Source organism: Halichoerus grypus, chromosome 7 (assembly GCF_964656455.1).
Source record: "Halichoerus grypus chromosome 7, mHalGry1.hap1.1, whole genome shotgun sequence".
In the NCBI taxonomy this organism is placed as follows: domain Eukaryota; kingdom Metazoa; phylum Chordata; class Mammalia; order Carnivora; family Phocidae; genus Halichoerus; species Halichoerus grypus.
Window position 1 is genome coordinate 122831099 of NC_135718.1, and position 144179 is coordinate 122975277.

Consider the following 144179-nt stretch of genomic DNA (forward strand, 5'->3'; position numbering starts at 1 on the left):
GAAGCATAGGAGCAGGAGAAATAAGAACTTTTTAAAGAGAAGAACCGGAATTGGTCATCTTCGAAGCTGGCCTCCAGCCCCCACCCACATGCACTCTCCGTACACATGGAGCCTCAGAAAGACAGTCAACAAATACACACGCTTAGCCTATTTCTTTCTTTCTTGTTTGTTGGACTGCATAGCATCTTCTCCTTGTCATTCTTCGAATTTATACCAGAAATCTTAACATAGCAATAATTGACCCAATGGTATTTTAGGAAGATGGTGTAGAAAAATTGTGGAAAGGTAGAAAATAACGTATTTGTATAAACTGTATGTACATAAAGCCTCTCAAATTTCTGGACATTTTTTATTTTGATGGTCAGCTCAATTCAGCCTGATGTATATACTTTTATGAAGTATTTTTCTATCTTATCTTCCGTTAACCTTCTCACATTCAAAAACCTCATTGTTCTCTTTATTATGTAATTTTACAGTGACTTATATTCCTATTGGATTTAAGCATTTGTACAAATATTAGCTCATTTAATTATCATAATTGCAAGTGAGGGGAGGTCTTATAAAAGGCACTAAATTTGGAATCAGGAAATCTATGGTACATTTCCATCTCTGACATTTACTTGTTTTTTGAGATTGGATTAGTTTTAAGATCTCTTTACACCACATTTCCTTCACCAGAAGACAGAGACATAAATACTTTTCCTACCTCCTGGCAAAGTTGTGGGAAGTTGGGTGAGACCATGTGCATAAATGCACGAAGTATTGGAGGTTTCTCAAATGTTGATATTGTTACAGATAAAGAAATGAAGGCTCAGAAAGATTCACTTAGTGAATGAAGGAGAGTCATTACAAAGGTATCTACCTTTTTAAAAACATTTTTAAATTTTTAAATCTGCTTCTCCCTCTCCCACTCCCCCTGCTTGTGTTCCTGCTCTCGCTGTCTCTCTCTCTGTCAAATAAAATCTTTAAAAAAAAAAAAAGAAAGAAAATATTTCCTCCTACATAACAAGATAAACTGTGGAGACCCTGATGACAATTACCCAATAGCAGCCACAGTAATTCCTATTTATTCAGTGCTTCAGATGTTTCCCAGTGTGACCGTGGCCTTACTTATTATACAAGTACTTGAAATATATTTCTACCACTAGATGGAGACATACCCATAAGTGATCAAAGTTCACTTGCCAGTTTAAAAGAAGGGAAAAAAAGCACCTCACCTTCCAATAATTGTATATGGAAAGGGACATATATGTTAGTAATACAATGTGATAATTTTTTTTGACATTTTTATATACTTGTTTAAATTTTTACTATTTTATTAATATGAAAGCTTGACATGTGAAATGTTCCAGGTAGTTTCCAAATGGCATATTGATACCTCAAATCTCTGGGACTGAACAACAGAAGATGGTCAGTTGTAAAAACAGAATAAAGTCAAACTGCATATGTAAAATTATTAGAACAGTGTCTAGAACCTAGTTTTCTCTCTATTTAAGAAGGGTAAAAGATCTAATAAAAACTATTATATAGCGCTACTTTCTGTCAGGAATTTAAAGATTTTTTTTTTTTTTTCAGAATAAGCCTAGATGGATGCATCAGTTCTGCCTAAAATTCTGTAACTCTTTTCACTCTACTGATTCAAGACTATCTTCAAACTAGAAACATCTTCCTTTATTATTTCTGTAGTTATTGACTACAATGAAAGTGTTTTATGTACATTATTATGTGCTTATATGTGTATATGTTTTTACAAATTGATATATATATACTTCTTTTTATAGGATATAGATCATAAAAGTGAGATTTCTAGGTTAAACATTATTGGTATTTAAATGTGATCATTTACTGCCAGATTACTGTCCAATTGTTGAAACTGACACTTCTATCGCTGATGTGTAAGTTTGCTTTACCAAAATGTTTTTAACACTGAATGCTTAAAATTTTGCTGATCTGATGAAAGAAACTTAATTTATAATTTTTTTATTTGCACATCTTTGAATACCTGTGAGATTGAACGTCTTTTCATATTTTTATTGGGTATATGTAATTTTTTCTCTGTAATTGTCTATTTGTTGGCTTATCCAATTTCTTATTTGAATGTTTATCTTTTTTTAAAAAAGATTTTATTTATTTATTCATAAGAGACAGAGAAAGAGAGAGGCAGAGGGAGAAACAGGTTCCCCGCTGAGCAGGGAGCCCGATGGGGGGGGACTCGATCCCAGGACCCTGGGATCATGACCTGAGCCGAAGGCAGATGCTTAACCAGCTGAGCCACCCAGGCACCCAGAATGTTTATCTTTTTAATTGTAAAATTCTTCTTATATTAGATATTAATTTGTTATCTATTATATGGTTGCAAATTGTTATCTATTATATTGGTTCTCTCTAGCTTACATTTATAGTGATTTATGCCATATATAATTTTGAAAGTAATCAAATATTTTTCTTTAGAATTGTTGTTTTTTGGTATTGTTCAAGTTTATTCAATTGTTATATCAATATATATGTTATCACATATATATACTTTCACATAAAGATAATAAAATGATATATACATATTAAATTTTGGATGCTTACTCTACCTGGATTTTACTCATGTAAATGAGGTGATGCAGCGATCTTTTTGTCTTCCAGAACAATATGCATTTATCCTGGCTTCATTTTTATAAAATACTCTATTATTTTTCTGCTGAATTAAGATATCAAGTTCATCCTAAGTTAAGTTTCGGTATAATGTTAGATCTGTTTCCCTACTCAAACATTTCACTATATTGGTTTATCTACTCTGAAATATGTATTAGTACCTTTCATGATTACAATTCGACAAGTCTTGTTTCAGATAATTAAAGATATAAAACAATGGCTACTATGAAATCACAATAAGTCTCAAAATCAGCTTAACTCCTGCACTCCTGACATTGAAGATAAGCAATTTCACTTGTTCCTCTTTCTGAGGCCTCAGAAATGATAAAGCTAGGTGATTCCTAGTTTTCCTGAAACTTAAACACAACACAGGGCTTTTTTAAAAAATAAATTTTCCATGACGAATAGTTCCATTGTCTTGATTTGAATTTTTTTTTTTTTCTTACGGTAAATAACTGTTTTCTCGGAGCAGTGTAGCATTCTGTCTTATTATAAATTACTTAAACTTAGAAAGACCTTTGTCTCTGAGTGGGACTTTCAGGAGGGGAAAGCCTGGGTTGACTGCTTAACCATGTGCTCGCCTGGTTGGAATGTAGTTCTCTCAGTCTTTCCAAAAAAGAGTCTCAAAACTGTGTTATGTACAAGTCATCCTATGGTTTGTAACATATTCCCTAAAAGTATGGGCTTCTGATTGGTTGCTTTAATAATATTAGCCTTAGTTATAATATTGAAATTCATATATCTATTTTGTCAAAGATATAAATATTTGTGAGCCAGGGCACCTGGGCGGCTAAGTCAGTTAAGTGTCCAACTTTTGATTTCAGCTCAGGTCAGGATCTCAGGGTCATGGGATGGAGCCCTGTGTTGGGCTCTGCGCTGGGCATGGAGTCTGCTTAAAATTCTCTCTCTCCTTCTCCCTCTGCCACTCCCCCCTTTAAATAAATAAATACTTGTGAGCCTTATTTTTAAAGGAGAGCTTTGACATTTTTTCCCCATTATTCAAAAGATAAAGTAAAACCCACAGTCTTGTTGGATTCCTTATTCAAAGAGAGAATTAAGAGACCTTGTCTCTTTTAAATTAACAACTCTCTGGGGATTGAATGATTAAACTGAGGTGGAGTGTGTGCTAACAAAGGTAAGAGTAACCTCCACTGGGGCTCAGAGGGAAGACCGTCTGTCTGCTGCCATCTGTCCCAGCAGCTGGTTGTCACTGAGGTTGGATCCATAGGATTCAGATTCTTTTTTTAATGACACGAGGACATCTGCAAGCCTTTGAACTTAAAGAAAGATGATTAAACTGCTTAATTCCCCATTTCTGGTTTGATACTTCATCTATCAAACTGGTTAGAGCCCTGGTCTGGTTAAAGGCAGAAAACAGGTGTTTTTTCTTAGGGCGAGCTGAAGGTCCAGCAGGGGGAGGTTGTGTTTCTTTAATGTGCTCCCCGCCCCGCCCCAGCAGAAGCTCTGTAGACACAAGGGGTACTGCCACCCCCTGGTGGCTGAATACACTCTGTGATGCTCTGCTTCCCGGAAACTAACTCTGGGCAGTGATAGGCACCTCTGAGTTGAACAACCTCTCCTCACCCTGGCTCATCATTTGCTATTTCTTTTCTTTTTCTTTGGACAAAAAAGGATGGTCAAAACTTCCACCTTGTCGCCCAAGCATTTGATGAAATTCTACTACTGAAGATGATCTGTTTTTTCTTCCCTGAATGAAAGTCCATGAATTAAAAGACAGGGAGGGCGCCTGGGTGGCTCAGTTGGTTAAGAGACTGCCTTCGGCTCAGGTCGTGATCCTGGAGTCCCGGGATCGAGTCCCACATCAGGCTCCCTGCTCGGCAGGGAGTCTGCTTCTCCCTCTGACCCTCCCCCGTCTCATGCTCTCTCTATCTCATTCTCTCAAATAAATAAATAAAATCTTAAAAAAAAAAAAAAGACAGGGAGTGGGGAATCAAGGTGAAATTCATGAGTCCTAAACAGGGTCTCCAGCCTTCTAGAAGCACTTTGTTTTCAGGATCTGCATATTTCCTGAGAAGTGAAATGGGCGTATTGAAGACAACCCTGATATATTCTGAATATAACCCAGTTCCCAAGGAGGGAACGTTGATCAAGAACTGTTTAGGTATCTAGTTCTTTAACAGAAAGACAATAATGTTTTCCAAATGCAATGGTATATTAGTAACAAAAGACCACTAAATGCATATATAAATCAGAGATGAGTCTCTAAGACTTCAGAAAAATGTAAGAACATCATTACAACAAATGTAATAACATTCCTAATGTTTTAAATGTGCTTTCTGAAATAAAAGCAAGAACAATAAAACAATAGAAACCTCTCTAATTTGAAGAAAATGGAAGCACCTATCTTGCAATCACTGTGTTTGCAAAGACAACGATTACTTATATATGATAAAGAAATGAATATTCAGGGGATAAAGTCTTAACATTTTTTTTCTATTCAAAAATGTTGCCTTCCAAATTGACTTATTCAAATGATCTAACACCAATGGCTAAAGATAATAGTATACTTGGATGAGAGAGAGAAGAAATAGAATACATACATATTAGCTGTGTAGAAAAATCTAAATTAAAAATTAAAATGTTTTTCTGTCCTGGTATAAATACTTTCTATCCTTTCAGGAGTTTTGGGTGAGGAAAAAGAAAATCTATGGTTTAAAGGCCTCAGTGTTTCTACTGAAAATAATAAATTAATCAGCAACATTCCAATAATTAATAGTTATGAAAAGGCCAAAGGAGAAAAACAAACATGGAAGGCATTAGGCCTAAATTGGTTTTTATGCTAAAAAGACAATATTCAGAAATATAATATACTTATAAATAATATTAGAAATGCACTTTGTTTTTACTTACATTTAATTTAATAAACACATAGCATATTGGGCCAGACACTACTCTAAACACCCTACAAATATTAACAGATTTCATTCTTATAGAAATTCTATAAGGTTCTACTGTAAGATTTATAGAAGAGGAAACAGAAAGGTTATAAAACTTTCACAAAATCACACTGTTCAAGATCTCGATATATTTTTAGTTTAAAAATTAATATATAAAATGTCCCTTTAAAATACATGAAAGTAAAATTATTTAGTGTTCTATAAACAAACACAAAATAAATCATGAATACTATATTTAGCTATTGTATTAGCTGGAGCTACCATAACCAAATACCATGGACTGGGTGGTTTACACAACAGAAATTAATTTTCTCACCATTCCGGAAGCTGGAAGCCTAAAATCAGAGTGCCAGTATGGTGGGTTTTGGTGAGGGCTCTCTTCCTGGCTCACATTTGGCCACTCTCTCACTGTTTTCATACAGTGGTTGTTGGTGGGGGAGACGGAGAGAGAGGGCTAGCTTTCTTGTCTCTCTTCTTATAAGGGCCAATCCCATCATGAGGACCCCTCTCCTGTGACCTCTTAACCCTAATTACCTCCCAAAGGCCCAATCTCCAGACACCGTCCCACTGGAGAGTTAGGGCTTCAACATATGAAATTTGGAGTGGACACAATTCAGGCCATAGCAGCCGTCTTGTAAGTGATAACTCAACACCCCCACAGGGAAATGACCACTGAGACTCTAGTACATTCGGCAACCCCTCCTGAATCAGTAAAGACCCAATTGTTTTTGGTGTAGTTTGTATGTAACTATATATTTCATGTATTTCTTTTTATAATATTGCATTGAAGAAACTGACCTTGTGTTATTTTTGGATTAGATCTACTAGAGATTATTTACATCCTTCTAGTTTAAGGCTCTGGATGACCAACCACCACCAGCCCTGGGGCTTGCAAATACGTGTGTGGGCCCTTGTGACAGCTCTCACCTATTTGTTCCAACTGGGGTGACACCTCTAGCACCTTGGAATATGGCACCTGGGCATGGCAGGAGCAGTAGCAGATGTCCTTTATCTTCTCTGTCCCCTCGGTGGCACCCAGAAGAGTCATCCACTCCCTCTGCTGGCCCACGTGAAGGCAGATTTCCAGGGGTGACCACTTCTATCTCCCCCTCAGAATATTCCAGACTGTTGCTCCACAAAACCAATGACCCTTCCTTTCAATGCCCTCTCTTGCCTCCAACTCATGTGGAAATGCCTATGGTGTCCTTGCTCAGTGTTAGGCCATGCTGGGAAGAGATGGGTAATTTTTATATTAATGGGCTACTTTTTACTCCATCCACAGGCACCTTGCTTGTCCTCCCAGCTGATGGCAAGGTGTGGAAGGCAGAGATGCAGTCTACATTGAAAGAGGTCCCATTCCAAGAATGCAGTGATTATGACCTAAAGAGTCATACCATAGGTTAAGAGATACCACATACCACAAACTCCAAAGGGTAAATACAACACAATTAGAAAATGAAGTATTATTTACATTTTCACTGCCTGGAAAATGGATAACACTTGCATCTGTGGTTATCATCAGTGAAGCTCTGTAACAACCTTTCAAGTCATTGGAAGGCGGTGTTCACAGGGGGCACAATGAATGATCAACATAATGAATAACAGTATGATTAAAAATGAGTAAATGGTATTCGGGAACCACAGGAAGAAGACCTATATCAATATAAATAGGTTCTTTTTTTTTTTTAATTTTTTTTATTGTTATGTTAATCCCCATACATTACATCATTAGTTTTAGATATAGTGTTCCATGATTCATTGTTTGTGCATAACACCCAGTGCTCCATGCAGAACGTGCCCTCCTCAATACCCATCACCAGGCTAACCCATCCTCCCACCTCCCTCCCCTCTAGAACCCTCAGTTTGTTTTTCAGAGTCCATCATCTCTCATGGTTCTTCTCCCCCTCCGATTTCCCCCCCTTCATTCTTCCCCTCCTGCTACATTCTTCTTCTTCTTTTTTTCTTTCTTAACATATATTGCATTATTTGTTTCAGAGGTACAGATCTGAGATTCAACAGTCTTGCACAATTCACAGGGCTTATCAGAGCACATACCCTCCCCAGTGTCCATCACCCAGTCACCCCATCCCTCCCACCCCACCCCCCACTCCAGCAACCCTCAGTTTGTTTCCTGAGATTAAGAATTCCTCATATCAGTGAGGTCATATGATACATGTCTTTCTCTTTTTGACTTATTTCGCTCAGCATAATACCCTCCAGTTCCATCCACGTCATTGCAAATGGCAAGATCTCATTCCTTTTGATGGCTGCATAATATTCCATTGTATATATATATATACCACCTCTTCTTTATCCATTCATCTGTTGATGGACATCTTGGCTCTTTCCACAGTTTGGCTATTGTGGACATTGCTGCTATAAACATCGGGGTGCACGTACTCTTTCGGGTCCCTACTTTTGTATCTTTGGGGTAAATACCCAGTAGTGCAATTGCTGGATCGTATGGTAGCTCTATTTTCAACTTTTTGAGGAACCTCCGTACTGTTTTCCAGAGTGGCTGCACCAGCTTGCATTCCCACCAACAGTGTAGGAGGGTTCCCCTTTCTCCGCATCCCTGCCAACATCTGTCATTTCCTGACTTGTTAATTTTAGCCATGCTGACTGGTGTGAGGTGCTATCTCATTGAGGTTTTGATTTGGATTTCCCTGATGCCGAGCGATGTTGAACACTTTTTCATGTGTCTGTTGGCCATTTGGATGTCTTCTTTGGAAAAATGTCTGTTCATGTCTTCTGCCCATTTCTTGACTGGATTCTTTGTTCTTTTGGTGTTGAGTTTGATGAGTTCTTTATAGATTTTGGATACTAGCCCTTTATCTGATATGTCATTTGCAAATATCTTCTCCCATTCTGTCAGTTGTCTTTTGGTTTTGTTGACTGTTTCCTTTGCTTTGCAAAAGCTTTTTATCTTGATGAAGTCCCAATAGTTCATTTTTGTCCTTGCTTCCCTTGCCTTTGGCGATGTTTCTAGGAAGAAGTTGCTGCGGCTGAGGTCGAAGAGGTTGCTGCCTGTGTTCTCCTTTAGGATTTTGATGGATTCCTGTCTCACATTGAGGTCTTTCAACCATTTGGAGTCTATTTTTGTGTGTGGTGTAAGGAAATGGTCCAGTTTCATTCTTCTGCATGTGGCTGTCCAATTTTCCCAACACCATTTGTTGAAGAGACTGTCTTTTTTCCATTGGACATTCTTTCCTGCTTTGTCAAAGATTAGTTGACCATATAGTTGAGGGTCCATTTCTGGGCTCTTTATTCTGTTCCATTGATCTATGTGTCTGTTTTTGTGCCAGTACCATACTGTCTTGATGATGACAGCTTTGTAGTAGAGCTGGAAGTCCGGAATTGTGATGCCGCCAGCTTTGCTTTTCTTTTTCAACATTCCTCTGGCTATGTGGGGTCTTTTCTGGTTCCATACAAATTTTAGGATTATTTGTTCCAGTTCTTTGAAAAAAGTGGATGGTATTTTGATGGGGATTGCATTGAATGTGTAGATTGCTCTAGGTAGCATTGACATCTTCACAATATTTGTTCTTCCAATCCATGAGCATGGAACGTTTTTCCATTTCTTTGTGTCTTCCTCAATTTCTTTCATGAGTATTTTATAGTTTTCTGAGTACAGATCCTTTGCCTCTTTGGTTAGATTTATGCCTAGGTATCTTATGGTTTTGGGTGCAATTGTAAATGGGATCGACTCCTTAATTTCTCTTTCTTCTGACTTGTTGTTGGTGTATAGGAATGCCACTGACTTCTGTGCATTGATTTTATATCCTGCCACTTGACTGAATTCCTGTATGAGTTCTAGCAGTTTTGGGGTGGAGTCTTTGGGATTTTCCACATAAAGTATCATATCATCTGCAAAGAGTGAGAGTTTGACTTCTTCTTTGCCAATTTGGATGCCTTTTATTTCTTTTTGTTGTCTGATTGCTGTGGCTAGGACTTCCAATACTATGTTGAATAGCAATGGTGACAGTGGACATCTCTGCCGCGTTCCTGACCTTAGGGGGAAAGCTCTCAGTTTTTCCCCATTGAGAATGATATTCGCTGTAGGTTTTTCATAGATGGCTTTTATGATATTGAGGTATGGACCCTCTATCCCTATACTCTGAAGAGTTTTGATCAAGAAAGGATGCTGTACTTTGTCAAATGCTTTTTCTGCATCTATTGAGAGGATCATATGATTCTTGTTCTTTCTTTTGTTAATGTATTGTATCACGTTGATTAATTTGCGGATGTTGAACCAACCTTGCAGCCCAGGGATAAATCCCACTTGGTCGTGGTGAAGAATCCTTTTAATGTACTGTTGGATCCTATTGGCTAGTACTTTGGTGAGAATTTTTGCATCCATGTTCATCAGGGATATTGGTCTGTAATTCTCCTTTTTGATGGGGTCTTTGTCTGGTTTTGGGATCAAGGTAATGCTGGCCTCATAAAATGAGTTTGGAAGTTTTCCTTCCATTTCTATTTTTTGGAACAGTTTCAGAAGAATAGGTATTAATTCTTGAAATGTTTGGTAGAATTCCCCTGGGAAGCCATCTGGCCCTGGGCTTTTGTGTTTTGGGAGATTTTTGATGACTGCTTCAATTTCCTTAGTGGTTATAGGTCTGTTCAGGTTTTCTATTTCTCCTGGTTCAGTTTTGGTAGTTGATACATCTCTAGGAATGCATCCATTTCTTCCAGGTTATCTAATTTGCTGGCATAGAGTTACTCATAATATGTTCTTATAATTGTTTGTATTTCTTTGGTGTTGGTTGTGATCTCTCCTCTTTCATTCATGATTTTGTTGATTTGGGTCATTTCTCTTTTCTTTTTGATAAGTCTGGCCAGGGGTTTATCAATCTTGTTAATTCTTTCAAAGAACCAGCTCCTAATTTCGTTGATCTGTTCTACTGTTCTTTTGGTTTCTATTTCATTGATTTCTGCTCTGATCTTTATTATTTCTCTTCTCCTGCTGGGTTTAGGCTTTATTTGCTGTCTTTCTCCAGCTCCTTTAGGTGTAGGGTTAGGTTGTGTACTTGAGACCTTTCCTGTTTCTTGAGAAAGGCTTGTATTGCTATATACTTTCCTCTTAGGACTGCCTTTGCTGTATCCCAAAGATTTTGAATAGTTGTGTTTTCATTTTCATTGGTTTCCATGAATTTTTTTAATTCTTCTTTAATTTCCTGGTTGACCCATTCATTCTTCAGTAGGATGCTCTTTAGCCTCCATGTATTTGAGTTCATTCCGACTTTCCTCTTGTGATTGAGTTCTAGTTTCAAAGCATTGTGGTCTGAAAATAGGCAGGGAATGATCCCAATCTTTTGGTACTGGTTGAGACCTGATTTGTGACCTACGATGTGATCGATTCTGGAGAATGTTCCATGGGCACTAGAGAAGAATGTGTATTCCGTTGCTTTGGGATGGAATGTTCTGAATATGTCTGTGAAGTCCATTTGGTCCAGTGTGTCATTTAAAGTCTTTATTTCCTTGTTGATCTTTTGTTTAGACGATCTGTCCATTTCAGTGAGGGGGGTGTTAAAGTCCCCCACTATTATTGTATTGTTGTCGATGTGTTTCTTTGCTTTTGTTATTAATTGCCTTATATAATTGGCTGCTCCCATGTTAGGGGCATAGATATTTACAATTGTTAGATCTTCTTGTTGGATAGACCCTTTAAGTAGGATATAGTGTCCTTCCTCATCTCTTATTACAGTCTTTGGTTTAAAATCTAATTTGTCTGATATAAGGATTGCCACCCCAGCTTTCTTTTGGTGTCCATTAGCATGGTAAATGGTTTTCCACCCCCTCACTTTCAATCTGGGGATGTCTTTGGTTCTAAAATGAGTCTCTTGCAGACAGCATATTGATGGGTCTTGTTTTTTAATCCAATCTGATAGCCTGTGTCTTTTGATTGGGGCATTTAGCCCATTTACATTCAGGGTAACTATTGAAAGATATGAATTTAGTGCCATTGTATTGCCTGTAAGGTGACTGTTACTGTATATTGTCTGTGTTCCTTTCTGGTCTATGTCACTTTTAGGCTCTCTCTTTGCTTAGAGGACCCCTTTCAAGATTTCTTGTAGGGCTGGTTTCGTGTTTGCAAATTCCTTTAGTTTTTGTTTGTCCTGGAAGCTTTTTATCTCTCCTTCAATTTTCAATGACAGCCTAGCTGGATATAGTATTCTTGGCTGCATATTTTTCTCATTTAGTGCTCTGAATATGTCCTGCCAGTCCTTTCTGGCCTGCCAGGTCTCTGTGGATAAGTCTGTTGCCAATCTAATGTTTCTACCATTGTAGGTTACATATCTCTTCTCCCGAGCTGCTTTCAGGATTTTCTCTTTGTCTCTGAGACTCGTAAGTTTTACTATTAGATGTCAGGGTGTTGACCTATTTTTATTGATTTTGAGAGGGGTTCTCTGTGCTTCCTGGATTTTGATGCCTGTTTCCTTCCCCAAATTAGGGAAGTTCTCTGCTATAATTTGCTCCATTATACCTTCTGCCCCTCTCTCTCTTTCTTCTTCTTCTGGGATCCCAATTATTCTAATGTTGTTTCGTCTTATGGTATCGTTTATCTCTCGAATTTTGCCCTCGTGATCCAGTAGTTGTTTATCTCTCTTTTTCTTAGCTTCTTTATTTTCCATCATTTGGTCTTCTATCTCACTGATTCTTTCTTCTGCCTCATTTATCCTAGCAGTTAGCGCCCCCATTTTTGATTGCACCTCATTAATAGCCTTTTTGATTTCTACTTGGTTAGATTTTAGTTCTTTTACTTCTCCAGAAAGGGTTTCTCTAATAACTTCCATGCTTTTTTCAAGCCCAGCTAGTATCTTTAAAGTGATGATTCTGAACTCTAGATCTGACATCCTACTAATGTCCGTATTGAGTAGGTCCCTGGCAGTCGGTACTACCTCTTGTTCTTTTTGTTGAGGTGATTTTTTCCATCTTGTCATTTTGTGCAGAGGAGAATAGATTAATGAGAGAACAAAATGCTAGCAGGGTAACAACGTCCCCAGAAAATATACTCTAAACAAATCAGAAAAGACCTGAAACAGTGGGAAAAGAAAGGGAAAGAGAGAAAAAAGAAAAAGAAAGAAAAAAAGAAAAAAGAAAAAGATAAAGATAAAGATAAAAACAAACAAAAACAGAACAAAACAAAACAAGACAAAAACAGAATGTGATCAAATATGATCAGGCTGGTTTATAGATCAGTGCCACACACTAGATTTTGGGTGTATTTTGGTCTGTTAAAAGAAAGTGCCTCCCAAAATTTTAAAGAAAGAAAAACTTATATATGTACAAAAATAAGGGTTGATATGATGAAGGGATGGAATATGACTGTAAAGATGGAAATGATAAAAAATTTTATAAAAGGAATTGATAAGTTGTTTGAAAAAAGAAAGAAGAGGATTAAAAAAAAAAAAAGAAAAAAGGGAGAGAATGTGATCAGGCAGGGGAGTAGAAAAAAACCATACACTAGAGATTTAGAGTATATTTTGATCTGTTAGAAGAAACTATCTCAAAATTTTAAAGAGAGAACAACTTATATATATATGCCAAAAATACGGGTAACTACTATGAAGGGATAGAATATGACTCTAAAAATGAAAAATAAAAATGTTTTTTTTAAAAAAGGGATTGATAAGATGTTGGTTGAAAAAGGGAAAAAGAAAAATTCAAAAAAAAGAAAAAAAAAGAAAAAAGAAAAAAAGACAGTTAAAAAAAATAATTAACTTTGAAAGACTACAGAATCATGGTAAAAAAGCCATGAATTCTATGTGCAGTATTCCCCTAGCGCTGGAGTTCTGCCGTTCTCATTGATCGGTAAACTTGGTCTTGGCTGGCTGTTCTCGCTGATCTTCTGGGGGAGGGGCCTGTTGCCGTGGTTCCCAAATGTCTTTGCCGGAGGCGGAATTGCCCCGCCCTTGCCCGGTCGGGGCTAAGTAATCTGCTCGGGTTTGCTCTCGGGAGCTTTTGTTCCCTGGAAGCTTTCCGTACAGCTTTGGAGGACGAGAGTGAAAATGGCGGCCTCTCAGTCTCTGCCCCAGAGGAGCCGAGAACTCGGGGCCCCTTTCCTCAGTGCGCCCCCAGAGAAAAGCAGTCAGTCACTCCCGTGTCCCCGGTCTCCGGCTGCACTCCGTGCTCACCCGGCCTGTGACCGCGCCTTTCTATCTGGCACCCGACCCCGGGTGGAGTCCCCAAACCCAGCAGATCCCCGCGGTGCGCTCCCGCACCGCTCCTCCCGGGGGAGGAAGAGGAGTCTCCCCAGATCTGCTGCTTGTTGGGTCCCTGCTGGGGGAGCAGTGGCCCGACTGTGCCGCGGATCACGGTTTATGGCAACCCCGAGCTGAGAGCCCGCGCCTGGGCTCCGTCTCTGCAGCCGGCTTCCCCGCTCCGATACCTGGGAGCTCTGCCGCACTCAGGCACCCCCAGTCTTTCTGTGACCCCGAGGGTCCTGAGACCACACTGTCCCACGAGGGTTCCACCCCCCACTTAGCCACCAGAGTGACGTCCCTCAGCGGAGCAGACTTCTAAAAGTTCCAATTTTGTGCTCCGGGGCTCTATCACTTGCCAGAAGCGGCCGACGGAGGCCCCTCCCCCGCCGTCTATCCTCCCGAATATCGCCTCGGATTCACTTCTCCGCATGTCCTACCTTCCAGAAAGTGGTCGCTTTTCTGTTCAGAGAGTTGTTGCTATTCTTTTCTTCGATCTCCTGTTGAGTTTGTAGGTGTTCAGAATGGTTTGATCCCTATCCAGCTGAATTCCTGAGAGGAGACGAAATCCAGGTCTCCTACTCCTCCGCCATCTTTATACCTCATCCAATATAAATAGGTTCTAAAGAACTATGAGTAGTAACATTGTGAGTAGTAACAACGTTGCCATCCTTTCCTGTCTCTAGGAGATACGAACTACCCAGGAGTAGCACACTGGGCACATTTAGCAATAAAACAATGTGGGGGACCTAGGATCCAAACCAATAGAGATGGTACCTGGACACTCTGAATAATTTCATGTGCATTGATTAGATAATAAACACATAAATAAGTACTTTTCCTCTACCTATTATTCTAAATTTTCATCAATAAATGATTATACCTCATATGGGACCATGGATTTTGTAATGCATTTTTAAGCCAATTGCATTTATAGACAAGGGATTCTCAAAAAAAAAAAAAAAAAAATTGCTTGGGGCCCTGCACACAGTGCTTCTGTGTGGAAACTGAGCTTAATCTAACCTCACTAAAGAATTTTGAAGAGAATGACTAATCTGATGAACTAGTTGTACTGTTAGGGGCAAACATAGAAGATTTTGACAAAGAATTATGAAGTTCAGAATATCAGAACAAGCCTGATAAAGAATTAGGAAAGACTCAGGGCACCTGGGTGGCTCAATCGGTTGAACGTCCAGACTCTGGGTTTCGGCTCAGGTGGTGATCTCGGAGTTATGAGATTGAGCCCTGTGTTGGGCTCCGCGCTCAGCGGGGATTCTGTTTCAGGATTCTTCTCTTCCTCTCCTCCTGCCCCTCCCCCCCTCAAATAAATAAATACAAATCTTAAAAAAAAAAAAAAAAAAAGAATTAGGAAAGACTGGAATGTCAGAGTTTGCTCCATGTAACCACTGATGCAAAATAAATACCTGCAGACTGTTTACTAAAACTAGGATGGTGTATAGCAACTGTAGTTTTAATTTTGTGTAAATAGAGCAGAAATCTTCTACAGCTCTGTGGTCATTTGTTGGCCACCTGCATGTACTCCTACTTGTATTATATTTGCTTTACTCAATAATAAAATCAGCTACTTCTATATTTATTAATTAGCTTGTTCCTTTGAGTCTTGATTTCTCCCTCTCCCAATACTTCCAACTGTTTTCATATCTAGGCACAAATAGAAAACTGTGATATTTCTGTGTCATCAAATGATAAACTGAAGGTATCTGGGAACCCCTATTTAGGGCATGATGAAAAAATTCATTACATTAAAAATATCACATAGCTATGATAAGAATAATAAAATACAAGAATTAGGAAAGGCCTTGTATATTGAATGTATATGAAATTCCCAAATAAAATATCTTCAAATTTTTAAATGAGAAACTTCAGCATTCTCACTTATGTAGCTTTTATATAACTTTTTATATAGAATTTTGTTCTTGAAATGCTCTATATAATTCCTGATCGTGAGTCTTTAATGATCCTTTCAAAAGCTTGATGGTCACTATCAATGACAAATTTTTCTTGTACAGTCTGAAATGTTTTTGACTACTGACAATTTATAACACTTGAAATTACAGTTGACCTTGAGCAATGAAGGGGTAAGAGGCTGACTCCCTACACAGTAGAAAATCCACATATAACTTTTGACTCCCCCCAAAAAAATAACTACTAATAGCCTAGTAGTGACCAGAAGCCTTACCAATAACATAGTCAATTAATACATATTTTGAATGTTATATGCATTATTTACTGTATTTTTATAATAAAGTAAGCTAGGGAAAAGGAAATGTTAAGAAAAGCATAAGGAAGAGATAATACATTTGCAGTATTGTGCTATAAAAAAAATCCCATATAAGTGTACTTATGCACTTCAAACCCCTGTTACTCAAGGAAGGGTCAACTGTATATATTTTTCTTTGACTTAATATTTTAAATTTACATGTATTTCATCATTCTGATGTGTCCTTTTTTTTTCCTTTCAACATTTCATTTTTCATAAGAATATATGAAGAGAGCTAACATTGTGCTTAAGAATTCTATTTTTCAATAGTGGTGGCCTAAGATTTGGACTAATTATCTCTAAGAAGTAATCAAGGTAACTGGATTTAAAACATTAGAAATTATCTTAAACCCATTGATAAGCCAACAAAATAGCATGGGGATTGCCAGAGGTAACTCTGATTGCAAAACTAAACCCAGAAAAGAAAGGGAGAATATCAGCAACAAAATTAAATCTGCCCTAGGGTCATTTAATGATATCAGAAAACTTATGTTTATCCTTTTAATTTCATGGGGCAAGAGGAACAGAAGTCATGGTCCAGGGCCCATCCAAGGTAGAAAGTTTTATCAGATGTGGTCCTACCATTGCACTGGACTTGTAAAGGACTCTACCCTCAGGCTCAGAGTGAATCAAAAGTAAACCTGCCTTTTCTGAACCCAACCCTGGAAGATTGTAGGGAAGGTTGCCATAGTGTTGAATGAAGCAGAAGAAATTAAAAATGCTAGATACATAAAAACTTAACCCTGAGAACTTGTGGCAATTGCCCAGTCATGGTAAGGATTCCCAGTCCAAGTTCTCAAGACCTGGGTGGGTCAGGAAAGCCCAAGTTCTAAACGTGGTTTAAGGTAGTACCCAAATGATACTGCCAAATAAATTTGGTAGATGGAAAACTAAAGTATCTCTGGAGAGAGTACCTTCACCCTATACCTTAGGGAATCCCAACAAGTAATTTTGCAAAGAGGAACAGGTAGCACAGTTAAAGGCAACCGGGCACACAAGGAAGTAAGCCCCCATGAGTGAGAACCTGCAGAAATAGGGGAAAGAATGAGATGGTGAGTAGGAGGCAAAGAAACAGATCAGGATTGAGAATTCAATTCAGTAAATTATTTGGCAGTGGTAACTACCCCATAGTGTGCCCTGGAAGCAGATAGATCAGAAGCCCACTGAGTTTTGAGGGAATTGTATAGTCAAAGAAATTAAGATCCTGGACTTAGAAAACCTTTGGCTGGTCAAGCTTTTGGGTGCCCCAAATTTCATGGGCAGTAAGTGGGCTGCAACAGCTGTACATTCCAAGGAGAACAGAGCCCCTAACCTCCACTCATGGTCATTCTGAAGTGACCACGGAGGAAAACGAACAAAAAGGAACCTCCCTGGAGCAGATCCACAATACTAGTGACAAAGGATGTTGGCTATAATGAGACTTACTGAGAATGTAGGAATCAGAGGGAAAGCAGAGGATTCCTAAACCCTTCCTGATATTCCATACATAGGCATGTTTCGGCCAGCAGAGTTGCAAGTGCTGTGAAAGGTAATTTCATACAATGAATCTCATTCCAGCACCACTTTATGTATTTATAGATTCCTCTCCATTTGTGCACTAAAAAGAGCTCAAACTTACTGAGCCCTTCCTATGTGGTTGGCACTATTCTGAGCACTTTATGTTTATTAACTTAATTCTCATAATTCTCATAGCAATTCTATGTATTCCCACTTTATAGACGGAAAGACACTTTATAGATAACTTTATAGATAGATAAGGTACAGAGATAAGGAATTTTCCTAAAGTCACACAGTTGTTAAATGGCAGGAGTCTGATTTGAGCTCAGGCAGTCTGTCTCCAAAATCCATGCTCTTAACGACTTAGCTATACCATTTCTCAGGATGGAGTCAATTACCTCTCCCCTCCTCGAAGGCTTTAGAAATTCTTCCTTCTTTCTCCTGCATCATATCCATCAGCATATGACATGATATAATTTTCCCCGTATTTTAAAAGAAAATCTCTCTTGAGCATACAGTATGTTCCAGCAAACATTCTTCTGCCCAAACTTTTCTGTAAAACTCTTGAAAAAAGTTGTCCATATTCATCTGTATTGGCTATCTTCAATCTCTCTCATCCCAGTCTCTGTTTTAGCCCCTCCATCTAGGCTTTTCATTACAAATACTCTACTGAAAGAGCTTTGCACAAGGCGACCAATGACCTCCATATTGTAAACCCTAATGTTGAATATAAGTCTTCATCTTGCTTTTTTCATTTGGGTTCATTGACACATGTTCTCTTACTGATGACTCCCAAATATATATCTCAAGCCTAGACCCATCTTCATAACTCCAGATTTGTATTTTTGACTACTTATACAACATCTTCACTTTGATGTCTAAAAGGCGTCTCGAACTTACCATGTATAAAAACAAACTCCTGATATTTCTGTTACAAAAGTCTTCCCCAAGGGAAGTAAGGTTAGGAAAGAGCACAATCTCCTTTCTGTTGCTCAAGCTAAAACCCTGGGTGTCATCTTTAATTCCTCTTTCCTTTTTAACTGCACACCTAATCCTTTAACAAATCCTGCTAGTCCCAACTTCAAAATATAACATTATACTTCCCATCACTCACCTCTGAGTCCTTACCCTAGAAACTGTCAGGATGCTTGGATCAGAGACTTTGAGCAACACAGGTCTTCTTTATTGTTCACAGGAATCTTCTCTCTTCCTGATTCTGCTTCTACCTCCCTCCCCACAGCTTAGTCCATCATGAGAGTACAGGATTTCAGAGAGGAATAGTAAGAAAGAGAGTTGTCTTTAAGTGGTTCTGCTTCCACAGGTCACGATGTTTCCCTGTAGCAAGGAAGACCAAAATTTGGCTACCTACTTGGAATTGAGAGAGAGAAAACTATAGGGAAAAAACATTTTAGTAAAATGCCCCCACTAGAGTGAAAGAATAGTTACTCTTTTTAAAGAATAGATGGACAACTTGAGATGGATGGAAGTAGACACAATGGGAAGTAAGGAAAAGAATACCACCACTTCTCAACACTGAGGCACACGGAGTAGGAAAATGAACCAGCCACCACTGAGGTAGTTTGCAAGGAAAGCATTGACTTTAGGGAAGAGGTTGTTTTTAATTTAGGCAAGGGAGTGGAGGGAACACTCAAGTTGTTTGAATAGAAAATAAGGTATCCACTTTGGCATTAACCAAAAAAAAAAAAAAAAAAAAAAAATGCTGGGGTGTGGTAAGACAAAAACTATTAATGTTTAAGTGTTCCAAGAAATCTGATAGTGATAGTAGGTTAAATATAATAAAAGGCAAATTTCTGTGGTAAGCAAGTATAATTTCCTGCAACAAACCAGCATCAGTCTCAAGAGTAAAGGCAACACAATCTTTGAAATCAAAGTATAATCTCAAAGCAGAGCTTGCCTTGGGAAAAAATAAAATTATTCAAGTTCATGACAACAGGACACAAAGTAGCTATAAATCCTACAAGAAAATGCCATCGCCCACAATATGCCTACTGTTTATATTATTTTCTTCAAGAAAACTGTTAAATTTTTTTTTCAGCTTTACCTTTATCTAAACAATAAGATATATAGGCTAACTCAATGTATTGTATTGCTAAAGTTCAGTATTTCCCAATGTCTAAAATTCCTGCTATTATAAACCTGTGTTCATTGATTCCAACTTTAATCAAGGCAGAATAAATATTTGGAGATTATAATTTTTACTTCTACACTAAACACAAGTCTTCTCCCTGAGCCTTTCCTACTTTGAACCCGCTGCATTGTTTGCAGGCTCCATTCCTGCTCGGCGAATCTCCTCTATTTGTCCTTCCGTAATTCACATCCTTTCTTGAATGCCTCCCTGCCCACCATTCACCCGTGTAGCAAAGATAGCTTAGGTACTCCCTGTATTCTGTACAGGTGATTACTCTAACACTTGTAATTCTATACTCTTTCTCTCAGTTAAGTGTTAGTTTTGGTTTCCCTGTGATAGAATATAAGCAAAATGAAGGCAGCCACTGTATTGCAGTGATCTTGACAAGCTCACACCTAGCACGTGGTAACCTGCACGTAGCAGGCTCTCAGGTATTTTTCTGACTAATTGAATCAGTGCTACTTGCTTGGTACTTGCTACTACCTTAAGAAGCATCAGACTGTCCCAGTGTAGGCAGAGGAGGCCCTTCCATTCAACAAACAAATGAATTAGTAGTTGGATATGTGGCTATACACAGAACTTTTAGGAGAGTTGAAAGAATTTCCTAATATTAGAAACTATTAGGAAATTATTGTTAATCTTGTTAGTTGTGATGGTTGCGGTTAGGTTGAAAATATTTCCTTATTATTAGAAATACACACTGAAGTATTTATAGTGAAATACCACGATGTATATGGAATTTACTTTAAAATACTTCAACAGCAAAATAGATGAAGCAATATGACAAAATAATTATTGTTAAATTTAGTTATGTGTGTATTCTAGCCTATTCCAACACTTCAATAGAATTAGTAAGATGATAGGAATGTATAATAATCTAGAAATTAATGTGATTGCCCTTAAGTAAACCAGTAACAAGTGACAGAACTCTAATATGAGAATATGACATGCTTGAGAAAGTACAATATGGTACAACTTCAAAGTAAATGAAAATGTTTCACACCAGGAGAAGCGAAGGACAGCATTCTAAACTACTTATGGGAGGAAGGAAAAGAATCTCTTGTTTAGAAATAAATTATTTATATCTAAGAAAATAAATTTCAAATACTACATGAGACAAAAAATGTGATCAATTATTTATTTCTATTTAGGGAAAATAAATTTTTCTTTACATATCTTCTTGAACTTGTCTTGTTATACATGTAAAACCAATGCATTCACTGACATAAATAAATATAAATAAATTAATCTCAGTATTACAAAAGAATAAGATATACAATTTGGCTATGAACATCTCACTTCAGAAATATAGACTCTTTTCTTATGTTAATATCAAAGTATCTCTGGATAGTTTTAGAGACATTAAATTAATGAAGACACCTTTCACTCTTTCATAAGGGTCCTATTCTAAGAAGGAGAAAAAAAAAAGATTGGCCTTAAACAAAACTATGGCCGATCCATCTTACTTACAAGTGAGAGGCTAAGTCCTGACTGGGTACCTGTACTTGTGTGACAAAAAGGAAGAGTTATTCCTTTATTCTGTATTTCTCCTTTGCCACCAGCTAAACCAAGTAAATCAACGCTCTTGAGTCACAAGCATGTTTTTCCTTTAAAATATTTTGCTAACCCATTCAGGCTCATTTTAATGGAATGAGAAAAGAAGAAAATGCCTTACAGTCAAGGGTTATTTTATAATATGGTCCATCTCTCTTTGGCAAGTTTGCTCAGAAGAGACTGATTTTAGGTTTTTTGTTTCTTTCCAGTATCCAATTACTGTGTTTAATTTTTAATTTTTTTTGTAAACAAAGGTAACTTTACACACCTAGTGAAAAAAAATCACACATTTCCTTTTCTTCATGCTCACGTTCTAAGTATGAACAAACCTCTACACTTTCCTACACTTCGAGGAAAGTAATCACTCTAAATCTTGCAAGTTGTTCTATTTTCAAGAGGTTTGGGAGTGTCCCAGGACAGACTCGCTTCTCCTTGCTTCGTTGATTTTCCTACGCAGATTAAAGACAATGATAGTATGCAACACGAAGAGCACTATTATATTTATTTTGTCCACTCCTCCAGAAAGTCTAAGAAACTAGAAATATTCTGCATACTCGTGTGCACTTTCTTCTTAACTCTTCTTCGGCTAAATCAGCTAGCCAATGGTTACTAGCATCATAAACAAGACTGTCAGTGTTATACATGTGTGTCCTGAAAGTTAAAAAAGAAAGTTAACATCAAAATAATTTTATTGACTGATGCTACACATTAATCTTTTGGTTACTATGAGATAAACAATGAAAATTAATCGGTTAATGTGGCATGCAAAACCAATGCAAAATTAGTAAGTTATCTAACCTCAATGTGGACTTTAGAGTTTAATAGCTATAGCAACACCAACTAAAATATGACACCTGAGTTTTTTAGTTTCTTGAAATTAAGTAGCCAAGTTAGAATTGATTAAGATACTTCCAGATTAAAAGTCAAAGAAAACCCCTGACATGCGCATTAGAGAAAAATTTCATCAAAAGACACCTCAAAGAAGACACCAAGAACGTTTCACAGATATGTTTATATATTAAGTTATTTTTGTCATAATTTTGTATAACATAAAAGAGATATAAGATCTATAAGCATGACTTAAAAAGACACCATAAAACAAATCTTAGTATTTCCAAACACTGGAAACTCTAAAAGCCACCAAGCAAAAAGGAGAAACAAATACAATACAAGCCAATCATCTCATGATGCAAACAGTCACATTGAAGGCATTCCTATTTGTAAGCCCTAACGTATCCACCTTTCGGCTTTTCCCTCCAAATATTTGTGGCATTGCTAGCATCCAGTCATTTCAATAAACTGATTGCAAAACACAAGATGAGATGATGAGTGGAGAATGGATGACATGTCATGCTAATGAGAGATCCAATATGTTAGTCACTCAAGAAAGAAAAGCCAGTCTGACAAGATAATAGAGGTCTGAGCCCCTATTATCCTTGAACGGTCATGGATAAATCCTGCCCGAGTGGTACGGATGGACATTTTACAAGACACAGAAATGTGACTTCATAAAACCATATACCTTTTATGATTTACCAGAAGGTCTTACTTCTGAGGCATCACCAGTCACAGTTAAATTATGAAACATAACATTGAGTGCTTTGCTGTTTTCATGAGTGTAATAAGAGCTGAATAGTAGAGAAGGAAAACATAAATTGAATCATATAATTTTAATTTCAACCGAAAAGCAGTATCAGCATTTCCTTACAATCACATCCCTTTTAACTAAAAACTTACGGGAACCCTACATTTCTAAAAGAGGTAAGTAAATCCTCTGATAGGCAAACACAAAGGATCACCAGGTGAAGGGACACGATCACCTTCACACTCATTAACTCTTTTCCCTGTCCCTATTAAGATCCAATTTTTAATTAAATCGGTATGAAATCAGGAGCATAACCAGGAATGTACAAAGTTAGCTCTTACCTTCAACGGCTTTTACTTCCAAAACAAGGCAAGTGGAGTGTTTTTTAAGTGCACATGAAAAAGGCAAATTCTTTTAGGGGTTTGCACAAGTTTCCTCTGATTCAGAAATAGAGGAATTTGGTTTACTGCAAAACCCCAATAAAATTCAAAACAAATATTTCCTCCTTCTACGTTTCGGCACTTTGCATCCACTGAAACCAACATGGCCAATTATTTTCCTGAAAAGTATGTAAAGAAACTGAAGCTGCCCAGAGAGTGCCCAGTGAACTCCACATTCCTTCCCCACCCCTCTTACCTGCCAGGCCCCAAAGCATTGGCTTTGCAAGGTAAACCCACAGTGCTCTAATTCAAAAGGAGAGCCAGAACAAGGGCAAGGAAGTACACAGGGTGGGTGGTTTACTTTTTTTCCACAGTAGTTTTGCTCAAGGATCTGTACCAACTTAACTCACTTTATATGACTTCGAATTCTGTTCATTTTTGTTGGACTCTAAACCACATTCTTAAAAAGTTTCTGAAACACCTGAACTTCTATTTTACTACATTTGGTATTAAGCATCTAGAATACTTTATTGGCAGTAAATAAATATCTACTTAAAAGCTCACAGGACCCAGTGGTCAGATAGTTTTACTAAAAGACTGAACCATTTGGTGACTTAAAGAACATTTACATACTTGAGCTTACAATAGGCTTCAATAATATTGTTAATTTAAGGAGAAAGGTAAGAGTTACAGAGGGTAAAAAGTAGATAGCTCACATCACCCCCCCAATTAAAACAGGCCATTTAGTGACAGCATTAAAGTAGAGTTGTTTTTAATTAAGGGGAAAAAAAACAGACAGGCAGTAGGGCAGTTTAGAAATAATTCAAGTTTATATAAACTCTACGGTAAGAAACAGTCAAATCTATAAAACAAAGGAGGGTCAATTTAAATAATCCTCTGTCTACAGAATAGGTCAGAGCCAGCTATGACAGTATACTTAACACATGCACATTCAATGCAGATCAGATGTTTCAAATAATACTGATTTTTTTCCTATGTGCGGCTGTTCTACCATCCCAGGGCTTACCATGTGCCAAGCAATGTTCTACTTTCTTTACAGGGGGCAATTCATTTGATCCTTACTACAGTCCCCTGAGGCAGGTGATATACGCCCCCCACTTTACAAATAAGAAGCATCAGAGAAGTGAAGTTGCCCATTGTCCCATGGCCCGTACTTCAGCCCAGGGATGATTCAAATCAAGCGGTCAGGTTCCTGGGCCCATCCTCTGAACCACGGGGCTGTTTTTAGCTGTTTCGGCATGTTTTCATATATCCAACTCAGAAAAAGGCCTGATCACAGGCAATCTGTCAAATCTATTAGAGGCTGATTTTTCCCTAGGTTTTTGCTTCTGTGTAACACACAGATCTTACCACAAATTGTACTGAGTAGGGAAACAAGGTGAGTTGGTTAATAGATTGCAAAGTGAGAATGTGGCTTTCAAATCACTTTCCTATGAAATGTTAATGTCCTTGAATCTACTGAAAAATTAAAAAAAGAAGAAAAAAGACGCAAAGTCTGTTTACCCAGGGCAGTAATGACAGAGAAAAGGAATAAAGAGAGAGCATGTCCAAAAATACAATTAAGCTAAGAAAGTTACCTTCTGATATAGTGTCAAGTTTTACTGGAAAGAAGCTAAGAACAAATTTTTTTAAATCATCAGAATTTCTGCTCACCCTGATTTTCCATAGTGCCAGAAAATTTTGACTAGAATTAGGGTACCAATTATAGTACCAGCAACAAGTCCTTGAGGGGGAAAAAATTTGGTAACACAGTTAATAGAAACATGAGCAAGTACACATACAATGCAGTTTCACAATGACAAACACACTGGTTACGAGCCAAGTTAAAGAAAAACAGGAGACGTGAATTCTATTTTGTGTGTGGCTTTCTTATGTCACAAGTTTGACAGTAAAAATTGCATGCTATTTATCCTTTCGGTCAAAGAAAAATAAAATAAAATATTTAAAGTATCACATACTCAAATAAGATGTGTTTAACCCGTTGGAGAGGCTTCTGAAGGGTTTCAACCCCACCAGGCTCAATTTTAAATGCTTTGATCATTGGTCATTCAAACATGATGACTGCAGGGGCGCCTGGGTGGCTCAGTCGGTTAAGCGGCTGCCTTCGGCTCAGGTCATGATCCCAGCGTCCTGGGATCGAGCCCCACGTCGGGCTCCCTGCTCAGCGGGGAGTCTGCTTCTCCCTCTCCCTCTGCCTGCCTCTCTGCCTACTTGTACTATCTCTATGTCAAATAAATAAATAAAATATTTAAAAAAAACATGATGACTGCATTATGTAATGTTAGCACCAGAAGGTATCTTGGAGTTCACTCTCATTGTGTAGATGAGTAAACTGAGTCTCAGAGAGATGAGGGCTACATATGTGGTTAATAGGAAGGCCATTTACTTTGTTCCTAGTAAAGATAAGAGCTATAGGCATTTCTCCGTCACAGGAAAAGTAATATCACCTGTGCATGGAGGCTGAAACATATTCATGTTGCTTACAGAATATGCTGTTCGGTGTTTAGTCTGTTGTCGATACAATTTCATTTAGGAAAGCATTATTTTGAGATTAAATGCACTATTTTGAGTTGAATGACAGAAAAGTAATTGGTCAAATAAGTTGGTCAACAGTAATTTTTATAGTTTGATTTTCACACACAGTCTTTCTTCTTCCAAACCACCCATGTGCCCTTTCTCCATACCATTCTTGGTCTCCCTTTTCCTGCCTACTCCAACCTGCAATGTCCTTGAACTCTATTCTTTTGATCTGTATTGCAAAGGAAATTACAGATGACACTAGGAAAGCAACTGAAAGTAATGTGACCAAATCACAAATTGGTTCCAAATCAGCAAACGCTCATGTCGCACAATTGCACTGTCGTATGGATATGTGATTGAACAAAACAGCTATTTCTACCACAGGTGGGTTTTTACAGTATTTTACCCAATCAATTTCTTTAACTGATCCCCTAGCACCATATCATTAGCTTGGAAAGACTGTATTCATAAAATAAATCATGGCTCCTCAAAAATTTGGGGTTTCTTTTCCCTTCACCACTCCCATTAGCTCCACCGTTTTCAATGGTTGTAAAACCATCCCATTTTCAATTTGAATGATAAATGAAGACAGAAAATTTTAAAGTGATCCAGAGTATCTAGATGGCTGAACCAAAATCTTATTCTTAGAACACTGATCAGCACATATATGTAATTCTAGAAGAATGTGTGCGGAGACTGAAAACTAAAAAAACTAAAAACTGAAAAAGTTTTTAATAGGTTGTTCTTCCTTATAATCCTATTTAACATAACAGAATAAAGGAACTGAGGTCTGTGGACAGGTGAAGTCACACTGGAAAGAGGCTTTTACAGGAGGAAAAAGAATGTGCTTCAGTAAACCTTAAATTTTCAGATTTACAAATCAGAATTCAACCCCACTTCCTTGGCAACATCCATAGGACCCTTGAAGGGTTTTGTTATTATCATTGGATTTTCTTTGCCTCTGTATTTTTTAGGTGAGGGAAATTCAAATGCTTCTCTTGCCAGCCTAAGCAGATCAATGAAAAATTAGATGATTATGTTGTCTGATTTCTTAACTTCGAATAACTTGTAGATAACTGAAGTTACTTATAATGGGATTTAAGTTCATCCTTCAGAGAGAAGGTAATAAGACACAGTGAAGACCTGATATAGCATCTGATACATTTCAAAGTACTACTGATGATTCAAGACTCTTGAAAGTATGCCTCCATTTGGGCTAGTCTATACCATATGCCATATGCAGGTGGATGCACAAAGCCAAAGTTAATCAGCATGTGATATTTGAAGGATACAGAAAAAGCATTTTAGATATGTCACTGAGTAGTCTCTAATTTTTTCTTAAATATTCCTTCAACTGACCTATTAATCCCCATAAGAGACTTATGAACATCGCGATACAGGATTTCAGCAATGGTGGGGGGGGAAAAAGTAAAGAATCAGGACTACATTAATTGTCAAATTTGAGTTGTGCAGATTTTCACATAGGGCAAGAATCTATCCTTTCAAGTGCTGGAGAAATGAGTCATCTGCCTCTGTTGAAGAGCCTAATAGATGTGTGACCTTGGGCAAGTTACAAATCTTGCAGAAATCATTCTTTCAGATTAAAAAATGGGATATAGAGGGGCTCCTAGGTGGCTCAGTCAGTTAAGGAGCTGCCTTCTGCTCAGGTCACGATCCCAGGGGCCTAGGATGGAGCCCAGAATTGAGTCAGGCTCTCTGCTCAGCGGGGAGCCTGCTTCTCCCTCTGGGGCTCCCCCTGCTTGTGCGTTCTCTGTCAAATAAATAAAATCTTAAAAGAAAAATTAAAAAATTAAAAATGGGACATAGATACATTATAAGATGTTTTGAAAAGTAAAATAAAAATATAAAAATTTCAGTAGAGTACTTGCCACGCAGCAAAAATGCAAATATTACCTTAATAAAGGACTGTTCTTACTCTTTGGTGTGGCCAGAGGGAATGATAAAACTGTCAGAAACCCATTTTAGGGGGCTTCTGAGTGGCTCAGTCGTTAAGTGTCTGCCCTCGGCTCAGGTCATGATCCCAGGGTCCTGGGATTGAGCCCCGCATCGGGCTCCCTGCTCGGCGGGAAGCCTGCTTCTCCCTCTCCCACTCCCCCTGCTTGTGTTCCCTCTCTCGCTGTCCCTCTCTGTCAAATAAATAAATAAATAATCTTAAAAAAAAAAAAGAAAGAAACCCATTTTAGGAAAATAACAGCGACTGCACTACATGACTGCTTTAAGTTAATATTTATTCAATGGTTAGCACTGTGCTGGAGTTTTCATATCTATTATCTCATTAAGCTTCAAAGACTTTAAACAGGGATCATAAATGAGAAAACTGGGACTCAGAAAGATTAAGTTCAATCACTTGGGTTGAATAATTACTAAATTAAAAAAAAAAAACCAACAGGATTCAAACCAAGGTCTGGCTGACTCCAAAACACAAGCCTGTCTTCTTTACAATGTTGGCATAAAAAAACAGAAACAGAAACAAAAGCAAATACAAAACTACATATAAAAAAACAAAAACAAAACAAAACAACTATATAGAGCATGTATTCTCAATGGGGGGTATTATCCCAAAAGGGTGAAAAAAAATCTTACTTTTCTGTGTATAAAGTATAGATATACATACAGAATATAAATAGATTTATAGTATATCTGTGGTAGTGAAATTTCACGGGGGGAGGGTGATTAGGAAAATAAAATGTCTAAAAAGTTCCCTGAGGGGGAGAGGGCAATAATGAAAAAAAGGTTTTTGAGAAACACCGGTACAGAGCCAGCAGAATAGCTTTAGACCTCACAATAAAGTCTTCACTTACATGGCAAATAAGGAAGTTCTGAGATTAGTCAGTCTCTCTTTCTCAGCAGAATTAAATAGGAAAAAATTCAAATACTTCCAAAGTTCTAGTATCATCTATATCACTCACTAACATTGCAGTGTAATCAAGAAAAGCAATTTCCTTGTAAGTAGAGTTTGCTTATCTTTAAAATAAGAAAAGCGGCAGGAATAAAAGGCACAGCATAAGGAATTTAGTCGATGACATTATAATAGCTCTGTATAGTGACAGCAGCTACACTTGGGGTGAGCACAGCATAATGTATAGACTTGTCCAATCACTATGTTGTATACCTGAAACTAATATAACATTGTGTATCAACTACAGTCAAATTTTTAAAAAACTGATAAAACAAAAATGAGAAAAGTGACCCGATGCACAGAATAAATTGAAGAAATAAAGATAATTTTTAGGTTTATATTTTACAAGTATAAGATCCCAAAGAAAAATATTGCCATATGTCTGATTTAAGAGGGAAAGAGCTCCTCTTTATTTTTGAGCACAAGTTGGAATTACATCTAACCCTAAGGGAAAGTTTTTGGGAAATCACATAGTACATACTTCAAGAATTTCAGAGAAAATAAACCCCTCAAACTTTCATTGGATGCCACTGAGCAGGTGAGAAAAAGCCCATCCACTAAACTCATCATTGTTAACATTAAATGATGAAATCATGAAGTTTTCCTTTAGAATACATTTATTTCTATTTAAAATATCAAACAAACAAAGTGAATTCCAACTGTTCAAATCTTTCAAGATAAGTATTTTAGCTAAGGAGAGGTTCATTCAAAATATAAAAGAACTATAAATAATAATAATAATAATAATAAAATACCTACTTTCAGCTTCAGTCCCTTGTCTCATTCATGCATGCACAGATAGGAGACCTTAGCTTATAAGGACATAATTTTAAAATATTCACTTTTTTTTATAAGTGTATATTTTCTGTTGGGCATTCCTTATTAATATGCCAACTTAGCTGTATTGCTTCTTTTTTTTAACTTTATTTTATTATGTTAATCACCATACATTACATAGCTGTATTGCTTCTTAAACATTTCTTTTATCATCTTCTTTAGGAGTTATTAATCTTCTTGTTAAAATGTATAACATCAAATAATATATTTATGAACAACAAAAAAAAATACTGGAATAAAGGCCAGAAGACATTGCAACACAGATATGTCCTTATGTCTATAGCAACAGAATAATTTTAAAGCTATCTTTGCTTTAAATCACTGACAGGGAAGGGAAAAGGAAGAGAATGTAATCAAAGGTAGCATTCTGGTTTATTTGGAATAGAAGTCTAGAAACAGTCAAGGAGTAGTTTGTGAGTACTTATGCAATACTTGAGGCTTAAAAACTGTATTGACAACAGCCTCCTTCTTGTTGTTTTTGGCCCCTAAAATGATGATGCATTGAGACAACAGGCATTCAAGGATACTTGATTGACTGGCCAAATGATTTGAAGTTGCCCTAAAATTACCCTGGAACAAGAACATGGTCGGGAATACTTAGGAACATACCGAGTACCTATTGGTGTCCACCAAACACGTCGATAAACTGCATTTACCTGTCTTCTCCTTGACACTCTTAAACATTTCATTTTAATAGTATTCCTAAGACAGTAAAAAGACAATATTCTCTTCCAGGAATATGGATTGTACATCCCACAGTGATGACAATTTTTTTTAACTGCTGAAGAACCAAACTTACCAATTGCAATGATGGCAGCATCTGAAGAAAAAAAAGAAAAAAAGAATTACAAAAATAAAAAAAATGTAAAGCCATTGATTTGCCAGCAGTTTAACATATATATCCACAGAATGTACTTGAAAGTTCAAAAGTAACTCAGATTTTCATAACTAAAAGAAATAATTATAAATAAATTAATGAAAACAGTTGTATATTAACTTAATCAAGAAACACATACACCAGTGCCTATATCTATTCAACAGAGTCAACACTATAAACATGAAACCTGATAAAGAGTGAGTGAATATTGCAACAAACACCATATAATTCAATTATATGACTTGATGGCAAGAAACAAATTTGAAAGCTTATATAGTAAATAACTGTGATCCAATCCTATGACCAAGAAACTATCACAAACTGAAGTCTCTCTCAGCAGACTCTATCAAAAGCTCAAATTACTTCATTTTTTACCTTTCAAGGACTACGAATGTGGCACTGCAAAAATTACTTTCAAATAAATATATTTATAATAATATGCTGCTCTCCTAAGTAGTGAATGGATTTATTCAAAATACCACTAAGAATAAGCGACATTACACAGCAGAAGAAAGCACAGGATTTAGAGTCAGCAAGTAGGTGTTTAACTCCCAACTTTCTCTCTATCAACTGGGTATTATATGATTCATACAAATTAATCTCTAAGCCTCTAGTTCATCACCTACAAAATGAAGCTGAAAAGGCTTATGTCGCAAGGTTGTCACAAGGACTCATGTCCAAAGCGGTGAAGTGCATGGTGCATACAACTATAGTGCATACCCAGCAAGTGGCAGCGACTCCTTTCTTTTTCAATATGAGCAAAAAATGGTAAATGATATTTGAGGAATACATTAATTGCATAAAAGAGAGAAATTTGACCCCAAATACTGGTTGTACTTTCATCATAATTATTGACTCGGGTTTAATTCATGTTTTTTTTCAGGTTTCATTTAAATTTGTTAAATTACCTTGTATTTTCTTCTTTTTTTTACAGAAAGAAATATTTCAACAAAGTTAGCGCTCTAACAAATTTATATTGGTGAAAGTGAGACTTCTTTCTCGTTGCCTTGCTCTATCAAAAATCAGATGTATTCAACCTAAAACTTTTAGGCCCAGAGAGGTCATGAAAATTGAAGAAGTCAGTAAACTCCTACCAGTGTTAAAAGTAATGAACTAGACCTAAAGGTGTGAACAAAAGCTATAAAACTGATGTGGAGTGCCAAAAGCCAAGGTAGATAATAAAATATACAAGATACGGCTTATGTAAATTACAAAAAAAAAAAAAAAAAAAAACCAAACAAAACAATATCATGTACTACTAATGGATACACGTGTGCAAGTGTAAGAACTAAAACATAGATAGGATGCTTAAACACCAAGCTCAGGGCAGTCAGTGCCTCAGAGGGAGAGAAATGGAAATGGCACAACACATAATATCTATAATGTTCAAATTCTTAAAAATAGCCAGGTAAGGGCAAAAAAGGCTTCAAGATAACAACTGTGAAATATATGAAATCATTATGAAAATATGGTCACAATGTGTCAAACTATTTAAAAAAAAAACAAAACCCATGATTATTTGATGCAATCAAAGAATGACCAAAAGCGGGCAGAAATGGGTTAAGATTTTGTGCATGTGCATGTATTTGGCTTTTTACAGAAAGGAATCATGGAATATGCAAAGGAAATTTCAACAAGGATACCTGTAATGTTTCAAGCTCTTAAAAATTATCTGGGTGATGATGGCAAAACAGACTTCATCACAGCAATTATGAAATCTGGACAAAATATGGAAAAGCAACCATAACAATGATTTGAAGGCACTGGCTGGCAAACTAAGACAGGCAGAAATGGGTCAAAGCCAGAGAAGGGAGAACAGTATGGAATGAGGTTTGCATATTTGCAGTGAGGGAAGACCCTGGGCCATGCGGTATAGGGAGAAAATGCCAGGGTTGTACTGACTAAGTAAGAGGAAAGTCAGAGTATGAAGTTCAGGATCATTGACAGAGCATCTGGAACTTGAGGGGGCAAATTTGAGGGGCTGCTAATATTTTATTTCTTGACGTTGGTAGTGGTTACACAAATATTTGCTTTAGAAAAGTTATTGAGCCATACATGGGTGTTTTATGCAGGGTGAGTGCGGGTGTGTGTGGGTGTGTGTTGACTTCAATTAAAAAGTTAAAACAATTTTAAAAAAATTATCTCTTGGCTTACAGTCCTGTTGAGATTTTCCGAGGAACAGAAAAAAAAAAAATAGGTATCTCTAATAGAGAATAAGAGTATCCATAAAAATTTTGGCTATCCATTAGGTAAGTTAATAGACAAGGGGACATCCTGGTAGCCTGAAGCAGCAGTAACTAGTAAGAAGGGTTTCATTCATCCACTCTACATGTATTTTTGAAGTCTACAAGGTATTTTACTCCACTTTTACAAAAATTGTCATTTAAAGACCCTGTGTAAATATAGACCATTTCAAAGAATTCTGTCTTTTCAGTTACTTAGAAGACTCTGTTGAGATGCTTTACCAAATTAGCAACTCTACGGAATCTGGAGAGATCCTTCAGCATGCTTAAGGGATGGGTCTCTATCAATAAACCAGACCCAAAAAATGGCCGTAAGGATGGTACATATATTTGGTTCCCTGAAGGGTCTTGAAGAATTCAAGGACTACCTAAATCTCATATAAAAAACAGAATTTCTTTGCCAAGCTTAACTTAGCATTGTTTTCATGGAGCCCCCATCTTTTTCTACATTATTGCAAAATGTTGCACCCTAGCATACTCCCAATCTGCCTCTGAAGAAAGTCAAGAGCGTTAGTATGAAAAACTCTTCCCACCATAGCACCTTAGGTCCCTACTCAGGAAAACCTGAGCAGTGTCAACTCACCTGAAGAGAGGGTCCCTTTTCCATTAGGTGTGCTGGTTGTCCTGGGAGTAGCTGAACTCTGTTTTGCTGTAATATGAGCAGAGGTCAATCTTTTTGTTGTATGGAGGCCCTTAGTCACTGGGGCATGGATAACAGTGGACTTTCGTGTTGCTGGAAGACTCCGTGTAAATGAAGCTTTCGCTGTGGTGGATCTATGGGTTGCTGGCATGGCCTGTGTAGCAGACGCATTTGCCATGATGGGATTCTGGGCTGCTGGTGGGGTCTCTGTAGATAGAGCATTTGATATGGGGGATTTTTTGGCTGTGGCTGAATCTTTTGCTGTGGTGGGTTTCTGAGGAGTTGATGGGGCCTTTGTAGCTGAAACATGTACTGTGTTGGGTTTCTGAGGAGCTGATGGGGCCTTTGTAGCTGAAACATTTACTGTGTTGGGTTTCTGAGGAGTTGGTAGGGCTTTTGTAGCTGAAGAACTTATTGTGTCTGGTTTCTGAGGAGTTGATGGGGCCTTTGTAGCTGGAACATGTACTGTGTTGGGTCTCTGAGGAGTTGGTAGGGCTTCTGTAGCTGAAGAACTTATTGTGTCGGGTTTCTGAGGAGTTGATGGGACTTCTGTAGCTGGAACGTTTACTGTGTTGGATTTCTGAAGAGTTGATGGGACCTTTGTAGCTGGAGCATTTATGGTGGTGGGTTTCTGAAGAGTTGATGGGACTTTGGTACCTGAGACATTTGCTGTACTGGGTTTCTGAGTTGATGTAGCTTCAGAACCTGGAACATTCGCTGTGGTAGGTTTCTGAGGAGTTGATGTGGGCTTTGTAGCTGATACAATTACTGTGGTGGATTTCTGAACTGGTGGTGTGACCTCAGAAATCTGAGAACCTTATATAGAAGAAAAATGTTAAAAAATATTAGCTAAATAATGCTGTCAAGTTAAGACTTAGGAACAAATTGCTTGCGCTATGAATTCTCTTTCTCTCTCCCACAAACACCTAAATATGAATATGACTTTTAGGAGACCAAGTCTAATTATGATTTTCCCAAGGAATTGAAACGCTGCAGGTTTTTGCTTTGATATAAATTATGCCTGTAGCCAACTAAAGTGGGTTTACACCAAAGTAGTACTGAGGTTCTTAAACTGTTTTCTATGTAAAGAAAAGAAACCAAAGTCAGAGTTGGTAGTGATCTCATTCTGTGACACACCCCAAATTAAGATATTTTCTCTCACAAAATGTTTTCCTTTGCTCATGCCAAGACCAAAGAACCAAATAGAACCACTGGACAGACAGAGATAATCACAACATAGTTCCTTTTCTCGATGCTTTCAGGACATGTTAATCACCTTGGGAACTTGTTCTGTTTTACTCCTTTTTAAAAGTAATACAGTCAATCTGAAAAAAAAAACAAACTCTTTTTCCTCTTGTGCTGGTTACCAACGTTACACATATTAGTTTAGTCCCTCTTTGGATTGCAGATCAGGTAACAAATATCTGAAGCGCAACCTTGATTAAGATCCTATTCTGAGAATTGCAACTCTAACCATTTTGTACAGTTTTAGGTCTTCAGTGCCTGTCGGCCTTTGGGCCACTTACAAACTCCCTCCTCAGGCAGCACTGAGAAGGGCTGCCTGCTTCACCACACACTGGAGACTGTGGGCAACTTCTCTAATCCTGCTAAGCTGCGATTTTCTCATCTGTACAGTGAGGATAAAAACAAAGCAGATTTGAAAACATTATTGTAACGAATGAGAGAAATAATTTAGGGAAGTTATTTCACACAATGCCTGTCTCTGAAGGAACACATTTTACCATTCCGGTGAGCAGCTGCCCGCACCCACCATCACACACATCCTGCTCCACTCACTCAGACACCCAGCATCATTTATTTCTGCTTCCTGTTATCTTCCTCAGAGGACGGTGGGGACGGGACAGCTCACGGAGAAGACCTAGCCAGTAGAGTAGGACTGACACCCTCAAAAAATGGTAGATGGTATTGTTAGGGTAAGATTTTATATAGACTTTTCCTCTAAGGTGCTCATATATAAATCTTATTCTTTGTCCCACCACGTTAGTTCTCATTTTTGAGCCAGAAGACGTACATGCTAGTATAGTGTAAGTGTCCTGGAAATTGCTTTTCTCGTTGCCTTCTTGTTATTTGATGTCTAGTTTATTTCCATCGCCATCAGCGCGCTCCAGATTATTTCAATCTTCTGAACTACATTGTGATTTAGAGCCCAGCCTATGGGCGATGTTCCAAGCATACTTGAAAAAACTTCTTCCATCTGTCCTTATAGGGTTCAATGCTCTTAATATGTCAATTTTTTAAAAAAAGTTTAACTGTTGCTTCTATATTCTTATTGATTTTTGGTTGCTTATTCTAACAGCTATTGAAATAGGTGTGTAGAATACTCAAACTCTAATCATGGATTTCTCTCTTTTTCTTTCTGTCCGTTTTTTGCTACATGTGGATTGACGCTTTTTTTCTCCAGTGCCCATAGATCACAGATTGTGATAGATTCCTGTTGAACGGACCCCATTTATCATTATGAACTGTTGTATCTTAAAGTAGTCTTTGATATTAATAGAACTTCACCAGCTTTTTTTTTTTTTTTTTGGTAATTGTTTGCAAAATATATTTTTCCATCCTTTACTTTTGACCATTCAGTGTTCTTATCATTAAATTTTGTCTCTTGTAAACAGCAAATAGGATTTTTTTAAATCAGTCTGACAATCTTACTTAAATTACACTCTATGTAATTATTGATAGAGTTGGGTTTATAGCAAACACCTTACTATCAGTTTGCTTTTCCACCCATTTATTTTATGTTTCCCTTCTTCTCTTGTTTCCTTTTGGATGAAGTGTTCATTATCATTCCTTTGTTAGCTTATGATTTATACTTTCTTTCACTACTATTTTCATGGCGGTCCTAGAGATTACAGTATGTATTAGACTATAAGTCAATTATGCAAATTAACATTTTTACAACTTTTTAGTATTGCCAGAACCTCATAACTTTTAAATGCAATTTACCTCTTATTGCCTTTTGCTCTGTTGCTATTATACACTTGTATCCGACATACACATCAAACCCTAGAAGACAATGCATTTATCATTTCGTACAGTACCTATTCATGTACCTTTGCTAGTGTTCTTCATTTCCTCTTGCATTTTCATGTTTTACTTGGGATTATTTTCATTCTACTTGAAGGAATGCTTTTACTTTGTTGTTCTGTGCAGGTCTGGTCTTCTGGTGACAAGTTCCCATAGTTTTTGCATGAGAACATCTTCATTTTGCATTCAGTTTTAAAGCATATATTCATTGGGTAAAGACTCCTAGGTGAGCAGTCATTTTCTTATCCTTAACTTGAAGGATTTCTTCTCATTGTCTTTGGCTTCCATAATTTTTGTTGAGAAGCCTGTGGTCAGGTTTAGTGTTGCTCCTTTGAAGATAATGTTGTCTTTTTGTCTCTTGATGCTTTTGTTATTGTTTTGAATTGCCAAAATTTTTGCCATGACATGCCGGGAAGTGGTTTTATTTTTATTCTGCTAAGAGTCCTGAGAACCTTTGGAATGTGTTGATGTATTTCATCAGTTTTGGAGCATTCTGTCATCTCCTTGAATACTTCTGCTCCTCTTTCTCTCTTTCTCTGTCTCTCCTCTTAGCTAACCTATGTTAGAACAGTTTAACATGTCTCAAATATCTCCTAAAGTTTTATCTATGTTTTACATCCCCCCGCACCCCCCGCTTTGTGCTTCTGGGCATTATTAATGAATCTTCCTTCCTGTTCCTAATATTGTGTCCAAATCACTGTTAAACCTATTGTGCTCTTCATTTCAGATTGTATATTTTTCAAAAGTTGTAGAATGTCTACTTTATTTTTATAGATTCCAGTTCTTTGTTGAAATTCTCTATTTCTCTTTTCCTTTAATACCTTAAACATATTAACCACTGATTTTAAAGTCCTCATCTGCTAAACTCAATTATCTGGATCTCCTTTATCTGGATTTATTTTCCCCTGATTTGGTTATAATTTCTTACTTCTCTCCATGTCTAATAACTCTTTTATTGTATTACTGACATTGTATATAAAACATTCAGATGGTATGATCTTCCAAGAGAGTCCCCTTTTCTGACAGGCAGACTGGTTGGAGGTGATCACATCCTCAGCCCAGGAGGGACTGAGCTGGGTCTCAGCTTTAGTAAAACTCAGTCTACTTCTACTCTTGCCTCTGTTCCTTGGGAGTTGTCCCTCTGGGCTTTTCCTCGACAGCCTGGGAATCTTTGTTTCCTCAGCCCTGAGAAACTGTGGGAGATGCAGGTCTGTCCTTCAGGAGTCCCCAGCCCAGCAATCTAGCCTCCTTCCCCACATAGCTTCAAAATGGGCACAAATGTGTTAAGGGGGACAGGAGTGTATGCTTGATCCAAGCTTCTTCCTCTGATATTTGTTGCCCAAATACCAGAAGGATCTGAGAGACTGCATTTTGTACTTTGGAAGCTTTGGGTCTAACCCCCAGTCTCCCCCGCAGCCCAAGAAATCAGCAAATGGCCCTTGGGAAAAACTGGCTCTGCATTGAGGACCTCAATTTTCAGTATATTTTTCTAGCCCACCACAACCACTAAAAGCTTGGCCAGTTTCTCTCTTTCCTGGCAGCGGTCTTTTAAGTGGGTCACGATGGACCCCCAGCCCAGGTGTACCTCAGGGTGGCTTGCCTTCACTCTCGATCCCCAGGAATTCTAGTTCATTCAGTCCTGGTCGTTCCCACCCTTGTATCTCATGCCTTTCAAAATATGACTTAAAAAAAAAAAATCTATCCAGATTTTGTAGTTATTATAAAGGAAATATTGGCCTACCATGGCCTACTCGGGCACATGTAGCCAGATTAAGAAGCATAGCCAGATTACACATAGCCAGATTAAGAAGCAAACACATATCAAATTTCTCCCATAATTAAATTAATTCAGACAATATAATGAAATTCTCCCCATGCAGTTGTCACATCTCCACTTCATAATAACCATTATCGTTAGGGGTGCGGAGAGCCAGCACAGTGAAGTGCTATTCCTGGGAGAGTGAACTGCTACAGTTTCTTTGGAAACAATGTTGGTGACGTCTGTCAAAAGTTTAATGCATGTTCCTTTGTTCCAGTAAGTACCCTGCAAAGAATTTACTGTACAAAATGCACTTGCACACTGTGCAATTCCAGATACCCAATATTTGTTGCAGCATCTTTTGTAATAATAATTAAAAAACAAACAAACTAGCTAGAATCAAAAACTAAATTTCCCTCAATAGGTTAAATAAATGATATAATCATACAACTGCTATGATTAAAAATATAAATATGTGTATGTATGTTTATTTTCTAGAATCAAATGCAAACATTTGTGAATGATGGTTACTTCTGAGAGAAGGACTAGGGACAGAGAGATTTTTACTTTACATTTTATACCCGTCTGCATGGTTTTAATATTACTTCCCTGTTGATGTACGCCATTTATAACAAACAACTGTTTTCAACAGGCACTGATATTTAAAAATTCATGCTAACATAATTCCAAGTATAATTATAAAGGGAGCTCAAGTCACCCTGGCATCACATATCACATTGCTTAAATACCTCCTACTGGGATAACTATCTAGATCCCTCAGTTTAGTCTAAGGTTCCGTCCCAACTGAAGAAAATAAACCATTTTATTTACTTTTCATATTAATGTTAACTTATTGAAGGGGATATGGGAAGAAATAGCAAATGCAAGCTAACTCACTAAAAACATGAGATATGTTATTTCTTAATCTGGCTATGTGATACATTTCATATTTATTTTCCCGTTTTATTAAATTATCAGTTTTTTAGAGCTTACAAGTCTAGGGTAGTGCCCAAGTAGGCCATGGTAGGCCAATATTTCCTTTATAATAACTACAAAATCTGGATAGATTTTTTTTTTAAGTCATATTTTGAAAGGCATGAGATACAAGGGTGGGAACGACCAGGACTGAATGAACTAGAATTCCTGGGGGTCAAGAGTGAAGGCAAGCCACCCTGAGGTGCACCTGGGCTGGGGGTCCATACATACACTGTGTGTGTGTATGCATTTATTTATTTATTCATACATTACCACATATTCTCCATATCAGTGTTTCCTCCTTCCTTGGAAGTCATAGACCCCTCTAAGAATCTGATGAAAAATTGTGCCCCCCAGAAAAATAAAAATATGCATATGTACCACATTTTCCATTCATTTCTCAGGGAGTTCATAGAATCTCTGTAGCCCATATATAGACCTAAAGGTATAAATAAAACAAAAATACAACAATGCAAACTCATTACCTTTGCATTCAGGTGGCAGGCCACTCCATTCTCCTTGGTCACCTCTAACAGTACAATAAATAGAGTTCTCTCCGATCAGGGTGAAGCTTTCATAACATCTATATTTTATAGTCTGTTGATACACATAAGTGTCCCGTGGATCCAGAATGAATCCATTGCTAATTTCTGGTGGTTCTGGACAAAAAATTTCTTTAAAAAAAAGTCCAACATATTTTACATTAATAAAACTGCCAATTACTTACTTTAATAAGTAAGATTAAAACATGTTAAATAAGTTATTTAAAAAAAGTAAATACCAGGGCGCCTGGGTGGCTCAGTTGGTTAAGCGACTGCCTTCGGCTCAGGTCATGATCCTGGAGTCCCGGGATCGAGTCCCGCATCGGGCTCCCTGCTCAGCAGGGAGTCTGCTTCTCCCTCTGACCCTCCCCCCTCTCATGTGCTCTCTCTCTCCTCTCATCCTCTCTCTCAAATAAATAAATAAAATCTTTAAAAAAAAAAAAAGTAAATACCATTTTTCTAAATTCAGCATTATCAACCAGGGAGCTTAGAAATACCTATTAAGTAATGAGTAGTGTATTTGGAGCTCTGGATACAAATGGTGTAAAACATGAATGCTAACTTTGAGACCAATGTATAGAAATAAGATCTAGAACATATATGTGAAGCAAAAATTACAATAAAGTCCTCACACATTACATATCAAATTGTGCTAGAAAAAGCCCCTACTGCCGGAGTTCAGAGGTGAAAGCAGGGCAGAGATGTTAAGGAGGAAATGGAACTTGAGTGTAATACTGAGACATACCCTTCTGCTAAGAGAGCAGAGCAGAGGGCATTGCTCTGCGTTCCAGGGGGAAATGATGCCAAATGGAAGGAGCCTAGAAGTCAAGTGGCATACTTGGGAAATAGGAATAGATGATTCTGACAGAGTGAAATATCTGAAGTGTCAGGATTACATTTTGACTTTTAGGATCAAATTTTGTTAAGCATACATTGACGCACAGCCTTTTACTTAAAGTAAACGTATTGAGCAGCAGCACTCGGAAAACTGTACTAGAGGCCCCTCCTTGGCAGTAGCCCTGATAAAAAATGCAATGGATCCACATTGTCTAGAGCCAGGAAAGCAATGTGATCATGTGTGTATATCAATTATGTTACATCGAGTGGCCTTAAGTAACCAGAGACTATTAGCAAACCGATACATTACTTTTAAGCCGCTGACCAAAGCAAGGAACAAGAGGCTAATTGGCTTTACATGACGCTAAGGTGCAGGCTGCCTGCACATCACCATCAGTGCCGTTCAGAGATTTTCTGAGCACCTAACACATGCCGGGCACTCTTCCACAAACGGAATTGCAAAACTAAATAAAATACTAAGTCGTAGGTGTTAAAATATAGTGACAGTGGCGCGTGGGTGGCTCAGTCGGTTAATCGGCTGCCTTCGGCTCAGGTCATGATCCCGGGGTTCTGGGATCGAGCCCTGCCCTCTCCTGCTCCCCCTGCTTGTGCTCTCTGTCAAATAAATAAATAAAATCTTAAAATAAAATAAAATATAGTGACAAAAAAGATTCAAAGATTTTCATTTTAATACAAAATAGCGAGGCTTATCACAGAAGTGTGCACCATGGCGTGGAAAGAGAGAACAGTTAGCCAGCGGGGAGGTCAGGAAAAGCTTTTAGAAGGTCTATCAGAGCAAACCCTTAATAAGAAAAGAAAAGAAAAGAAACAAAAGAAAAAGAAAAGCTAAGCAAAGAAGGGGCTGAAGGACATTCTAGGCAGGGGCAGTAGCAGAAGGAAAGATGTGGAGAGGTTTGCATGGATAGAGCATAGAGTATGAGGGCAAGACATGAGTGTGAGGTGGGTAGACCATGCCAACCCTCGTATGCTTTACTAAGGAGTTTGGACTTTGTAAGTGATGAGGGGACGTGTAAGTTTAAGACAGAAGAGATAAGTCACATCTGTGTTTCAGATGGATCACTCTGGGTAGAATGTGGATGAAACATTAACGGAGTCCAAGAATGGGGGCCAATGCAATCAGCGTCACCTTTGAACTCAGGCAAGTGGGACTCCTGCCCCAGCTCCTACACTTTAAGAGGCTACGGCCCTCTTCTGACTGTGCTTCTCCCTACCAGTGGGGTATCTGCAGGGCTGTGGGTATGCTCACTGAGAGCTCTTCCCCCACCCCACTGTAAATTCTGCTCTAGGAACTGGCCCTCGGAATTCCCCCCTGCAGGGCCTGAAAGTGTCCCTTCTCCCAGTCCATATTCTTTTTTTTTTTTTTTTAATATGGAACACTACAAATTTGTGTGTCATCCTTGAGCAAGGGCCATGCTAATCTTCTCTGTATTGTTCCAATTTTAGTATATGTATCACATGGTCCTGATCGTTGTGTACACCTGTAGTCCAAAGTTCAGTGCCATGGGGGTGGGGGGAGGTCCCCCGGCACATGACTTGGGCGTGTGGGCCATGTTGTGCATTTACATGCATCAGAGGCTTCTCACAGTGCCAGAAGGGGATGCCTATTTGAGTAAGTTTGCTGTCCAAACTCACTTTAGTATCATTTACAACATCCCTTACTAGATGACGGAAATGGGAAAGGTGGGTGGTGGGTAGTAATGCTGAAAATTTCGAAGTACTAATAATGAGAAAAAGGAGAAGTAGCGGACATAGGAGGGTAGAGCTCAAGGTGGTGTGTGGTGTAAGAGGGTATCTGGGTGTGACCAGCTTACACCTGCAGCAAGCTCTTGGTTGGCAAGACTTCATTTTATTTGTCTTCATATCAACTGACCCCATACACTTCCTACCGCAGTGTGTCAATCAAGACACTCTTGTCAAATCCACTAAGTCTAGTCTCGTTTTCTGCTCCTAATAACACCCGAAACTTGACCTTAGCGATAATTTTAGCAAAGATGGGAGAAACAATAAAGCCTACGTTTTTATTTTTTCATTTTTTAAAGATTTTTATTTATCTATTTATTTGAGAGAGAATGAGAAAGAGAGAGCACATGAGAGGGAGGAGGGTCAGAGGGACTAGCAGACTCCCCGCCGAGCAGGGAGCCCGATGCGGGACTCGATCCAGGGACTCCAGGATCATGACCTGAGCCGAAGGCAGTTGCTTAACCAACTGAGCCACCCAGGCGCCCCAAGCCTACATTTTTAAACGTTGCATTTTTTTTCTTAAGAAAAAAAAGAAATATGCTGCACATATTTTACTCCTCTCAATTTTCAGGAGACACATGCCTCTAGTGGATATAAATTTGACTGGATACATGCATTTATGATACTATTTCTATGTCCTAATCTCCCTCTAAGAAGATAAGATTTTCAAGTGCAGAAATCATATTTCTTCTTTATTGTATAACCTTATTTCTCTAATCATGAAAACTCAATCCCATTTCAAAACATTTATAGATAATTAGCTCACTTCATAATCCTAAAAGAGGCAACATTGAGTCCTAGAAAAATGATGGGTTTGATGTCCAGAGATCTGGGTTAAATGCCTGCTCTTGCCATTTATTTTGGGATGTAGGTTCAGGTCATATAGACTCTCTGATCAAGAGTATTTTAATTCATAAAATTAAAAATTATGGGGAAGAAAAACCCTGTATCTATTTTGCTTGATTGTTAGAAGGAAAGGCAGGATAATAAATGACCAACCACAATACACACCTGTTTGCTGGGGTTTTGTTTATTTGTTTGTTTTGGAGTTTGTTGGGTTTTTCTAATCCTTTATCTCTGCAGCTAATAAATTAAGAAACATTACTAATAAAGATCTTTATTTTTATTTTTTTTAAAGATTTTATTTATTTATTTGACAGAGAGAGACACAGCAAGAGAGGGAACACAAGTAGGGGGAGTGGGAGAGGGAGAGGCAGGCTTCCCGCCAAGCAGGGAGCCCGATGCGGCTGGAGCCCGATGCGGGGCTCGATCCCAGGACTCTGGGATCATGACCTGAGCTGAAAGCAGACGCTTAACAACTGAGCCACCCAAGCGCCCCACTAATAAAGATCTTTAAATTAGCTAAGACACTCCTACACTGGAAGTGGGGGGTACTACAAATACACAATGTGGATAATTCTTCATGAGAGAAAGTAATTTACCATTGACTATTCAGCCTCACACTAGAGTGCTTAGGTTTTTTTCAGTCTTACCTTGGCATTCGGGAAATGGATCACTCCACCCAACACCCTCGTCTACAAGGGAACAGTAACTAGAAGTTTCACCAACTAGCCTGTACCTAAAGCAATGAGGGGAGAAAAAAAAGTTAGGTTTCATCCACACGTTTGGCTTCCCTTAAATTCTCCAAAATATCATCTTAAAATATTTACTACACCAGTAGATGGAGACAAAACAAGTTGATCAAAGTTCACATGGCAGTTTAAAGGAAAAGAAAAAATTAAATTAAAAAAGGTGATATACAAAGGATACAAAAGTATAAGACATACAAAACGTTTTTTATTTGGGTGGGGTCCACATGAGAAAACAGGAAAGTATTTTGAAACATTTTAAAGTGATATAGAGGCTTGAATATTTTATATTTCTGAATTCTAAAAGATCAACAGAGGCTTCATAGAATAAAAGAACATATTTATATTTTAAGGCTCAAAGTACTCCCCAGATTTGATATTAATCATATTAATGATCCAAGCATCTCTGTTGCGTACAGGAGACACATGATGTTGATATTTTTATTTTATAAAGAGCAGGTACACACACACACACACACACAGAGTAAAATATCATAATTCAATATGCAGATATTTAATGAGAAAATGAACATAAAGTTTCCAGCAGTCTCTGAGACACTGATGATACCCAAAGAGTGAGTTCCTTTTCCCTACATAGAGAACTTAGAAAAGACCTCAGGTCAGCATGATATTTTTATACTAGGAGTAAATGTTTTTAACACATAATATTTTGCAACAGGCAGTTTGCATACAGAAAAAAATGCAAATTCATTATTTAGGTAAAGTAAGGACTGGTTTCACTTGAACACTTGAAGGATATCATTTTTGCAAGTGCCAACATATTACAGGTTTTTCCCTTTACTAGTCACATTTAAAATTTTATAATGAATCATATACGTACTGAAATCTAACAAGTGAGAGAATTTGGTGTTACAAGAAATTGTCCTTTCTTGCCCTCATTTTATTAAATTTAACCATGATGAGCTCATGATGAAAGATCTTTGAGCAGAGGAGTTGTTTTATTGAGACTAGCTTGTAAACACTGACCACAAGTCTAAAAACTTCCATCTTAAGTCCTAATTTGTTTTTACATTTGTTAAATATAGAGTATAAATACGTAGTATGCCAAAACTTACCCCTCGTTACACGAGAAGGAGATAGATGAACCATATAATAGGTCAGTTGGTATGCTGACATGACCATGTCTTAAATCTCCAGGATTAGGACATGATTTTTCTAGAAGAGAACACAAATTGATTTTTTTTTCATTAAATTATCAGGCACTTCTATGCAAATTCATCATCTGAACTACTGACATTTCTTATTCTTAGACTTTTTAAAATCCTTCCTTCATTTTGTAAGTTTCAAATAAAACACCATATTTAGAATATATGCTTATTACATCTTAGGTAACCTTAAACAAATTAAATGTGAATAAATACTCCCATCTCACAAGTATTTAGTTGGCCTAATTTAAAACAAAATTATAAAATTACTCTAATGGTTCTTTTCAGAATCATTCGAAGTAATAATATGTACACATAGACTTCCAGCATGAATGAAGGAAGAAATACTATTTCCCCAAATACCATATGATTACAAATACTCTGTAAAATTATACTCACTTTTACAAAATTCATCTGGTTTGGACCACGTAAAATTCTGAAGGCAAGTTAGTTTTCCTGAGAGAAAACGGTCCCTTTGGAAGCCAGGTCGGCATTCATATTCCACAATGGAACCCGCTGGGAAATAATTCTGTTTGGTAAAAGACTTTTTGAGAGATGCAAAAAGTAGCCTGGGTGGAACGTCACAGCTACCTAAAAGTATTGGGAAAAGCAACAACATAACTAATATCACCTTATTTGATAATCTGTGTTTAATTATCCAGAATTATTTGGTCCTTACATCACCCCTTTTTCTGTACTTCTTTGTACATATTTGATATTTAACTATAATAATATCATTACAACATTCACAGTATGTCAAGCACATTCACGTATATACTTCTATTTCCTAATTAGTAAATTTGGTACCTAGATATCACTATGCCTACAGTTCAGGAAATATAACACATTTTAGTTGCCTGGCACGGTTCTGCCACTGACCCTTACCTGCCCAAAGGAGGACAGGGGTGAGAGGAGAACCAGTATTTCCTCAGACCCCTGGGGCTAATGTCCTGAACAACAACAATAACAGTAACAATAATAGCTAATATTTATTGAACACTTCTAAATGTTTTATATGTATAAACTCATTTCATCCTCACAACAACCCAGAAGGCCACAGATCAGGTGAGCCAGGAGTGTACATAAAAGTATTTATAAACGGTAAACACCTGGGCAAATGTGAATGTGGAGAGGCATGTACAGTGGAAGGGACATGGACTTTATAGTCCAAAGACTCAAGTTTGGACCCTGGCTCTCCTGCATAAGAACTGCTGATTTCAAGAAGTTACTTAACTTCTGGGGGACTATTTCCCCAGACTACCTCCTTACTGAAAAATGGGGGTAAGAGTCCCTACTCCACTCATGGGGTTGTCCACTCATGAAGGACTCAATGGAGTTAGCTATGTAGAAGCATTATAAACTCTAAAACATGATACACGTGCAAAGGCTTAAGCACTTCAACCACTGCCTCCTATCCTGCACACACAAAACCCAGAGGTTCAAGCTGATTTCACCCTGGTTTCACAAAATACTTGTGGCAGTTTCTATATTTCCTGTACCTTCTATTACTCCAGGTTGTCCAAAGCTAGGAGCCAAGTCTCATCTTTATCTTTACTTGTCTCTGTCAAAGTTAATATAGGACTATGCATCTAGTGATAGATTTTGAGGGAAATACAGAGAACTTTTTAAAATGCTATCACAGAGTTATATTTGGTGAGTCCTACTTTACAAAATGAAATTTAAGAACACAGAAGACCTATGTTATGTGTCGCGAGGTGATTGCCAAACATCTTCGTATATAATTTACATCCTAAATCGTACCTATTGTTTATTCTGTCATTAGTTCAGGAGGTACAGCATTAGGTGGGGGCGGGGGGGGGGGGAGAACAACAACAGAAAGTCCAAACCTGTTAATGAAGAAGCAGGACCTATTCTGGGAAGTAATGTGGTCAGTTAGCTGCAGTGTGAAGTGCCAGGTATATATGCCCTGGGGTTTCCTAATGCTTGAAAACTATCAATTACCACTCACGCTGAAGAGGGATAAAATTAAGCTAACAAGATACATTCCATTCCCGTAACTTATATATACAAAAATGAAGAACTTACGGTTACAAAATTCTGCCACCTCTGACCATTTATTGTTGAGACAGACCACTGAGTCGGCCCTGCCAGGAACCTTTACAAAGCCTTCATTACATTTGTATGTTACTGTGGTTCCTTCTTGAAAACTCAAGAGATCTCCCAAAGTTGGTTGGGCATTAGGTACCTCTGGGGGAATGTTGCAGTCACCTAGGGAGGAAAAAAGAAAAAAAGAAAAGAAAAAACAGAACTGAAGGAAATAACACTTTTCAGTTCATAGCAACATTCCTTTTGCAAGAGGAGTAAGGGAAGCAGCCAAGGCTTTTGATGCACAGGTAAGGTTTCCATACGGTGCTGAACCGACATACCAAGAATTTGCTAGGCTGCCTGTCTTGTCAATTAATTCAGTCTTAAAATAAGGACAGAATCAATCCCTCCCTTTCATTATTTAAAAAAAAAAAAAGTGGTTTAGAATTGATCTCCACATTGATACTGTTACTAAGCACACAATAAACACAGACGCCCCCGTGGAACGTTCCACCTGGAAGACATGATATGCTAACGGATAGCGTCCCGTGCAGCACGTTTAAGAGGTGACAGTGGTCAACTCTGGCCTCCCACCCTTAAAGAGATGTTGGGGGATTCAGAATTCACTCTTTGAGCCCTGCCCTTCGGCTTCCCCAGGTTTGGCTGCTCCGCAAACTCAGCCCGCGCTTCCTCAACGGTCCCCGCCTCACTCCTGAAGCCCTGCTAGCTGGCGTCCAGCACAGCAAGACCCCACACTGCAGGACAGCCCGGAGATCCTCTCCCTGTCCCCAAGGGATCGTGCCAGTAGGAGCTCCGAGCCTTAAGGGTAGAGGATTACGGGAACGATTTACCCATGCCCACATTCTTCACCTCCCCCGGTCCCCAGACTTCCCGGTAGTCGCGGAGACGGATCCAGCCCCTCCCACCCAGCCTAAGGGTTCCCCCGGCGGGGCCGGGCCCCCAGCCCCCGCTCACCCTGAGCCGCAGGTGGACCCAGCGATAGCAGCAGCAGGAGCAGTGGCCCGCCGAGGAGGCACATGGCGCCCAGGGCCCGGGATCCGGAGTAAGTGGAAGCGGGCTCCAGCAAGGAGCTGTAAGAAGCAGCAGCGCCTGGCTGTGGCCCCAGGCGAGTTAAATGAGCGCCTGGGCGGGGTTGGGGCTCTGAATCACAAAGGGTGGGGCGAAGAGACGGGCGGAGGAGAGTTTAGCTCGCACCAGGTGCCGGGCAGGGCGAGGGCGGGGGACTCTCGCGGCTCGCTCCCCTAGAGACCCTAGCCTGGGGAAGGGGGATAATGGGCCGGGAGAGGGGCTCTCTGGCCGGTCGCCTGGATTCTCTTTTGCTCTTTGCTGGGGTGGGGCCTGCGCTGAGCTCCCATCTGGAAATGTAAATATCTGCTTTCCAAGTAAACAAAACACTTGGGGGGTCCGGGGGGCGGGGGCGGAGGAGAGGGGCGTGGCTCAAGCGGCCAGGGCTTCGCTCCCTGGAAATCTGAATTAGGTTAAGAGAAAATTTAGCGCTCTTGAGTGCTGCCAAGCTGAGCAGAAGGTGCGGTGGATTCCCAGGTAGCCCCTGGAAACTGAGAAAGAGTGCCCACCCAGGGACCTGGTGCCTTCAACTGGAGGTCTGTCAAATGCCAACAAGGAATGGGAAAAAACAGTGTGTGGTCTGCTAGCACACTCCGTAATCTGAAAACAGCAAGTGGGAAATGGCCCAAGAAAACAGGTCAAGCAACACAGCAAGGAGTGACCATTGTTCATACTATGTTTGGGTGGGAATCACTTTCCTCGCCAGGGTTCTCCTTATTTACCAAGGACAGCTCATGAATTCCACTTTGGGACTATTCTAGTCCGACTGCTGGGAGAAATGCACCATCCCGTGGAGTGTGCGTGTGTGATGCGAGCGGAGAAAAATGCCCAAACAAAAACCAAGCGCCAGAAAACGAAATGATAGGGTGGTGGTTTTAAGACGAAGGTTTGTTAGAAGACCTTAAGTATATTCCAGTGGTTTGCAAGACTAGCCACACATTAGAGTGACGTGGGGAGCTTAAAAAAAAAAAAAAAAAATCCAGATGCTCAAGCTACACCTCAGACTACTTAGATTAGAATCTCTGGGGATGGGAAGGAAGGGGGCAGCAGGATTACTTAAAGCATTCCAGGTGATTACACTGGGCAGCACAAATCTATATGGGGCTGGTCAGAGTAAAGGTCTCTCCTTCCCCCCAGTCCAGCACTGTCCCTGTCAAAAACACAAAAGGACATCATCTTTATGGAGAATAACCCCAAGAACATTTCCCTTTAGTAATTCACATCAGTCTGGTTAGCAGAGTTCATCCTAGGTTTCCTATCCCCTCGAATACCTTCCCTGGTTAAATGAAATCCTCGACTTGGAAATACGCCGTGGTCCATGGATCAGATGTGGAGGTATTTGTGGCTCCAGTAATGATATTCTTTCCTAAATGTTTTTGATCACTCTTTTCCGGTTAGTAAGAGCTTTATAAGAAGGAAGACAACAATTTTCTCTGTTTCTCTGGCTCATGCTTACTGTAGTGAACTGAATAAACCCTGTGTTACCCCATGCTGGAGCCCATTGTATAGGGATTCCAAGAAAGGAGCTCCTATAGGTTTTCATGGAAACCTATCAGTATTAAAACATTCTCGAGTTTAGAAGTTGAGTAGAGGGACTTTTAAAATTATCTAGCATTGGGGCGCCTGGGTGACTCAGTCAGTTAAGCATCTGCCTTCGGCTCAGGTCATGATCTCAGGGTCCTAGGATCGAGCCTCACATCGGGCTCCCTGCTCAGCGGGGAGTCTGCTTCTCCCTCTCCCTCTTCCTCTTGTGCTCTCTCTCTCTAATAAATAAATAAAATCTTTTAAAAAAATAAAGTTATCTAGCATGATCCTCCTATTTGATATTAAAACATCTTGCTTTTACTTCTGTATGTGATATAAAAACACAAAATATATCAGGGCCCAGCAGTGTTTTAGAATTGATACTAGATCTTTGTTTATTCTCCCATGACTTTATCCACCATTCCTTTCTGTCCCACCATTATACAGGAAGGCAGTCTTTATTCCTGCTTGAGCTCATAGAACTGGTGTGAAAGGCAAGGTGGCATTATGGAAAAGAGCTGAAGGTCAAGGCCAGTTATGGAGCTGTTGAAGACTTAACTTCAAGCAAGGCCCGTTAGAGCTCTCTAAGTGTTTATTAAGTGAATGTAATACCTTCTTATCTAGGAAAACAATGAGCTCTGGATAGTGTTTTTTTAAAAAAAAGATCTCTAACACCCAGTTTAGCTACACTAAGTGCTGTACACATTCACCTTCTAAAATATTTTGTTCTTGATAATACTTTTTTTTTAAAAAAGGAACTTCTCCGTGAATAACTGGGTGGGACTCTTTAGTAATACTATGACTACTCCCCAAAATTTCAACATTCTGAGAGTAAAGGGAAAGAAAGAAATCCACTATCCATTTCTCAATTTAGAAAAAAAGATCTGTGACAAAATTCTATGCATTAAGAAAAATGAAATATGCAAGTTTGGAACTTACTGAGAATTATTTTAAATAATGGCTTCAATGTGTTGTGTTCCAGTCACTTCATACACATGACACCATTTCACCAACACCACTTCACCAAGTGGAGATAATTGCCCACATTTTACAGATGAGGAAAAAAGCTGAAAAGCTAGGTAATTTTCCAAAACCCATGCAGCTAATAAGTGACCAGGCCTGAATCTACACCAAGTTTGTCTGATTTCAAAATCTGTACTTCTCCAACTCTACATCACTACATTCTTTTTATTGGACCCAGTTGGCGAAGGTTTCTTCTGTGTAGAGGACAGTGAATTCGGTATTTTGGGAGGTGCTTTGGGAACCCAGCTGCTTCCGGTATCAGCAGTTGACCCAAGTCTTCATACTTGACCTTCTCAAAAACTAGCTGTGTGTTCTCATCGAGTCACTCTACCCCTTAAGGCCTCATCCCTACACTGACTAAGCAAGAGTATGGGGCTGAAATAGTCTCTATAGAGCTTTCCAATTCCAAAACAATAAGTTAATGTAATTATGTCAAAAATATTTTTAAAAAACAGCAAATAAGTGTATGACTTTGGCAGAGGTTAAGGATCATGGCTCTCACTCTGTCCCAGGAACCATATAATGACTGAATCAAAGACTTTTAATAAACCGGGGAGCACATTGTATTCAGAGGCACATTAAGAATGTGCCAATACTTGTGTCCAAGAATCTATAATCTACTAGGGAGGTTTTATGTGATTAATGTTAAGAGAATGCCACAGCCAATGTAGCGCGGGGGGTCAAAAAGAGAGAAAAGACTATGGCCATTGGGGTGGAGGAGGATAATGCCCTGGTGATTCAGCTAAATGTGACGAATGAACATCAGTGCAATAGGGAAAAAATATGAAAGGTGATAAGAATGGTATGAGCACGTGTTTGCAGTCAGGAAAATGTTAGTTGATTCCAAGAATATTTAGAGGCTTAAGGGAGAATGTGGCGGAGCGAACTAGAGCAATGGAAGAAGGGGTTGAAGAGGCTGAGAGATAGGTTGCGAAGAGGTGTGAGAGCTTTAAACACGAGTCTTCTTTCTTTTCTGTGACTTGGAAGCACTGAGGGACTGTTGAAGATCTTAAGCAGGGACGTCCAAGGTTGGCTTGGAAGTTGTGTGCAAGATGCTGCCGTGGGAGCAACTCTGTCAGGAAAGACCCAATTTCCCTAACTGTGCAATAGTTCAGGCTGTTAAGTTTGGAGAATGGAAATGTCTTTAATTTTAGTTTTCAGATGAATAAATCTATAATAAAGAAACAGTCTTGTTACCCTACAAAACCCCTGACACAATTACTATAACCACATAAGTGTTCCTGTCTGTTCTGATGGAAGAAGTTTTGAAGGAAGAACCCACAGAATTTGCTGAGTGATTAGATAAGGAATAAGGGGGGAAAAAAGTGTTAAGGATGACTCAGAGGTTTGGTGTCTGTGAGACCAGGGGCCCTATTTAGAAGAACTATCCATTCCAGAGACAAGAGGGAGTTTAGGGAAGAAATCACAAATTTAGTTGCACATTGGCTGAATGTAAACTGCCAGGGATCTGTGTGCACATGTAGAGTGTGAGATGAGCATACCGGAGACTGAGTCGGAGCCTGCATGAGACAGGGCTGCAGGCAAGGTGACCAAGGGAGAGAGTGTAAACTGAAACTCAAACAGGCAACCCCCCACATTCGAGTATAGACACTAAAGCGGAAGGAGAGGGGAATGGAAAAAGAGGAGGATGGTGCAATTTCCTGAAAGCCCAGGGATACCAAACTGTGAGCCAAATACTATCATTCTAGTTGTAGGTGAGGCAACCTGGTGTTTAGGAAAGTTAAGTAACTAGCCCCAAACCACAGGGCTTGTGGGGATGGAGCTGGGCTTAGGATCCTTAGACCCTCTGTTATACTGCTCAGGCATTGCCTCTTCCAGGAAGGTTCCCCTGCTTACACTGTCAGACCCAGTCCCCTCCTCTACACTACCCAAAGTCCTCCATGTGTCTGTCAGTCTTCCAGTCTAAGAGATCCGTCTATTTCATATTCACATTCAGAACTCAGCCTAGAATGATTTCCAATTAATCTTAACATGGCCGAGGAAAAACAAAAAACTTTTTATTGAGGTATTTTGCCATGCAGCTGCAAATGAGAGCAGTTGTAATGTGCACAATAACCCCATTCTGTGGGTTTCCTCTTTGTTTCGTTGACTATTTCCTTTGCTGTGCAGAAGCTTTTTATATTGATAAAGTCCCAATAGTTCATTTTCACTTGGGAGAAGATATTTGCAAATGACACTACAGACAAAGGGCTAACATCCAAGATCTATAAAGAACTTCTCAAACTCAACACCCAAAAAACAAATATTCAAGTCAAAAAACGGGCAGAAGACATGAACAGACACTTCTCCAAAGAAGACAGACAAATGGCCAACAGACACATGAAAAAGTGTTCATCATCATTAGCCATCATGGAAATTCGAATCAAAACCACGTTGAGATACCACCTTACACCAGTTAGAATGGCAAAAATTGACAAGGCAAGAAACAACAAATGTTGGAGAGGTTGTGAAGAAAGGGGAACCCTCTTACACTGTTGGTGGGAATGCAAGTTGGTACAGCCACTTTGGAAAACAGTGTGGAGGTTCCTTAAAAAATTAAAAATAGAGCTACCCTATGACCCAGCAATTGCACTACTGGGTATTTACCCCAAAGACACAGATGTAGTGAAAAGAAGGGCCATATGCACCCAATGGTTCATAGCAGCAATGTCCACAATAGCCAAACTGGAAAGAGCTGAGATGACATTCAATAGACGAATGGATAAGGAAGATGTGGTCCATATATACAATGGAATATTACTCAGCATCAGAAAGGATGAATACCCAACTTTTGCATCAACATGGAAGGGACTGGAGGAGATTATGCTAAGTGAAATAAGCAGAGAAAGCCAATTATCCTATGGTTTCACTTATTTGTGGAACATAAGGAATAGCATGGAGGACATTAGGAGAAGGAAGGGAAAAATGAAGGGGACGGAAATCGGTGGGGGAGACGAACCATGAGAGACTATGGACTCCGAGAAACAAACTGAGGGTTTCAGAGGGGAGGGGGTAGGGGATGGGTTAGCCTGGTGATGGGTATTAAGGAGGGCATGTATTGCATGGAGCACTGGATGTTATATGCAAACAATGAATCGTGGAACACTACATCAAAAACTAATGATGTACTGTATGGTGACTAACATGACATAACATAAGAAAAAGAAGTGGCATATTTTTTAAAAACTAAGTAGCAGACCCCTATTTCTCGCGAGGGAAGTTCATCCTCCAGGACTTCACTAATTGGATTATCGCCCACTATGGCAGATACTGTGTGTGTTTTTTCTCACTAGGTAAACGTTTAGCAGTCCCCAGTAAAGTGGCCTAATACGTGGCATTTTCACCTGCCCTGCCTCTGGCTTCCCCATGTGTGAGGAAAGTCTCAATGACCAACGGAAGTGTAATGGCTGACTCACATAAGGAAATGTTTCTTTGCCAAGCCCTAATTTTCTGAGATCACAGCGAATTTTTGCCAAGTGGAGGAAATGGTGGCAGGAGCCAGAAAAATTATGTGGGGGGTGTGTGTGTGTGTGTATTAGTGTGTGTGTGTGTATATGTGTATTAGTGTGTGTGTACTGTATGTATATTAGTGTGTGTACTATCTGTATGTGTATTAGTGTGTGCGTGGGGTACGTATGTCTGTAAATGAGTGTGTGGAGTGTGTGTGTATGTGTATTAGTGTGTGTGTGTACTGTATGTAAGTGTATTTGTGTGTGCGTGGGGTACGTATGTGTGTAAATGAGTGTGTGGAGTGTGTGTGTATGTGTATTAGTGTGTGTGTGTACTGTATGTATGTGTATTTGTGTGTGCGTGGGGTACGTATGTGTGTAAATGAGTGTGTGTACTGTATGTATGTGTATTAGTGTGTGTGTGTGCTGTATGTATGTGTATTTGTGTGTGCGTGGGGCACGTATGTGTGTAAATGAGTGTGTGTACTGTATGTATGTGTATTAGTGTGTGTGTACTGTCTGTGTATTAGTGTGTGCGTGGGGTACGTATGTCTGTAAATGAGTGTGTGGAGTGTGTGTGTATGTGTATTAGTGTGTGTGTGTGTACTGTATGTAAGTGTATTTGTGTGTGCATGGGGTATGTATGTCTGTAAATGAGTATGTGGAGTGTATGTGTATGTGTATTAGTTGTGTGTACTGTATGTATGTGTATTTGTGTATGCGTGGGGTACATATGTGTGTAAATGAGTGTGTGGAGTGTGTGTGTATGTGTATTAGTGTGTGTGTGTGCTGTATGTAAGTGTATTTGTGTGTGCGTGGGGTACGTATGTGTGTAAATGAGTGTGTGGAGTGTGTATGTGTATTAGTGTGTGTGTGTACTGTATGTATGTGTATTTGTGTGTGCGTGGGGTACATATGTGTGTAAATGAGTGTGTAGAGTATATGTGTATTAGTGTGTGTGTACTGTATGTATGTGTATTAGTGTGTGTGTACTGTATGTATGTGTATTTGTGTGTGCGTGGGGTACGTATGTCTGTAAATGAGTGTGTGGAGTGTGTGTGTATGTGTATTAGTGTGTGTGTGTACTGTATGTGTATTTGTGTGTGCGTGGGGTACATATGTGTGTAAATGAGTGTGTAGAGTGTGTGTATGTGTATTAGTGTGTGTGTACTGTATGTAAGTGTATTTGTGTGTGCGTGGGGTACGTATGTCTGTAAATGAGTGTGTGGAGTGTGTGTGTATGTGTATTAGTGTGTGTGTACTGTATGTATGTGTATTTGTGTGTGCGTGGGGTACGTATGTGTGTAAGTGAGTGTGTGGAGTGTGTGTGTATGTGTATTAGTGTGTGTGTGTACTGTATGTATGTGTATTTGTGTGTGCATGGGGTATGTATGTGTGTAAATGAGTGTGTGTACTGTATGTATGTGTATTAGTGTGTGTGTACTGTATGTATGTGTATTTGTGCGTGGGGTACGTATGTGTGTAAATGAGTGTGTGGAGTGTGTGTGTGTATTAGTGTGTGTGAGTACTGTATGTATGTGTATTTGTGTGTGTGTCATGTATGTATGTGAGTGTGTGGAGTGTGTGTGTATGTGATGGGTGACAACATAGCACAGGGACAGAGTGGGTGGGTTTGGGAGTCAAACTGACTTAATTTGACATTAGTCAGTTATTGCTCCCTTACTTTCTGTGTGGCCTGGTTTTCAAACCACTCTGTACCACACATTCCTCATTCATAAAACAGGTGTGATAGTATTACGTACCTCCTAGAGTTTCTGTGAAGGATAAATTAGATAACATATGTAAGCATTTGGTACATGGCTTGGCCATGTACCAAATATTTGCACCATAAATATTAGCAATAACTGATAGCAATGACTGACATGAATGAACACTTCATATACCAGAACCTGCCCACTTGTCATGTAATCTATACAAAGGGACATGTCATGACACAGAATCTGAAAAATCTGTAAGAGAAGTAGAAAATTTCCAGAGGAGATGCTGATAGTGTTGAGATCATTCAGTTATTCTCCTTATTCTTTCCCCACCCAATGGAATATGTTCTTTGGCAAAGATTAGGTCATTTGCAAAGTCCAGATTTGTTTAAACATTGTCCTCTTTCCTTTCCTCCATTGCAGTCAGTCTGCATTTTGTTTACCTTGATTTATGATCTTTCAAATTAAGAAGCAGAATCACACTCGTGAGAATCGCACAAGGATGAGGAGAGAAGAAAGAAATTTGCATTTAAGGATCATGTACTATGTGCTCTTAGTTTGAGACCTAACCTTCCTGCTTACCCATTACATCAATGCTGTGAGTAAACTATTACAACATCCACTTTGACTTGAAGAAACAGAGGATCAGAGGGGAAATGACTGGACCAAAGGCTGTAGATAGCAAAGCCAAGATTTGAACCCAGGTCTAAGTAGCTCAAAATTATGCTCCTTCCACTACGTGTGTCCCCTTATAGTTGTTGGTGCATAATTAAGGCTAAATGTTTCCTTGATATGTCTCAGGAGTATTTATTAGTGGGTAAATATTTTCCTACCGCTTTTCTTTCAGTTGTCAAATAAAAGTCATTTACCCAAATGATGAGCACTTCCCAGGATAAATTGCACTTTCTTATACAAAGCCAAATAGGACTAAAGAAGACAGTTCACTTCAAGCAAACAATAATTGCAATTAGTCTTGAAAATGTTACTCTTTTCCTCAAGAGGAGGAAAAGACCACCTCCACCTCTGAGACTTCTGTGATACCCTTTCTTTCTCCCTCCTGTACATCAATCCTCAAGTTTCAGAGCACTTGGACTCTCCTTGCTGGTACTTTCTTTGTTTATTCTGCCACGTATAGGCTAATTGAGGTTCAAGTCTAAATCTCAGGGAGATTTGAACTTATTGAGGGCAGTATAATGTCTAATTTATCTTTATATCTTTTACTCTCTAGTGTAATACCATGCACAATGTAGGCTCTGAATAAATGTTTGTTAAATTATAGTTACTAGTCTGTCTTCTTTATGACCCTGGGACTTACGTGTTCATTCAATAAATCCTGCAGATATATTAGCATTAGCCCTGAAGACATTATTTCAACCTCTGGCCATTTTTCTTTCTTACTTCATAGTTAGGTAAACCTCCCCTGACCTCTATACCAGATCAGAATTTTAATAGGTAGAAAAGAGAAGAAAGGATTTCCCAGGAGAAAAGAGCCTAAATAAGATGATTTTGAGTTTATATAGGAAATCTAAGGAAGTGAGCTCATTTTCGTATTCATCACCTGTCTCTCTAATTCAAGCCTGCTTTACCTCCAAGAGTGGTACCATTATCCACCCACACCTCGGTGCCTCCACATCTGTTGCTTGAAGACATTTTACAAAAGAACATATTAGAGTGACCCAAATAAACACAGGGGAAGAAAAAAAGCTCAACCTGGTTACTCATCAGGAAAATGCAAATGAAAAGCACCGTGAGTTACTACTAAACACCCACTAGAATCACTAACATTTTATTTTATTTTTTTTTTTTTTTTTAAGATTTTATTTATTTATTTGAGAGAGAGAGAGAATGAGAGACAGAGAGCATGAGAGGGAGGAGGGTCAGAGGGAGAAGCAGACTCCCTGCCGAGCAGGGAGCCTGATGCGGGGCTCGATCCTGGGACTCCAGGATCATGACCTGAGCCGAAGGCAGTCGCTTAACCAACTGAGCCACCCAGGCGCCCGAATCACTAACATTTTAAAGAGACTGCAAAAATCTAGGTGTTGGTAAGGATACAGGACAAGTGAAATGACTCTCATTCCTTGCTGATGAGAATATAAGATGATACAACCATTTTTGGAAAACACTTTGGTGACTTCTTATAAAATTAAACAGATACCTTATCACCCAGCAATTCCATTTCTGAGTGTTGAGCCAGGGGAGTAAGAACATGTCTACAAAAGACTTGCACATCAATGTTTATAGCAGCTTTGTTCAGAATAGCCACAAGTGAAAACAATTCACATGTCCATCAACAGCTGAAACGATAAACCAGTTGTTGTACTTCCATACATTGGAACTTCCGTACAACCATTCAGCATTAAAAAGAAACAAATTAGTGATATACAAAATATGGACAGATCTCAAAAACATCCTGAGCAAGAGATGCTAGATCCATGAGAATATATACTATATGATTCCATTTATGTGATTTTCTAGAACATACAAAACTAATTTACAGTGGCAGAAATCAAATTAGTGAATGTTTAGAGTAGGGAGTGCAAAAGGGTAGGAAGACTGACTACAAAAGGGCAAGAGGGAACTTTGGGGGGCAACAAAAATATTCTTTCTATATATTGATTGAGGTTAGGTTACATTACATATCTATACATTTATCAAACTGAATAAACGTCCATCCATAGATGAATGGATAAAGAAGATGTGGTACCTATATACAATGGAATATTATGCAGCCATCAAAAGGAATGAGAGCTTGCCATTTGCAACGACGTGGGTAGAACTGGAGGGTATTATGTTAAGTGAAATAAGTCAGACTGAGAAATACAAATACCACATGATTTCACTTATATGTGGAATCTAAAAAAATGAGTAAACAGTCTGCTCTTACCACACCATATGAGTGGTAATGTTTTCAGAGCTAGTGAGGAGAGTTTCTGGCTCTTTTGCAAATGACCTCTCCCTTGCTCAGTGAATCCCCACTAAATCTTGTGCCAGGGTAATGCAGAGGGCAGAAGTGATGACAGCAACAATTAAGATAATGTGAGAAACTTTATGGCTTCTGGGGAGTTTTTCATTGACATCCCAGTTAATCTGCAGATCCAGTCTATGAGGTAGATCTTCGGACCATCTCCCAAGTGAATTTCAAGCATTACCTAACTAGTCCAAAGTCATACATCTGGTAATGATCAGGGCAAAACTTGAACCCAAATCATCCGACCTCAGATTTGGTGTTTTGTGCATCAGGCCACTCATACTTCATAACACACTGCAAAGTGAAAAGCTGACCCCTGTAGGCACCAGTGCTCACTTGGCAACAGAATTTTCACTACCGGTGCCAGGGGTACTAACTGGCTCAGATATCTCTTCTTAATAATGTCTACTGTTTCTATTAATTCAGAATTTTAAAACAACAATATGATGAACTAAGAATAATTGCACCTATACTTCAGAATGTTCTATGTCCACACTCCTAGTTAACTTAAATGTAGATACACATAAATAAATTTAAATGCAACATAAAAACACACAAATATAGGTATTGCTATAGTGTGCTTTTGATGTTAATTATCAACCCTAATTTACTTCCTTAGATGTTTTCTATGCTCTGTTTAATTTCCCGAGCGTTATTATCAGTCGTTCTTCAGGGGTAGCAGTGTGGTTAAAAAAACGGTCATTTTGTTGCCTCACTAAGGTTTTGCTGTTTAACTGTTTCATCCCCGCATAAGTAGAAGTTATGTTTAAACTGGTCATTTATTTCATTGTCCATTGTTTTTCTCAAAGATTTTTATCTAGGAAACTAGCCTAAGGAGGTAATTCACGATACAGAAAAAAGATCTTAAGCAGAAATTACACTATGTAAAAAGAAAATTTAGAACATACTTAAATACCATTATATTTGGGGGGCACCTGGGTAGCTCAGATGGTTAAGCCTCCGACTCTTGATTTTTGGCTCAGGTCATGATTTCTGGGTCCTGGGATCAAGCCCCAAGTCGGGTCCCCACTCAGCACGGAATCTGCTTGACTTTTTCTCCCTCTGCCCCTCCCAGCCCCCGTCATAAATAAATAAATCTTTTAAAAAAAATACCATTATATTTGGTTAAATACTTTTAGGACATATGCTCACATTATTGAATGTTAATTATTTAGAGTTATGTATACAAATAAATTTGTAACAGATTATGAAATGTTTTCTTTTTCTTCTGTTTTTTTTTTCTATTTCTGTATTGAGCATCTATTACTATTCGTTCTAGAAATCTTTATTTCATTTTAAAAAGAAATCCTGTCAGCTGATTCAAGATCATAATTGCGAAGTATTTGATTATTCTAGGGTGTAAGTTGTTTGAATCTAGTAATGTGAACTGATTTTTTAAAAAGCAGATACTCTACTTGAACTTCTTACAACTTAGCTGCATTTTAATAATATCTGTTCCATACTTTCTAGTTTGAAAATCTTACTCCTTGGTATCCTAGAGTTTGAGAATTACTCTGATTTGATTTTTCCATTTAATACCCTTGCCTCCTACGGGGTAGTCACCTGGATGCTCTGTGTTTGAGAAGGGTCCTTGGGGTCCAACTGCTTTACATAGCTTTTCAACCTGTTCTCCCATTTTCAGTCCAAACCCTCATTCTCCATCTTCAGAGGTTCTTGGTGCCTCCACCTTCTCAGCGTTTTGAGGTTCTTCAGCATAAAAGATGGGCTTTTCCTTATGCAGGCGGTTAGGTTTCTCCTCTCTGCTAAATCAGTAACCATTCAAACACCTTCCTGCATCTCCTTACCCATTGTCATTCTCTTGTGTTCTTATGCCTTTGAAAAAATTACTGTCATTTTAGTGGAATTTGTGGAAAGAGTAGAAGTAAACATGAATATTCATTTTTTATCATTTTAAACCAGAAGTCCCTGTCAATAGATAGATGATAGATAGATAGATAGATAGATAGATAGATAGATAGATGATAGATGGATTTACAGCTTATCCATCTCATGTGATGCTATTATCACCTAAAAAGCAGAGACCAATTTATCAGCCAATATTTATTTAGCATCTGGCTAGGAACTTTGAAAAAACTGGATGTCAATTTAAAATGCAGAACAGAGGCATAAGTTGGAAAATCTTTGTTCCTAGGAAAAAAAACCACATCTGGCAAGTAAGGCAAACTGTAAATCAGCTCTTCCCTTTTAAATGGTTGGAGAATGGGCTGTTCTTATCCCCAATATTACCTAAAATGCAAATCAGAGAGGGAGACAAACCATAAGAGACTCTTAACTCTAGGAAACAAACTGAGTGTTGTTGGAGGAGAGGTGGGGGGGGATGGGGTAACTGGGTGACGGGCATTAAGGAGAACACGTGATGTAATGAGCACTGGGTGTTATATGCAACTGATGAATCACTGAACTCTACCTCTGAAACTAATAATACACTATATGCTAATTAATTGATTTTAAATTTAAAAAATAAAAATAATAAAAATAAATAAAATGCAACAAATTGCATCAATATTTGTCCTCTACAAGCCCACTAACTTGTGAGTTATAAAAGAAAACGATGATGGGCACAGGGTGATGTATGGAAATGTCAAATGACTATATTGTGCACCTGAAACTAATATAATTCTGTATGTTAATTAACTGGAGTTAAGATAAAAACTTAAATTAAGTAAAAAAAAGGAAAAAAATCTCTGAGGTCTGGCTGTGTTTCTCAATAAAATCACATGAAAAAATGTTAATTCAAAGTTCAGGGTCTAATGGATATAGCAGTGCTTCAGGGAGTAGACAGGACTAATTTTTATGCATTAATTTAGCAACTATTCATCATGCCCCCACTTTGTGCCAGGAACTGGGTTGGCTGGACTTTGATGGGAGTATTTCCTGTGGATAAAGTAATAGGGCTCCATGGGGATCCTTCCTTCTCTAAAGCAGCCAATCCAGAAGGGTTGCCAGGGATCACAGGTGCTTAATCTGGGCACAGAGCACTAAAGTTTTTACTTCTATTTGAAGTTTACACCATTCTAAATATGTGATGAGTCTAAGCTTCCAAAAGGGGGGTTCCAAATTAAGAGTTTTTCTGGAATGATAACAGCATGTACTTAACAAACAAATCAAGTTCTTCGAGAAATGCCAGTAGTTTTAATCTAGTAACTCAAATGAGGTAGCTGTCTATTCCTAATGGGCCAAGACCAAAATGTTTAAAAGAAATGTGAGTTCTAGTGGGGATGATGCAATTTGAAGTCAATTTTGTCTTTATTTCTTTGAGCCAAATTCCAACTGACCATTTCCCAAGCAGGAGTCCCTCAAAGTCCCACCAGTTGTGGGTAGCAGCTTTAGTTTGGCAATGTTTAGATTGAAGAAAATCTGAATATGGATATCTCCAAAGGAAGTCTTTTCTGCTGTGAAGGATCCATAATGTCCAGTGTATTTTCAGGATAAGCAGGTAAAATATGCAGATGTGGCAAACTGGAGGCCTGCAGGCTGGACCCAATGCTCTGTGTGCACTCTTGCCTCCACTCGGGCCCCGGACCCATCCTACCTCTCCTGCTCTAGAACATTCTTCCAGTAGTTGTCTCCCCTCTCGCGGGCATCCTTAGCTTTTTCTCTCCGTTGGATCTTTCTAGCAGCAGATTCTGTTGTCTCTACCTCCAAATACATCGCAAATCTGACTCTATGTCCCCCTACCAGTCTTGTCATTTCTAGCTAGAGTTACTGCAGTAGTGTGGTCTTGGGTCTCCTCTCTCCTTCCCTGACTGTAGAAGTATGATTTCAACATAGCGAGCACAGAGTCCCTCCTCAGCTCCAACAGACCAGTGGCTCCCCATCTCACCTAGGATAACTGCCCAGACCCTCACTGTGGCCGTCAAAGACCCAGGAGGATCCTATCATCCTTACATTTCCCCTCATCTTTCCAGACTCTTCCTCGAGGTCTCATTGCATCTGCTGCACTGGCCTCTTTGAACTCACTGGGCAAAGTACTACCTCGGAGACATTTGTTGTTCTCTTTCACATGAATATGAAAGTAATTATCCAAGTGGGTGGCTCCTTCGCTTCCCTAAGGCTTTTACTCAGACCTTCCTTTCTCAGGAAGGCTTTTTTCTGCTACCCTTTTTAATATTGCAGCCCACTTCAACATTATCCATCCCGCATTCTTGCTTCCTGTGTCTTTCGCGCTTGCGTCTCCAACTAACATACTATATATTTTCCTCATTTCCTTTGTTTATTTTATGTATCTCCATTCTTGAATGTAAACTTCATCCAAACATTCACCCAGACAAAAAGGGATTTTTGCTCCTCTACTCACTGCAAAGTCTGCAGATCCTAGAATAGTGCCTGGCGCATAGGGGGTGCACAACACATATTGGTGAATAAATGAATTCACGCACAGGGCTTTTTAAATCTGGAAATTTCCCATAAAACACCATGTTTATAGTTCTTCTGGACCTGCCAGAGATTAGGCAGCACGGAGACTGCCTGGAGTGGCACGGGGCTGTTTCCTTCGGATGATACATACTCTTGATCACTCCCATTGTCTTTCATCTGGTGATGAGTGTGTCTTATCTGACTCTGCAGCAGCACCCACTTCTATTCTACTCATGTGATAAGGGAACAATACTTTCTCTTTTTCTTTCTTTCTTTTCAACAAAGACAATTTTCGAAGTAGCAAGAGGAAAATTAAAGGGAAAAAATAATTTCATTTGTGTCTGTTTCATGGATGCTCTAAAGTTCATCTCAGGTCTCTCAGGCTGAGCATCTATGTGCTCTGTGCATTCTGTTGAGGATCTTCTTTCATGGCCTTGAGAAACCACAAACTGCCCTTTATCCCATGTTTTCAGTCTGAACTCTCTCCTGAGTTCCAGACTCACAGAACCACTACTTATAGAGACCACTGCTGGGAATTTTCAGAATCATCTCAAATCTATCCTGTGAAAGTGTTGTTTGCACCTCCCTCCCTAACCAGCAACTCTCACTTCTTCTTCATCCTACAACCAAAATTGTGTCTCTTCCAGTGTTTCTAATCATAATTAATGGCCCCCACAGAACACCAAGTAAACATGGGCCAGACTCCTGCAGTCATCATGGAATTCCTGTACTTTTCTCTTAATTTCAATGTACATTTCAGCCACCAAGTCCTAGGAGTTCTACCTTCTAAATGTCTTCTATTTTCCTCTCTCTCTTTTCCTTTCCCACACAAGTGTTTTTTTGTTTTGTTTTGTTTTTTAATAATCTCTTAACTGATCTTCTGGCCTTGAGTTCTCCCAACCCTCATCCCTACTCTTCTCAGTCCATGTGGCCAGTGTTGCCATCTAAAAAAATTATGTAAAATCCTACATAGCCTTGACTTTCTTTGGATTAGAATCCAAACTCCTTAGCATGGCATTCAAGGCCCTTCCTGATGAGATCCCTCCATACCTTCCCATTGATACAACCTGCTTCTTCCCTCCACATACCCTATGCTTAAAGCCCAGCAGAACTCCTGGTTCTTTTCTGTATGCTGTGCTCTTTCTCCACCTCAACTACTAGACCCTTACCTAAGATTTTCTTACTTCAAGATGCAAGCTAACTGTTGTCAGCTTCAGGAACTTCTCCAAGGCCTTCCCATGAAGACATTCATAATGCTTTGTACAATATTCTATCACACCCTTAACAAAGATCTGTAATTATTTCTGCCTCTAGACCATGGCCTCTCAAGGAGAAAGATCAGGAGTTAATCACCTTTATGTCCCTAGCAACTAACTTAACTAGCAGTGCATGATATATAATATATAATCAATAAACATATAAATGGGTGAATCTGTCAAGGACAGAGATTTGCTTCCATTCTCTCTCCTTTCATTAGAACTTTGTTTCAGGGCTTGTGTACATAGTAGCCATCAACTCTCAGGCTTATAATCATAATATATCAGATTACTGAGCCATAAATGAATGATTTAATGGCTCTCAATCTTTCCTAAGAATTGTGAGTCACAAAGACCTAGGTTTAGTACATTATATATGTCGTCATAATACATTACAGGGCTGTACAAACAAGTAAACCAGTCTACCAGGCACAGAGCAGAACAAGAGAGAGCCTCAAACTAGGGTGAACTCAACAGGCAAAAAACACGACTTAAAGAAAATATACAAGCAAGGGAACCATATCATTTACAAGATGCTAATCCATTTTCTATTTAAATTTTTCTTCTTAAAGAAAAAGTTAAAAATAACAGCCCAACCTCACCAATTCTGTGGTTTCTATTAGTAAATAACATGTTTGTTCCACACTGTAGTTTCAGATAATTTCTCTTCCACCCACACGTAAGAACGTTCCCCTGCCCTGATGTAGATTGTCCCATTTAGCAATGCTGTTCTATGCCTTCTGCTCAATGTCAGCTGCAGACCTCTCTTCACCACAGCTCTTGATTTATTGAAGACTTTGGCATCCTCACAGGCTTCTTCTCCATCCAACATCCACCCATTTTTCTAGATGACATCATATCCATGTTTGAAATTCTGGATATTTATTTCCTTGACATATTCATTTCCAGTGACTTCTTCTATTGCAGGCACCCCTTCCCACAGACACACCCTGGGACTTGTCATCACCTGGAATTGCTCCAGCTGCAAAAACATTTTTTCAGACATCAGCCTCTGAACATAAACTTGAATCAATCACTCTCAATCTATAGTTGTTTGTCCTCACTGAGACCTCCAACTCACTGATCCCTCTACTTTCTACCCCCTCTCAGCTTCTGTCTGTCTTTATTCCTTCCTTTCCTGATAGATAGTCTCTGGCCCATTACTTCTCCATTTTCTTTCCAACACCCTTAACTTTCGTACCCTGTTGTTCTTCCACTGTACCTGCCTGGCCAAGTACCAAAGCTCCACCGACCCCCTTGTTGCCTGTATCTATCTCTTTGGATGATCTGCTGGAGAAAATAAGACACCCAAAGGACATCAAACCATCCGAACTAAAGAACCAGTACTGTGTTTCTTCATCAACTCCCTGCCATCCTCGACCTCACCTATTTCCTACTTCTTCCACTTTTCTCAAATAGTTATCCTTCTCCCTAACAGGTTGCCCCCTCACTTTCAGTAGAGGATTTTTCCCTTCTAATTAGCAGCTATAAGGCAGGCATCAGCCTCCCCCAACAAACACACCCTCCACAGTTCACTTTGCCAGTGTTTTAGAAAAGGCAAGGCTCTGTCTCTTGAGACCCTGGAGGCTACTTCACTGCATTGCTGCTTCTTCTCTTCTCTCCCAACACCACCCAGAGAAAGCGTCTCTTAGCTGATGGTAAGTGCCTGGATCACATAGACACAGCCTCCTCAAAGTCATGCTAGGTTTCAGCAGAGGGGTGAATGTGGGGCAGGCCACACTTTCCTTATTTCTTTCTAAAAAATTTCTCCATCCATTTATTCCCTGCAACATTATCATGTAAAGTTATCCCCATACAGGGGCGCCTGGCTGGCTCAGTGGGTAGAGCATGTGACTCTTGATCTCAGGGTTTTGATTTTGAGCCCCACATTGAGCATGGAGCCTACTTACAAAAAACAAAATATAAAAATGTAGACAAAGCTATCCTGATACATCAAATTTTTCTGAAGCGTTGGGGGTACATATAGAAATCCTATGATATAAGAGGAAATTAAAAAGACAAGCAAACACAAAATTAGCAACAACAACAAAAACTCTTGGCTAAACATAATTGTAACTATTGTCGAAGAAAAAGGTCAAATTATTCATAAGAAGTGCCCTCGTGGATGGACCCCATTGAATAGCATTGGCCCCTTGTCCTCGAAAGCTGCAGATCAGTCTTATCCATGAGAGGTCCTGCTTCTTTAAACCTCTGCAGTGTGAATATCCATCCCAATTTAAGGAAACTCCATGTCCTCCCTTTGGGGCTTGATCTGGCCCTGGGACCCAGCCCTCCAACTTCCAGGCAATGCATGTGAGGAAATGACTAGAAAGAGCAATTGTCAGGTCCAGGAGGGAAGAGCCATGTCTGCCTTGCTCCTGAAATATAAGACCTACCACAGAGCTTGAACAAGAGTTAAGATTTCAATAAATATTGCAGGTAACAGAGGAGAGAATAGAGGAGGAAGGCAGAAACTATCTTGATGTTGACTTTGCGTAGGTTGTGCATTGTGTATTCTTGTATTTTCTTCTGACAAACACAGGTAATCTTTGACTTCATCTCCTTTTCCTTAGCCTCTCATCTTCATCTTTGGAGTTTAGGTGGGCCTTCTACAATGTCCATTTATTCTTGGGCCTGAAGCTTTTGGTTCACCTATGACTAGCAGAATAAGTGTAGATTATATCATGTATCCATCATCCCTGTAGGATGCTATGTTCCTGACGCTTACCCATGAGCCTATATTTAATGGCAAGTTAATACTTATTTTAGCAACAGGAACCAACTTAGTGAACCAACTTAATGTTAACATCCCTCATAATTTATGTGGACCACTCCTTCCCTATTATCATATAAAAGCACATCCTCATTAAAGAAGTTTACAATACTGAGAGGCAGCAGTTTTTACCCATGTCTTGCCAACAGGTAAGCTGTCAGGGAAAGGAAAGAAGGAATTGGAAAGAAATGAAAATAGAACCCCAACCTTTTGACTCCTGACCACCTATTCTAACTGCAAGCCCAGAACCACCCCCCTCCCAACTGTGGCTTGCCAGGACCTATGTGAAAACAAGCAAACAACTTTTTAGCTTAAAGCTAGCTGAGTCCAGCTCTGTAAGAGTCAGAGACATGGAGAATCGTTCCCTTTGAAGAGAGATTTCCCTTCAGGACTTTGGACTTTCCAATATCTCTATTTCCTGATGATATTACTCTCTCCATCCAGTTTGTCTGCAGTTTCAGGAACTCTCCTCCAAACTCAAAGACCATTTTGGCCTCAATTCCACGTGGGGCTCTGTGTGTGCGTGGTAAAACGTATAATAATTGATTTGGCACCATTTTCACGTCATCAACAGGGGGCAGTTTTAATATTTCATATGTAAATATGTAAAGCTAACACGTAATTTGTGCATGCTCTCATGAAAGTGTGCTATTGGATCTATTGGAGAATGCACACAGTGGCATAACTTGAACCAGGGAGTTTCTTGGGCCAGCGTGTGAGACCTTATACGAGGTGTTACAGTCCTTCAGTTACTAACAGTCTGAACAAGTGGTTTCCGACCCAGTGCTGTAAATCTTTTTGAATGTCAGAGTCTAGATCCTTATATAATAGTGGTTTTACTTTTTAGAATCTTTTGATTAAAAAAATATATAATGATAAAAAAAAGCTACCATGAATTCAGAAATACTTTAAAATTCATTTTAGCTTATTAATTAATAGCATCTGTGTACTTTTATAAATATCATTTTATTAATTTGTCAGAAAATGGCTTTACCAAGCACAAAGACCCAAAGACATCCTTACCATATCCACAGCATGTCATCTGGACTCACTTTTTCTTCCTGCCATGCTGGACTTTTTCTTTTCTTCTCCTTTCTGGCCTGGCTTATCTCTGAGATCCATCCTTCCACCCCAATTACTAACCTACTCTTTCTCTCATTTCTTTTCATTGTGCCCGTCCTTCAGTATGTTCTTTGAAATTCAGTTAGTTCAGATTTAACAAACTTTATTGAGCATTTATTATGTGCAAGGCACTATGTTAGGCACATGCCTTAATTACATGTAATCTTTACATACATCTTCTCAATAACACTTTGAAGATGCTATTATTACCACCACTTTACATAGAAGAATTGATGACTTGGTCAAGTTGCAAAGTTTTTTTTTTTTTTTTAATTTTTTATTGTTATGTTAATCCCCATACATTACATCATTAGTTTTAGATATAGTGTTCCATGATTCATTGTTTGTGCATAACACCCAGTGCTCCATGCAGAACGTGCCCTCCTCAATACCCATCACCAGGCTAACCCATCCTCCCACCCCCCTCCCCTCTAGAACCCTCAGTTTGTTTTTCAGAGTCCATTGTCTCTCATGGTTCTTCTCCCCCTCCGATTTCCCCCCCTTCATTCTTCCCCTCCTGCTACATTCTTCTTCTTCTTTTTTTCTTTCTTAACATATATTGCATTATTTGTTTCAGAGGTACAGATCTGAGATTCAACAGTCTTGCACAATTCACAGCACTTACCAGAACACATACCCTCCCCAGTGTCCATCACCCAGTCACCCCATCCCTCCCACCCCACCCCCCACTCCAGCAACCCTCAGTTTGTTTCCTGAGATTAAGAATTCCTCATATCAGTGAGGTCATATGATACATGTCTTTCTCTGTTTGACTTATTTCGCTCAGCATAATACCCTCCAGTTCCATCCACGTAGTTGCAAATGGCAAGATCTTATTCCTTTTGATGGCTGCATAATATTCCATTGTATATATATACCACATCTTCTTTATCCATTCATCTGTTGATGGACATCTTGGCTCTTTCCACAGTTTGGCTATTGTGGACATTGCTGCTATAAACATCGGGGAAGTTGCAAAGTTTTTAATTAGAAGATCCCAAACGCATCTCAAGGCCTCTAGTTTTTCTGCTGTATAGTATCTGTTATGATACATATGTCCTGTTGCTCTTAGCATTTATGTGGATCACACGTCATGTAGCATTTGTTCTATGCCAATATCTATTTTAGGTGCTCGGTGAAGGCAATAAGAACAGGTTCCACACGTCATCAAATGAGTAAAATAAAGTAACGGATTTTTTCAACATGACTAAGCATACCCAAAAGTAATTTTTTTACCTTGAATGCAAATGTAATTTCTCCATTTAAAAATGTTAGTCAAGTATATTTCCCCTTCTCCACATAATAAGGATTTACTACATACATCCTTATTAACAGATTCATTGAATAAAAGCAGTCAGAACCAAATTACAGAGATGCGATAGTTATTTCAAATTCAGTGCCTGCTAAACCTTGCCGGGAATATACTGGCCTCTGTGGAAGTCTTTGTAACCAGGCAAACATGACATTGCTATGGCATTGTCTCTTGGAACAAAATAAGGCCCTAAGGGCTTTGGGGAGCTGAGGCCACTTTGGACTTCAGATCAAATTGGAGTCTAAAGAAGCCAACCATGAAGTACACCACAGGCAGAGTGTACATTCATACATGTACTTACGCACCCACGAGTATAAATGCTTGGTCTCCTCTGTTACTCTTCTAAGCGTGTGACAGGCTCTTCTGTTGGTGTGCCTATTTTGTCTTTTGACAGAAGAGTAGAACTTCAGCTTTAAATATTTATTTTGGAAAGCAAGATTGACTTCTTTTAATAGAATAAACAACTAAAAAGAAAGGAAATAAGACTAAGAGGTAAAAAGATTTGTGTCTTCTGGCATGGAGGGAAGCTTGAGTGTGGAGAAGTCTGACAGAACTGAGCAAACACCAGAAGCATGTAAGAACTGGGTGTAATTACAACAGAGTGAAAGGACTTTGTTGTCGGAAGTTGGAAATCATTATTTAGGCATGAGCACATTTGGAGACACATTGGTAGGGCCATGGTACTGAGAATTTTTAAGCCCATGTGAAAACGGTGCCGGGAGAAAAGGAAGGGGGTTATTTCTGAACAGCTGAAATTTTCATTTTCGTTTGAAGCAAGATTCTCCTAGTTCCCAAGCCCTTCTGGCCTCAGCACAAAGTCTTGGGTTGAGAATCAAGACATGTGAGTTCTAGTATCAAATCTCATAGACGAGTAGGCTTACTTTACGAAAGTCAAAGAATAATGAAATTACAGCCTTGAAAGAAACTTCAGAATTTTCTAAATACATCACTTTATTTTCTAGCAGCTGAAATGGAGCTGGGACCTTTCTGGGCTTTGGTTTTTCCACCCTGTCAAATGCATTCATCATTCTCATACCTCCATCACAGAATTGTGGTGAGGGTCCGATGAGCTAGGTATGAGAGTGGCTCATCCCTGTGATCTCTTCCTTCCCTGGATTCGTTTATTTACTGTGATTCCCATCCTCCCAACCTCTCTCCTCCTTCCCTCCCTCCCTTCTCTCCTTCCTTCTTTTTTCTAATGGTCTTGTCTTATTCCTTACACTATATTTGTCTACCTTTGATCTTACCTTGATTCTGAAGGCAAGGAGTTATATATTAAATAGTAGAGAGCCTGAAACAGATTTGTTGAGCATATACTAACAACTGAAATCCACTACGTGATTACAGTGCACCAGGCACTGGGCTGCTGTACACAACAAATCCTTGGAAGTGGATAGCATTGATCTTCCTTTTCCATCCAAGGAGACTGAGAACTAGAGAGGTTAAGTGGCTGCCCAAGAACACACAATTAGCAAGTAGTGGAGAAGGGACCAGATTCAAATTTCCCTGGCTCCAAAACCCTTATTTCTGTCCATGCAAATAGGCTTGATTAAATTAAACATGATTTTGAAATGTTAGGCATAATTATGATAACCCTTGAATTTCCCTCAGGGACAAGGGAGATAAAGTGCAGGAAAAATCAGGAGGAAGCAAAGAAAAAAAAAGATCCTTTTGATATTATTGAAACCAACAGTCTGAGAACTGGAAAACCATTCATACATCTCATACCCCCAAGGATACTGAACAGGAAATTTCGATCAGCCTCATCTCCTATCCCTTCCTTCAGCCTAGCTGCAGGCCTATAATATATGTTCTCTGGCTCTTTTTTTTTTTTTTTCATACCCAAATGAGGGATGAATTAAAAATTTTTAGATCCCTTAAATTTAATCACTGTCCAAATGTCTTCCATTTTACATTCTTCAGATCCTCTTACCTCTTCTCTCTTTCTGGTGGGGCAGTGCAATGGGCTCAGTCTGGGCACTGGTTTTCAAGGCTGGATTCCATAATGAGTGGAAAGCTACAAGCCATGCCCTCAGGGAGCACTTGAACCCTGTTCTCTGCAGCTCCTATGCTTTCATGAGGCATTGGCCACCAAGGATACCTGGCATTAAAAACAGCTGCAGTTTTAAATGGCAAATCCTCCAGGAAAAGACTGTGTTTATACTTTTCTCAGATTTTTCTACAATTTTTAACTCTTTTTTAGCCCCTACTCTTTAAATTACACCTTGTTAGAAAAAGGCAAATTTCACCAGAAGAAAACTCTAAAGAACAAATGGTCCGAGTAGGTGAAATATGAACCCCCTCTGTTTTTAATTCATTTAATACATATTGTCTGCTCCCTGCAAAGATTTGTGCGGTGAACTTTGAATTGATAGGCATTCAGGGTCCCAAAGAGATTGCTAGAGCTACAACATCACCTGCACAATTACATCTGGACTTCCCCAAGCTTTCATTTCTCCCATTTGCCATTGTTTTTTTCTTTTACTCTATGTTCTACACAAATACTGACCATTTTTTAAAAATCTGCTGGTCAGAAAGCAGCCCAAGATTCATCACAGGGAGGTATGAAGAGGCAAGACTTATGCTGGAAGATGAGGCTTTACATTATGATAAAAATATACCCATCATCTAATCCCATTATTTTTATTGGCTTTAGTTTTCCTAAGAGGGCTTTTCTTTTATTTATTATTTTACAAAGCCCTTTTTTTTTTTTTTTTTTTGAGAGAGAGAGAGTACATGTGGGGGGTGGGGGGGAAGAGGAAGAGAGCTAGAGAGAATCTCAGGCAGGTTTCATGTCTAGCCCATAGCCTGATGCAGGGCTCAATCCCACAACCATGAGATCATGACGTGAGCCAAAAACAGGAATCAGACGCTAACCGACTGGCCACCCAAGCACCCTACAAAACCCATTTAAAAAAAATCAGTATGTATTAAAATTGAGATATATTTTTGTGTTAATATTTTTGTCACTATTCAGTTTGGAACTCACTACTGACCATTTCTCACTTATCTGGCCACAAAAGTATTAAGCATTTAAGCCTATTGTTCAAAATCAAGACGCTGGATTAAAACATGGCAAGCCATCTACCTTCCTCTCTCCACAGAAAAGAAACAAACAAGTAAAACATAAAATCTTTGAGTACTTGACTTTCTCGAAGTTTGTTGTCCTAAGTCTCTGTTAGTCAGGATTATCTCTAAAAAAGAGGAAACATTTAATGTCAAATCACATATTACATACTCATAAATATTTAATATCAATGACATTAAGTAAAATATATAGGATTAAAGGGGGTAAACATCTAAGTGAACCCATCAGAAGTGATTATTCAGTATCTTGGTGAATTCCCCCTTGACTTTTTTTCTTATATTATTTTTACTTAATATTATATTGTGAACATTCCAATATCAATAAAAACTTCTAAAATAGTTTCACAATGGTACATTTATAACTGGTCAGTAATTTATTAATCATTTTCCTATTGTTGAATGCTTAGGTGGTTTGCAGTTTTTCACCATTACAAATAAGGCAGAAATGAAGATCCTCTATATACATTTTCCCAGTATTTAAATTATTTCATTGGTGGACCCTTATACCATACACAAAAATCAACTCAAAATGGATTAAAGAATTAAATATAAGACCTAAAACCATAAAACTATTGGAAGAAAACACAGGGAAAAACCTCTTGACATTGGCCTTGGCAATGATTTTTTCTGGATATGTCACCAAAAGCAAAGGCGACACAAGCAAAAATAGACAAGTGGGATTATATCAAACTAAAAACCTTCTGGACAGTAAAGGAAACAACAGAATGAAAAGGCAACCTATGAAATGGGAGGAAATATTTGTAAACTATACATCTGATAAAGGATTCATCCCAAAATATATAAAGAATTCCTACAACTCAATAGCAAAAAACCCCAAATAACTCAAATTTAAAAATGAACAAAGGACCTGAATGGAAATTTCTCTAAAGAAGACATACAAATGGCCAACATGTATATGAAAAGGTGCTCCACATTACTAGTGGTCAGAGAAATGCAAATGAAAACCACAGTGGGATAGCACCTCGTCCCTGTTAGGATGACTGTTCTCAACAAAACGAAAGGTAACATGTTGGTGGGGATGGTGAGAAAAGGGAGCCTTTGTGCACTGCAGGGAATGTGAATTTATATGGCCACCATGTAAAACAGTACAGAAGCTCCTCAAGTATTAAAAATATAGCTACCAGGGTGCCTGGGTGGCTCAGTCAGTTAAGCCTCTGCCTTCGGCTCAGGTCATGATCTCAGGGTCCTGGGATTAAGCCCCGTGTCAGACTCTCTGCTCAGCGGGGAGTCTGCTTCTCCCTCTTTGCTCTCCTTCCCCCCACAATAAATAGATAAAAAATCTAAAAAAAAGTTTAAAAATATAGCTACCATAAGATCCAGCGATTCTGCTTCTGGGTTTATATACAAAGGAAATGAAATCATAATCCTGAAGAGTTCTGATCTCAATGTTCATTGCAACATTATTCACAATAGCCAAGACATGGAAGCAACATAAAGGTCCACTGATAGATGAATGGATAAAGAAGAAGTATATACATACAATAGAATATTATTCAATCTTAAAAAAAGAAGGAAATCGTGTCATTTGCAACAATAAGAATGAAACTTGAGGACATTATAAGTGAAATAAGTGAAATAAGCTGACACAGAAGACAAATAATACCCTTTTTTGAGGAGTCTAAAAATCATCAAACTCATAGAAATAGAGAGTAGAATGGTGATTGCCAAGGCCTAGGAGGAGAGGAAAGCAGGGAGGTAGTAATCAAAGGGAGCAAAGTTTTAATGATGCAAGATGAAAGTCTTAGAGATCTACTGTACAGCATAGTAAATAATAATACTGTATTGTATGCTTGAACATTTGGTAAGGGGGTGGATCTTATGACAGGTGATCTGATTACACACACACAAACTAATAATAAGTAAAAAAGATGGGAGGAGACATTTAGAGATGTTGGAGGTGTTTATGGCATAGATTGTGGTGATGATTTCATGGGTGTATACTTATCTCCAAATTGAACAAGTTGCATATATTAGATATGTACAGCTCTGGTATATCAATCACACCTCAGTAAAGTGGTTTAAAAATTATTCCATTGAGAATGATCTCTTTAAGAAACAAAACAAATAAACAAATAAAAAAAAGATACAAACAAAAAAGCAGACTCTTAAATACAGAGAACAAAACCGGTGATTACCAGAGGGGAAGAGGGGGATGGGTGAAATAGACAAAGGAAACTAAGAGTACACTTATCACGATGAGCATTGAATAATGAATAGAATTGTTGAATCATTATAGTGTACACCTGCAACAAATATAATACTGTATGTTAATTATACTTCAATTTTTAAAGAGATACCAACTTCCTGTTGTAAAATAAATAAAAAAAGAGAATGAATCTCAACTACAAAATTATTATATCAAAGGCTTTTGGTAGAAATTTCCATATTACTTTTCAAAAGACTTGTAGCAGCTTGCTATTTTAAGAGAAAATCAGTCCTGGGGCACTTGGGTGGCTCAGTCAGTTAAGTGACTGACTTGATTTTGGCTCAGGTCATGATTTCGGGGTCGTGAGATCAAGGCCCGAGTTGGGCTCCATACTGAGAATGGAGTCTGCTTGGGATTCTCTTTCCCTCTCCCTCTGCCCACCCCCCCCCCCCCCCCCGGCTAATATGCTCTCTCTCTCTCTCTCTCTCTCAAAAGAAAAAAAAGAGAGAGAAAAACATCAGTCTACCGCACCCTAAAATTTATATTCAATTATGATATCTGCATTACTGATCTCTGAGGCACTACAATTGGGAGGGACTCATGAGTTCCTATGACTCCCTGACAGTAGGCTTGCTGTCAAAGTTAGGAATTTACCTTATCTCATTTCATGTTCTGGAAACTTGATTTTTACAAAATGTGAGTTATCTATAAAGAAAAAAATTCTAAAAGAACTAACAAATATTTCCTAACAAACTTACTATTCATGAAAAAACCATACCTAATGCTAGGGAATATACAGTGCTTGCCCTCAAAGTACTCACTATCCAGTAGGAGAGGTAATATGATGAACCTGCCTTCCATGGCATCCATTTCTCACTGTTTTGTATTAGTTACACAGCCAACACAAAACAGGAAGTAGTAAGAGCCACAGAGGAGATTCAAAGAGCTTAAGACAGAAGAGAGGGATACATTTGATGAGATTGGGAAATCTAGTGTCAATTGCTTTGAGCCTTCTTTTCTTTTATTGAGAAGAATAAAACGCCAGGAGAGGGTTTTGGGGCCTTAAGATACTGTTATAGAAGGCTCTGGCAGAAATAGGACTTTCTTGAGAAATTTTGCATTTCTTTAAAGCATTGTATAGGATGGGATGAGGAAGTTCTTGTTCATGTTCACCATCTTTTCCACTAGTATAAACTCTTTCCACAGTGTTTCAAGTAGAATGGACATGCAAATAAGTGCTCTGTGCCACAAATACTCTTGATATCTGTATATTTTAAGGTCTTTCTTTTTCTTATGTTTAATAGAGATGAAATTGATTCTCAAAAGGAAAGGCTGAGACTTTGCCCTCCTAGGATCCTGGTGGTGTGTGCACACACTGGACAAGAAAATGAAAGACGTTCTGTTTTTATCTTAGTACCATTCACATGTCATCTTTTTTACTCCCAGCAGTCTAGAGATGCATTATGTAATACGGTAGCTGCTAGCCATATTAGCTGTTTGAATTTACTTTTCAATTAATGATAATTAAAATTTAAAACATAGTTTCTCCATCATACTTGCCATATTTCAACTCCTCGATAGTCCATGTCGTTAGTGGCTACTATAGTGGAGCGTGTACATAGAAGACATTCCATCACTGCAGAAAGTTCTATTGGATGATGCTGATCTAGAGTGTTAGGTAGTTCTGGAGGCTCACTGTTTGGTAAAAACTCTGTTTTCCTCTGCTCATACAACACTTCTGACAGTAGATGTGTGTGTTTTCCACACCAAGCCATTCTGACGCTGTGTGGAGTTTAAATAGTCTCCACAGGTGAAGACCTCAATCATACAAGACTGCCCCCCCACTTTAGACGCCCATTGTAAGTAACAGTTCTCCAGGTTACTCATATCTTCTATTTGACTTGGCTACAAATCTGAGGTTCCTATAACATTCTCCTTGAGTTTGATAATTTGCTTGGGGGGTCCACAGAACTCAAGAAAACAATTTAATTACTATTGTTGATTTATTACATAAGATATTTTAAAGGATACAAATGAATAGCCAGATGAAGAGATATATAAGGCAAGGTTTGTAAGGCTCCTAAGCACAGGAACTTCTGGATACACCACTCTCCCTGCATGTGGATGTATTCACCAATCTGGAAACTCCCTGAACCTCATACTTTAGGCATTTTTATGGAAGCTTCATCATGTAGGCACGATCAATTATTAACTTAATTTCTAGCCCCCTCTCTTCTCTGGAGAATGAGGGGTGGGGTGGGGCTAAAGTTTCAAGCTTCTAATCACGGCTTGGTCTTTCTGGTGACCAGCCTCCATTCAAGAGCCAACAAAGAGTTGCCTCATTAGAACAAAAGACACTCTTACCACCTAGGAAATTCCAAGGGATTTAGGAGCCCTGTGTCAGATGTTCCCATCACTCAGGAAATTACAAGGGTTTGGGGGGTTCTGTGTCATAGGAACTGGAGTCAAAGACCAACTCTTAGCAGGAATCGGGGGAAGAGATCAATATATATACTGCTTATTATTTCATACTCATAAATATTGACTATGCAGTTGGGCAATTTTTAGAGATTTTGTAATTAGAGATGAAAGACCCAATTTGCTATGGATGAGGGAAGGAGATGTGATTCTCCTGTTTTTAGGATATAGTTAAGAACATTCTTTGAACATCAACTATTTTCAGAGTGTCTTCTGTAAAATGTGGTCTAGAATGAAAGCAAAGAGAGAGAAACTGTGCTCATGAAGATGTCTAAATCTGCGAATTTTTTAGTTATAGATAGAATGATTATATGTCCCAGTTTATGTGGGTGGTCCCAGTTTGTCCCTGTTTCTTGACGCAAAGCTGTTTTGTGTTCTCCATTTGACTCTGAAGGTGTCCCAGTTGGGATGATAACTTATATGGTCAGTCTATTTATAGTTCCATTTCCTCTTTCCCTGTTGAAACTGTAGATCCGCAGAACAAAAACCCTCTCGATGTTGGTTTCCTGAAACCAACTTTGCCAGGTCACATTCAGGTCGATGTGCTCACAGACCGTAAAAATGTTCCCCACATGTTCACTTTTTTAATTCTAAGTACTTACTTGCCAACTTACTTGTGACAAGTTATTCTCTTACTTAAGGATGAACTATCAGAGCGAACACTGTTTAACCAGAAAGTAAAATGACTTAAGGTGCCATAAGCTTCAACAAATGCTTGTATATATTTATTTTCTGCATCAACAGATTTCCATGAGGGTGATGATGGAAAAGAGGCTTGGCCTTGAAACAAACAAATGCAGAAATAGAAATATTTAAAGGAGAGAGAACTGATCTGGAAGGCAGAATTTCTTGCTAGCACAGTCATCTATATGAACTTAGGTTTCTCTTTTTTATGCCTTGCTCCTATAAATTTCAGTTTTCTAGAGAGAAACGTATGATGTAAATTTAAAGCGTTCTCCATTTGAGCCAGTTTAAACTTCTAAACTTCTTCCTCCATCTTATGTATACCAGTCTCTCTCTCTCACTTCCTGGTCTCTGCATATACAGTTCCTTCTTTCCTTAAGCCTCAGCATGAGTGTCACTTACTCCAGGAAGTCTCCATTGATCCCCTGAATTGGGGTCAAGTGATCTCATGGACTCTGTATCCCATCAAAGCACTGAGCTTTAATTTTCTCTTTACTTGTCAAAATTCCCCTTGAGACTTTAAGCTCTGTGAGGCATGTCTGTTATGTGCGCTTTATCCCTCCAGCCCTAGAACAGAATCCATATAGTTACTGCTCAGTTATATTCGTGGAAGGAAGGAATGAATAAGTGAGTGAGCAAGTCTCTGCAAGTGTTTGTATCCAAGGATATAGAGCCAAGGAAGACATGGTTTCTATCCTGAAGGAGCACACAGTTAAGGCCAAACTGGAATGACTGTACTACAAGGCAAAATAAGCTTCACGGAAGAGGTAAAGGAATTCTGTAGGAATTCAGAGGGAAATGACAACACATTGGAGATAAGAAGAAGCTTCTTGGAAGAGGAAGCAGTTGAGATAGGCCTTAAAGGAATGTTGGAACATTAATAGGCAAAAATAATTAATATACACTTAACATTCAATATATTGTAAACCTATTACGTATAGGAAGATACTGTTTGGGGCACTAAGTCGGTAAGACCAAAAAAAGACAGGCATCCTGTCTTAAAGGGGCCAGTGATCTAATTGGAAAACATGCAGACCACTTAAAAGCCATGGTATCATGGCAAAATGTATTCTGTGCTAAAATTAACAGTGTAAACAGAGTGCTGTGGGAGATGGGGGTGTGGTGAGGGCAGAGACAAAGAGAAGAAGGATCAATTCTGCCTGGAAATGTCTCTTGCACTAGGGTGGAGAACAGTGAAGCAAAGCCCTTCAGCTGTGAGGATTAAAGAACTTCTTGGAACTTGCCTTTGTTTCTCTTGTTGCTTGGTAACCCTGATTCTGGCTCAGGAGATGGCCACCGCTGGGAACAATTTTTTTAAAAGCTAAACTGTAAATCCCCCATTTACACATAGACCACACTTGTAAAACTCTCCTCCGGATAATTGCATATTTGGGCAATGACCTTGGCCAGGTTAAGAGCGTTTCACCCAAATTTTGCCTTCCCTTGGTGTCTGCCTATCCTTATGGGGTAATCGCTGGACTATTCTAACTTCGGTAACTCCTAGGGACATTTTGAGCTGATTTCTTCCAAAGGGAGTTGTGACTGCTTAGAACGTACTTCAGGTGAGATCTATTTATTTCCCCTTTCCCTCTTGGACTCTCACTTTGGGAATTATAGGCTGTGCTGCTCTACAGAGTCCCCGTGGTTTATGTGCTAAATGGCGTGCCTAGCCCAGTTGGCTGCTTCTGCCCCTGGGATGCTCCAAGGTTGCTCAGCAGCAGCCCGAGGGGGAGAGAAGTGGGTTTTTGTTGTTGTTGTTGTTGTTTGTCTTCAGTTAACATGAAGCTTATACATGGATTCTAACTCCTACCATAGACTCAAACGTACAGTGTCTGTGTGAGTGTCCAGGGGGATTGGAGCACCAATGTCAAGTGCAAATGCTGACACAAATTTGAGCATCCCCTGAGTCATCAGCATTATGGCATTTAGCTAATGACCTCTATTATAGACCACTGGAAGACATAACACCAATATTAACTAACATCTTCTAAAAAGTCTTTGGATAAATCAATGCCTATAAACTTCTGTAGTTTATCAAATTCCCTCCACCCCCAAATATTCCTGGAAAGATGGGAAAGTTGGCAGTGAACTTATTTTTTCTTGGGAGGGGGTGTCATCTGGACAGAAGGAACACTGTTAAATGACTCGTTGATCTAGGACTACAGAATAGTATAATGTGATGATGAAATCATCTCTAAATATGCAAATACATCTAGTCCTAATTAAGGAGAGAAATGCAATTTATACAAACAGCAGGTGATGGCCATCTACCCAAGCTATCAGCACCAAATGACTTTGCAACCTCTCCCCATTCCACAACAAAGTCTCTGCTTTGCAACTGAATTTTGTTGCAAAATCTGGAATCATTATTGGTTTAAAGCAGGAAAGAAACTACAGGCCCTAAAGACAGTAAAACATTCATTTTCTTATTAATTTAAGCATAGCTGATGCAGGGTCTAAGTACAAAATACAAGACATAAACCCATGATTATATGGTCAATTAAACTTTGACAAAGGAGGTAAGAATATGCAGCGGAAAAAGACAATCTCTTCAACAAATGGTGTTGGGAAAACTGGACAGCTACACACAGAAGAATGAAACTAGACCACTTTCTTACACCATACACAAAAATTAACTCAAAATGGATGAAAGACCTAAATGCGAGACCTGAAACCAGAAAAATCCTTGAAGAGAGCACAGGTGGTAATTTCTCCAACAATGGCCATAGCAACATTTTTGTAGATATGTCTCCTGAGACAAGGGAAACAGAAGCAAAAATAAACTATTGGGACCACATCAAAATAAAAAGTTTGTGCACAACAAAGGAAACAATCAACGAAACTAAAAGACAACCTACGGAATGGAAGAAGATACATGCAAATGACATACTCGGTAAAGGGTTAGTATCCAAATTATATAAAGAACTTACACAACTTGACACCAAAAAACAAAAAAAAAAACAAATAATCCAATTAAAAAGTGGACAGAAGACATGAACAGACATTTCTCCAAAGACTACAGACGGCCAACAGACACAGGAAAAGATGTTCAGGGGCGCCTGGGTGGCTCAGTTGGTTAAGCAACTGCCTTTGGCTCGGGTCATGATCCTGGAGTCCCGGGATCGAGTCCCACATCGGGCTCCCTGCTCAGCAGGGAGTCTGCTTCTCCCTCTGACCCTCCTCCCTCTCATGCTCTCTGTCTCTCATTCTCTCTCTCTCAAATAAATAAAATCTTAAAAAAAAAAAAAAAAGAAAAGATGTTCAACATCACTCATCATCAGAGAAATGCAAATCAGAACGACAATGAGATATCACTTCACACCTGTCAGAATGGCTAAAATCAGCAACACAAGAAACAAGTGTTGGCGAGGATGTGGAGAAAAAGGAACCCTCACGCACTGTTGGTGGGAATGCAAACTGGTGAAGCCACTGTGGAAAACAATATAAAGGTTCCTCAAAAAATTAAAAATAGAGCTACATTATGATCCAGTAATTCCACAACCAGGTATGTATGAAAGAACACAAAAACACTAATCAAAAAGATCTATGCATCCCTATGTTCAAGCAGCATTATTTACAATAGCCGAACTGGGTGAGTGAAATAGGTGAAGGAGATTAAGAGTACACTTGCCATGCTGAGCACTGAATAATGTATAAAGTTGTTGCATCATTATGTTGTACCCCTAAAACTAATATAACACTCTATGTTAATTATACTGGAATTAAATTTGTTAAAAAATGAAAAAAAGTACAAAATATTTCAGAGCAGAAATAATATCTTCCTCCTGTCTCTGGCATCCCTGAGTATGACCACCCTACCCAAAGACAATTATGCTAAGCAAGTCCTTTGTCATTTGTAAACCAGACAAAAGTCTCTGGGAAAAAAACATCTTTCCCATAAAAAGAAAAAAGAAAAAAAAATCTCTGACTTTTATGGCTAATTCTTGGGGAGGATTTGGTTTTTTATTTATAGTTCTTTAAACAGATACAGTAGTATCCAAAAGAGGGTGAGTAAGGAAAAATAAACTCTCTGTAGGAGGGAATTTAAAGAAAGAGACACACACCCATATGGTGTCTGTTAAAAATGCTTTATGAAACTATTCTTTGGAATCAGCAGTCTTACTGCCAAAGAAAGTCGAAAATCTTGTTGCTATTGACTCTGAGCCACAAAGAAACTACTGACCAACTGCCACATCCTTCCATTTTGTCGATTCAATTACCATTTTCTCGCAAGTGGAAACATCTCACTGTGTGTCCGAGAAATCTCTTACCGCAATATTTGAAGTGCAGAGCTCTGGGGAGGGCAGATTCCAGCCAGAAACAGACATGTCCCTTTAAAGCAGGTGTCTCGCACTGGCTCAGTGGATGCTAACCCTAGCGCGTTCTGGGCACACCCGTGCCTCTGGGGCTCGCAATAATATCACAGGGAAAATACGAGTTGCTGGTGAAGGTGAGGAGGGAGCACGAAGCTACCTATTGTTCCAGCAAAGTGTTTACAGAGTGTACCATGCAGGATGCATATCACCCCCTTTTGAATACCTCAAACCTCTATGTGGTTTCTTTATTAGAGCCGAGAGGGAAATAAAAGGGGAAGATAGGAGACTCATGCATAGACAAGAACTAAGACACCACTGAAACCGTTACCAAGATCATTGCTCTAGGAGGAAGAGAGAATTTGCAAGCGCCCCAATTGTCCAAGTCATCCTTGCGTGTTTTCAAGTTCCTTCCGTGCTCAGCATCCTCAGAATTCCCATTCCCTGTGCTTATGACATGTTGAAATCTCACACAGTTGAAATGTTCCTTTTTTGTTTATTTCTTTCCAGCCCCCGAAGAGCATGGCTTTTGGTGGGCTCGTGCCTGCGACAGCTTCACACGGGGACAGGCTTCTGTAAAAAATGGAGAGAAACATCTGGATCAGAATCCCCAACCATGGAGTGACACATTGCTGGGTGTTGTAAAAAGGCTTTGGCTGATCTCCAGGAAGAGCTGGGTGAAGCAGACATGGGAAAGCTCCAGCTGTCCATAAATACATTCCCAGAGTCACAAAGACGGGTGTTTGCTTTGTTCTGAAAAAAAGCTGTTTTTCTTCTGAGGTTGGAATATCAGCAGAACTCAGTAAATGTAAGCTCATCCTGTCAGCTACGGGTAATCTTCTTCTACCAGTCCTGTTGACCCAGAGGGGATCGTGTCACTTCTGTTCCATCCCTAATAGGACTACCAGGGGTCTTGAAAAATTACATTATTCGAAATTCTCAGGCATGCTCAATGGAAAGAGGCAATTACTAGGTGTAAATTTGGAAACCAAAATCCCACCTCCTCTACAAGACTTTCAGCTAAAATGCCCTCTCTTGGCCCCGAATTCCTGTACATGGCCCTGAGATTTGACCAAAACAGCTCTGACCTTCCACTCAGTTATTTTGCTATGGACATTTTGTGTCCCCACATGGATTTTGGATTGTTAGAGGGAGGAGGCCTTGTTTTAGCTTTCCCTTTATTTCCTAGTAACACCTCCTTCAATAAGCCTATATTAAGCGCTTGTGAAATACTTGCTTAATTAATGAATGATTCTTCCTTCTCTTCCATCAGTCCCCTCAGACTAAATCGACGCCCTCAATATTTGACACTCTAGAGTCCCACTGGTAAACTGCTTTTGTGGTTCTGCTATTAATCTTCACAACTGCAGCAAAATCAGACACAAATCATCTGGAAAGAGCCACCCAGTGATCATCTCAACATGAGACACTCGATATGCTCTTGCAGCTCTCACTCTCCACCCTGGCAACAACCTTCAGAGGAAGGGAGGGGACAGAACACATTTCCCAATGACAGAGTCACTGAAAACAAAGTAAAGCAGATAATATGGTCAAGTTACATAAATTATGATTAATGTTGGGAATGGCCAGCCTTGTTAAATGATGCTCTTCCTATGTCATTTGGATTGCAATCCTAAAGGTCATTACCATTGAGAAACTAAAAAAAAATCTGGTCGAAAAAACAACTATCACCAATTCTAAGCAACCTGGACGTAGGTAAAGTTTGTCCTACACGTGCCTCCTACCCACTGTTCCGTATCCTGCCTCCAAGCCAACTGCTTTCTCAGTCACGAATTGTTCAGTTTTCTACTATTGTTCCTGCCATCAAAAAAATATCTGTTACAGGGCACCTGGGTGGCTCAGTCAGTTAAGCAGCTGCCTTCGGCTCAGGTCATGATCTCAGGGTCCTGGGATCGAACCCTGCATCGGCGAGGGGGGGTCCCTGCTCAGTGGGAAGTCTGCTTCTCCCTCTCCCTCTGCCCCTCTCCCCATTCCTGCTCTGTCTCTCTCTCTCCCCGATAAAGTCTTTAAAAAAATCTGTTACAAACATACAGAACTTGCTAACTTTTCCCCTGTGAGAAAAAATGCTTTAAAGAAGATGCAGTAAAACAGTGATAATGAATACAAATACATTGTTAATGACAGATATTCAAGCATTGGCCACTCCAGATGAAAGAAATATACGTATTTTTTTTTAAATTTAAGGGTAAGTAACTACTAACAGTGAGTATTAACGAGGCCAGCTGTCACTGTAATAAACATCTCTTGCAGAAATAAGTTGTCAAGTATCATTGCACAAATCACTTAATGTTATTTTATTTATTTATTTTTTAATTTTATTTTATTATGTGTTGTTTTATTTTTAAAGGGAGAGATCATCTCACCCAGCTGTTTGGTGATCCAGTATCCTGGAATAAAAACAGATAAGGTCAGCAATGAATCTTTCCTGAGACTGTGATGATATTTTCACTTTAGAGGTCTGGGTTTGCCCGGAAAGGAACAGCCAAATGTATTAGCAAAAGGAAAGAAATCACTTCCAAGCTTTTATTTTGTAAGAGAATCTCCAAACGGGTCCAACTGCCAGCTAGTGGCTCTTCACCCCACCTACTTGCTCTCACGTTTTGGTTGTTTCTGTCACCTGACACTGACGTGTATTTGAATTCTGTGCCATTTAATTTTGGTCCAAGCGTGGACACAAACTCATTTCTTTGTTTCCTCCTTAGCACAGCTAAGACAGATTGGAACTTTCACAAAAGATTTTCTAAAATACCAATTAAAACAAAAAAAAAAAGAAAAGAAAAGGAACATAAAATATATAAGTGCATGAAAACTGTGGCATATAAACTACAGTTTCCTAATTTTATTTGTGCTGGTGTGCACCGAGGGCTTGTAGACCTTGTCCTATTTGACACCCTAACTGAGATGGTTTACTTAACGTCAAATGGCTGACACAAATTTACAGCCTTCTCCCTCTCGAGGAGGAAAAATTTTCCTGACCCTCTTAGGGTCCCTGGCTGGGTCTGAAAATTAAACTGACAAAGATAGAGTCACAGGAGAAAAGCATGCAAATTTATTAAATTGGTTACATGGAAAAAAAAATTGGTTACATAGACATGGGAGCCTTCCCAAGACAATGAAGACGCAAGTAAGCAGAGCAGGAAGCTTTTATACCTTTCAGACAAAGACACGATAAATATGTGATAAGTTGACAACACAAGGGGGTTTGGGCTAGGGGTAGTAAATGGTGAAGAGGTAAGAAGGTGTATTTATACACCCTTCTAGGCTCTGAATTCCCATTTTCTAGGGTTAAGGATGTTTTCCCTTCCCCTCATGTAGGGAGGATACCTTTCACATGGGAGATTTTGCTCCTACTTTCAGGCAACAAACACAAGAGGTTGGGGAGGAGGGAACAATCAGAGTGACCTTCCTCTTTCTGCCATTTTCTCAAATTCTTTCAGTGTAAGATATTCAATAGGCTAAAAGGGCCATATTTGGGAGTGGTATGTCCTGAACCCCATTTATTTTGCCTGTGTTCTGACTTCCAAAATCTGGCTTGGCTTCCTATGGGGGAAATCATTTGAGCATCCTCAGTTTCTTTCTACACATCTTACCCACAAGGTGGTCCAGATCAAGAGAGAGAGATTTCCACTCAACCACCTGGGCTTCCCTCTTCCCTTCCCCACCAGTACAAAGAGAGCCTCTTCCTATGTTCTGACAGGAAAAACACATATTTTAGTCAACTGATTGATGCCATGAACGACCCCACTCTTGAGGTGAGATTCTCCCACCTGCACACACCCGATCCTTTAGAGGTCCAATGATCTAAAATACCATAAATGACTAATTAACATAACATGCCCAGGTCCATACAATGAGAGTGGGTAAGGCAAGATGGCAGTTCAGGAGCTGTACCTGCTCCCATAAAAACCAGGATATGTTCTCCCCCACACCCAACTTAACATTGGAAAGTACCACATTTGTCCTTACCCACCAGCCCATCAGCCCAGTGGGCTTATGTCATAAAATGCTTATTAAAGCAAAGAGGCTTGATGACCCTTCCACCGCTATACTTTTTACCTAAAATGACTCCTACTGATTTATTTGTATATATTATTTCCATCACTAAAATCTTTCCTTTATTCTGTTCTCATGAGATCAGTTTGCTCAAACCTACATAGGACCCTGAATTTATTAGATAAGGTTGGATGAGCCTTTGCAAAGAGAATCCATGTGGAAATTGTGGAGAAACTGGGCACAATTGCCACCCAAAATGTGTCTCTTTGGCATGAGGATTATTTTAGGCTGATTATTTTTAAGAAACAGAAGACTCAAGAAGTTTTTCTTTTTACCTTCCCCTTAACTGCCCCAAATAATTTAGATAAGGAGCCTTCATGAACCAAAAAGAGAGCTATTAGCAAAGCTAACTTTGTTTTAGGTGAGAAAGACTTCACAAATCTTGGCAAACATTTGTTTACCAAATATTTGCTCTTCCCACCTGCTAGTGAATTGTCTTCCTCCCTTTTGAAGTTCCAGACCCCTGCTTCTCCTTAGCTCAGGGCAGCGTGTAAGCCTCAGCTGCCTGTCTGTGGGTCTCATATTCCTCTGTGGCCCCTTTGTATAGATAATTAAATTCATTTCTCTCCTGTTAATCTGTTTCATATCAATTTGTTTTGTTTCAAGTTTTTATTTAAATTCTTGTTAGTTAACATAGAGTGTGATATAGTTTCAGGAGTAGAATTTAGTGATTCATCACTTACATATAACACCCAGTGCTCATCTCAAGTGCCCTCCTTAATACCCATCATCCTTTTAGCCCATCCCCTGCCCTCATCCTCTCCAGCAACCCTCAGTTTTTTCTCCATAGATAAGAGTCTGTATCTTTTGTCTCTCTCTCTCTCTTTTTTCTTTTCCCTATGTTCATCTGTTTTGTTTCTTAAATTCCACATGAGTGAAATCATATAGTATTTGTCTTTCTCTGACTGCCTTATTTTGCTTAGCATAATACCCTCTAGCTCCATCCACATCATTGCAAATGGCAAGCTTTCATTCTTTTTTATGGCTGAGTAATATTCCATTGCATATATTATATATACCACATCTTCTTTAACCATTCATTAGTCAATGGACATTTGGGCTCCATAATTTGGCTAATGCTGATAATGCTGCTATAAACATTGGGGTGCATGTGTCCCTTCTAATCAGTATTTTTGTATCTTTTGGGTAAATACCTAGTAGTGTAATTGCTGGATCATAGGGTAGTTCTATTTTTAACTTTTTGAGGATCCTCCATACTGTTTTCCAGAGTGGCTGCACATGTTTGCATTCCCACTAATAGTGCATGAGGGTTCCCCTTTCTCTGAATCCTCACCAACATCTGTTGTTTCCTGTGTTGTTAATTTTAGCCATTCTGACAGGTGTGAGGTGGTATCTCATTGGGGTTTTGATTTGTATTTCCCTGATGATGAGTGATGTTGAGCATAGCTTTTCATGTGTCTGTTAGCCATCTGGATGCCTTCTTTGGAAAAATGTGTATTTATGTCTTCTGCCCATTTCTTAACTGGATTATTTATTTCTTGGGGTGTTGAGTTTGGTAAGTTCTTTACAGATTTTGGATACTAACCTTTCATCAGATATGTCATTTGTAAATATCTTCTCCCATTCCATTGGTTGTCTTTTAGTTTTGTCAATTGTTTCCTTCATTGTGCAGAGACTTTATATCTTGATTAAGTCCCAATAGTTCATTTTTGCTTTTGTTTCCCTTGCCTCCAGAGACATGTCTAGTAAGAAGTTTCTATGGCCGATGTCAAAGAGGTTGCTGCTTGTCTTCTTCTCTAGGCTTTTGATGGTTTCCTGCCTCACATTTAGATCTTTCATTCATTTTGAATTTATTTTTGTGTATGGTATAAGAAAGTTTCATTCTGCCTGTTGCAGTCCAGTTTTCCCAACACTATATGTTCAAGAGACTGCCTTTTTTCCATTGGATATTCTTTCCTGCTTTGTCAAAGATTAATTGACCATATAGTTTTGGGTCCATTTCTGGATTTTCTATTCTGTTCCATTGATCTATGTGTCTGTTTTTGTGCCAGTACCATAGTCTTGATGACTACAGCTCTGTAATATAGCTGGTGTCTGGATTTGTGATGCCTCCAGCTTTGCTTTTCTTTTTCAAGATTTCTTTGGCTATTTGGGGTCTTTCGTGGTTCCACACAAATTTTAGGATTGATTGTTCTAGTTCTGTGAAAAATGCTATTGGTATTTTGATAGGGATTACATTAAATGTGTAGATTGCTCTGGATGGTATAGACATTTTAACAATATTTGTTCTTCCCGTCCATGAGCGTGGAATGTTTTTCGATTTCTTTGTGTCATCTTCAATTTCTTTCATAAGTGTTCTATAGTTTTCAAAGTACAGATCTTTTACCTCTTTGGTTAGGTTTATTCCTAGATATCTTATGGTTTTTGGTGCAATTGTAAAAGGGATTGATTCCTTGATTTCTCTTTCTGCTGCTTCATTATCAGTGTATAGAAATGCAACAAATTTCTGTACATTGATTTTGTAGCATGAGACTTTACTGAATTCATTTATCAGTTCTAGCAATATTTTCATGGAGTCTTTCTAGTTGTCTACATAGAGTATCATGTCATCTCTGAAACTTTGACTTCCTTCTTGTTGATTTGGATGCCTTTTATTTCTTTTTGTTGTCTGATTGCTGAGGCTAGGACTTCCAGTACTATGTTAAATAACAATGGTGAGAGTGGACATCCCTATCTTGTTCCTCAGTCTTTCCCCATTGAGGATGATATTAGCTGTGGGTCTTTCGTATATGGCCTCTAAATGAAATAGAGGTATGTTCCCTCCTTTCCTCCTTTGTTGAGGGTTGTTATCAAGAATGGATGCTATACTTTGTCAAATGCTTTTTCTGTATCTATTGAGAGGATTATATGGTTCTTATCCTTTCTTTTATTAATGTGGTGTATCACGTCAATTGATTTGTAAATATTGAACCACCCTTGCAGACCAGGAATCAATCCCACTTGATCATGGTGAATGATTCTTTGAATGTACTGTTGGATTCAATTTGTTAGTATTTTGATGAGAATTTTTGCACCCCTGTTCAACAGGGATATTGGCCTGTAATTCTCCTTTTTGGTGGGGTGTTTGTCTGGTTTTGGAACCAAGGTAATTCTGGCCTCATAGAATGAGTTTGGAAGTCTTCCTTCCATTTCTATTTTTTGAAACAGTTTGAGAAGAATCGATATTAACTCTTCCATAAATGTTTGGTAGAATTCCCCTGGGAGCCATTTGGCCCTGGACTTTTGTTTTTTGGGAGATTTTTGATTACTGACTCAATTTCTTTGCTGTTTATGGGTCTGTTTAAATTTTCTATTTCTTCCTGTTTCAGTTTTGCTAGTTTTCGTGTTTTTGGGAATTTATCCATTTCTTCCAAGTTGCCCGATTTGTTGGCATGTCACTTTTCATACTATTCTCTTATAATTGTTTGTGTTTCTGTGGTGTTGGTTGTGAAGAGATCACATTCCTCTCCCATTCATGATTTTATTTATTTGTGTCCTTTCTCTTTTCTTTTTGATAAATCTGGCTAGGGGCTTATCAATTTTATTAATTCTTTTGAAACACCAACTCCTAGTTTCATTGATCTGTTCTACTGGGGTTTTTTGTTTGTTTGTCTCTATATCATTTATTTCTGCTCTAATTTTCATCATTTCCCTTCTTCTTCTAGCTTTAGGCTTCATTTGTTGTTCCTTTTCTTACTCCTTTAGGTGTAAGGTTTGGTTGTGTATTTGAGATTTTTCTTGCTTCTTGAAGTAGGCCTGTATTGCTATATAATTCCCTCTTAGGACCACTTTTGTTGCATCCCAAAGGTTTTGGACTGTTGTGTTTTCATTTTCATTTGCTTCCAAGTATTTTTTTATTTCTTCTTTAATTTCCTTGTTAACCCATTCATTCTTCAGTAGGATGTTCTTTAACCTCCATGTATTTGTGGTCCTTCCAAATTTTTTCTTGTGGTTTACTTCAACTTTCATAATGTTGTGGTCAGAAAATATGCATGGTATGATCTTAATCTTTTTGTATTTGTTAGAGTCTGATTTGTAACCTAGTATGTGATCTATCCTGGAGAATGTCCCATGTGCACTCAAAAAGAATGTGTATTCTGAGCATGGAGGACATTAGGAGAAGGAAGGAAAAAACGAAGGGGGGAAAATCAGAGGGAGAGATGAACCATGAGAGACTGTGGACTCTGAAAAACAAACTGAGGGTTTTAGAGGGGAGGGGGGTGGGGGGATGGTTTAGACCGGTGATGGGTATTAAGGAGGGCATGTACTGCATGGAGCACTGGGTGTTATATGAAAACAATGAATCGTGGATCACTACATCAAAAACTAATGATGTATTGTATGGTGACTAACATAGCATAATAAAATTAAATTAAAAAAAAAGAATGTGTATTCTGCTGCTTTAAGGTGAAATGTTCTGAATAGATCTGTTAAGTCCATCTGGTCCAGTGTGTCATTCAAAGCCATTGTTTCCTTGTTGGTTTTCTGCTTAGATCATTTGTCCATTGCTGTAAGTGGGGTGTTAAAGTTCCCTACTATTATTGTATTATTATCAATGAGTTTCTTTATGTTAGCTATTAATTATTTTATGTATTTGAGTGCTCCCAAGTTGGGGGCATAAATATTTACAATTGTTAGACCTTCTTGTTCGATAGACCCCTTTATTATGATATAGTGCCCTTCTTCATCTCTTGCTACAGTCTTTGGTTTAAAATCTAGTTTGTCTGTTATAAGTATGACTACTCGGGCTTTCCTTTGACATCCCTTAGCATGATAAATGGTTCTCCATCCCCTCACTTTCAATTTGGTGGTGTCTTTAGGTCTAAAGTGAGTCTCTTGTAGGCAGCATATAGATGGGTCTTATTTTTTTGTCCATTTTGACACACTATGTCTTTTGATTAGAGCATATAGTCCATTTACATTCAGAGTGATTATTGATTGTTATGAATTTAGTGCCCTTGTATTACTTGTTAAGTCATTGTTTCTGGATATTTTCTCCGTTCCTTTCTAGTCTTTGTTGCTTTTGGTCTTTCTTTCCCACTCAAAGAGTCCCCTTTAATATTTCTTGCAGAGCTGATTTAGCGGCCACGAACTCCTTTAGTTTTTGTTTGTCTGGGAAACTCTTTATCTCTCCTTCTATTCTGAATGACAGCCTTGCCGGATAGAGTATTCTTGGTTGCTTATTTTTCCCATTCCGCATTTTGAATATATCATGCTACTGTCTTCTAGCCTGCCAAGTTTCTGCAGACAGATCTGCTGCAACCCTTCCCTTGTAAGTTAGGGATTTCTTTTCCCTTGCTGCTTTTAGGATTTTTTCCTTATCTCTATATTTTGCAAATTTTACTATGATATGTCTTGGTGTTGGCCTGCTTTTGTTAATTTTGATGGGCCTTCTCTGTGCCTCCTGGATTTGGATGTCTGTTTCCTTCCACAGATTAAGGAAGCTTTCAGCTATAATTTCCTCAGGTAAACCTTCTTCTTTTTTCCTCTCTTCTTCTGGGACTCCTATGATACAAATGTTATTATACTTAATGGAGTTGCTGAGTTCCCTAAGTCTACATTCGTGATTCAGTATTTTTCTTTCCCTCTTCAACTTTATTATTTTTCATAGTTTTATCTTCTATATCATTTATTCATTCCTTTGTTTTTTCCATCCTGTGGTCATTACATCCAGTTAGTTTTGCATCTCAGTTATAGTATTTTTTACTTCAGGCTGATTAGTTTTTAGGTCTTTTATCTCTGCAGTAAGGGACTCCCTGGTGTCTTCTATGCTTTTCTCAAGCCCAGCTAGTATCCTTATGATTGTTTTAAATTTTGGATTAAGCATATTAACTTATATTTGTTTCAATTAGATCCCTGGCCATGACCTTTTCTCGTTCTTTTTTTAGAATGAATGCCTCCATCTTGGCATTTTGTCTAGGTCTTTGTCTTCTGTGTACTAGGAAAGCCTGTTTTCTGTGTATTAGGAAAGACTGTGTATTAGGAAAGTTTCCTCTCCTGAGAGTAATGGCTTTATTAAGAAGAGTGTCCAGTGCCTCATGCTTCAGAAAGTGTTTCTGGTGTATGGTGTGTGCACTCTCCTGCTATGTTTTGGTTGCTCTATCCTTCAGGTCCATCCTCTGCAGAGTTTCTCCTTGCCTGCAGTGGGGAGTGTTTGAACCTTGTTCAGAGTGTGGTGAGTTTTAACTAGGTGTACTCTGGTTTTGCTTGTTAAAGGAGACCGGCTGATATTTCCAGTAGAACTGAAACTTTGCACACTCTATGTTCGGTAGACATGGTGTGGGGGGGGGGGTGGGGCAGGTGGGGTTGTGCTGGTGTTCTGGGGGAAGGGCCTGCTGCTCTGGTTCTCAGGCACTTGCCTTAGTAAAGAAGCACCTGCAGAGTGCAGAGGGGTGGGGCTTGGTGTAAGCAGCTCTGGCCTCCACTGTTGGCACTGTGCTGCTCACTGAAGTCAGTCTGTGCTGATGGGTGGGGGAGAAAAAATGGCACCAGCCCTCTTCTTCATCCCCAGAGAGGGGAGATGGCACCTCCCTCCCCCTCCCTGCTGTCTGGGAAGCCCTCCCAGAAGAATGAACAATCTCCCTTCGTGTATCTCAGGCATCCCTCACATTCCTGCCTTCACCCTGTCTATGCCTGGGCCATCTGCCTGCCTGGCAGCGCAGTGCACCTGTGTATTACCCCAGGCAGGCCAGGTGAATTTCACAACTCCAAACTTTGGGGACCTGGCATGGTATGGACCCATGCACATCCTTTGGGGGAGGGTCTCACCTCACTGGGGCTGGTGCTGGTTTGTCCCAGGGCAGTTGCACCCAGTGCAGGAGCTTAAAGCTTAGAGTAAAGCACAACAAAAAGCTGATGTCCAGGTTAGCCATCCTCAGCAGGTGTATCTGCCCCTATGCTAAGGAATGGGGCAGTGCAATGGCACCTGCCAGCTCTTTTGTCCCCTGAGAGGCAATGCTACCTCTCCCAGATGCACTCTAAGAAGGGAGAACCATCTCTTCCCGTCCATACCAGGGGATCCTCAGATTGCAACCTCCACTCCCAGGCCTCTGATTTCCTTCTCCACAGGAGCACTGCAGTGCCTGCTGGGCTCAATACTAGCCAAGTCACTGACCTCTAACACTCCACTCTTTGAGCTCTGCTGGTTGTAAAAACTCACGAGAATCAGTCCCTCTTGTTTTCCTAGTCGAAACTGTTTACCTTGTGCAATCCCCTGTGTGTTGCTCTCTCTCTCTCTCCCTCGCCTCTCTCCATGATCAGGGATCATGTCAGTTTGATTATTAGATCAGTTAGAAGAACATAGAAGAGTAGAAGAAACTCCCCATGCCCTCCCCCCCCCCCACACACAAATTCCCAAAAAGGAAGATTAGATATTTGGTCATTATTGAGGGTGTGTGCTGTCATTCTAAGTTCAGCCATTCTAACTGAATGACAAATGTCTGAAAGCTAATGAGTAGGAAAAAGGAGCCTGCTAAATTATGGCAACAGCTTCCTCCTCTTTATTTTTTAATGTATTTTTTTAAGTTTTTATTTTTAAATAATCTCTACACCCAATGTGGGGCTTGAACTCATAACCCTGAGATCAAGAGTCACACCTTCCACCAATTAAGCCAGTCAGGCACCCCATACTTCCTGCTTTTTAAAAACAATGATGAATGAGTTGAAATAAAAAGCTCCATTTCTCACTTCTGGCCTCTGAAGCCTGAGAAAAGCAGGATATGGACTTCTGACCTATTAATCTTACCAACTTCATAAACATGAATTCAGACAAAAACAAAGTGTTTTCTATTCACTGGAGAAGGAAACAGCTCTAGAAGACATTTGTTGCTCAACTCATAAATATCTAATCAAATTCAGGAGTGATTATTTGGAATAAACTCTAAATAAGTGAGCTAAAAAATAAACAAATACATCTATCAGCTTGGAATCTTTCTGCCACCCACCTCAAGCCCCCTTAACCAATAGGATTTGCTCTTGCTTATTCTTCCTGGCCCTATTGCCAAATTTTATTCCCATCCTGCTACTTAAGCCTTCAGTTTCCTTCATCCTTGCTATTTACTCCTAAAACCTAAAAGAAAAAAAAAAAAAACAGACCCAAACCATCACCTCTGCTTTCCCTTCAAAATAATCCAAGCGACTCCAATCCTGCTGTCCACCACCTGACTTTCCTGCTAGGCCCACACCCCCGACACCCACAGCTAGCCTGTTGAACAGGTTTACCTTTATTCCCTCCTATCTGAACAGAAACCAAGCTTTCTTGATAATACTTCATGCTCAGCTGCCTTTTCTTATGAAATCCCTATTGTCTACTCCTACTTATTTTATAATAGAAATTTCTATCCTGCTGTGCCTTTAAACCCATCAATCCATTTTCATTAAAAGTCTTTCCAACCCTTGATTTAATTACTTCCAGAATGTAAACGCACAGTCCATATGGCTCTTATGATGACATTTACTCTCCCGTTTTTTTGTCTCAAGGAATCCATCTTCTCATCAGGAGCTGGAATAATCTTTCTAAATTGCATATCTGTTTATATTCTTTCCCACTATTAAATTGTTTAATGATTCTCTATAACCTATTGGGTAAATTCCAAGCCTCTCACATGCTTGGAAATCTATTATTATGGCATCGTTCTAATTTTACTTTCTGACATGCCCCACCCCCAAAATTTCATTCCAGCCATGCCAAATTGCTATACATCCATATATACATACAGGGTGCTTACTTCTGCCCACCATTTTCCAGGGTAATTGACAAACCCCTACATTTCCACAGACACACCCAGGAAATCTGCTTCTCACTTTTTAGGAGGTATAAGTATTTTCTACTATGTGTGTCACATCACGAAAATTCTAAGAACAGAGCATACCTGGGGATGGACAGCTGGTTCACTGCTTTTCAACTCTATGTGATCTGACCAAGGTGATAGCCAGAACTCTCTCAGAGCCACGAGTTCTCTGAGATTCCTGGACCAGAGTGTGACACGTGGGTGTTTTAATAACTGGCGTCCCCTTAAGTCGGTGTTATTTAAACTCTAGTTCAGTATTTATTTAGTAAGATGGGAAGAAGATGACCTTTAGTAATAAAAAATGTGTGTTATATTATGTTAAAACTTATAATGCAGGATTCATGATCTCATCATCACAGCTAATATTGTTTGCAATATATCACATACTGTGATAAGTATGTTATATCCATTTTTTCATTTGTTCCTCAAACTATTTAGTCCTACTCTTATCATCTTACTTCAGTCACACCCTCACTGACTTCTGCTATTTCTAGTTACCCCAACCTGCTATACTTCTTCTTTTGCATAGCAATGTTCACATTCTAAAGTACTATTTACCTGTTTATTATGTTTACTGCTCCTTTTCTGCCTTTTCTTTACAGAATATACATTCCACAAGACATCAGCCTTTTAAAAAAAATTCTACCTGATTATAGACGTACATAGTAGGTGTTCTATAAATATTTGTTTCATGAGTAGCCAAAGCTCTATGAAATAAATAGTATTTTTAAATCCTCATTTCACAAATAAGGAAATTGAGACACAAAGAGGTTAGCACATACAGCAGGTAGATGGAGGACCCAGAATTTGAATGGCCAGTGGATTCCAGAGTTTCTTAACATTACACAGCAGGCAGCGTAAGAATTTATTTGGAATTTTCTTTCACTTAAAAATTATCATCAGTCTTGATCACAAAGGCTAGCAGTCCCTTTTACAGATACAGCCATTGAATATTGTTTGAAAACTCATGAAAACTTCAAATATTGTTTAGGAAACTTTATTTCTGGTTTTTATGTTCCAAAAAGTGTTTCCTTCTTGGACATTGTTTATATTCTCCCTTTAGGTTTTATTTGTTTCTGTTGTTGTGGTAATTTTCCAAACCAGGAAACTACTTTGGAACTATATTTAGGATGTTTAAATTTAGATAATAAGCTAAATTGCTTCTTCCAGGCAACAGTGTCATGCTTTCTATGGTTTCAGAATTCTAACTGCCCAAAATACAAGGTATTGTCAGCCAGATGGTTCTTTCTAATGGTTGGAGTCATGGCTTTTAGCAGCATGCTTTCCCATCTCATGAATATCTCCACAGAGACATGACGCAACCAGCAAGGGCTGGTGAGTTCATTTTTTCTAAAGTACGTCAGCATACACATGCACAGGGATGAAACTAATATGCATTTTTTTCTACTAAAGAAAAACACACTCCTCCTGTGTCTCCTCTATTCTCAACACTTCACTACAACACCATTCACTTCTGACACCAGATGTGTGGCGTTTCCACACACCACGCAATTCTGAGACACCAGCTGGAGACCTGACAATTCAGTTCAATCCTGACACTATCTACCTGGTGATGGTTCTGCTCCCACACATTAAGGGGTCAGTCCTACCAGACTGTTCCCCACCCCCACTTAGATGTCAATCACAAATCCAGGTTGTCACCTGTCCTTCTGACCTATGGGTATAAACTGGAGGTTCCTAGGACATGCTCCTCGGGTTCTACTATTTTGCTAGATTGGCGTGTAGAACTCAGGAGAACGTTTTACTTACGAGATTTCCAGTTTATTATAAATAGATGCAACTCACAAACAGCCAAATGGAAGGTATGTAGGAAAGGGTGAGGAGGGGCATGACTTCTCTGGCACCAATCTCCCTGCATCTCCACATGTTCACCACCCAGGATGCTCTTGAACCCAGTCCTTTGTTTGTTTGTTTTTTATGGCTGCTTCATTACAGAGGCACAATTGATTAAATCATTGACCATTGGTGATTGAACTCGATCTCTAACCCCACTCTTCTCCCCCGAGGTCAGGGGGTGGGGCTGAAAGTTCCAACCCCATAGTAGAAAAAAACCACTTGCTGGCAAATCAATACCAAATTATTGTCTTCTTTCTTGGTGACCACAAAGAATTATTCCAGCACTAATTTGATATATTGTGTCTGACCCTGTTCAGGGAACACAAATGTGCAGAACCCTGAGGAGAGCTTTTAGAAGGGTTCATCACATAAATGTTGAGTCTTGGGAGGTGAAACCATGGAAGTGGCAAGGTGGCCCCTGGAAGCAGAATGAGCTGTGTCTGAGAAAGCTTGAAGTTTGGCTTTAAGGTTAGAAGTGAACCACTCCAGAGAGGGCATCTTCAAGGGCGTATCAAATACACATTTTGGCCTCCTGCCAAAAGGTCAAGTACAGGAATATAATAGTTGATCAAAGTGGAGGCCAAAGCTTATTATGAGGATCATGGAATGCATTTGGATGCTGGAGGAAGAAAAATTAGATATTTTGGGTAAACCAAGACAGTTGAACAATTATTGCAAATGTATTATGAAAGTTTAATAGTCGAACTTTTTAATGTTTCTATTCTCATGCAGGAACAAGAATTTATCAAGAATTTCTCAGCACTATCTGCTGCTGGGTTGTTCCCATGGTTATTTTACTGCTTCTTTGTGATACTTCCCAGACCTCCATTTTCCAATGAAGTCAGAAGAGCAAGATATTTGGGAACTATGGCATTTTTTCTTCACAATTTCTTCCTTTTTTCCTATATCTTATAATAGTTTATTACATTATAATTGATGATACTTTATCATGAATGTCACATGTGATTTGGAATTTTTTTCGCTTTATCACATTTGAAGTGGCAGCATTGACACTTTTTCCATTCTGCTTTGGTGAGTTCCTAGAGGACTTGCGTAAAAACATAGTGGCCTAAAGGAACTAAAATAACTCAATACAGCTATGAAAGATCATTTTGTTTAACACAACGAGTGCTATCATATCAAGCAATTCCATAAAAATTATCACTTTGATGGAAACTCTTGTTTTGCCTCGTGCAATTATTTAATTTTATTAGATGTTTGTTGGCTAAAAATTTATGTTTTCCCTAAAGTTGTCCTTATAATTCACTGTCAATATTTAATATTAACGGTAAAACTATTTCCCCATTTATTTAAATATTTAAACGTTTCTTGTACATACAGTCAATAGGTTTAACGTGATTTATCACAGTAATACATATTAGGGATATTTGTAATAAGACATGTGTAGTATATATCCTTCAACTGACTGATGGAATCCTAATATAAAGCACATAAGGAGACTTTTCACCAAGTTGCATCTAGAATACCTGCTGCCCATATTTAAAAGAGAAAATTCAGTAGTGACTACACATTTCAATGACATTCTTTTTATACATGACCATCACTGTTACTCGGATTAGATGTGATTAGATATGGCTTTGTGGAATGCCAGAAATGATGCTGTAAGGGGCATCAGCTATTTGGCCTTCCACAGGACAAAGCTGAATTGCAAATTGTAGTCAAGCACTGAGGCTACTAGTACTACTACAAGTACTGAGGTCAAGTACAGGAGCATCTCTGGTCTCTGTACCACTAAAATGGTATTATGGGGTTGGAGGGGAGGTGCTTTATTGTGAAATCGAATGTGATAGTTTTTCTGAGACACATGGGCAGGGGTAGGTGCATGCATTCCTGGTCTGGGTGCATCGTCACAGGTAGTGATGAACTGAAGGACGTCAGTTGTAGGCACATCACCAGAGACCGACTGCGCCCAGCTCAACATTTCGGAAATGCACCCTAATTCCTTGGATTATCCGTTGACAGGTTCTGGGTAAGCAGTCATGTGCCCAAATAGTGTTCAGAACCACCTGTGACCTCTGGGAGCAGAATGTTAGGTTCCATGTGCATAACCACTGATTTCTTCCACCTTCCCCTTCAGTCAGAATGCTAAAGATACCATCTCTTCCAATCATCCCAAGAACCCATATTACTCATAAAAGATAGAAATTGCATAAGAAGCTATACAATGACTTTAGATTTCCCTCCTGTATAAACTCTGAAATTTGGACTAGGGGCAGCCCTGGGAGGGTTGGGAGGCTGTAGAGGCAGGACTCATGAGAGGGAAAACATCTCCAGCAGAACCTCGCCTAATTAGCCCTCAAGGGTTGCTACCTCCTGGAGCCAGTAGGCTTGATCCTCTCTTGGGAACTATATTTTGGGTGGGTGTGGGGTGGGTAGGGAATAGAATGCGGCCACAAACTAGACCTAGTAAATGGCATGGTAAAGGAAACATAGATTTACAGCAAAATATCTGAGCTCCCCTCCACCCCCTTTGGAGGACCTGGTGCACTTATCAATCAGACCAGTGATGGAATTTCAGGTCCCAGGAGACAGGAGGGAAGGCAGAGAGTCTTGATTTCCAGAGGGCCAGGGATGTCATTATTAGAGACCACACGGGGATTTAGATGGCAATAAATAGCCGTATGCCCAAGGGACTCAGGAATACCTGAATTATGCCTTGCCAAATACACTCCACCTTCTCTGTCATCCCTCTATCCCCTCCCCTGCTCCCTTGGCCTGGGTCCCTAACAGGGAGGTGTAGGGTCAGGATATTACCCCAGCTCGGGTCTGGCCTCTCATTTCCTTGAGCTCCATATCTCCAGTGACATTCTCCTCACTCAGCACCCTTTCCAATGGCCATCCTAGACTTGGTTGCTGTTAAGACCTTCTATGATATTTTCAACCCTTCTCTTCCTTTCTTGAAATGCAGACCTCTTTACTTCTTCCCTCTCTTTGAGGAAATGTGCTTACCTCCTACTTAAGTGGGAAAACAGAAGCCAGATCATACACCTCATATACAACCAAACAGTGCCCACACTTGTTCTTTCCTTTTCCCCCTGTAAAGTAGAGATGCCCATCCTCCCATCTGAGGTCATTTTCCGCAGCTGAGTTCCGAATCTTATCCACTATGGCTTTATCAGGAAACTTGTGTGGCTCTCCTGTGCCAATCTCCTCTATGCACCACCCTACCCCGCCCCCCCATCTACTGCAGCCAATCTACCCCTTACCCTGAGGTGCCACTCCAGCTACTGCCCTCTGTCTTTACTCTCTTTAGCAGCCAAATACAATTTTTGTTAGTCTTTAAAATCACACTAGTGCTTTCTATTATATATACATATAAAGTTATAGTTATTATATATAAAAACACACTCATATTACATGAGTATAAAATGCCAAATAAATAGTTTCTCTTCCTAGACATCCCACAAATACAAATCCCAGAGATAATCACTGTGAAATTGTGTATATACGTATGTAATGTACATAGGTGCATAAGAATTTCTTACACAGGGTACGCCCAGGTGGCTCAGTTGGTTGAGTGTCCAACACTTGGTTTTGGTTCAGGTCATGATCTCATGGGTCCTGGGATCGAACCCCATGTCAGGCTCTGCAATCAGTGGGAAGTCTGCTTGAAGATTCTCTCCCTCTGCTCCCGCCCAACTCGCCTGCATGCACATGCGTGTATGCTCTCTCTCTCTCAAACAAGTAAATAATTTCTTTTTTTTTTAAGTTTTTATTTATTTATTTGACAGAGAGAGACACAGCGAGAGCAGGAACACAAGCAGGGGGAGTGGGAGAGGGAGAAGCAGGCTTCCCGCTGAGCAGGGAGCCCGATGCGGGGCTCGATCCCAGGACCCTGGGATCACGACCTGAGCCGAACGCAGACGCTTAACGACTGAGCCACCCAGGCGCCCCCAAATAAATAATTTCTTACACGAATGGAATCATATGATACATGCTGTTCTGCAACATGCTTTTTTTCATTTTACATATTTTAGATATCTTTTCATGTCAGTACATATAAATACACCTCATTCTTGTTAGTATCTGCATGAAATTTTAATGGTTTTTTAATATTCATGACTCTCTCTTCAGTGACTAGAATAGTGCCCAGCACATAGTAGGCACTTTATGAATATTGATGAATGAGTAAATTCCACTGTTTATAAGCACATCATATTTGAAAACAGTCCTCTGTTGATAACCTGCGGGGTGAGGAAAGACAGGTGCCCCTTCTTTGCTCAGCTGATAGCCAACCAGTTGCCAGACATGTGAGTGAGGCCCCTGGGAGTAGTCGGTCCCCAGCTAACTCACCAACTGACCACAGATACATGAGCTAGTTTAACCCAGTCCAGTAGAGTCTGAGCCATACCAGAAAGACTACCCAGAAGATCCTTGTTTATAAATAGTTGTTTTAGGGAACTAAATTTTAGGATTGCTTTGCCACAGAGGCCCTTCAAAATACCTTTGTCATTTGCTAGCAGTTTGTTAAGCTAAAGCACAGACAGGATTGTAGTTATCAACTTGGCAGTTATCAAGTATCAACCCCAGGCATCTCATGGGGCTCATTATATATGGGACACATTCAGCTTACAAAGAACTGATCAGGGTTTTGACACATGAAATAATTTGCTTTTTGTTGTTTTGTTGAGGTGGTGGTTGGTGTGGCCTTTGTGGGAAACTACTCAGGCAAAATGGACAGATCTTGAAGAGGTACTCACCCAACACATTCTTTCCAGTCACATGGAGGTAAACCTGGACTCAGGATGTGAGTGGGGATGGAAAGGAAGTGTGATGGAAGGTTTGTTCTCCTAATGCTGCTACAGAATCTCTGATACCAAGAAACTTCTCTCTGTACTGGGCATGACAAGAGTACCCCACTGACAGGGTGGATTTACCCATGGTTGTAACAAACCAGGCCAAGTGTTGAAGCAGGAAATGGGGGGTTTCAGAGACATTACGTGCAGTTCCCCTGGCGGAACCATTGTTGAGGGTGAGGGAGATGAGGGAGATAAGAATAGGCTTCAAAACAACCATTATATTTTGTCTTTTTGCAATTTTTCTGAGAGAGAAATGTGTAAGAGACTTGTTGAGGTAGCAATGTTTTGAAGGGACGTAGCCGTGGAGAGAAAATTTTTAGAACATGGGGTTCTAAGAGCAGCAGTGGGGCAAGTCCTAATGCACAATGATTTGCGAGACTGCCTGCATCTTATTTGCTATTTTTGTCCCATTGGCCAAATCAAATCAAAGGTAGCCCAAACCCTCAAGGGATGAAGAAAGACCCTACCTCTGATGAGAGAGATTATTAAGGATGTGAATACAGAAACAGAAAGCATCCATGGCCTTTTTTTTTTTTTTTTTTTTTTGGCCATCTGCCATAAGACGGTGGTCTCTATCCCAGGCTGGTCTCCATCCCAGGCCTCAGGCTTGCTCTGAAGAGTTTCCTGAGCAGAGATGGTGAATCCACTCCATATACTCATTCCACTCCCACTACTACTCTTCAGAGGCCTAAGTCACTCCTGCCCCATATCTAGTTCCACAAATCTGCACTGGTGTTCATAGCACTAAACAGCTGTTCTGTATGACTTGGGATAAAAGTCTGTCACTCACAGTTATCAACATTCTGAATCAGGAACTCGATATTTAAAGTTTGGTAACTCATCATTACTATGTGCATTTTCAAGAGCTTGGAGGAATTAGAGCAGTGAGTAATTTTTATTTCTATTACCTCTTCACTTACAGTACTGGCATTCCTGTAATATTTTATATCCTACTTGTAGATAAATATCTTCCTCTCTTGTACCCGGCATTACGTTCTTTGCACATGTCTCCTTTACGTCTTCCAGATTCCAAGGTACACTTAAAAAAGTCAAATATACCCCTAGAAATATGAAAATATTAACACTTATTTTAATATTTGTTAACATTTACATTGTAGAAAACCTAGAATTGCATCATATAATACAACAGCCATTAGCCGTATGTGGTTATTGAACACTTGAAATGTGGCTAGTTCAAATTTAGCCGTGTTATAAATAAAAAAATATACACTGAATTTTGAAGCTAGGAAGAAAAGAATGTTAAATATCACATTAATAGCTTTTATATTGATTACATGTTAAGATGAGAATATTTTTCAAATCTTGGGTTAAGAAAATACATTATTAAAATTAATTTCACTGGTTTATTTTTACTTTTCTCAATATAACAACTAAAAAATTATACAAAGTGGCTCACTTTGGTTCTCAGAATTTATTTTAGAATTTAATCTAGGAAAAAGAAAGGTGAAGTGGTTATATTAATATCAGACAAATTATGTTTGGGAACAAAACATCAAAGATAAAGGTTTTAGATAATGATAGGGGGTCAATTCATCAAGAAAACATACAAATTCTAAACATTGATGCCCCTAATAATAGAGCTTCAGAATACATGAAGCAAAAACTGAAAGCTGCATGGAAAAATAGATGAATCCACAATTAGAGTTGGGAATTTTGATATCCCTCTATCAATAATTGATAGAACATGTAGACAGAAAATTAGCAAGGATAGAGAAGACTGGAACAATACTGGCAGCCAACTTGACCTAACTGACATATATAGGAAATGGCCACTCAACAGCAGCAAAATACACAAGTATTTTTCAAGTGTACATGGAACATTTAGCAAGATACCACATTCTGAACTACAAAATATGTATACATTTTGAAAAGATTCAAATCACACAGAGCATGTTGTCTGTTCACACTGGAATTAAGTTAGACATCTATAACAAAAGTATACTTGGAAAAGACCTTCAAATACTTGGAAATTAAGTAACACACTTCTAAATAACCCATGGATAAAAGAAGAGCTTGAAAAGGAAATTAGGAAGTATTTTGTACTGAATGAAATTTAGCACAACATACTGAAATTTGTGGAATGCTTGTATTGGGGTTCTCATAGAGAAATTTGTAGTACTGACTGCTTATATTAGAAAAGAAGAGGGGCGCCTGGATGGCTCAGTCAGTTAAACGCCAACTCTCAATTTTGGCTTAGGTCATGATCTCAGGGTCATGAGATAGAGCTCCATGTTGGGCTCTATGCTGGGTGTGGAACCTGCTTAACAGTCTCTTTCTCCCTCTCCCTCTGCCCCCCCCCATCTCTGTCTCTCTCAAAAAAATAAAGAAAGACAGATCTATCTCAATGACTTCAGTTTCCTCCTTAAGAAACTAGAATCAGAAGACCCAAATAAGGGGTGTCTGGCTGCCTCAGTTAGGAAAACACACAACTCTTGATCTTGGGGTTGTAAGTTCAAGCCTCATGTTGGGCATAGAGATTGCTTAAGGATAAAATCTTTAAAAAAAAATAGAATAAGACCCAATTAAACCCAAAGTAAGCAGAAGAAATAAAGATCAAAGCAGAAACCAATGAAAACGTAAAGAGAAGAATAAATTGATGAAGGGGCGCCTGGGTGGCTCAGTCAGTTAAGCGGCTGCCTTCGGCTCAGGTCATGATCCCAGGGTTCTGGGATGGAGCCCTGCACTGGGCTCCCTGCTCAGCGGGAAGCCTGCTTCTCCCTCTTCCACTCCCTCTGCTTGTGTTCCCTCTCTCGCTTTGTCTCTCTCTGTCAAATAAATAAATAAAATCTTAAAGAAAAAAAGAATAAATTGATGAAACCAAAAGCTAGTTCTTTGAGATCAACAAAATTGATAAACCTATAGCCAGACTGGTCAGAAAGAAAAAAGAGAGAGAGAAGCTATGAATTATCAACATCAGGAATGAGCATCACTATAGATCCTGCAGCTACTAAAAGGATAAGAAAATCACGATTATGAAAATTAGTAAGGTAAGTACTACTGTATGTTGTGTGAGTGTGGACAGAAAAGAACTCTCCCGCACAGTGAAGTAAATTGATCTGCAACTCCTTTGCTGAGCATATATCCAAGAGAAAGCCTCAAGCAGATCAGAGATGTATACAAGGATATTCACTACAGAGTTGTATGGGGTAAAGGAGAGTTGGAGGCAACCTAAGTGTTCACCACAAAGAAAATGAATAGGCAAATGTAGGAGATACATGTTATGGAATATTATGCAGCACTCAGGAGCAAGGAATGTGAGGAACATATTCATATCCCAAACCTGCATGCGTAGTTAAGGGTATCTATCTTGAATTAAAGTGGATTACTGGAAGGTGGAGAGCGAGAAATGGGGAATGGCAATCAAGAGATAAGAAAAGACAGAGGGATGTTTACAATGACCACAGATAACAGTCTCTTATGAACTAAAGAATATATACCTGGTGTCCAGAAAGAGAGAAATAACCACATGAACACTACTATGTAAACTCATTGCCCTTCACGACCATTGGGATTTAATAAAATGAAAAAGAAACAACTCACTTTAGGAAGTGGACTTGTGCAGGGCACTTAAGTTGTATGACATAGATATTCAAATGAAAATTGGGCAGAAAAAAAGAGAATTAGGACAAACTGATTTTTAACAGGTAATTATTTATTTCAGCCAGCCTGCCAAATCCAGAAAAGTACAAATCTAAGCTGAGTGATATAAAGTATCCATAGTTCCACAGTCACTATGTGTATTAGCAAGTTTTACCAAAGTTATATATTACAATAAACGATGATGTTTCAGTGGAGTTGATAAACTAAGGTTTTCTTTCTAGAGCTGTAGACAAAAGCAAATCTTTTCTCCATCTTCTTGGAGAAAGAGGTGTAGTATTATTTAAATGATTTTCTCTCTCTTGCTCCAGTTTTTCAATCTTCAGAGATAGTTTATGTAACTCCAGGATCACCTTTGGGTGCTGGACACTTGAGATATATATATATATATATATATATATATATATATATATATATATCTCAAAATATGTATATATTTACAGTGTCTGGCTATTTATATACTGGCTGTTACTGGCTATATAGTATATATAAATATAAATATAAATATATATATATATAGCCAGTAATAGCCAGTATATAATATACATATATTTATATACTGTAAATAGCCATATATATATATATGTGTGTGTGTGTGTTTCTGTTTTTGTTTTTGCCTTTCAGGACTATCCCACTGTCTTTTTTCTTGAACAAGAAAATCAAAAGCGTGTAAAAGGTTGTGCTTCTCCAGGAAGTCTTGTGGTAAGAGGAAGACTGGAAGATGAAGAAAGACCACAGTACTGATTCATGGGCAGGACACCCCAGAAAAATACTTTGGATCCTAACAAAAGATTTCCCTAAGAGCTGAAGCCATATCTGTTCTTAGGTAATAATCAGAATCAGCTCAAGCAGAGAGGGAATTTAAGCGGTGAGAGAATCCCCCAAAAACATCTGAAACAATAACCAGCATGTCAGCTGACCAACCAAAAATGGAACAAAAGCACATCATATATTGGAGAAAATGCTGAGAGCTAGGGCCAGGATATCTGGTCAGGAGACTTTCCTGTTCACAGACCCAGGCTGACTTGTGATACGATCCGTGCAATAAACTTTGCTACCACCACAGACTCATCATAATGCTTCAAGGTGGAAAGAGCCAGTAAACCCCCTAAAACTAACCCCAACAACTGAGATAGTCCTTTAGGACATATCATTACTATTCTTATTTTCTGAACCATCCTATTTTCGTGTAAATTATTTCAATGTGTCATATGACATAAAATTCACTGAATGAGTATAATTCACCCTCTCAGCCTCCAAGATTTGTTCTCTGAGCAAAAGACACTCTGGGAGCCAACCATCCCATGGCCAGGATCACACTGGATGGTGACAGTTTCTGATCTTTCTCCACAGACAGATTTCCATTTGGTATTTCTGGTTTTAGGCACAAAGATCTAAGCAAAACACATTTCCTTAGCATCTTGAGTATCTCAGAGAAAACACATTTTTTTAACACTGATAATATCATAGTAAAAGGAATATTGCTGGCTTCTACTTTTTTTTCTGCCCTACTGATCCACCACTCCTTCCCCCAACAATACCACTTCTAACAACACTAGCACTGGCTAGTATTTACTGAGCACTATGTGCTTTGCACATTACATGCATTATTTCATGAAAGCCTTCAGTGACTCCATGAGGGAGGCAAGGCACTAGGGTTATTCCCATTGTAGAGACTAGGAAACTGAGGCACAGGGAAGCTAAATGCCTTCCCCTTTTAAGTGGCAGAGCCAAAGTGTGAACCCAAGGGTGTTAATTAATTCCAGATTCTGAGCTCTTAGGCACTACAGGATCTCTCTTCTTGCCTCCGTTTTCCCCTGTATAAAATGAAAGCAATGACAGTGACTCAGCTCCCGGAATCATTGTGAGTAAAATGACCTAAATAACCTGCTTAGGAACATATTACGTATTCTGCCATAACAGCTGTTTGAGAAGAGGAAGGGCAACCCCACAGGTTGACTCTCTCATGGGAGGCTCTGGAGTGCATCAGAAGCTGAGGGCGCTATTCCTCAGATATCTAGAATTAAACAGTGATGGACCTCGCTTAGGCTCAAGCATGTGCCCAAGGAGACCGCTCTGCCTCCAGCTGGGAGGGTCATTTCTCTCAGATTCGCTTCCAAACCACTCTACAGTGGTCCTACTGCTTAGCACCATTCTGCCCCAGGGAGCCGGGGTGATCTTTTCATCAAGGTGCTGGTGATGACCACTGTGAAAATGCAGAGGATGTTTTAGCTGCTCGGACCAGAGCACACACATCCTCCCTTGCACCCATACTCCATCACTGTAGTGAGCGATAGCAATCTACTATTATCTTAACAGTGTCCTTGAATTCTGGATGGTGCTGCAACCTCGGATGATAAGAGAGAGAAAGAGGAAGAGAGAGTTATTTGTTTTATGACTCATTAAAGAAAATAGCCCAGAAGTAAGGAGATTTATTGGAAGATTTTTATCCTTCGTAATCAATGTCATTGCCCATAGGACAACTTGGAGTCATTCACAGAGTAGGGGTGCACTCCATATTACCATGTGGCTGTGAATTAAGTGGGTTTACATGTGGATGGATGGATATCTGGGAAAAGGGGATGGACTCCTCACCTTGTACGAACAATTTCTTTCAATAAATTTAAGTGTTCAACAAAATGTGTGTGTGTTTACTATAGTGTGTACATTTTAAGCATTTAACAAATATTAACTAATTTAATCCCCCCCAAAAACCCTATGAGGCAAGCAGTATTATTATCCCCATTTTACAAATGGTGAAACAGAGAGATGGAGTAGGCAGGAGCAGAGTCGGTGCCGTTTTGCCCCTGCGCTCTTGGAAAATATGCTGTCTCAGCTGAGAGAACAGCTACTTGGGGACAGAGAGGGACCTTAAGATAATAAGGCTTAGAGTCAGCCACTGAGGAGTCCCTTTTTTTTTTTTTTTGAAACTGAAATTACTCAAGAAACATCTGTGACAGGGAGACATTACTCTGTGAATACTTGTAAGGACTGTGCAAATCCAGAATCCCCGAGTACCTCCCTCCTTCCCCATCACCTCCAACCATACTCCCTGATTTTGAATCCTTGATAGAGAAGAATCTTGGGGGGGGAGTTTTTTTAATTGCTTGAGTGGTGAAATAAGAATTGGTTCATATGAAAAGACATTGTATAAAATTTCATAAACCCTTGTTAGAGCATTTAATAGTATATTTTAGTGCATTGGTAAATACAGATAATTTTAAAGAAAGAGGTTTTAGGGAAGATGTTGTATTGGGATTGAGAAAGGTTTCATAATTGTGTATTTTCTGTAAATAAAAGGATGAAAACATACAGCAATCCTGGGTTTTTTTAAAAAAACTTTTTCCTGGTTTTGCTATTGAAAATGAATGCTCAGCATTCTGCCATCATGCTTTGGGTTCCTACATCCATATCTTTACTTATGCAATCCTTTCTCCCTACCATTTCCTTGATCCTTTTCCCCCTTATCTAATTCAGTTCCCACCTTCCCTGTTCTTTTTGGTGTTCTTGGACCCAATTTCAACATGTGTGTAGAGCAGCGGGGGGTGGAGTGGGGGCTCATTCTCCATGACCCCAACAGGCAATCCTCCAGACACCAGCTGGGTATCCTATCACAGATGGTGTCAGACCCCACAAGTGAAGGGTTCAGTCCTACCAGACTGCATCTGCCCCCAACTTTATTTTTTTTTAATTTTTTTTGTTAACATATAATGTATTATTTGTTTAGGGGTACAGGTCTGTGATTCATCAGTCTTACACAATTCACAGTGCTCACCATAGCACATACCCTCTCCAATGTCTATCACCCAGCCACCCCATCCCTCCCACCCCCTCCCCTCCAGCAACCTTCAGTTTGTTTCCTGAGATTAAGAGTCTCTTATGGTTTGTCTCCCTCTCTGGTTTCATCTTGTTTCATTTTTCCCTCCGTTCCCCTATGATCCTCTGTCTTGTTTCTCAAATTCTTCATATCAGTGAGATCATATGATACTTGTCTTTCTCTGATTGACTTATTTTGCTTAGCAAAATACCCTCTAGTTCCATACACGTTGTTACAAATGGCAAGATTTCATTTTTTGATGGCTACATAATATTCCATTGTATATATATACCACATCTTCTTTATCCATTTATCTGTTGATGGACATCTAGGCTCTTTCCATAGTTTGGCTATTGTGGACATTGCTGCTGTAAACATTCGGGTGCATGTGCCCCTTCGGATCACTACATTTGTCTCTTTGGGGTAAATACCCAGTAGTGCAATTGCTGGGTCATAGGGTAGCTCTATTTTCAACTTTTTGAGGAACCTCCATACTGTTTTCCAGAGTACCAGTCTCAAGCCCAGATGGTTACCTGTACTTCTGACCGACTGGCTATATAAATCAGGTTTCCACAAACCCCCTCCTCAGGTTAATTAATTTGGTAGAGAAGCTCACAGAACTCAGAGAAACATTTTACTTACTACATCACCAGTTTATTGTAAAAGGAAATTACTCAGGAACAGCCAGATGGAAGAGATGCACAGGGCAAGGCATGTGGGAAGGGCGAGGAGCTTCCATGTTCTCTCCAGGCATGCCACTCCTCACCGTCTCTACATGTTTACCAACCCAGAAGCTCTCCGAACCCTGTCATGTAGGGTTTTTATGGCAGCTTCATTACTTAGGAGGACTGATTAAATCATTGGTCATTGACAATTGATTCAATCTTTAGCCCCTCTCCCTTCCCTGGAGGTCACGGGGATGGGACTGAAAGTTCCAACCCTCTAATCGCAAGATTGGTTCCCCTGGCAACTATCCCTAGGTACTTTGCAAAAGTCATTACATAATAAAAGACACCTTTGATGTTCTCCTCGCTTAGGAAAGTCCCAGGGTTTACAGAGTGTGAGTCAGGAACAGTGGTCATCTGAACGCCCAAATATGTTTTTCTTATAAAAAACAACCATAATGATGTATTGTATGGCGACTAACATAATAAAATAAAATTTAAAAAAAAAAAGAAAAGAAAAAAGAATAGCAATACCACCTTTGCAATAAAACACTTGTTCTTGTGCGCAAAAAAAAAAAAAAAAAAAATCACAACCATAAGAGACTTTTAATCTCAGGAAACAAACTGAGGGTTGCTGGAGTGGAGGGGGGTGGGAGAGAGGGGGTGGCTGGGTGACGGACATTGGGGAGGGTATGTGCTATGGTGAGCGCTGTGAATTGTGTAAGACTGATGAATCGCAGACCTGTACCCCTGAAACAAATAGTACATTATATGTTAATTAAAAAAATAAAATAAATCACAGTATCACATCTGTGAACCTCCTGGACTGCCCTTGGCACACAATAATCTTTGTTTTCTCTGAACTACATATCGCTTGTTAGTAAAAACAGGAATATTTACGTAGCAAGCACTGTGTTAAGCACTTCATTGATGATATTCCATTTAATCCTCAGAACAACCTTATTAAATATTATTATCGTCCTCATTTGTAGATGAAGAAACAGACTAACAGAATAAATAAATTAGAAATAAAAAGAGTTAAGTAAATAAATCACCGAAGATCACTCAATGAATGGGGTACCATTCGGGTCTATTTGCCTCCATAATCTGTGCTCTTAGCAAGATTCTATTCTTTGTTCCACTGATTTGGCAGTTGTATTATGATGTATGTGTATGTGTGTGTGTGTGTGTGTGTGTGTGTGTGTGTGTTTATGTGTGTGTGTATCTATGCCTATGGATAGATAGATAAATGAACAGATTTTTATTAAAACTTTTGCATTTTGAGAGCAAGGAGCACAATTCATGCCTCTCCGTGCCACAGGCACTTAGCATGTTCCTCTGAAAAGAGTAGTTCCCAAATATGTACTTGTACGAAGGTGATATTGTTACCTATACAGAAAGTCTAGAACTGAACTATGGCATTTTCTGAGCTTCATACAAAATAAATTTCTATTAACACAATGGACACAGATTGTTGCAGTAAGCTTCATGGCGAATACTAATGCCCATGCTTGCACCTTGTTGGGATCCTAAGGCATAACACATGAATAGTTAAGTCAAAATACCAGGCAGAGTCTGACAAATGTCAAAGAAAGCAGACAATAGGTAATGTAGGAAGAGAGGAAAATGCCTCCTGGTATCAGGAATGGGAATTAGATAGGTAGCTGCATTGGTGGAAGGCATTTTATATTAGGGGAGATTTATATTAGCAAGAGGGGGAAGGAATGAAATGCATGGAAATATTCATGGTGAGTTAGTAGACAAACTTGACTAGAGAATCATACGGGGCAGAAGTGACATAACTTGAGATCAGAGTACAGCAGGTTTTGAACAACACACTGAGTTAAAGACGTGATTCCATAAACAATGGAGGAATTTTTAAGGGAACAAAAAAAGAAGGAATTTATTCAAAAAATAATTGAATAATTCACAAGACTTATTGACCAATGGTGTACGGCCTTCCTTCGTTGACTTAGTCAACATCGAATAAGAAAAAATGAACATGGAAGATTGGTAGAATAAATACACCACACACACACACACACACGTGTGCAAAAAAAGAAGAAAGAGAATCTATTTATTAAATCTGGTCAAAAATCACCAGATCCAATTCCCAGCTAAAAACTTGAAGAGATTTGTGATCCCACATTGACTCTTTTGCCTAACTTTCAGCCTTCTCTTGATGATTTTCATCTTTTGCCGTAAAAGAAATTTTCAAAAGAAAGATGCCTCCATACCCTTCTTAGAAAAAACTGCCCCAGTGTTACCAGGGTATTAAGGCATTTCAAAAGTCTAAAAAAGGATAGTTGCACTTTAATTTCTTTAGGCCCATAGAAATCAATCAGCACATCTTCCCTCATATTCAAACTCTTGTATTTTAATGTTCTAAGAGCTGGTATAGGAATCTCTGAATAAATATTTTTAAATTCAGGTTAAAAATTAACTCACAAAAAATCATATAAGAGAAAGGGAGGGATTTATAAGTTCAAAAGGACTTAAGAGATGTATCAACCAACTGCAATGTGCAGACACTATACGGATTCTAATTTGAACAAATAAACTGTTACAAAAGCATTTATGAGACCATCAGAAAAATTTAAACACTAGATATTTGATCTTATAGAATTTTTATTTAACTTTAGGTATGATAATGGTTTGTGGTTATGTTTTTAAAGATAGAATGCTTATCTTTTAGAGACACCTATTGAAATATTTAGAACTGAGATACTATGTCTAAGATTTCCTTTTAAATAACTTAGAATAGGCAAAGTGGGTGTAGGTATGGATAAAACAAGATTGACCATGACTTGATATTTTTTAGGGGAGCAGAGGAAGATGGAGAGAGAGAATCCCAAGCAGGCTCCACACCCAGCAAGGAGCCCGAGGAGGGGCTCTGTCTCATGACCCTGAGATCATGACTTGAGCCGAAATCAAGAGTTGGTCACTCAACCAACTGAGCCACCCAGGCCCCCTGAGTTGATAATTTTTTAAGTCAGGTGACGAGTACATGGAGTTTTGTATATGTTTTAAGGGGGAAAAAAGTAATCATTATCGCCTAATAAAAAAAACCACCTTTAATGCATAGATATTCATTTATATAAAACTTAATGAAATGTTCCAGTCACCATATTTCCCCATAGAGTCCTACAAGTACTAACCTTTTTAATGTTGATTAATTTAACTTAATTAAGTAATTAACTTCCTTTGTGGGAGGTATAACTTGTTTTATTTAATTCTTACTAACAATGAAACTGTTTTATTTATGGTATAATACATTGTTTATTAATTTCCACTTTATTAACGGAAAGATTGAATTCCAAAATATTTTCAAAAAGTTTTGATAATTTTAGGCATATGCTGTTACCATCACCAGAGAAAACAGTTTTTTGATATTCGTTCCTGGGGCTCTCCTCCTGTAAACAGATAAGAATAAATTGCAAGTAATTTCACTTTCATAAATACAAATTCACAAATGCTTAAAGTTCCTTTATTTTTTAAATGAGTTTTTTTATACCAGATATTTTTGTTTCTAATTGCTTGTCATATTTTTACCATCTATAAAGCAAAAGTGAAATTGTAATTATCGCTAATTATGAGAAAATTCACTAAAGTCTAAATTCATGAGTTATGTGTATAAAAGTCCTGTGTAAACTATCAGACATTTTGTAAATGTGGTTTTATTTTTTGCAGTTTGGTAAGTAATTTTCATAAATCAATCAACATTGAAAAAAGTTTGACATACTACAATCTGATCATACTTTTAGAATTCCTAGTAAGGAATACATTTGCAATGAATTGGTCTAAACTACTTTCTCTTCACTAACTGAACAGTTCTCTCTTGTTTGCCTTGGGCTCTAAGCACCAGTAACTGCCTTACTACCAGGTAGGTGGGCTGGGCATAGGAGCACAGGCAGAACCCCAAGGAGGCACAGAGCTGGGGAGTGGCTCCCTCAGAAAGGCCTCATGGTTCCTGTTGACCCTGCACCAGCAGAAGCTCAAAGGTCTCAGACTTCACCTGGAAATTTCTGAAGAAAGAGAGTCAGCTCACAGCATGCCAAACTGTTGAGCTGTGCAATGGTTAGCAAAACCCTAGGGAAAAGTCCAAGTCAAGACTGAGCTCTGAGTTAGGGAGAAGCTGAGCAGAAGAGGGTGAAATTAGGGCTCCAGGAATCAAGGGAGTCAAAGGGCACTTGAAACGTCTCTTCCAGCGTCAGTGGTTGGATGCCAGGTGCAAGCAGAATTGTGCAACCCTGAGAGTATTTAGAAGTGTAACCCTAACCTTTTCTTTTCATGATAGGAATGGGAAATTGCTAGCTAGAAATGTAAATAATTGACTTCTGTGTAACAAACAAGGGACAGTAAAGAGCACTTTGGTTCAGAGTGGGCAGCCTCAGCAACCCTCCAAGCAAAACTTGAGTAGGATAAAGCTGAGTGCTAAGTCCAATGGAGTTTGAAAATGAGTGTGCAAGAAAGCTATTCCTGAAAAGCATTAGCTATTAGGAAAAGTTGTGACTTTGGTGATGAGTTTGGTCTGGCAACAGCAGCATGAAATTAAAAAACAGACAAAACAACAAATGCTAGAGAAAGTTAAATCTCCTTCCTGAAGTTCTAAAGCCTATGGGGAGAGAGAAGTCAGAAAAGGCTCAGGAATACAGACTGGCCTGAAAAAAATTCCTCAGAGTGGGACATTCATTTTCGTTATTCCTGAGTTACCTAAGACACCTAATAAATCACACTCTGGTGCCATTCTAGTCTGTTAGAAAAAGGAACCGTGGTGCCTGAAGCATCAAGGAAACAAGCCCCAGACATTGAAAGGGTTGGGAGTGGTGAACTATGCAGAGAGGAAAGTTCCATAAGACCTTAAGAATATTTGGAAAGTGTTCAATCAGCCAATAGATCCATCCAGTCCTGTGTTATGTGTCTGGCTAAAGCAGCAAATGACAAGTGTTTACATGCACTATTCTTATCTTTCATGGGAAGTAATATTTGAAGATAGGCTGGTTTTTATTCAAAGAAGACAATGAGTTTTGAGAAATGCCTGGAAACAATCTTCTTACCCAAGTCAGCTGCAGGCTGTTATAGGGTTCAAAATCCAAAGTGCTTAGCTCCCACTAGAGATCAGTGGGTAAATTATGATGTAGTATTGATGACAGCACAATTAAATTTCAGTCTTCCTGAGACAAAGAAAGGCAAATAAATTCACCATGAATTTGCTTTACTTTAGCAAAAGAATCTAAGACAATACTAAACATTAGTTAGAAAAAAGCAAGCAATTAAAAATATTCACTAGAAGACTATTTTGAATTATTCCTTCTATCTATTTAGCACCTACTATGTACTAAGCATTTTCCATAAATGCTTCCATTTAATCTTACAACAATCCTGTGATTTTTTTTTAAGTAGGCTCCACACCCAACGTGGAGCCCAATGTGGGGCTTGAACACACCACCCTGAGATCAAGACTTGAGCTGAGATTAAGAGTTAGATGCTTAACTGACTGAGCCACCCAGGCACCCCAATCCTGTGATTTTTTTTCAATTCTCTTCTAAAAAAATGTTAAGGAACCCTTGCCAAAAAATTTACAAACAAGTGGCTGAGCCAGAATCTGAACTGGATCCATGCTTTCCACTATAACCTAGTATTTCTAAAATAATATAAATAATTGTCAAAAAATAGGTAACTATTTAGAGACAAGGTAGAGACAAGGAACATAAGAAAATGCAGTTATTATCCAGAATGCAGAAACACTATCTCCCTCCTCCAAACCACAAAAGGACTTAATCAAGAGCTATTGAGTGAACAAACGTTGACATTGATACAATCTACTGATCTTATTCAAAGTTTTACACTCGTGTGTGAGTGTGTTCAGTTCTGTGCAGTTTTATCACAAGTGTAGGTTTGTGTCTCGACCATCACAGTCAAGATACAGAACAGTTCCATGACCACAAAGATCCTTCACGTTGCCTTTTTATGACCATGTCCACTTCCCTCCTGGTCATCTCCCCAGTCCTAACCCCAGGCAACCACTAATCTGGTTTCCTTCTCTAAAATTTTGTCATTTCGGAAGTGTATAGAAATAGAGGGATGCAGTACATAACCTTTTGGGATTAGATTCTTTTCACTTAGCATAATTCCTTTGACATCCATTGAAGTTATTTTATGTATCAATAGTCCATTCCTTTTAACTGCTGAGTAGTATTCCACAGTATGGATGTACCACAGTGTGTTTAAGCATTCACCTATTGGAAGACATCTGGACTGTTTCTAGTTTTTTAACCAGTAGGAATAAAGGTGATAAGAACATTCATGTACAGGTTTTGGTGTGAACATAAGTTTTCATTTCTCTGGGATAAATAAAAGGAATGCAATTGGTGGGTCATGTGGTAGTTGCATTTTTATGTTTTTAAGAAACTGTCAGACTGTTTCCAGAGTGGCTGTACCATTTTACGTTACTGCCAGCATGTGCAAATGACCCAGTTTCTCCACATCCTTGCCAGCATTTGATGTTGTCACCATTTTTAATTTTAGCCATTCTAATAGGTGTGTAGTGGTGTCTTGGGGTCTTCATTTGCATGTCTTTAATGGTTAATAATGTGGGACATCTTTTCACATGCTTATTTGCCATTTATATATTTTCTTCGGTGAAATGTCTATTCATGATTTTTGCCCATTTTCTAATTGGATTTTTTTTTTTTTTACTGTTGAGTTTTGAGAGTTCTTTATCTATTCTAAATATTAGTCTTTAGTCGATATATGGTTTGAGATTATTTTCTCCTAGACTGTAGCTTGTCTTTTACCACTTTCACATGGTATTTTGCAGATAAAAATGTTTTCATTTTAATGAGGTCCAGTTGATCAATTTTTCCATTTGTGAATTGTGTTTTTGGTGTCAAGTCTAAAAACTCTTTGCTTAGCCATATATCCTGATTGTCTCCTATGTTTTTTTTCTAAAAGTGTTATAGTTTTGGGGCGCCTGGGTCGCTCAGTCAGTTAAGTGTCTGCCTTTGGCTCAAGTCATGATCTCCAGGCCCTGGTATCAGTCCCTGGGATTGAGCCCAGGGATCGAGCTCCGTGTCAGGCTCCCTACTCAGCAGAGAGTCTGCTTCTCTCTCTCTCTGTCTCCCTCTGCCCCTCCCCACTGCTCATTCTCTCTCTCTCTCAAATAAATAAATAAAATCTTTTAAAAAGCAATAAAAAATAAACATGTGTTATAGTTTTATAATTTCCATTTAAGTCTTAGATTCCATAATGTTTCTCCTGTGCTTTATTCTAAAAGTTTTTCTTTTTATTTTATATTTTACATTTCAGTCCAAGATTCATTTTGAGTTAATTTTTATATGAGGTGTGAGGTTTAGACCAAGGTTTATTTTTGCCCTAATATCCAGTTGCTGATACCATTATTTTCTAAAAAAAACTACATTTTCTCCATTGATTTGCTTTTACGTTTGTCAAAAATCAGTTGAACATACTTGTGTGTAGATTTATTTTTAACTGTCTAGCACAGGCTACTAATTTAATAAGTATTTATGGAGCCCCTACTATGAGCCAAAAATTCTAGGTGCTGAAGATGCAACACTACTCCAAGCAGACAAAAATTCCTATACTCATAGAGCTTATAGTCTAGTGAGAAAAATAAATCTAAACAAAAATATAAATTATTGTGTAACATAAAGTCAGAAAAAGAAATACTATGAAAATAACGGAAAGTGGTAGACAGTCATGTGTGAGGTGGGGTGGGTGGCCTATATGAAATAATATGGTCAAAGAAGGCTTCTCTGAATAATTGACATCTGAGCAAAGACTTAATATGGGAGCAAACCATGCAAATATCCAGGGGAAATTTTTCCCTAAGAGAAACAACATGTCCTGCAAGCTTAAAAGACTACATATGTGTAAGAATGTGGAGAATATATCAGTGTGAGTTTCTATGGTTTTATCCTCCCACAGATAACTATTCTAGAAAACAAATTTTAGAAAAGATAGAAGGTGAGGGGGAAGCCTACCTGAAGGGACTAGAGAGTGAACCAAAGCAGAGTGTGTTTCCCATGTTACGGCTGCCAACCTGAGAGAAGATCGTATTTGGCGTGGTTGGGGATGGCTAAAACCTAATGGAAGACCGGCAGTCTTTTTGTCCTGAAGAAACAGAAACAGAGTTTGGGACAACAGCCACTGTAAAATGAAGGGACATCTGGAAATTAAAGAGGCAGGTGTGTGTGTGTGTGTGTGTGTGTGTGGCAACCATACTGTGTAGGAACTCTGCCCAAATCTCTGCGGATTTCAGAATTGCTCATTAGCAGGACAGACTGAAAACAGCCCAGCTCTGAGGAAAAAGAACAGAACTCAGATTTGAGCTGCTATTAACAGAATTTTCAGTTTGGATCCAAATAAGTTAATTGTCTGCTTAAACAAACAAACAAACCAACCCTTTCCTTTTAGGGGGCTATAATAGAATCCATTCCCAATGTCCAGGATACATTCCAAAACTACTCAACATATAAAGAAACTACAAAACCTGAATCAAATAAACAAATAACAACCAATAAATCCATATTATAGAAAAATTCCCATAATCCTAACAAAAATATATTTTTTACATTCTCTCAAAAACAGTTCAAAGGAAGAAACAACTAAATCACATGGCTGGTGAGATGTAGAGGGCAAGAAAAAGAGAAGAGGTCAAGCAACCTGTAATCTCTGGTCATGGAGAGAATGATACTATTTAAGACAAATATAATGACTTGGCTGCAGAGAACATCAAGATAGGCCCTCATGGCCTCTTCCTTTGATTTCAAGAGGCCTCAGTAAGTAACCTTCATTCAGGAATGTATTAGTCAGGGCTATGTTACCCAAGGAGGCTGTCTCCGTCTTTATACCTGTGGTCATGCTGTATATTGATGAGATACCCTTGCCCAGATGAGCAGGCTCAGCATTTATCGAAAGCAGCCAAAAGTGGGGATAACTGTTCCAATGTGATAAGGCTATGCTCTGAAAGGAACATTTGAATTTCCAGAAATTCTAATGAGACTCCTACTCAGATGAAATGGCCTCAATAGTACACTCACTGTGATGATTTTGAAGTTTGGAAACTTGACCTCTGTCTAACTTGGAAAATGTAACTGATCTCTCTGCCCTATGTCCTGACCTTGATGAATTCCTTCTGTATTTCTGTATCTTTTCTATAAGCACATGTTTTGATTATTCAAGCATTTGACCTTCTCATCAGTCTGGGCTTCCTCTTAACAATTGTCAATACTGTAAATACTCTCACTGAGTAGATTAGTGGTAACAGTAGGGGTGATGCAGAGTCACCACCTCTATTATATCTAATTCTCTGTGAAGAAAAAGTTGGGACAATGAAGTGGTATAATACTGTGCACCCAGATTATTTTACCATCCATAGTTTGAGATACCTAAGGCCTTGAGATGTATAAAGGGAGGTAGAACTTACCGATGGGGCATAAAAACTATACCCTTAGCTCCTAAGGATCTGGTCTAGTGGAATAATCTAGAGAACACTAACAACAAAATCTAATGCCCTGGCTATTATTTACTGCACTAGTGAAAAATCAATGAGCCAATAGGGGGAGCCAAAATGGCACAGAAGAAACTTCCAGTTACTGGGACTTTGGGTCCCGCAAAACTGGTGGCATAGTAACCACGGATATCAGAGTAGCCATAAAGTGGCAAAGAGTGGCAGCCAATACACTACATCAAAAACTAATGATGTACAGTATGGTGACTAACATAACATAATAAGATTAAATTAAATTTTTAAAAAATTGAAAAAATGAACTCTATTGTGAGGAAAATGGCAATTTTTCCTGTATCAGAATGCACTATTAAGAATATTCTAAGTAAATGGGAAAACCTGCTATTACCTCCCAGATCACTAGGGTAGGGAAAATCCACTCTCTTCTCAATCTTTAATTTCTACTGAAATATATTTTCCATGCAAAAAAAGTGCAATATCTTACAGAGCTAGTTGACTTTTTACACACTGAATCACACCCATGTATCACTACCCAGGTGAAGAAACAAAACATTACCAGAATCTTCATAGCCCTCCTCATGTCCCCTTCCCAAGAGGGATTTCTATTCTGACTTCGAACTCTATGGATAACTTTTGCCTGCTTTTGCACATTACATAAGTTAAATAAAGCAGTATGTACTATTCTGTGTCTGGCATCTTCCAGTAAACATTTTATATTTTGAAATTCATCCATATAACTATTCATTCCATTGTTGTATATGTCACCATGTGATGTACCACAATTAAATTATCCCCTCTACTGCACGTGAGCAGTTTGGTGGTTTCTAGTTTGGAGCTCTTACAGATAGGGCTGCTATGAACATTCTAATACTTGTCTGTTGTTGAACAGATGCATGCACATCTGAGGGGCAGTACCTAGGAATGGAATTGCTAGATCACAGAGTAGGCACACGTTCAGCATTAGTACGTACAGCCAAAGAATTTCCCAAGGCAGTTGGACAAATTTTACACTTTCACCAACAGTTTTTTTCAGACTTGGGGTTGCCATACGTTTCTGCTAACACTTGGTGTTTTCTCATTTTAGCAGTTCTTCTGGGTGTATACTGAAATTGCTCTGTGGTTGTTTATTTTTGGGAAGGGGTTCTTTTGTTTTGTTTTATATAGTTGCTCTTTTATTGTTTCTCAGTACATACCCGCTGTATCTATACTTGAAATTTCTTATGAAAAAGCCTGATTCCTAGTGTATTTGTGAGTAGGATGTGTGTGTGTGTGTGTGTGTCTGTGTGTGTGTGTTTCCTTAGCAACTCTAGTTCTTAGGGAAATCAACAACCACTTAAAACATCCAGCCAAATTTTTTTCTCCCAACTTCACTCGCTAAGAAACAATTCAGCTGCAGCTTCTTTATTTCTGCAAAGTTATATTACACTTAAAATTCATAGTCAAATAAGCAAATGCATTTCTAGAGAGTTAATTTTCTGGAGAATTCATTTTCTGGAATTTTTAGGCCCTGTACTACATTGTAGTACATTGAAATACTGTTCTTTCGCTGACTGCATGTATATTTATGAGAAAATATTTCATCAGTCTATGATGTTTATTCTTTCATATTAAAGGACTTTTTGTTTTGTTTTTAAAAATTTAAGGGGCGCCTGGGTGGCTCAGATGGCTAAGCATCTGCCTTCGGCTCAGGTCATGATCTCTGGGTCCTGAGATTGAGCCCCACATCTGGCTCCCTGCTCAGTGGGGAGCCTGCTTCTCCCTCTCCTTTTCCTGCTCTCCCTGCTTGTGCTCTCTCACTTTCTCTATCAAATAAATAAAATCTTTTAAAAAAGTAAAAATTTATTCAATTTGTTTAAAATTAAAAAAAAAAACCAGTTTACCCATTTCTCTCACCCCCCCTTTGCCTCTGTCAACCATCAATCTCTTCTCTGCATCTATACATATTAGATTCCACATGTAAGAGAGATCATACGGTATTTGTGTTTCTCTGTCTGACTTATTTCACTTGACCTAATGGCCTCGAGGTCCATCCATGTGGTAGTCCAACCATACACTTTGTTTTAATTGTAACTTCCCTGATAATTGATGAAATTGATCATCTTTTTATATGTCTATAGGCCAGTAGAATATCCTTTGTTGTGGAGGCTCTTCAGGTCTTTTTTCCATTCTTTTAGTGGGCTGATTATATTTTTCTTATTGATTTGTAAGAATTCTTTATATATTTTGGATATAAGTCCTTAATTGGACATGGGTACAATCCCACTTTCCAGCCTATGGCTTGCCTTTTCACTCCATTAACGGCGTCTATACCGGCATGCCACTACTGTCATAACAGACTATCACAGGTTGGGTGTCTTAAACAACAGAGACTTAGTTTCTCACAGTTCTGAAGGCTAGAAGTCTGAGATCAAAGTGTTAGCAGGTTTGGTTTCTTATGAGAGCTGGGAAGGAGAATTCTGTTCCAGAATATGGTCATTTCTCTGCATGCACACATGTCTAAGCTCTGTGTGTACGGGTCCAAATTCCTTCTTCTAATGAGGACACCAGTCATATTGGACTAGAGCCCACCCTAAAGACCTCATTTTAACTTAATCACCTACATGCAGTTACATTGTGAGGTACTAGAGTACCTCAGGCTTGAACATATGAATTTGTGTTGGGGAGAGGTGGGTGGGGAGACAATTTAACCCAATTCATTGGCTTTTTTTTTTTTTTTGAGATATAAAATAACATTTCACAAATTCACCATTTTAAAGTGTGTAATTCATATGATTGTGCGACCATCACCACTATCTAATTCCAGAACATTTTCATCACCCCCAAAAAACCCCCAGACTCTTTAGTAGTTACTCTTCATTCTCTCCCCCCAGTCCCTGGTAACAGCTATTCTCCTTTCTGTCTCTATAGATTTGCCTATTTTGGACATCTCAAATAAATGGAATCATCACCTTTGTGTCTGGCTTCTTTGATTTAGCATCATGTTTTCAAGGTTCATCCATGTTGTAGCAGGTGTCTGTACTTCATTCCTTTTTATGGCTGAATAGTATTCCATTGCATGAATAGATCACATTTTGTTTATCCACTCATCAGGTGAGTTGTTTCCACTTTTTGGTTATTATGAATAATGCTGGTATGAACGTTTGTGTGTTTATGTTTGTATGAAGATATGCTTTCAATTCTCTTGGGTGTATAGCTAGAAGTGAACTGCTGGATCATTACTAACTCTAATTTTTTTTTTAAAGATTTTATTTATTTATTTGAGAGAGAGAGAATGAGAGACAGAGAGCACGAGAGGGAAGAGGGTCAGAGGGAGAAGCAGACCCCCTGCTGAGCAGGGAGCCCGATGTGGGACTCGATCCCGGGACTCCAGGATCATGACCTGAGCTGAAGGCAGTCACTTAACCAACTGAGCCACCCAGGCGCCCACTAACTCTAATTTTTTGAGGAACTGCCAAACTTTTCCTATCAGCTACAGTATTTTCCATTCTTCCCAACAATGTATGAATGTCATCCTAGAGAGTAGGAAGTGGGGTGTCATTGTGGTTTTGATTTGTTTCCCTAATGACTAGTGATGCTGAGTAGCTTTTCATGTGTTTATTGACAATTTTCATGTCTTCTTTAGAGAACCTTAATGATGTCTTTAAATGAACAGAAATGCTTATTTTAGGGCACCTGGGTGGCTCAGTTGGTTAAGCGACTGCCTTCGGCTCAGGTCATGATCCTGGAGTCCCGGGATCGAGTCCCACATCGGGCTCCCTGCTCAGCAGGGGGTCTGCTTCTCCCTCTGACCCTCCCCCCTCTCATGCTCTCTGTCTCTCATTCTCTCTCTCTCAAATAAATAAATAAAATCTTTAAGAAATGCTTATTTTAATATTGGATAATTTATAACTTTTTTTCATAATGCTTTTTATATTGCTGTATATAAGAAGTATTTGCCTACTTTAAGATCACGAACATATTCTTCTATATGTTACCTTTCATATGTAAATCTATAATCCTCTTTAGATTTCTTCTGGGCAGAGGTAAGGTAAGGATCAATATACAATTTTTCCATATAGCTTTCCAACTGACCTAGAAAGTATGTATTGAAAAAAGCGTCCTTTCCCACCGCACTGAAGGGTCAAATTTGTCACAATTTAATATTATATTAAGTATTATATATAATTTATATTTGCCTTAATATATTTACTTCTCGATTTTTTTATTCAACTTCATAATCAGCTTGATTCTATTTGTACCAACACTACACTGTCTTAATCTAGCTTTATAACCAGTCTTGAAATCTACCAGTATTAGTCCTCCAGCTTTGTTTTGTTTCAAGATTATCTTGACTATTCTTGGTCCTTTTCATGGCTCTGGGCTTTCCTGTTAAACCCAGAAAGGAAACAGACCACTTGTTTTTGGTTTGTGGTATAACAGAAGGAATTACATTCAGCAGAGAATTTTTAAAACTGATTTTTTGTACTAAGTCTTAGTTCATGGTATTTCAAACATCCCTTTATGAAATGATTATTGAACACTTACTGTGAACAAAACCCACAAATGAAATAGTAAGTGTACTATGTGGCAAAGGTTAGTTCTGTATTCAATGGGTAATGGTCAAAGGTCCAATAGAATCAAAGAGTTATATAAATGTGCAGTATAAAAATAATAGTACGTAGATAGAAATTGACAGGTGAAAAGGGCAGTGAAATTGGATACAAACTTAGAAGAAACTCATTTCTTTATTTCACATGGTAGTAGTAGAAACTCAAGGGCACCTGGGTGGCTCCATCGGTTAAGCATCTGCCTTGGGTCAGGTCATGATCCCAGGGTCCTGGGATTGAGTCCCACATCGGGCTCCCTGCTCAGAAGGGAGTCTGCTTCTCTCTCTCTTCCTCTACCCCTCCCGTCTGCTTACACTTTCTCTCTCTCAAATAAATAAATAAAACCTTAAAAAAAAAAAAAAAAGAAACTCAAGAGAAAAGAATGAGTTTGACAGATCAATCCAGAGGGGATTATAGAAATCTCAGGGGACACTGAACATCCTCAAAGAAAAGACATGACTCATTTAAAAATAAAACAAACATACAAATAGTTAAACCTTGCTGCCCATCTTGCTACAGAGAAGTTCACCATTAGAAAAGCCTTGCTCATTCACATAGAGACATTAGTCAATATGTTAAGGTCTCATTCTTTCTTATGAGCAGAAAGCAGAGAATATCAAAGAAAACCACCCTATACTTAATATTTTCAGAGACAGAAAGAATTAATTGCATCCGCGAGGAAAGAACAGGATTACCACTTAAAAGACACATGTAGATACAGCTACGGGCTATTGGAAATTAAAATGAAGTAAATAGATTTTAAACTTCAATAAAGATCTTAAAATACAAAGTCAAGAAAATCTCCCAGAAAGTAGAACACAAAGAAAAAGATACGGGAAGTAAGGTAGAAAAGGTTGAAACAATATTTTACTGAAGCAAGTTCCAGGGGCAGGAGGTGGGAGGAGGGAAACAAAGAAGACAAGACAAAATAAAACCAGAAAATAATGGACAAAATTTCTAAATTCTAAAGCACATGTGTTTCCAGATCAAAAATTCCCAGAAGGTACCCATGTGAATGTATAAAAAGCACCCTAGAGCAAAGCCACAGAGATAAAGAGAAGATACTAAAATCACTGAGGGGGGCATCAATAACACAGTATCAAGGATTGGAATATCATGGACTCTTGCATAGCAGCATCAGAAGGCAAGGGACAGTGGAGAAATGCCTTCAAAATTCTGAGAGAACCTGGACTTCTACATACAAGTAATCTATCAATTAACTGTGAGGGTTAAAAAAAAAAAAAAATATATATATATATATATATATATATATATATATATTTTTTTTTTTTTTTAATTTTTTTATTGTTATGTTAATCCCCATACATTACATCATTAGTTTTAGATATAGTGTTCCATGATTCATTGTTTGTGCATAACACCCAGTGCTCCATGCAGAACGTGCCCTCCTCAATACCCATCACCAGGCTAACCCATCCTCCCAACCCCCTCCCCTCTAGAACCCTCAGTTTGTTTTTCAGAGTCCATCGTCTCTCATGGTTCTTCTCCCCCTCCGATTTCCCCCCCTTCATTCTTCCCCTCCTGCTACATTCTTCTTCTTCTTTTTTTTTTCTTTCTTAACATATATTGCATTATTTGTTTCAGAGGTACCGATCTGAGATTCAACAGTCCTGCACAATTCACAGCGCTTACCAGAACACATACCCTCCCCAGTGTCCATCACCCAGTCACCCCATCCCTCCCACCCCACCCCCCACTCCAGCAACCCTCAGTTTGTTTCCTGAGATTAAGAATTCCTCATATCAGTGAGGTCATATGATACATGTCTTTCTCTGTTTGACTTATTTCGCTCAGCATAATACCCTCCAGTTCCATCCACGTCGTTGCAAATGGCAAGATCTCATTCCTTTTGATGGCTGCATAATATTCCATTGTATATATATACCACATCTTCTTTATCCATTCATCTGTTGATGGACATCTTGGCTCTTTCCACAGTTTGGCTATTGTGGACATTGCTGCTATAAACATCGGGGTGCACGTAGCCTTTCGGGTCCCTACTTTTGTATCTTTGGGGTAAATACCCAGTAGTGCAATTGCTGGATCATATGGTAGCTCTATTTTCAACTTTTTGAGGAACCTCCATACTGTTTTCCAGAGTGGCTGCACCAGCTTGCATTCCCACCAACAGTGTAGGAGGGTTCCCCTTTCTCCGCATCCCCGCCAACATCTGTCCTTTCCTGACTTGTTAATTTTAGCCATTCTGACTGGTGTGAGGTGGTATCTCATTGAGGTTTTGATTTGGATTTCCCTGATGCCGAGCGATATTGAACACTTTTTCATGTGTCTGTTGGCCATTTGGATGTCTTCTTTGGAAAAATGTCTGTTCATGTCTTCTGCCCATTTCTTGATTGGATTCTTTGTTCTTTTGGTGTTGAGTTTGATGAGTTCTTTATAGATTTTGGATACTAGCCCTTTATCTGATATGTCATTTGCAAATATCTTCTCCCATTCTGTCAGTTGTCTTTTGGTTTTGTTGACTGTTTCCTTTGCTTTGCAAAAGCTTTTTATCTTGATGAAGTCCCAATAGTTCATTTTTGCCCTTGCTTCCCTTGCCTTTGGCGATGTTTCTAGGAAGAAGTTGCTGCGACTGAGGTCGAAGAGGTTGCTGCCTGTGTTCTCCTTTAGGATTTTGATGGACTCCTGTCTCACATTGAGGTCTTTCAACCATTTGGAGTCTATTTTTGTGTGTGGTGTAAGGAAATGGTCCAGTTTCATTCTTCTGCATGTGGCTGTCCAATTTTCCCAACACCATTTGTTGAAGAGACTGTCTTTTTTCCATTGGACATTCTTTCCTGCTTTGTCAAAGATTAGTTGACCATAGAGTTGAGGGTCCATTTCTGGGCTCTCTATTCTGTTCCATTGATCTATGTGTCTGTTTTTGTGCCAGTACCATACTGTCTTGATGATGACAGCTTTGTAGTAGAGCTGGAAGTCTGGAATTGTGATGCCGCCAGCTTTGCTTTTCTTTTTCAACATTCCTCTGGCTATGCGGGGTCTTTTCTGGTTCCATACAAATTTTAGGATTATTTGTTCCATTTCCTTGAAGAAAGTGGATGGTATTTTGATGGGGATTGCATTGAATGTGTAGATTGCTCTAGGTAGGATTGACATCTTCACAATATTTGTTCTTCCAATCCATGAGCATGGAACGTTTTTCCATTTCTTTGTGTCTTCCTCAATTTCTTTCATGAGTATTTTATAGTTTTCTGAGTACAGATCCTTTGCCTCTTTGGTTAGATTTATGCCTAGGTATCTTATGGTTTTGGGTGCAATTGTAAATGGGATCGACTCCTTAATTTCTCTTTCTTCTGACTTGTTGTTGGTGTATAGGAATGCCACTGACTTCTGTGCATTGATTTTATATCCTGCCACTTGACTGAATTCCTGTATGAGTTCTAGCAGTTTTGGGGTGGAGTCTTTGGGATTTTCCACATAAAGTATCATATCATCTGCAAAGAGTGAGAGTTTGACTTCTTCTTTGCCAATTTGGATGCCTTTGATTTCTTTTTGTTGTCTGATTGCTGTGGCTAGGACTTCCAATACTATGTTGAATAGCAGTGGTGATAGTGGACATCCCTGCCGCGTTCCTGACCTTAGGGGGAAAGCTCTCAGTTTTTCCCCATTGAGAATGATATTCGCTGTAGGTTTTTCATAGATGGCTTTTATGATATTGAGGTATGTACCCTGTATCCCTATACTCTGAAGAGTTTTGATCAAGAAAGGATGCTGTACTTTGTCAAATGCTTTTTCTGCATCTATTGAGAGGATCATGTGATTCTTGTTCTTTCTTTTGTTAATGTATTGTATCACGTTGATTGATTTGCGGATGTTGAACCAACCTTGCAGCCCAGGGATAAATCCGACTTGGTCGTGGTGAATAATCCTTTTAATGTACTGTTGGATCCTATTGGCTAGTATTTTGGTGAGAATTTTTGCATCCATGTTCATCAGGGATATTGGTCTGTAATTCTCCTTTTTGATGGGGTCTTTGTCTGGTTTTGGGATCAAGGTAATGCTGGCCTCATAAAATGAGTTTGGAAGTTTTCCTTCCATTTCTATTTTTTGGAACAGTTTCAGAAGGATAGGTATTAATTCTTCTTGAAATGTTTGGTAGAATTCCCCTGGGAAGCCATCTGGCCCTGGGCTTTTGTGTTTTGGGAGATTTTTGATGACTGCTTCTATTTCCTTAGTGGTTATAGGTCTGTTCAGGTGTTCTATTTCTTCCTGGTTCAGTTTTGGTAGTTGATACATCTCTAGGAATGCATCCATTACTTCCAGGTTATCTAATTTGTTGGCATAGAGTTGCTCATAATATGTTCTTATAATTGTTTGTATTTCTTTGGTGTTGGTTGTGATTTCTCCTCTTTCATTCATGATTTTGTTGATTTGGGTCATTTCTCTTTTCTTTTTGATAAGTCTGGCCAGGGGCTTATCAATCTTGTTAATTCTTTCAAAGAACCAGCTCCTAGTTTCGTTGATCTGTTCTACTGTTCTTTTGGTTTCTATTTCATTGATTTCTGCTCTGATCTTTATTATTTCTCTTCTCCTGCTGGGTTTAGGCTTTATTTGCTGTTCTTTCTCCAGCTCCTTTAGGTGTAGGGTTAGGTTGTGTACTTGAGACCTTTCTTGTTTCTTGAGAAAGGCTTGTATTGCTATATACTTTCCTCTTAGGACTGCCTTTGCTGTATCCCAAAGATTTTGAATAGTTGTGTTTTCATTTTCATTGGTTTCCATGAATTTTTTTAATTCTTCTTTAATTTCCTGGTTGACCCATTCATTCTTCAGTAGGATGCTCTTTAGCCTCCATGTATTTGAGTTCTTTCTGACTTTCCTCTTGTGATTGAGTTCTAGTTTCAAAGCATTGTGGTCTGAAAATAGGCAGGGGATGATCCCAATCTTCTGGTACCGGTTGAGACCTGATTTATGACCTAGGATGTGATCTATTCTGGAGAATGTTCCATGGGCACTCGAGAAGAATGTGTATTCCGTTGCTTTGGGATGGAATGTTCTGAATATGTCTGTGAAGTCCATTTGGTCCAGTGTGTCATTTAAAGTCTTTATTTCCTTGTTGATCTTTTGCTTAGACGATCTGTCCATTTCAGTGAGGGGGGTGTTAAAGTCCCCCACTATTATTGTATTGTTGTCGATATGTTTCTTTGCTTTTGTTATTAATTGCCTTATATAATTGGCTGCTCCCATGTTAGGGGCATAGATATTTACAATTGTTAGATCTTCTTGTTGGATAGACCCTTTAAGTAGGATATAGTGTCCTTCCTCATCTCTTATTACAGTCTTTGGTTTAAAATCTAATTTGTCTGATATAAGGATTGCCACCCCAGCTTTCTTTTGGTGTCCATTAGCATGGTAAATGGTTTTCCACCCCCTCACTTTCAATCTGGGGGTGTCTTTGGGTCTAAAATGAGTCTCTTGCAGACAGCATATCGATGGGTCTTGTTTTTTAATCCAATCTGATAGCCTGTGTCTTTTGATTGGGGCATTTAGCCCATTTACATTCAGGGTAACTATTGAAAGATAGGAGTTCAGTGCCATTGTATTGCCTGTAAAGTGACTGTTACTGTATATTGTTTGTGTTCCTTTCTGGTCTATGTTGCTTTTAGGCTCTCTCTTTGCTTAGAGGACCCCTTTCAATATTTGTTGTAGGGCTGGTTTCGTGTTTGCAAATTCCTTTAGTTTTTGTTTGTCCTGGAAGCTTTTTATCTCTCCTTCAATTTTCAATGACAGCCTAGCTGGATATAGTATTCTTGGCTGCATATTTTTCTCATTTAGTGCTCTGAATATGTCCTGCCAGTCCTTTCTGGCCTGCCAGGTCTCTGTGGATAAGTCTGTTGCCAATCTAATGTTTCTACCATTGTAGGTTACATATCTCTTCTCCCGAGCTGCTTTCAGGATTTTCTCTTTGTCTCTGAGACTCGTAAGTTTTACTATTAGATGTCGGGGTGTTGACCTATTTTTATTGATTTTGAGAGGGGTTCTCTGTGCTTCCTGGATTTTGATGCCTGTTTCCTTCCCCAAATTAGGGAAGTTCTCTGCTATAATTTGCTCCATTATACCTTCTGCACCTCTCTCTCTTTCTTCTTCTTCTGGGATCCCAATTATTCTAATGTTGTTTCGTCTTATGGTATCGTTTATCTCTCGAATTCTGCCCTCGTGATCCAGTAGTTGTTTATCTCTCTTTTTCTCAGCTTCTTTATTTTCCATCATTTGGTCTTCTATCTCACTGATTCTTTCTTCTGCCTCATTTATCCTAGCAGTTAGCGCCCCCATATTTGATTGCACCTCATTAATAGCCTTTTTGATTTCTACTTGGTTCGATTTTAGTTCTTTTACTTCTCCAGAAAGGGTTTCTCTAATAACTTCCATGTTTTTTTCAAGCCCAGCTAGTATCTTTAAAGTGATGATTCTGAACTCTAGATCTGACATCGTACTAATGTCCGTATTGAGTAGGTCCCTGGCAGTCGGTACTACCTCTTGTTCTTTTTGTTGAGGTGATTTTTTCCGTCTTGTCATTTTGTGCAGAGGAGAATAGATTAATGAGAGAACAAAATGCTAGCAGGGTAACAACGTCCCCAGAAAATATACTCTAAACAAATCAGAAAAGACCTGAAGCAGTGGGAAAAGAAAGGGAAAGAGAGAAAAAAGAAAAGGAAAGAAAAAAAGAAAGAAGAAAAAGATAAAGATAAAAACAAACAAAAGCAGAACAAAACAAAACAAAACAAAAACAGAATGTGATCAAATATGATCAGGCTGGATTATAGATCAGTGCCACACACTAGATTTTGGGTGTATTTTGGTCTGTTAAAAGAAAGTCCCTCCCAAAATTGTAAAGAAAGAAAAACTTATATATGTACAAAAATAAGGGTTGATATGATGAAGGGATGGAATATGACTGTAAAGATGGAAATTATAAAAAATTTTAAAAAAGGATTTGATAAGTTGTTTGAAAAAAGAAAGAAGAGGATTAAAAAAAAAAGAAAGAAAAAAGGGAGAGAATGTGATCAGGCAGGGGAGTAGAAAAAAACCATACACTAGAGATTTAGAGTATATTTTGATCTGTTAGAAGAAACTATCTCAAGATTTTAAAGAGAGAACAACTTATATATATATGCCAAAAATACGGGTAACTACTATGAAGGGATAGAATATGACTTTAAAAATGAAAAATAAAAATGTTTTTTTTTAAAAAAGGGATTGATAAGATGTTGGTTGAAAAAGGGAAAAAGAAAAATTCAAAAAAAAAGAAAAAAGGAAAAAAGAAAAAAAGACAGTTAAAAAAAATAATTAACTTTGAAAGACTAAAGAATCATGGTAAAAAAGCCATGAATTCTATGTGCAGTATTCCCCTAGCGCTGGAGTTCTGCCGTTCTCATTGATCGGTAAACTTGGTCTTGGCTGGCTGTTCTTGCTGATCTTCTGGGGGAGGGGCCTGTTGCCGTGGTTCCCAAATGTCTTTGCCGGAGGCAAAATTGCCCCGCCCTTGCCGGTCCGGGCTGAGTAATCTGCTCAGGTTTGCTCTCCGGAGCTTTTGTTCCCTGCAAGCTTTCCGTACAGCTTTGGAGGCGGAGAGTGAAAATGGCGGCCTCCCAGTCTCCACCCCGGAGGAGCCGAGAACTCAGGCCCCCCTCCTCAGCGAGCCCCCAGAGAAAAGCAGTCAGTCACTCCCGTCTCCCCGGTCTCCGGCCACACTCCGCGCTCACCCGGCCTGTGACCGCGCCTTTCTATCTGGCACCCGACCCCGGGTGGAGTCTCCAAACCCAGCAGATCCCCGCGGTGCGCTCCCGCACCTCTCCTCCCGGGGGAAGAAGGTGAGTCTCCCCGGATCTGCCGCTTGTTGGGTCCCTGCTGGAGGAGCTGTGGCCCGACTGTGCCGCGGATCACGGTTTATAGCAACCCCGAGCTGAGAGCCCGCGCCTGGGCTCCGTCTCTGCAGCCGGCTTCCCTGCTCCGATACCTGGGAGCTCTGCCGCACTCAGGCACCCCCGGTCTTTCTGTGACCCCGAGGGTCCTGAGACCACACTGTCCCGCGAGGGTTCCACCCCCCACTTCGCCACCAGAGTGACGTCCCTCAGCGGAGCAGACTTCTAAAAGTTCCGATTTTGTGCTCCGTGGCTCTATCACTTGCCAGAAGCGGCCGTCGGAGGCCCCTCCCCCGCCGTCTATCCTCCCGAATATCGCCTCGGATTCACTTCTCCGCACGTCCTACCTTCCAGAAAGTGGTCACTTTTCTGTTGAGAGAGTTGTTGCTCTTCTTTTCTTTGATCTCCTGTTGAGTTTGTAGGTGTTCAGAATGGTTTGATCCCTATCCAGCTGAATTCCTGAGAGGAGACGAAATCCAGGTCTCCTACTCCTCCGCCATCTTGCTCCGCCCCCCTATATATATATATATATATATTAACACATGTAAAGATACAATGTCCCAGGCACCTTTTCTTTTTTTTTTTAAAAGATTTTATTTATTTATTTATTTGAGAGAGAGAGAGAGAGCACATGAGAGGGGGGAGGGTCAGAGGGAGAAGCAGACTCCCTGCTGAGCAGGGAGCCCGATGTGGGACTCGATCCCAGGACTCTAGGATCATGACCTGAGCCGAAGGCAGTCGCTTAACCAACTGAGCCACCCAGGCGCCCCCCAGGCACCTTTTCTTAAGCACTAAAAAAAAAATGAGGAAATAAACCAAAATACATGAAGACTTGGAATCAAAGTAATGAAGAGCACAGCAAAGGAAAGACCTAAGATTCAAAAGTAAGCAATTCATTTCAGAACCACTGACTAGTGAAATCTCCAGGAGGGGTGGCACGGAGCAGGGTGGAACTGGAAATCGAATCTGACATGTCTCAGCATACTCAGAAATATATTGCTAGACTATAAAAGATCTCTTGGAGCATGTAGCAAGAAGCAGCAACAGAAGCAGAAAACCACAACAAAAAGCAAAATAAAATATTCAAGTCATAAAAATTAAAGAATTTGCCTGTAAGGAAATAGATTCTAAGTCATTACTTGGTTTACTGTGTGTTAGCAATGATTACAATTTGCTCAGTCATAATAAGGTAAACACTGAATCTTAATTTAATCAAGGAGTAGGATACAACTACACTGAGGAAAGATGGTACTATAAAGGACCTAAACTCTATTCTTTCCAGATAGTAAGTTGATACATAATGTTGAAAAATAATAAATAAACCTAAGTAGGATGAGACTGTCATTTGGAAATCTGTAGATAAATACCCTAAGAAAGAGCTAAAGGAGTTGAAAGTGGTTATTTTGGAGGCATAAGACCAAGGGATGGATTAAGTGTGTCAAACTATTAGAGTTTTCATTACAAGTCTTTTTGGATTATTTGACTTTTTAATTATTTGCTTGTATTACTTTAGTAAAATAATAAGTTACTAAAAATTAGAGTTGAATAAATAATAGAGATTTAAGTAAGTTATTTAAAGCCATAAAGATAAATCATCAATAAGAGAAAATAAAATTACATGAGACTGACCCTTGGAGAGAGAGAGGAGAGGGAAAAAGTCAGAGCTAGGTTGATCATTTTGTAGCAGGAAATCAAAATATATTCTTTAGAGAGAAAAGTCAAATGATAAAGTGTGTGCTTCCTTTTCAGAATGATTAAGTTAACCAGTAGAAAAACGCAGAACAACAGGACTTAGGCAGAAGGAGAGAAGAATTTCATTTTCATTTTTTATATATACCTTTGTAAAGCTTGAATTCTTGTTCATATATACACATATATCACTTCTATAATTATAATTATGTGTAATTAACTTGGAATTAACAAATACAAAGATTATGGCATAATTCACATCAGTGTGAAAATGTCTCCACACTGCCCTCCAGAGACTGCAGGGAAGGAAATATGGAAAGACTTGTATTTCAGAGATTCTCCTGAATCTTCTCTATAGCTTGGTGTCCAGATCTGGAATGGATGGCGCTTGGTGTATTTGAGTACATTCATGAATTTTTGGATGTAAAATTCCTGAGACTAGGGAAAGATGGTGAGCTAAAATGCTTTCCCTAATAAAGTGAAGGGAAATGAGTTTCTGGGGCAGTGGGAGCAAGAATAGATGAAGTCTGGCAAGGAGAGATTTGAGAAGGGAAAGTGGCAGACCAGAAAAGCCTAGAGACTGACAAGGTCATGCAGAGAAAGTCAGCCGGAAGATATTCCTGATGGCAGGGAAAGGCAATGGTCTTTTAAGATCACGGTTCTGGAACATTCACTGTGGAAGTCCTGTCTTGTGTATCCAGCCATATTACCCCTCTGTTAACTCCAAAGCTTTAGTCTAAGTCTGCTATAAAACTTTCTCATGTGATGGCTGTTTTTAAAGAAATCAAAGAAAAGAGGCCATGTTCTCTAATACAGATCAAGATGTAGTGGAGAAGCAGAGGCCAAGGGAAGTTAGCATAAGCGGAAATGAGACTTCAGAGGAGGCGAAAGATTGGAAGAAGAGATGACTGTCAGAAATATAAGTTTCCCAAGAGTATCCAGAACTATAAGAGGGACACATGAGGGACAAGCACTGAGGAGCTCCACCCAGCCCCCTTAGTCCCTTCTACCATTTCTGTGCACTTCTCTGCAAGCTTCTGGGTGTTCTGGTTTCTCATGGTCCTACCTTCTCTTCTGTTGATGGAATGCCCCTCAGGCTGCTAGACAGTTTTGCCCCACAGAGAGAGCTGGACGCCCTAAGAGCTTGTGCGCCCCCAGGGTGGCTCTTCACCAATGACTGACTGGTACTGCAGAATGAAAGCTCAGTTCCTTTACCTGGAATTGGGACAAAAAGTAAGCAAATTCACAGTCCAGAGTTCCCTTTTGGGACAAGGCTAAGCCACTTTCTGTAGGACTTGGCCCGATCACCGTGCTCGGCTCCTTCCCTGTCCTGTCCTGCTCACCCTACTCCTTTTCCTGTTTCTCCTTAGAACATGTCCTTAATAAATTACTTGCACACAAATCCTTTTCTCGGAGTCTGCTTCTGGAGAATCTGGTCTAAGAGAGACATTAAAACCATTTTAATTGAAATATTAAGAAAAGAGTTGAAGCCTTGGCCATACTCAAGGGTTGGGTGACACAAAGATTAGGCTTTCAAAGATTTTCGAGGTGGTTAATATTGGGTGGAAGGGATGTCAAGCAAAACCAAATGTAAAGAAGTAAGTTGTTCCAGAGAAATACTGGTGATCAAATAGAGAGAGAAAACAGAAGGCTTGGAGGAAGATGTGATGTTGGGCCCAGGCAGTGAAGGATGGGTAGGAAGTGAAGATGTAGGGTAAAGACACCTTAGCTAAGGCACAAGTATACATTTGCCAGGACTACATATACCTCGTGATACAGTAAAACAGAAAAGGAAGTTAATTAGAGAAACATTAGGAAGTGATTGGCATAGGGTCTAATTTTTCATTATGTAGGCATCAAAGTGAAAACAAAGACACCGGGTTTTTGATGGGTCATTATTTATTTCTGTCATTCTGCCATGTCCAGGACAGCAGAAGCATAGGCTGAGCAAAGATCAATCAAGAGCGCCGCATTATCGATGGCATGAAGGGTATCAACAGATTCTCCTAACACGGGTATTTTTTTTCTTAGTAAACAGTACTTAACCAACGATTAGTAGACTTGCTAATGAGAGAAATATACCTCATTCTTTACTTTTGTGGGAGGAGGCGGGGGTGTGTGTGGTGGTGGGGGATGTGCTGGTTTCTAAATGGCGTTCCTTTTCAAGTCTCACTCTTGCTCAGGTGTCCAATCTCCAGAGACAGCTTATACACCTCCAGGGCCTTTTTCACGTCCTCTGCGTAGGGGAGACACTGTAAGAGTTTACTGCCAACTAGCACTTGCTCACAGCCCATCTGGAATTCCTAGAAGAGATAAAAGGCTAGATTTAGAGACTTCTCTCCAACTGTGAATGTATAGGACGTCTTCAGGATGCCTCACTGATGACAGGAAAACTAGAGTATCAAGCCCATCCTCAGGACTGGTGGAGGAAATCAAAAGATACTCTGTCTCAGCAGAGTACCCGGCACTACACCAGCACTCCCCCATATGCTGTGAATAACTGTTGAAGCAGGGAAGGAAGGAGGTTGCAGAAGACACCTAGGGGGCTTCTTCACGGACAACTGAAGGAATAGTTCCAACAGCTATGCAAAAGCATAGCGTGTATTGTAGAAAATACAGGGCTAGGGGCCGGGTCACCTGGATCTATGGGACCCTCCTATCTAGGGGCTTGGTTCTTCTTGCTCTAAAATGAGAGAATTAGAACTTGCTTTAACGAGTTCACCAAGTGCTTTGAGGCTGATTTCCAAAGTGATTTAAACAATTCGTGAGTCCTGATACAAGTCAGATTTCATCAGTGTTGGTTGACAGTGCTCTGATACTGGCTACAATTTTTAGAACATGCCAGGACATCCTGAAATGTGTGCCACTTATCCACTTACACTTGGGCACCGCTGGGAATCAGATTCCGCTCTCTGAGCAGGTGATGCTTTGAGAGCCAATCACACCATAGCCATCATCACACTGAACAGTAACGTTTTCGGGCTCAACATACTGGTCCTTATCCACAGACAGACCTCCATTTTCAATCTCTGGTTTCAGACAGAGAGCTGTAATGGAAACACAATTTTGATCATCCTGTGATTCTCAGAATAAAATCTTACAAAAGTGAAGAATCCTGAGGGGATGAGAAACACTGGTAATAAATTATACCTGCATGCTCAGAGGTGTTCTCTACCTCCATTGATTGTATGATTATAACAACAAAAATTAATAATAGTAATGTTATGTTACATACTATTCTCTACATAAAACACTATTATTTTTCTAAAGATTTTATTATTTATTTATTTATTTATTTTAGAGAAAGAGAGAGGGAGCACAAGCAGGGGAAAGGTCAGGGGGGTAGGGAGAGAGAATCTCAAGCAGACTCTGCCCTGATCATGGATCCTGATGCAGGGCTTGATCTCACAACCCCGAGATCACGACCTGAGCTGAAACCAAGAGTGGATGCTTAACCGACTGAGCCACCCAGGCATCCCAAAAACACTATAATTATCTCCATTTGGCTAGAGAGAAAAATTAGGTACAGATCATTTATGTGACTTGTCTAAGAATGCATAGCTTTTAGGTGACATGATTATGATATAAACCTAAGGATTGTGATCCTAGAATCTGAGTTTTTAAAACTGCTATATCTCAAAACCTCACTCTTTTCATGATCTTAAGTATGTAATTTTTATTCACATACCCTTAACATCTTCCTGTGTTAAATGAAAACAATGGTGGGAAATTAGCCCCTTGAGTTGCTATTAGCAGTGTGATTTTAAAAAGGCACACCTAATCTTGGTGGTCAACCAGAAGTCTCTTATTAGGCCAACTTCATCATGAGAAGATGAATGGCATGTATGAGGCTCTAATGGCGATATCAGATACCTCAAGGAGGTTTGGAATTTATCCATAAGAATTGTCGTTTAAAATGAAGCAGGTGCTTACTAAAATGTTGCTAAATCCACACCGATTGTCTCAAATTAAAAATTGCTATCTCTTTGTGCAGAAACAGAACCATACATACACAGGCACTTGAATTATGCCAAAGGTAACAGTGGGAACTACAGCCCATTTAATAAGTGGTACACAATTAATTGATTATCCCCTGGGGAAAACCAAACTTCGACCCCCACTTTAAACCATAAACCCAGGGATTTCAAGTGGGTTGGCGATATCATTGTGAAAGGTAAAACAATGAAACTCTCTGTATGATAACATAGGGGAACATTTTTGTTGTATTTTGTTGTATAGAATATTGCCTTGTGGTAGGCAAATATTTCTTAAACAAGACACAAAAGGTCCCAACATCAAGGAAAATATTGATAATTTGAAATAAATTGGAATTTAGAACTTATGTTTTTCAAAACTAGAACACTCATATCCTACTGGTAGAAATATAAATCGCCATGACCACCTTTGAACAAAATTTGGCATCATCTACTAAAGATGAGTATGTGTATGCTCTACAAAACAGCAATTCTACTCCTGAGCTTATTCCTAACAGAAATGTTTGCACATTAGTACCAAGAGACATGCACAAAAGTGTTCATAATAGCCTAAAACATGAAAATCTCCAACTTTTAGAAAATATGTAAAATGTGGTCTATTCATCCAGAGGAATATTATAAAGCAATGAAAATGAATAAACTTCTCAGGAAACAAACTGAGGGTTGCTGGAGTGGGGGGTGGGGTGGGAGGGATGGGGTGGCTGGGTGATAGACACTGGGGAGGGTATGCGCTATGGTGAGCGCTGTGAATTGTGCAAGACTGTTGAATCACAGATCTGTACCTCTGAAACAAATAATACAATATATGTTAAAAAAAAAAAAAAGAAGATAGCAGGAGGGGAAGAATGAAGGGGGGGAATCGGAGGGGGAGACGAACCATGAGAGACGATGGACTCTGAAAAACAAACTGAGGGTTCTAGAGGGGAGGGGGGTGGTAAGATGGGTTAGCCTGGTGATGGGTATTGGGGGAGGGCACGTTCTGCATGGAGCACTGGGTGTTATGCACAAACAATGAATCATGGAACACTACGTCAAAAACTAATGATGTAATGTATGGTGATTAACATAACAATAAAAAATTTTTAAAAAAAGAAAATGAATAAACTATCACGATGTGTAAGAACATAGATGATTTTCCAAACCTAATGAAGAAAGAAGCCAGGCACAAAAGAGTGCAAGCCTGATTTCAATTATATAAAGTTAAAAATTTGGCAAAACTAATCCATGGTGTTAGAAGGTGGAAGAGGGACAATAAAGTATCCCCCAAGCTGAAAAGGCACTTTGAAACCAAAAAACAAAGCCGGCCACACCATACAGTTTACAGAGAGTTTTATTCAGGGTAACTTACTATTGGGGGTGGGGGGGAAATAAAGCCGACAACGATCCAGGTCCTGTACAGCTATTCTCTAAAATCAGTCCACAGATTCTTTAGAGCTAGGGGACATTGTAGTAAGGGACATTGTGGGGAGATCCAAGGGTTCATGTGCACCTAATTGACAGTTAACCCTTAATTAGATCTTGTGGAGTCATCTATAGGTCAGGAAGAGGAAGGACTATTTTATCTCTAAGATTCACAGGAGGCCAAAACGAGCCTCCCCCTACACGGGTCTTGTGGGCATTTCTGAGGTATGTATGTTAATCTCCAGTGGGCCTGGAACACATAACCCCATGAGAGGTCGTCAAGCGAACAGGAACAAGATGGAGGGCCAAATATGGAGTCAGTATTGTCAGCACTCCTCCACATGGTGTTGGTACAGTGACCTTCCTTGGGGAGGAGAGTCAGGAGTAACTGAGGGAAGACATGCGATGCTTCTAGGGTAGGTTCACGTTGTGATAATTGTTGACCTTCAAGATTTGTACAGATTCTGTAGTATGTTACATTTTGATTAAAACTTTTATGAAAACAAAGCAAAAAGTGGTCCTCTAAATTACGTCTGAAAACAAACACTTTGGTAGTAATGGTTACTTCCAAGACCGATAAGCTGGGTGATGGTTCAGACTTTAAAAATATTATACCATATGCATGTGTTAACTACACGAAATGAATAAATAAGTACAATTAAAAAATTGTAAGTGTTGGGGCGCCTGGGTGGCTCAGTCGTTAAGTGTCTGCCTTCGGCTCAGGTCGTGATCCCAGGGTCCTGGGATCGAGCCCCACATCGGGCTCCCTGCACCGCGGGGAAGCCTGCTTCTCCCTCTCCTACTCCCGCTGCTTGTGTTCCCTCTCTCGCTATGTCTCTCTCTGTCAGATAAATAAATAAAATCTTTAAAAAAAAAAAAATTGTAAGTGTTTACCCTAGCTGGGAAGAGACTCTATGGTCAGAACACTCACAGAGACTCTACTTTTTAAAACAGGATAATCAGTGAGGTTGAAGTTACCTTTACATTCAGGGGCTGGAGACGACCAGTGGGAGTTCCTGCAGGTGATTTTAGACTCTCCAACCAGAACATATCCTTCATCACATTCATATTGCACCACAGTAGTATAGGAAAAAAATGAACTCATGTCTTTATGGGATCCATGGGCAATGCTCGGAAATATTCTGCAGTCTTGAATGGTAAAAGAGAAGGGTGGAAGACAATGAGCTAGAGTTTAATTAACAATTCAGAGTGAGGGATTCTTCTTATTTTATAGAATGAAGTCATTAAATTATACTGCAGAGGAATATTTCATTTCCTTGACAAAATCAATAGGAATGATCTACTGAGATCTTAGCTACTGGCTAGACACTGTGTTAATCATTTTATATATGTTAAACCAATTAATCCTCACACTAACTCTCCGAGGCACTATGATCATCATTCCCATTCTAGAGAAAAGGAATCTCAACCTTAGAGGGGTCAGATATTCCACAGAAGGTCACAACTATTAAGTGCCAGTAACATGAATCAAACTTAGGGATTAAGCTCAGGTTTGTATCAAAGTCCACTGGTACTTTCTGGAATCCTGCTATTTTCTGCTCTCTGTAATGATCATTGGATGCTTACTTTATAAAGCCATAAAATGGAAGTTTTGGTTGAAGAACAATACTCTAGCACAGTCAAGTAACATCCCATAATTGATAAAGTAGGTAGCTCAGAATCTGTTAGAAAATTCTTAACACCTTCACCCAAATCAAAGGCATTAAAAGATTAGGAATTTAATTTTTAAATTCAAATTAGTCCCAGGTGAGGCAAATGTGTAGGTGCATTTCTCCTTCACACTGACAGAGGGGCTCTAAGGAGCTCACTGAGAAAAGCTACTATATCTCTTTGCAATTTGGAGAGACATTAGAAACAGTGACCTAGTATCAAGCTCCTGCCTGGGAAATCTAAAATGCAAAGGTGGGCTGTCTAGTGGCTCTGCTGGTGAGGGCGAAGGACAGATTTCTGCTGCTTTGAGATTGGCCCATACTCCTGACATTATTCGGAACAAAGGATGAGTGAGTACTTCCAGTGAATTGGAAATGGGCTGCATGAAAAAGACAGGCCTAGTGACATTGTCTTCAGGCCTGTGCAAAAGGACCTCCTGAGGTGGGAAGAAAGCCTCAGTAAAAATAAATGCCCAGGAGTCACTAGGTCTTTAGGAGATAAGAAAGAGGAAGTGATCAACCAGAATCGGAAATGGATCCCAGGATCAAGCAGACCAGGGAATTGCAGTTAGCAGATCCTCAGTGATGATGAAGGACCCATCAAAAAACAGCAACAACAACAACAAAACACAAGAGAGAAAGCAAGCTTGAAACACTCTTGATGCAAAGAATCAGCTCAGGTCAAGCACTGTTTCCCTTACCTCTGCTCCTTCAAAGCTTCAACTCTGAAGGAGTTGCTCTTTTAGTAACAAGGAAAAAGAATTCACCTGTGTATGAGTCAACAGTTTCCATATAGCATTTCTTAAACTGCAGATAAGGCCCCTCCATAGAAATATAAAAAAATAGCTCTTAATTTTTATGACCAAACACACATACAGAGTCCTGTACCGACACTTCTCAGGTAATATCAAGGAGGCATACTTGCTATTTACTTACAAAGATAAGATGTGGCCATGATGTAGGAAAGATGTTAGGGTTCAAAGCCAATGGCCAAGAAAGAATTCTTGAGACATCTTTGGTGCAAAAAGGTGATTTTATGAAAGCATGGGGACAGGCAGGAAGAGTTGCACTGGGGTCATGAGGACTGGCCCATTATATACTTTCAAGTTGGGAGGGGGTTAGGGATAGTGTAAGTCTCTAAGGAATATGGGAGCAAGATTTCCAGGACCTTGAGGGGGCTAGCTATTGTTGGGAAAATGTCATTTATTACCATCTAATAAAACCTTAGTCATGAGACCCTTTGATGATGTATATCAATGGGCCATATGCTTGGGGGATGAGTGCCAACACATATCTTGGGGGGTTTAGAGATAAAGGAAGTTTCCAAAAGAATTTTTATATGTTAAAATAGGCTTACAGGATCCTGGGGGCGGGGGGGAGTTGGGCTAGGATTGCCTTTTGCCCTTAGCAAAGTGTCAGCATTGAGGCAGCTGAGTCCCTAGAGGAACGTCACTCTGCCTGTTTTAAGGACTTGTCAGTGAGCTGTAGGTAGTAAGGAAACTTAATAATTTTTCTTCTGCCTTTGTTTCCCATATCAGTCACATACATAGTTATACCACATGTCTATACCAGTCACTCTAGAGCCAGATTAGGAAAGGAAATGAGTTCTATAGGAGAAGGTGTTGGCAGGAAGGAGGGAAGGCCTCCAGGAGTAAGCTGGAAATAGGTCTCGAAGGATGGGTGGAATTTGAGTGGTTGGTAGGAGATAAGAGAGCAATACTGGGGCAGTGAGCGAAGCCTGGCATCAGAAGCTTGTTACTGTGAGGGAAAGGAGCTTCCGGTTAGAGCTGACAGACATTAATTACCATTTCAGAGGGTTGGGGCCATGGGAAATGGGAAGAGATGAGGGAACAGAAGGAAAAGGGGGAAGGGAAATGGAACCATGAAGAAATAATTAAAAGACGTTACAAATTTTATAAGGCCTTCCCCTGTCACCTCAGACTGTACGAGAGGGGAACTCAGAGATGAAGCCGGAGAACTGGAAAGTCCCCTGAGCATGAAGTCCTTTATCCTGCCACTCAATAATAAATAAACATTGCCACTCAATAATTTTCATGCATCCGATGTGAAAAATCCTCTTCCAGGTACTGCTTCCTTAATTAGCCCATGCTTGCCCCCGACCACTCTCGGTGATGAAGAAAGCATGGCTTCCACATTTTTAAATCAACAAGCCAGCTCACCTAGGAGCATTCAGCTATTATTTTAGGCTTGGGGGTTTTTCCTCTAAACTATCTCGAATCCTCAGTTTTTATGCCACGATAGCTGTTTCAGAGATTATGTTAATAAATACTTTTAAGTATGAAAATTAATTCTCTCAGATAAAAAATAATGTCAGCTAACAAAAGAAGAAAATATCACTTTGCTTAAAGGACGTTTCTATTTAAATAACAGAAAACAAATTCATTTCCACAGCAGCAGGCCTTCAATTGGTTCTGGTAAGTTCTCTCAAACACTTTTCTCATTCTGACAAAAATTTCCCTACATTTCAGTAACAGTGTCTTACATTTATATAATGGTTTACAGTTCACAAAGTACCCTATAATTTTACCTCAGAAAATTTACTCAGTATTTGATAATAACAGAAAATATATTTTAAAATTTTATTTATCATTAGTTTTTAATCCCAGTGTAGTTAACATACACTGCAATATTAGTTTCAGGTGTGCAACACGGTATTTCAGTACTTCCATACTACACCCAGTGCTCATCAACACAAATCCACTCCTTAATCCCCATCACTTATTTCATCCATCCCCCCACCCACCTACCGTCCTATAACCATCAGTTTGTTCTCTATAGTGAAGAGTCTCTTTCTTGGTTTGTCTCTTTTTTCTTTCTTTCATTGTTCTGTTTCTTAAATTCCACAGATAAGTGAAATCATATGGCATTTGTCTTTCTCTCACTGACTTATTTCACTTAGCATTATCCTCTCTAGCTCCATCCGACAACAGAAAGTAGTTTTGCTTTTTGGATGGAAATTATTTCTAATCAATCGGTAACTAAGATTGTGGATGGCATAGTTAACCTATTTGGAAAGTAAATTTGTTCTAAGCATCTTGGAGCATTGAAATATAAGAAACTAATTTGAAAATTCAAGATTATTCTTTGCTAAAGCAGCCTCACAAGGAATTTTGCATATCAACACTTTTCTATTCTAGACATAACAGCTTCTACCTGCATTAAAATAATTTCCTTTACATTTTAAAATTCTTCATTTTTATTAATACATAGTTCGTTATACTCTCTCAAAAAGGTTATGAATTACCACTATTTGACTATATTCAGTTAATTCTTAATTGAGTGCTTGTCCTCCATATCTTAGAGAAACTACCCTCCTTTCCCCATAACTACTGTACTCACCACACAAGCCAGAAGGGCACAGCAGTAGGGTCAAGACCCCAAAGAGGTACAGTGCTGGGAAAGTGCTCTGCGACTTGGGGGCCATGGCACAGAGTCTCAGAGGTGCCATACTGAGGCTCAGTGTTCT

The 144179-nt window shown here is 39.1% G+C and overlaps 2 protein-coding genes, 1 long non-coding RNA gene and 1 other non-coding gene across 11 annotated transcripts; 1 reads left to right on the forward strand and 3 right to left on the reverse strand.

Annotated features, from left to right (window-relative positions):
* Window positions 1-18672: 18672 nt before the first annotated feature.
* CD55 (CD55 molecule (Cromer blood group)) lies at window positions 18673-48074 on the reverse strand. Of its 6 annotated transcripts, none has more exons than XM_078078210.1 (12): window positions 47962-48074; window positions 46987-47169; window positions 45340-45531; window positions 44851-44950; window positions 43679-43764; window positions 39531-39719; window positions 33924-34082; window positions 33210-33275; window positions 30306-30326; window positions 24883-24952; window positions 22766-22871; window positions 21718-21894 (listed from the first exon to the last, which is right to left on the reverse strand). In XM_078078210.1, exons 1-11 carry the CDS (start codon window positions 48023-48025, stop codon window positions 22769-22771), a joined length of 1233 nt encoding a protein of 410 aa, XP_077934336.1. In that variant the 5' UTR covers window positions 48026-48074; the 3' UTR covers window positions 21718-21894; window positions 22766-22768. The 6 variants fall into 6 exon arrangements, 5 of the variants coding, with proteins under 5 accessions (XP_077934334.1, XP_035956185.2, XP_077934336.1 ...); XM_078078209.1 differs by having other exon boundaries at window positions 33210-33473; XM_036100291.2 differs by having other exon boundaries at window positions 33210-34082.
* Window positions 41808-41907, reverse strand: LOC118540942 (U6 spliceosomal RNA). Its single transcript, XR_004919885.2, has one exon. It is a non-coding gene; the product is annotated as a U6 spliceosomal RNA (small nuclear RNA).
* On the forward strand, window positions 47990-98219 carry LOC118540934 (uncharacterized). 3 transcript variants are annotated; one of them, XR_013449900.1, is made up of 5 exons: window positions 47990-48049; window positions 82834-83155; window positions 83597-84039; window positions 84692-84751; window positions 97776-98219. It is a non-coding gene; the product is annotated as an uncharacterized LOC118540934 (long non-coding RNA). The 3 variants fall into 3 exon arrangements; XR_013449902.1 differs by having other exon boundaries at window positions 83597-83855; XR_013449901.1 differs by lacking the exon at window positions 47990-48049 and adding an exon at window positions 81269-81515.
* A 37360-nt stretch (window positions 98220-135579) lies between these two features.
* Window positions 135580-144175, reverse strand: LOC118552022 (apolipoprotein R-like). Its single transcript, XM_078076874.1, has 4 exons — window positions 144053-144175; window positions 140001-140171; window positions 136506-136673; window positions 135580-135929 (listed from the first exon to the last, which is right to left on the reverse strand). The coding sequence occupies exons 1-3, from the start codon at window positions 144159-144161 to the stop codon at window positions 136525-136527; spliced, it is 429 nt and encodes a 142-aa protein (XP_077933000.1). The 5' UTR covers window positions 144162-144175; the 3' UTR covers window positions 135580-135929; window positions 136506-136524.
* Window positions 144176-144179: the final 4 nt, after the last annotated feature.

Excerpts from the sequence above, each read along its gene's own strand:
- CD55 (XM_036100291.2), bottom strand. The coding sequence starts at position 48,025 with ATGTGCCTCCTCGGCGGGCCACTGCTCCTGCTGCTGCTATCGCTGGGT. Across the intron at positions 45,532-46,986 it reads GGTGGCAGAATTTTGTAACC|GTAGCTGTGACGTTCCACCC; the intron begins GTAAGTTCTTCA and ends CAATACTTTTAG. Across the intron at positions 44,951-45,339 it reads ACCAGATGAATTTTGTAAAA|AAAAATCATGTCCTAATCCT; the intron begins GTGAGTATAATT and ends GTTCTCTTCTAG.
- LOC118552022 (XM_078076874.1), bottom strand. The coding sequence starts at position 144,161 with ATGGCACCTCTGAGACTCTGTGCCATGGCCCCCAAGTCGCAGAGCACT. Across the intron at positions 140,172-144,052 it reads GTGCCCTTCTGGCTTGTGTG|ACTGCAGAATATTTCCGAGC; the intron begins GTGAGTACAGTA and ends TTACCATTCAAG. Across the intron at positions 136,674-140,000 it reads TCCAGCCCCTGAATGTAAAG|CTCTCTGTCTGAAACCAGAG; the intron begins GTAACTTCAACC and ends TTTCCATTACAG.